Source organism: Peromyscus leucopus, chromosome 10, assembly GCF_004664715.2.
Source record: "Peromyscus leucopus breed LL Stock chromosome 10, UCI_PerLeu_2.1, whole genome shotgun sequence".
Taxonomy (NCBI): domain Eukaryota; kingdom Metazoa; phylum Chordata; class Mammalia; order Rodentia; family Cricetidae; genus Peromyscus; species Peromyscus leucopus.
The window spans coordinates 14,290,860-14,427,069 of record NC_051071.1 but is presented as its reverse complement, the minus strand read 5'-3'; the positions used below and the strand labels follow the sequence as shown (position 1 = coordinate 14,427,069).

General features: G+C 43.3%; 2 protein-coding genes across 3 annotated transcripts; one reads left to right on the top strand and one right to left on the bottom strand.

Moving 5' to 3' along the window:
- Positions 1-18,972: 18,972 nt before the first annotated feature.
- Positions 18,973-87,598, bottom strand: Aftph (aftiphilin). 2 transcript variants are annotated; one of them, XM_028876319.2, is made up of 10 exons: positions 87,345-87,598; positions 59,131-61,091; positions 44,565-44,716; positions 41,369-41,495; positions 40,353-40,409; positions 36,614-36,736; positions 32,093-32,153; positions 30,545-30,625; positions 26,178-26,301; positions 18,973-20,088 (listed from the first exon to the last, which is right to left on the bottom strand). In XM_028876319.2, exons 2-10 carry the CDS (start codon positions 61,057-61,059, stop codon positions 19,941-19,943), a joined length of 2,802 nt encoding a protein of 933 aa, XP_028732152.1. In that variant the 5' UTR covers positions 61,060-61,091; positions 87,345-87,598; the 3' UTR covers positions 18,973-19,940. The 2 variants fall into 2 exon arrangements, with proteins under 2 accessions (XP_028732152.1, XP_028732153.1); XM_028876320.2 differs by lacking the exon at positions 30,545-30,625.
- LOC119088678 (basic proline-rich protein-like) lies at positions 82,116-89,145 on the top strand. Its single transcript, XM_037209320.1, has 2 exons — positions 82,116-82,123; positions 86,638-89,145. The coding sequence occupies exons 1-2, from the start codon at positions 82,116-82,118 to the stop codon at positions 87,881-87,883; spliced, it is 1,254 nt and encodes a 417-aa protein (XP_037065215.1). The 3' UTR covers positions 87,884-89,145.
- Positions 89,146-136,210: the final 47,065 nt, after the last annotated feature.

The following is a 136,210-nucleotide window of genomic DNA, read 5'->3' as shown; positions in this document are numbered from 1 at the left end:
GATGGTAATGCTAATACTTGAGGTTGAGGAAGGGGACTAAGAAAGTAGCAGGCGGCACACCGTAGATCCCATAAATGTGCCACGCATGCTCCGTGGAGGCCCAGCCACACCGGGATGACAGGTGTGCATCATCCAGTCTGGGTTTAGATCTTCTTTGATTTTCCATTCATTCTTCACTATTCTGTGGCTCCGGAACTACTGGTGCGCTAACCTAACCCTCCTTGCAGCCTCCAGCCCTGAGAAGCAGCGTCTTCTGCCTGTGCCAGCCGTCTCTACCGGAGGCTTCCACCTTCCCTGCCCCATCTCCCCCCTGCTCGGGACAAACGCCACGCCTCTGAACCTGTCCCTGCAGCCCTGTACCTCCCCACTCAGGCTCGACTGTGTTTGTTAAGTACTTTGTGCCAGGGACCATTTGTCTCTATTGACTTATTAATTCCTCATGAGTCTCTTTATTTTTATTTTATTTGAATTTATTTTTGAGACAAGGTCTTATATATACCAGGCTGTTAGGCTGTTTTGAAACTTGCTATATAGCTGAAGATGACCTTGAATCCGTGTGTGTGTGTGTGTGTGTGTGTGTGTGTTGTGTGTGTAGGCTAGAGACTGACTTCAGGGTTTTTCTTGTTTCTTTCACCATAGCTTTTGAGACCGAGGCTCTCCAAGAGCTGACCAGTTCCCCAGTCTCCTCCTCCCCAGAGCTGGAATTACAGGCGTACTGGGGGTGTGCCTGCCTTTTCTTTTCTTTTTTAATGTGGGTGCTGAAGATCCGACCTGGACTGAGCAATCCTCCTGGTCCCTGACCTTGAACCCATCCTTCCCGGGTGTGGAGATTACTCTGGCCACCACTCTGCTCAGGTTTATGTGGTGCTGGGAACGGGATTCAGAGCTTTGAGCATGCTAGGGCAAGGGGTGGCCGCTGAGCTGTGTGCCCAGCCTGTGATGCGTGGCCACGTCACAGGTGGAGAAGGCCACAGCAGCTCTTGCATCAGACACCGGCCTCCTGTGCCGCCCTGGGTCTGGATGACAGTGCGGTCTCCTGGATCCCTGCATCGCTCCTCGGCCTTGCATTCCGCCTGCCCGCAGAGTGTCACGTTTATATTTCCTTATCGCCTTTCTGTGGGTGCGGAGTAGAGAGGGCCAGAAATGGGTCTTTGGGGTTGTTGGTTGGTTGGTTTTGTTTTTGAGTCGGCTTGGTCTCCAGATGTTGCTCCAGCTGGCCCGGAACCCTCTCTCTCAAATGGTCTTCTCACCTCAGCTTCTCACAGCACAGTGCCCCACTCGCATTTTTTGAAACGACATTTTTTCTTTAGACAAGTAGTACTTATTTTCACAGCGTGGGCACCATAGGCACTGTACATTATCATTTCCGATGCTGCATTTCACCTTTAGCAATCTCCCATCTCAGAAATTCAGAGATCGTAACTTCATTTCTCTTAATTTTTAAAAGATGTATTTATTGTTTTACCTGATTTATGTATGGCACTGTCTGGTGACTGCAGAGGTCAGAAGAAGGCATTGGATCTCCTGGAACTAGAGTTACACATGGGTGTGAGCTGCCATGTGGGGGCTGGGAACTGAACCTGGGTCCTCTGCAAGATCCAGAGCTCACCTAACTGCTGATCCGTCTCTCCAGCCCCCATGTCTTTCTATGATTGTAGGGCTCAAACCCAGAGCCTTGTGTGTGTTAGGAAGCACCCTGTCACTGAGTCACATCAAGGCCCAGATGGGGTGTTTTGGTGGCTGCAGAATTGTTCTCTTCTGTGGCTGCCACTTTTCTCCTGACCATCCTCATGTGACTGCTCATGAAGGCTTTTCTGATTTTTCCCCAGGACACACTCCTAAGTGGGGTTGTTTAGGTAGAGATGAGGTTTTAGCACAGTTAGCCCTGAACAGACACTTGTTCTGTTAAATCCTCTCCTACCCTCCCCACACTGGTCCTCCCTCCCACACTGGTCCTCCCTCCCTACTCTGGTCCTCCCTCCCACACCGGTCCTCCCTCCCTACTCTGGTCCTCCCTCCCACATTGATCCCCCCCACACACACTGATCCTCCCTCCCACACTGGTCCTCCCTCCCACACTGATCCTCCCTCCCACACTGGTCCTCCCTCCCACACTGGTCCTCCCTCCCACACTGGTCCTCCCTCCCCACACTGATCCACCACCCCACACTGGTCCTCCCTCCCACACTGGTCCTCCCTCCCACACCGGTCCTCCCTCCCACACTGTCCTCCCTCCCACACTGGTCCTCCCTCCCACACTGATCCTCCACCCACACTGATCCACCACCCCACACTGATCCTCCCCCCACACTGGTCCTCCTCCCACACTGATCCACCCCCCACACTGATCCACCACCCACACTGATCCTCCCTCCCACACTGATCCTCCCTCCCACACTGATCCTCCCTCCCACACTGTCCTCCCCCACCTACCCCCCACACTGATCCTCCCTCCCACACTGGTCCTCCCTCCCACACTGATCCACCACCACACACTGATCCTCCCTCCCACACTGATCCTCCCTCCCACACTGATCCTCCCTCCCCACACTGATCCTCCCTCCCACACTGATCCTCCCTCCCACACTGGCCCACCACCCCACACTGATCCACCACCACACACTGATCCTCCTCCCCACACTGATCCACCACCCCACACTGATCCTCCCTTCCCACACTGGCCCACCACCCCACACTGATCCACCACCCCACACTGATCCATCACCCACACTGATCCACCACCCCACACTGATCCACCACCCCACACTGATCCTCCACCCCACACTGATCCACCACCCCACACTGATCCACCACCCCACACTGATCCACCACCCCACACTGATCCACCACCCCACACTGATCCTCCACCCCACACTGATCCACCACCCCACACTGATCCACCACCCCACACTGATCCACCACCCCACACTGGCCCACCACCCCACACTGGCCCACCACCCCACACTGGCCCACCACCCCACACTGATCCACCACCCCACACTGACCACCACCCACACTGGCCCACCACCCACACTGGCCCACCACCCCGTACTGGCCCACCACCCCACACTGGCCCACCCACTCACTAGCCAGAAAGCCCTGTCTGCTAGGCCCTTCTCGTCTCCAATTTCACAGCAAGTGAGAGGGCTACCTGGGAGTTGACACTGAGAAGCCTCAACACTTGCCCAGAGCTCTTCTCCTCTGCTCTGGACTTGTCATCAGAATTATGTCCTTGGGGTAGGATCAGCACGGCTCCAAGGCTGTTGTCTGCAAATAGACTTCCAGCAAGGTATATCTGGCCCCAAGCTGAATATGGCCACTAGGTCTTTGTCACTAGGTCTTTGTCACTAGGCACCACCCCACCACTGCAAAGCAGCAAGTTTTCTTAACTGCTGAGCCCTAGCTCCCTAAAATAAATATATATGTATATAATTTCTGGGGTATTGTAATGAGTTGTTTTCTGTCCCACCAGCCAGCTCCCAAATAACAACATGGAGACTTCTTATGAATTATGAAATCTCAGCCTATAGCTTAGGCTTGTCTCAATAGCTTTTATAACTTAACCCATTTATATTAATTTGCATTCTGTCATGTGGCGTTACCTCTCTTCCATCTTGCACCTCCTGTTTCCTCTCGGCATCTCCTGTGCACCTCGATTATTTCCTCCTCCCCAACTGCCAAGAAATCTGGCTGTGCCAAGCCGAAGGCAGGGGGAAGGGGCCCTCACCTCATTTTGAGAGGCTGACCAGGTTCCTGCCTCTCCAGCCCGTACTCCTCAGAGCTCCGTTACCAGAGAACAGGATGGCCCTTGCCCACCGGAGATAAAGGTTCTGAATGGCTCCATCTCCTGCCAGACTCTCAGCCCAGCCACCTATGTGGGTTCTGTGCCAGTGAAGGCCTCGCAGATGGGGGCCTCCAGCTACCTACCCCTTTGTGTCCCCCAGTGAGCAGCAGGGTCAGTGGATGGGTTTCTGAGACTCCTCCCAACTCCACCGGGCCTCCCTTGCATCCACTCGACCATCTGATTTAAGACTGTCCATCCTCAATACCCCACGGCAGTGGCAGAGGGTGGCACGAGTCTGCACTAGGGAGGAGGGCCAAGGCCAAAGCCAGGCCGGGGCTGTGAAGTGCAGGGAGGAAGGCCGCTGTGGGGACGGGGGCAGAGGTACGGAAGACCCCTTACTAGCCACCCCCAGGTGCAGCTGGCAGAGCCCCAAAGGCTGATGACTCAGGAATGCCCCACTGTGCAGGGGGTTGGCAGAAATGTTTGCCCGAGAATGAAGGAAGGAACAAGGAGCAACGTACAGGTTTGGCTGGAAAAGCCGGCTGGGCAGGAGACTCACCCCAGAAGCTGAGGCTTTACTCCTGTATGCCACTGTCTTAGTTAGGGTTTCTATTGCTGTGAAGAGACGCCATGACCACAGCAATTCTTATAAAGGAAAACATTTTATTGGGCTGCCTTACAGTTTCAGAGGTTCAGTCCATTATCATCATGGTGGGACATGGCGGCATGCAGGCAGACATGGTGCTGGAGAAGGAGCTGAGAGTCCTACCTCTTGACCTGCAGGCAACAGGAAGTGGTCTGAGACACTGGGCGAGCTTGAACATATATGAGACCTTAAAGCCCCACTCCCCCAGTGACACACTTCCTCCAACAAGGCCATACCTACTCCAACAAGGCCACACCTCCTAATAGTGCCACTCCCTATGAGCTTATGGGGGCCTATTACATTCAAACTACCACATGTAGCTGAAGTTTTCCTGGTCCTGCCTGGCCCACAGTCAGGACAAATCTCTCTCACCCGCCATTCCTTCAGCCGCTTGGACCCAATCAAACACACAGAGACTTATATTACTTATAATATAAGCTGTGGCAGGCTCCTTGTTATCTAGTTCTTACATCTTAAATTAACCAATTTCTATAAATCTATACTTTGCCATGTGGCTCGTGCCTTTACCTATCATCATGTTTCTCATGGCGGTGGCTGGCAGTGTCTCCCTCTGCCTCAGCCTTCCACTCCCCAGAATTCTCCTCTCTCCTTATCCCGCCTACACTATACTTCCTGCCTACACTATACTTCCTGCCTGGCTACTGGCCAATCAGTGTTTTATTTATCAATCAATCAGAGCAACACATTCCCAGCATCCCCAGCAACCACAGTCACTATGTTACCTTTCACTGCTGGACCTCAGGAAGTCCAGTTCAGGCTAGTGACTGCCACCAGGCTTCAGGCTCCTGGGTATAAAGTCTGGGAACTTTTAGCTTTGGGAGCATACAAATATGTTTCTCAGATTGGGCCAATGACATTATTTTTGACTTGAATTCACTGTCCTATAGATTTTTTTTCCCAATGTGTTCAAGATGGCTGCGTTTTAATTTGTGAGCTTGATGACAGCCTCTGCCTTATCTAACCCATAGGCCAACAAATCCCCAGCCCTCTGCAAAGAAGCAATCTCCCATAAAGTGTCCAGATGGTTCAAAGACGAGTTCCAGAAAATCTGGCTGTAAGTGCCCCACCAAGAAGCTTACATATACTCGCATGCACTTACTCATTTCCTCAAAGAACCCAGGTGAAGGTTAAATACCCAACACCATGGGCAAGGATGCAATTGGGCCCTGACCACGCGGAACTCTTGCCCAGTTCTCAACTCTCACATAAAAGGCAAGGCTCACCCCTCCATCAGTCAACCTTGAAATCAGGCTTCTGTGATGGAAGGCACCTGGGCCAAACCCCACTTCTGACCAATCAGCAGTGCCTAGGGGTTGACTCATCCACGTTCCCTCACCCCAAAGTGTCTCTACCAGTAGGATTTTGAGAAGCCGAGGTAGGCGGGCCAGCAGCTGGATACTGAGAGGAGAGGTTACCTCAAAGCAGTAGGCAGATGAACAGCGCACACAGAGCATCTCAGAACGGTCTGCTAAGCTCTGCTTTTGGCGGTGGTTCCATGATACAGATAGCACTCCTCCTCAGGCATGATGGATTCTACACAGTTAATACACCAGACACATGGCTGCGTGTGGAGCTGGGGGAACGCGGCCCGCCTCTGAGTTGTTGGTCCGTTAGAATTCGACCTGCTCAGGAGTGTCCAAGGCCATGTGTGGCATGGTGGTGTTGATGCTGCAGCTTTTGTGGGGGGAAGGCAGGGCTCCATCTTTGTCGCTGACTTTGAGAAGCCCCCTCCCCCCATCCCTCCCCCATCCCTCCCCCCACCCCTCACCCCTCACCCAGCACCTGGAATTGTACAGAGAAGTATTAGTGGCCCTGGGGGACACCTTTAGAACTTTTTTTCAAGTTTATTTTTATTTCATGTACATCGGTGTTTTGCCTTGGGTGTCGGGTCCCCTGGAACTGGAGTTACAGACAGTTGTGAGCTGCCATGTGGGTGCTGAGAATTGAACCCAGGTCCTCTGGAAGAGCAGCCAGTGCTCTGAACCACTGAGCCATCTCTCCAGCCCCCACCTTTAGAACTTTTGATGACAGCCTCCTGAGGTCTGCTCAGGTGAGCTGTCTCATCATTGGCCATAGCCGTCTGTAGCTACCAGTGGGTCCAATCTTCCCGTGGCTTGCAGCCTGGCACTGTGGGCATCTTCTTTGCCCATGGGAGAGGCCATTGCTGCAAGACTGGAAACAGGTGCCTGCTCAGTGAAGGAAGGGGAGGGCCCTGCCAGGGGCTTGGGGTGGCATTACTGTTGCTCTGCCCACAGAAAGCTCTCCCCGGGGAACTGCCAGAGACTTTGGTGCACAGCAGGGCACGAGAGCGGGTGCTAGCCTTGAGGACTGGGTCTCATTCTGTGTGTCTGAGAAATAGCCCATCTCTTGTGGAAGGGGATCCCTATTCACACAGAAGCAGTCCCTTGGGTGCCCACTGCAGGGCCTTGCAGATTTCTACTGTTCCCTATTTGACCCTTTCTGGTCACCCTTCCCTGAGGGACCTCCACATTCCTCTGGCTCTTCTCTGGCATTCAGCCCCCAATGATAAGCAAAGCACAGCCAGCTGCCCAGCCTTGGTGTGCTGGCCTGTAGCGTGGGGCAGTTAATGCAATGCTGGAGCTCCAGGGGTCCACAGCTTGTGAATGGTTCCCGTCTTGGGTTTGGATAGGTCTGCTGTGGGCTTCTGAGCAAGCCGCCTGAACCATATTCTCATTCATGTTCTCTATGTCTCTCCTATTACATCTGTCTGTCTGTCTGTCTGTCTGTCTCTCTCTCTCTCTCTCTCTCTGTGTGTGTGTGTGTGTCTGTCTGTCTGCGTGCCCCATGCACATATGTTCAATGGGGCATGTGAATGTGGAGAACCAAAGTGGATGTCCAGTTTCTTTCCCAGTTGCTTCTCTATCTTATTTTTGGAGACCAGGTCTCTTGTTGAACCTGGAATTCACTCTCTTGATTAGTATCTTAGTTAGGGTTTCTATTGCTGAGATAAAACACCATGACCACAGCAACTTGGGGAGGGAAGGGTTTATTTCCTCTTATCGTTTGAAGTCCATCATCCAGGGAAGTCAGACAAGAATTCAAAGCAGGAACCTGGAGGCAGGAGCTGATGTAGAGGCCATGGGGGGTGCTGCTTACTGGCTTGCTATCTCATGCTTGCTCTGTCTACTTTCTTTTATCACCTAGGATCTCCTGCCTAGGGATAGCACCACCCACAATGAGCTGGGCTGAAGCGCGATCCTAATTAGTCTAAACAATAAAAACCTGGAGTCAGATATTAGGGGGTGAAAGCTGAAAAGATCAGAGATGCAGAGCAACCAGCCACTGGAGACATCTTACCTCTATGAATCCTGTTTCCATCTGCTTATATTCCTGTCTCCACCTGCCTTATATGCCTGTCTCCACCTGCTTAGTGCTGGGATCAAACACTTGAACCTCCCATGTGCTGGGATCAAAGGCTTGAACCTCCCAAGTGCTGGGATCAAAGGCTTGAACCTCCCAAGTGCTGGGATTAAAAGTGTGTGCCACCACTGCCTGGCCTCTATGGTTAACTAGTGGCTAGCTCTGCCCTCTGGTCTCCAGGCAAGCTTTATTTGTCAGAATGCTCCCATATCAATCATCAATCAGGAAAATGTACCACAGGCTTGCCCAGCAGCCGGTCTAGTGGGATAGTTTCCCAGTTTAGGTTTCTCTTCCAGATGACTCAGTACTGGCCAGTACGCTAGGCTGGCTGGCCAGTAAGTGCCAGGCACTGCTCTTCTCTACACCCCGACACAGGCTGCAGATGTGTGCCAGCGTGCTCAACTTTGTACGTAGGTGCTGGGGACTGAAACTCAGGTTCTCATGCCGCGCCCCCTCCCTCCCGGGTCTTGTCCCCCCCAGGGGGTGTGAAATCCCTGAGAGGTGGGGGAGGTGGCCCAGAGCAGGAATGTGTCACAAATTCCCCCCGGGAAGTGGATGAAAGCCACAGACCCTGTCTCCAAAAAGGGACTGGGACACAATGCATAGCAGGTGTTTCCTGCTCCCCAGCCAGCCATGACAAGAGGCCTCACTTTTGCTGGTGCATGCCGCCCAGCCCAGCGGAAGCTAGCTTTCCTTCTTCCGTTGCCGGTGACCGGCACCGCTGTCCTGCTTCGCCGGTCCTCTGGCTGTGTCTGCCCGAAGCTGAAGCCCTTGGCGAGGTGTTAAACACAGTACCCGTCAGCATTTGAGGCTAGAAAGGAAGCAGAAAGGGGTGCCCATTCAACTTCAAAAATCCAGACGAAAGGAATCCTCAAGATTGGGGCTGCAGCTCATGGGCACCGTATCTGCTGAGCTGGGGTGATGGTGTCTATGGCTGAGAGGCCTGGGCTCACCTGAATGGAAGATGAGGGAGAAGAGATCACGTGCTTGGGGGGATCGGACAGCATGCTGGGAGATTTATTGTTAGCATGTGGGTGTCCCAGCTTAACGTGAGGTATAGTTTTAATCATGTGTGTAACTCCAGCACGTGAGAGGCTGAAGCAGGAGGATTGTGGAAAGTTCAAGGTCAATCTGGGCTACAGAGTGAGACTGTCTCAACGAGAACAAAAACCCCTAGGCCAACCCTGAGTCTGTTAAGTATAGTTTCAGAATTTTGCCTGTGTCCCTGGGAAGGTGGTCAGTGCTAATGTCAAACTTCGTTCGCTTGAGGGCAGCTGTGCGGTTGGCATTGGATTAGGTCCTGTGGTAATTCCATCCCTTCCTCCCAGTTCTCCAGGTCCTTCCTATGTGGGCCATGCTGTAGGAGCTGGGAGAGGTCCCTGTCCTAATGAGGTCTACAGTGTGGGCAGGAGGGCAGAGAAGAAAATAAGAAAGACGTGTGGACCGAAGTGATAGCTAGAGGAAAACCACAGTGAACAGGGGTCCAGGGAGAGCAGGGGCTTGCCTTAGGTGGTGAGCAGGACAGGCTGCCCCGGAGAGGGAGAGCTAGGGCTGTGCCGAGGGCTGGGGAGGCCCAGGTGGTGATGGAAGGCCTTCCAGAAAGCTGCGGATTCTGCCCAGCAGGAGTGATGGCCACAGAGCCAGTTCCCACTGTGGGGTCTCCACTGCGGGGGATCTCTGGTGACAAGGTGGCTGAACAGTGTCAGGGGAACCAAGAGAGACAGAAAAACTCTGGATGTGGGAGAGTCCGCCAAACAACTGGCCTGGCATCCTAAAAAGCTCAGTATAATGCGTAGGAACGGAGGACAGGCCATAGTCAAGCGAACACACATCCAGAGGGACGCATGGCTCCCCAGCAGGTGAGCTAAAAGGGGCCTTTTTAATCAAACCTGGGAGACTGGGCTTCAGACGGCGGCCAGGAATTGTTGCCTCTCTCAGGTGTGAGGATGGTGTAGTGATTGGCCAGGAATAGATGGATCAGATCTGGTTTTGTAGGGGTGATTAATGATGTTCATTAATTCTGAAAAAGTTCAGCTAAGTAAATAAATGAAGTCTGTGACCATTAAGGTTTGGGATAGAGCTCACTGGAGGAGAAGGAGATGCTTCAGGAGACAGGGCAGCCTTCCAGGGCTGGCCAGGCCCCGGATGTTCAGCAAACCCTTAAGTATGCCCTCTGTGGGTGGGCAATGTGCCCTGGCGTGCGGCACACAGAAGGGTCTGATAACGTGTGAGGAAACACGTGGGTGGTGTATTGTTGGAATTCATTTCCAAGGATGGTCTCGGGCTGAGTGCTCCCTCCCACCCATGTTTAAGCTCACCAGGCACAGGCACACAGGAGACAGTTAAAAGTGCAGGGAGATTGTCAAGGGTCACTATTTCTGGAAGTGTCTAGGAAGGCCTCAGAAGTCCCTCTGGATTCCAGAAATGCTGCTCCCTCCAGGCCATCCTGATTACGAACAGCTGGCTTGCTGGTTCCTTGGGATTTGACGCTGTCAGGCCAAGCCTGACCTACTGTAGGTACTCAATACCTAAGGACACCTAACCTTCCTGGAGCTCTTAGCATTTCTGAATTCCATGCTACATGTGTAACATGAGCGCTGTGGTCCCATTGCTGCTGTTTTTCCAAATTCAAAGAGAAACCTACCCCCCCCACACACACACACTTCCGTTAGCAGCTGAGGCGTCAGGGAGGGGATAAGGTCCTTAAGGGCAGAGTCCTCACAGATGGGATTAGTGTCCTAATAAGAGGCCTGAGGGCCCTTTCTGCCTTCCTGCTTGTGAGGAGACAGCATGGAGACATTATCTGTAAGGTAGGATGGCCGTTGGCTAATATGGCATCTGCTGGAAAAGTCTCTTGGACTTCTCATCTCTGGAATTGTGAACAACCAATTTCTGTTAGGAAAGCACCTAGTCTAAGGCATGGAGGTCTCACTAACCCTCCTGAGAGGGCTATTTCAGCGTTTTTTCCCTTCATGCTCCCATTTTATAGACTGGCCTGTGGCCTCGGTAGGAGGAGTCAGTGCCAGGCTTCTGAGGTAGTGCTGTTGCTCCGCCCTGCCTGACTCTCTTCTGGAAGTGGTATTCAGACCATGCCCATGCCACCGAAGGGTCAAGATCCCTTTTCTTTTGGAGATAGGGTTTCTCTGTGTATCCCAGGCTGTCCTGAAACTCTCTGTTCAGGCTGGCCTCGAACTCACCGAGGTCCACCCACCTCTGCCTCCCGAGTGCTGGGATTAAAGGCGTGCACCACCACCTCCGGGACTCCTGATCGCTTGTTGTCCTGGGGCAGGTGTCTGCTTGTGAGCAAGGGCCTAGGGAAGCCTTGGGGCAGCAGGGTCTGTGAGCTGCCTCTGAGGCAGGGGTGGCCTCCAGCCAGGCCTGTTCTTTGTTCCCTCCCTGGCCACATGTTGGATTATTTAAAACAATAGCTCATTCCCTCTCTTTCACAATCCCCAAACTGGCAGATTGGCTAACATTGCCTTTTATGGAAGTGCTTGGGAGGACCCTTTCTCGGTGGAGATGTGCACGAACATCTGTGGAGATGTGCACCCACATCTGTGGAGATGTGCACCGTGGTGCAGATACCCTCTTTCAGCAGAGGGCAGGCAGAGAGGTTTGCTCCTTCAACAGTCATTCGGACAAAGGCACCTGCAGCAGGGCCCTCCAGCACGGGCAGCGGGCAGCGGGCAGCGGGCAGCGGGCAGCGGGCAGGCCACCTTTTCTCTCTTGGCTCCCTCGGTGCTGGGCTGCCCATCCTCTTCCTGTTTTCCCATTGGATGAGGCTGATATTAGATACATACCAGCTGTCCCTTGTGGGCTGTGCCCAGATTTTCGCCCCGAATGTATCCTTTCAGCAGGTGTCTGTGACACAGGACCCATGTAGGCCGTCTGCCTCACAGATGTTAGTCTGTAGCCACAAAACCAGAAAAACCTGGGGTAGGAAAGAAGTGTCGAGATTTCAGTGTGAGTGGAGTGCTCCAGGCTGCTGACTAAGGCATTTTCTTTCCAAAATCTACAACTGGCAAACACTGAATGAGGAGACGAGCAACAGCCCTGGCTTCCTGGCTCTGACCATCACCGCAGGGGCCCAGGGGCCCAGAGAGGTGGGCCCAGAGAGGAGGAGGGGCGTGGATGGGAGAGGAGCTGGAGGGTGGGGAGGTAGGGCCTTCTCTGTGGGCCGGAGTGGAAACAGGGGCAGCAGGAAAAGGGCCAGTGGATGGTGCAGTCCCCGAGGCAGCAAGGGAGCGAGCGACCCGGCAGGATCTTGCTGGATTTGGGATCCTAGGGTCGTTCTCAGAACCTTGAAGTCAGGGACAACCCACCCCTGCTTGTCTGTCTACTGGCAGCAAACCCAGGAGGAAGTCCTCTTTGAATACCAGGAGTGGGTAAAGGCACTGGAGCCGACGGCCAGCCAGGCGGCTTTCAGCGTACTGTGCTGTCAGCCTTTGGGGACACATCTTGTGTCAACCAGAGTTTAGCAACTGCTATCAAGTCTACAATGGCTTCCTTCATGAATCTCAAGCGTTGGGGATCCTGGAACTGGTCATCTGAGCACTGTGAGCCATACTCGGTCTGGCCAGGGACTAAGGTGTCCCTTCTGATCTCCTGTGAGTATGCTACCTAGGTCTGGAGTCTCTTTTGCAGAGCTGGTGTCTTAGTTAGGGTTTCGATTGCTGTGATGAAACACCATGACCAAAGGCAACCTGGGGAAGAAAGGGTTTTTTCACTTACAGTTCTCCATCACAGTCCATCTCTTGGGTGGGGATGGGGGAATCAGGGCGGGAGCTGATGCAGAGCCCGTGGAGGGTACTGCTTACCAGCTTGCTTCTCATGGCTTGTTCAGCCTGCCTTCTTATAGCACCAGGACCACCAGCCTAGGGGGTGGCACCACCCACAGTGAGCTGGTCTCTCACATCAATCGCCAATCAAGAAAATGCCCCACAGACCTGCCACAGTCCAGTCTAGTCTCCTAGGCACTTTTTCCCACTGATGTTCTCTCTTCCCAAATGACTTTGTGTCACGTGGTGTAAAACTAGCCAACACATCCAGGTTCTCTGTGTCCATCTTTGCCTGTGGGGACAGGATCTCGCTGTGTAACCCAGGTCAGCCCGGAATTTGGGATCCCCCTGTCTCAGCCGTCTCCCACCCAGTGCTGCCATCCTAGGCCTGTGCCACCATACCAACGCGAGTTGTGTGCTTTTGTGATGTGATGTGTGGGCTCTGAGACTCTGTCAGGAGTGGCTGCAATCTCCCCACCATCCAGTGCTTCCCAGTTCATACAAGCCAGGGATGAAGTCCAAACCGCACCAACCAGCGTTAGCAACATTGGAGCCCTATGGACTTGGGGTTGCTGGCTTGGCAGGGTTGTCTCAGAGCCTGGTGAACCAGGTCAGTGGCTGAACTGGGGACTCGGGGCGGTGATTTCAGACAGAGCTTGAGGTTAGGTTTACATTATTTGCAGGTGGACGAAACAGTTTCTAGAAAGAGCACTGCTGTTGCCTGCGTGGTTCATGCACTGTCTGTGTGCAGTGTCATGTGGAGTCCCGGGGACAGACTTGACAGACAGAGCCCTGTTCTCAGGGAGCAAAGACCAGGGAGAATGGCACAAGGCTGATCAGGAAGTGACGTGGCTGGCAGCCTCCTTCCTCCGAGACTGTTAGTGTGACCGTCATGCACTACGGTCATCTGGATCTGGGAGCAGGACTCTCGCGCCTTTCGACTCAGTGGTCTTGGGGGAAGTCATAGAACATTCCCAGTCTTGTGACCTCACCAGCAAGTCCACTAAGTACCTCTTGGTGTTATCACGAGAACAGGGTTTACCCATCACTGAGTAGTGTTCCAGTTGGTTTTTGGGTCCCTGTGACAGTACCGAACAGAAGCAACCAAAGGGAGGAAAGATTTATTTTGGTTCAGGGAGGGTTCATTACGGTAGAGATGTGGTGGTGTTTGTTGCTGTGGGAGCATGTGCTGATGGCAATTCAAATCATGGTGGACCAGGAAGTGGAGAGGGAGGGACCAGGATGTAACATTCAAAAGTCCGCCCTCAGTGACCTACTTCCCCAACTCAGCACACCTCCCAGAGTTTCCAGAACCTTCCAAGGTAGCACGACCAGCTAGGAACCACGTGTTTAAATGAGTGGGAGTGGGATGGGGGGGGTATGTTTCATGACACAGTCTTTAATGTAACTAGTGTCATGTGGCCAGAGGGTTTGCAAAGAACCCTGGGATGCTGGAGGGCCAGTTCTGCTCAGTGTGGGTGGCAGAAAGATTTCCAAGGAGAGGATGCTGGCAAAACGATGAGGACATGTTTTCCTGGGTCAGGGGTGGTTTGAGCCAGCTGCTGGGGCATTTGGTAGTCAGCAAAGAGACCACAGTGTAGAGAAGAGGCAGAGCCCGGGCCTGGGCAACGTGGTGAGGCAAGTCTTCGTTCAGAGGGCTTCAGGAAGGACTTGTTCTAGGAAAAGAACATTCTGGAAGAAAGACAAAGACGTGTCACCTGGAGGCGAAAGGGCAGTCAGGTAAGGTGAGTGGGTCTGGAGGGAGAAAGCAGCTAAGAGGTGTGATTGGCAGGACTCTAGACCCATAGGGTGAGGCAGGGGACCGGACAAGAGTGAACACTGGATGTGGACTCATCGAGAGAGGGCCTAGCGAGGGCAGTGAGTATGGGGCATGCGAGGATTCGTACCTGGGGCATGGGAGCTAAAGCTGGAGTCTTGGCCCTCCAGTGATGCTGGCCAGTGGCGGAAGAGACCTGTGGCTCACGGAGAGGCCAGGAAAGGCCCCACCCAGAACACTGGAACTGCCTCCCCTCCTCCCCGTCTTCCCCCTCCCCCCGCTTCCCCTCCCCCATCTTTTCTTTCTCTCATTTGATATTTTGAATCTCACCATGTAGTCCAGGTTGGCCTCGAACTTGGACTCTTCTCCCCTCTGCCTTTTGAAGGCTAGACCTGCAGGCATGCACACCAGGCCTGACCTTTGGGAAGCTTTTTGCTCCAGGGACCTAGGGAGGAAATAGACTCAAGTTCAACACTAGAGCCACCCATTCTGAGGCGGGTGCAGGAGGTCTCCTTAGTCCCCTGCCTTGGTTCTTCTGGTCTTGGGTGATCTGCGTCACTGACTCTCAGAGATGGAGATGAAGAGGATCGCGGCCCCATCGAGGGACGTGAGGAGCAGGGAGTGGCCAAGTTCACACGGTCATTCAAGTTTAAGGTAACTGAAATGGTGGCTAACTGAAACATGACACACATGGGAAGGGTGGCTTCGGCTTCCTGGGAGGGAGGGTGGCATCTTGGCTTACTTCTGTCAGGGAGACAGTTCTCTGTGTTCTTCTATGGTTATCTTTATTCTCATCTGTAGTGACAGGATACTGACCCGAATGATGATAGAAATTACTGGCTCAGTGTTTACTGTGCCACAGATGATGTGGACTATCTACCTTGAGCCTGAATGGGTGCCATTTTATCTTTTCAAATCCCTCTCTGTAGCCCAAACCGCCTTTCAACTCCTGATCCTCCTGCCTCAGCCTCCTGAGTGCTGGGATTACAGCTGTGGACCAACACACCTGGCTGACCATTTCATCCTGGACTTACCACCTCTTAGGGCACGTAGAGTAAATGCTTATGACGGCCTGTGAGATGTCACAGGTTCTGTGACCGGATTCAGCAGGACTTTGCCTGTCGTGATCTGTAGCCAAGATGAAGAAGCGTGGTGTGCTGTTGAGAAGCCAGAGTGCCCAAGCCCGCCTGGTACCCCCTGCAGGCATTTGCAGTGGTTCCCCCTGGTGAGTGTTCGTTCTGGTGATCTGGATCATGAAGATGAGGGAAGAGTCTGCACACAACAGGGCACAATGACAGTCTGGGGCAGTGGATATCTGAAACAGTGTCTAAAATGGACATAGTAAGGCTGGGAAAAGAGAAACGGGAAACCTGCTTTTAGGTTCTAAAACTTCAGTGATATAAGATGACAGAAAGTTTGATTTGATGGTGGTTAGGGGAGAAGCTACTCACCTACATGAGTTAAAGAGGCAGATCTGTCATCACCTGGGATAGCACTGTAGGATAGGCTAAGTGCTGAAACAGAATAAACATGAAGCCCACGCCAGCGGTGAGGAGATGCCTGGTCCAGCCTGGGGACCACACTGACATGCAGAGAAGAATGTGGACAGGGGAAGACCTGGTCAAAGGGGATCATGACAGTGACCTTCAGATATGCAGGGAAAGGGGGTTAGGTTTACCCAACGACACAGGGAGACAGCTCAAAACAAGAGGAAGCTTATGTGACATTTCCTAATCACAATGAGAGCGTGTGGGGTCCCTTGAGGGTCCTGAGCCCAGTGGCGACCCTGTACATGTTCAGACTACGTAGGCCATTCCTTCTGAGGGAACACACAGGAAGGTGTAACCAAAGCTGGGTTGGGTCCTCCTCTGGATATAGCTGCAATTGTTGAACATAAGTCAGACTCCTGAATCATGCTTCAATCACTTCTGCTGTGAGAATTGACTCATCTTTGGCCCTTTATATTTTGCAGTAACAGTGTTTTTATTGAACAGGGTTTTCTGTAACCACTCGGCCCTGATATTAGCCTAAGGTGTGTTACGGCAAGACAACCCCCGGCTGCGTGTGTCCTGGCTCTGATGCCTCTGGAGCTCCTGGGAGAGGTTTGGGGGAGCACTGGCCAGCTCACCTTTCAGCTGTCGAAGCCTAGACTCCCTAAGGGAGCTTCCACCTCAATTCTCTGTGCGTGCGTGCGTTTTGTGTGCGTGCGTGCGTGCGTGCGTGCGTGCGTGTGTGTGTGTGTGTGTGTGTGTGCGCGTGCGTGTATGGTCTACAAGCCTACATGCTTGGGGACAAATTCAGGACATTAAGCATGTGAAACGTGCTTTGATTTTGATTCTTTAGCCCCTTACGTTAGTCAGGGTTCTAGTGTAGCAGAATTTACAGAATGAATCCCTCTGTGTAGAGAAAGGGGATTTATTAGAGTGACTTACCAGGCTGGGCTCCAGCTAATCCAACAATGGCTGCCTATGATTGGAAGGTCCAAAATTCCAGTAGTTGTTCCATCTCAGCCGGCTGTCGGTGTATGCTGGAATCCCAAGAAGTAGGCACTGATGCCAGGGGAGGAACGGACTTGCTGGGGAGGCGAGCAGGCAGCAGAGGGCAGAAGCTGCCCTCTTCCACGTCCACAGGCTTCCAGCAGGTACGACCCAGACGGGAGCTTCCCACCTCCAAAGATCTGGATTAAAGGACTATCCTCCTACTGCAGAGATCTGGATTACAAGTGGCTCTCCCTACTTCAAATGATTTAATTTAGCAAAAATCCCTCACAGGTGTGCCCAGCCACTTTTGGGTTTTAGTTAATTCCAGATGTAGTCAAGTTTACGACTAAAATAGCCACCACACTCCTGTTGTGGGCAGTTCCCTCCTGGGTGGGGAGACCATGCAATATACACCGCCGCCGCCTCCTCCTCGTAAAGTCCCGATGACAAAGCAAGGCACCAGATCTGTCCCCTCTCCCCAACACCTCCTGAGTTTACTAGACACACTTACAGGGCACGGAGCACCGGTGATCCCCAGCCACCCCGGACTGTCTTCAACCCGCATGGATGTGGCTTCCTCATGGCTGTGTAGATGGAGCCCACATCCTCTAGTCTTCCTCGAACTACACACTGTAGCCCTGCTCCAGATGCAAAGGCCACGTGCATTAGGGCCCAGCTGCATACCCCTGGCTGGGTGCTCAGGGGAGGTGCCCTAACTCCCCATCCTCCATTCTGTGAGACGGCCAGCCAGCAATGCTAGGATGATAAGTAGGTGCAGCTGACCACGTGGACATGGGGGCTGGCTGGGAGGACAGTGCTGTAAACACCAGCCCTGATTCCTTATTTTATGCCTGAAATATCAGACTTGAAGCATCGGTCACTCTAGGCCATTCTTACCTGGTGTCAATGGTGTCATGACTTCGCTCCACTGGCCCGTTCCAGTGGCCACCGTAGGCTGCCATTGGCTGGCAGCTTCTTCTCTAGCAAATGTCATCCCTTTTTTCTGGCAAATGTCTTATGACAATATTCTAAAAGTATTTGTCTTAAACCTATGTGGTTATTTTGCCTGCGTGTATGTATGTGTAACTCGTGTGCTTGGTGCCAGAGGTCAGAACAGGGTGTCAGACCCCTGAAACCGGAGTTTCAGATGTCCGTGAGCCGCCACGTGCTCGCCGAGAAGCAAACCCTGGCCCTCTCTGCAAAAGCGACAGGTGCTCCTAACCGCTGTGCTCTCTAAGGCCCCCACCCCTAATTACTTTTTAGGAATTTTCTGCTCAACCTAATTTGATGGGAACATTTTCGGGGGGACTCCCTATACATTTTTTTTTTTTTCTCCAGACAAGGGTTTCTCTGTATAGCTCTGGCTATCCTGGAACTCTCTCTGTAGATCAGGCTGGCCTCAAACTCAGAGCTCTGCCTGCCTCCGGCTCCTGAGTGCTGGGATTAAAGGTGTGCACCACCACTGCACAGCCCTATAAGTTCTTATTTTACTATCTCAATATTCTGAAGACAGGCTATAATGAATCATGGGAATTTCTTTTATGAGTTCATATTGTACATATAAAAACAGTTCAGTTGTTAAAAAGCACTGATTCTATTTGTGTGTGTGTGTGTGTGTGTGTGTGTGTGTGTGTACACGTGTGTCACTGCAGACAACCTTCAAGTTGTCACCTTTCTACCTTGTTTGAGACAATCTCTTTTGCCACTGTGTAAACCAGGCTAGCTGGCCCTAGAGATTAATAGCTTAATTTATTTCACTTTCTGTGTATAAATGTTTGGCCTGCATGTATGTCTGTTAACATAATTGTGGCTGGTGCCCTCCGATGTCAGAAGGGTTGATCCCCTGGAACTGTAGTTATGGATGGCTGTGAGCCACCATGGGACTAGAACCCGGGTCTTCTGCAAATCCAAGTGCCCTTGACCAGTGGGCCATCTTTCCAGCCTCACGATTCAGTTCGGAGAAACCTGATTCTAATTCTTCCTGATTTTAACCAGATAGAAGTCCTACCTTCTTGTGGAACAAAACATTAATTCTGAATAAAACCACATATTCAAATGCATTACATGTTCCCTGAGACGCTAAAGTACAAAGACAAAAGACTAAATTTCTTTTAAATTATTTTATTATTGTGTAAGCTAAAAGGAAATTTACACACTGAAATCTCAAAAACCTTGGGCATGCACATTAACCTTGTTAGAGGCTCTTCTACATGTCTTCTTTTTCCATAGGAATTTCCCCAAACATTTAAAACCCAGTTTGTTTTGTTCTTACTGTATATACAGCCTAAACCATAGCAATCTATGATTATGTCATTTTACACTGTGCAAAATCCTCAAAGAATAATGGTATGATAGAACAGAAAGATTTCTAACCAATTTCATTTTAAGACATTCATATCATTTGGTCCTTCTCCAAATCACACTAATTAAAACAGGCACAATCTCGATCAAGCCTCTAATCAAATTCTGACAGTGATCCACACCCCACAACCAGAGAGCAGCGATGACCTCTGCAAAAGGTCACACAGCAATATGCCAGATTGAAAAAACTAAAAACAGAGCCCAGAAAAGTTAACAAAAGCCAGGCCTGACAAGAAGCATCACATACAAAACTAAAAACCAGACGGGGACGTGAGCGTCTGTGATGGTGAAATGACAGCACACACAGCGGGGGAAGTAAGGGCGGCCAGTGCAATGGGAAAGACTGAAGGGGATTTCACAGACAGTGGAGATTTTAGTTTTTAATTTTCTTTTTTTATTTCAAAAGTTTTTTTTAAGAAGGACACCACCAGTGTATTTCACAAAGACATAAATGTATACACCCCAGCAACACAAAAGAATAAATCTTCAAAAATGTTCATCCCCAATTATTTACATTTTTTTCTAATATAAATTTAGGACTTCAGTATGTAAATAAATATACATTACTATGTATACCTTTCTAGTGTGGCTTACCAACAAATCAGCTGAACTTGAATGTATTTATTGATTTTTACATTACAGCAGATATGCTTTTGATGGTCGGGAGGGGTGGAGGAAAGGAAAAGTATTTGGAACTGTCCAGTTCAACCAGCTATCCGTCTGCTTGTTCCTGGGAGCTTGTGGAAGGTGTCAGTGTGGCTGGGAACATCAACACCTTGGCATGCATGAAGGTTAGGTCAGGAAGGCTGGCGATCACCTTCACAGCCTCTTCACTTAGGTGTTCCTCTCTTTTTGGTTTCCTGTCAGCAATGAGAAAGGACCAGTGTGTTAATGGGGCTGTTCTGTGAAAAGTCATTCCCTCTCCAGGCTTGCGGTCAGCAGTCTCGGGGCAGCTGATGGCTTTTCCTCTGCTAGCTGCTGAAGGACAATGGACATGGCTTCTTTGTTGTCCATGACATAAGCATGAAGACACAGAGACCCATATGCACATGTGTACAGGCTCAAGGCCTTAGTTAAGCATCTACCCAGCCATAATCTTCAAACATTACTAAGCACAAGTAGAGTGCTAAAGCCTTGGTAACAGTCCGCCCACCTGGATTTCCCCGCCTGCTGCAAAACTACCAAAAATCACCTCAACACGAAAGGTGTGGTGCAAGGCCTGTAAGTCATTTCACCTCAGGCTTTCTCAACCTAATGGGGAATTCCAAGAGAGCCTCCTGCCAAGCTGGGATGCAGGCAGGAACCGGGGAGGCAGTCTGGAAACCCTACAGGCCTCTTGTCCTGTAGACAATGTCTCTTAACCACATCCCCTCACTGTAACAAGCAAGTAGCTTGAAGCATATCACAGATACACAAAAATTCCTGGTGAACTAGTGGGCAAGCTGAAGAAAATACCCAGCGAGCATCAAATATGCCCAAACAGTGCACAATGCCATCCAAACCACCCAGTTGTTAAATATGTTGAAGGGATCGTTTCAGTCACATAGATACTATTTGAATAGAGATCAGTTTCAGACCAAAGATCACTTGAAATTGACTACAGAAAGCCCAATTCTTTTTTTTATGGTGATCATATCAGCAGATGAATCAATATTCAACCCAGTCCTACTTAGAAGAACACAATGGCGATCCTACATTAAAAAAAAATTACATTTTGGATCCCACTTAATGTAATCCATCATTAGATGCTCGAGGAACTTCTGAGTCAAACAAGTGTCTGCTTCCTAGGCGCGGTCAGGCACCCTCACTAACACGACTGCAGAGTGCAGTGGTCAGCCTGCAGCCATGCAGTCTGCAGGGCGTGCGGTGTGCGGCAGTTTCAGTGTGTTGGGAGACTCTGACCTAGCCCAGGCAAAATGTTTATTACCCTGTATTTGCAAGCCTCTGGATGTAATTTCCAGTTGACAGAGATTGGAGGAATAAAGAACTCAGTGAACATTACTTGCAGAAAACACCAGTATGTGCAAGTAGTCCTGAAGATGCCCCATTTGTGAAGTGCAGGTAGGTCCGGGAGAGAAGGACAAGCAAAGTTCCTAACCAAGAGACAACTGGACGATTGGTCTAGGTGTGACCAATGGCTTTCAGAGGTAGTACGAAATGGAATTTAAAAGTTCCGACGATTTTTAAGTTTGTGCACGTATTTGCAGTTATTTATGTGAGCTATTCTTATTAAGATACACAAAGCACATGCTTGAGACTTTGAGAACAATTATATTGATCTCCATTTCTTTTTAGCTGAGATTTACCTTTGTCAATGGACTACACACAAATGACAGTCCAGTGGCCTGTGATCAATTAATTCACTTCTCCCCAAAAGCAGACATGGTAAGACCTTTCAAAAGGGTAAAGAAACTTTTCAAGAAACTGCAAGCATAACCGAATATCCCTATGCAGGGCAGGGCGTGGGGGGAATATAGACTTCTCCCACTTTCTACTACATTAAAATGAATTTAAAAATGCCTTAGAAAATTGGGTGCGGTGCTCATACCTTTAATCCCAGCAGTTGGGAACCAGAGGCAGGCGGATCTGAGTTCCAGGACAGCCAGGGCTACAGAGAAACCCTTTCTCAAAAACCAAACAAAACAACCAATGAAACAAAAAAACCCCACAAAACTGAAATGCATTAAAAACCCACATATAAGGGTTGAAACTACAAACTGTTAGGTATAAGAGCCTCCTAATTTTGAATTAGGCAACGATTATTTTAACCTAAAGTACAAATAACAAAAGAAAAAGTTTCATTTTGATGAACCCAGTTGTTTTTTGAGTGCCGACACATGGTATAGAAACTGAAAAGATAACAGAGTAGCAAATATTTGAAAATTATGTGTCTGAGAAAGGTCTGGTATTTTTTAAATATAATTTATTGGTTTTTATTTTCTGTGCATGTCTGTGTGAGGGTGTTGGAAGTCCTCGAACTGGAGTTGCAGACAGTTGTGAGCTGCTGCCTTGTGGGTGCTGGGAACCCAGGTCCTCTGGAAGAGCAGCCAGTGCTGTTAACCACTGAGCCGTCTCTCCAGCCCCAAGGTCTGATATTTATAGCCTATAAGGAAAGCTTACAAATGATCTGACTGAAAACAGGCAGAGAATCTCAAGCAGCATTCTTGAAAGCAGAGGCATGGATGCTAATAAGCACATCAGAAGATGTTCAATAGCTTTGCTACCAGGGAAATGCAAATTACAATGACGAGGTACAACTGCACACCCACTGACACAGCTCACCGAAGGTCAGACACGTTTTGGAGAGAATGTGGAGAACCTGGAAGCTCCCGTTCCTGGTGGGAATATAAAACACTACATCCCAGCACTCTGGAGGTGAATGCCAAGAGGATCAGTGTTCAGGGCCAGTGGGCAACATGAGACCTGCCTCAGCCAGTCACCACAGGCCACTAAGCCCTGTGTGGTGTGCACGTCCGTGATCTAGCCCCTGGAGGGTGAGGAGTACTGAGTCTGAGGCAAGCCTGAGATGCTTGTTTTCCTTTTCCAATCCCCGCCCCCTTTTCTGCCATGTTGTGCTAGGGCTCAAACCCAGGACCTGTGCATGATAGGCAAATGCTACTGCTAAGCTAAAACCTCAGTCTGAGGCCGGGCGGTGGTGGCGCACACCTTTAATCCCAGCACTCGGGAGGCAGCCTGGGCTACAGAGTGAGTTCCAGGATAGGTAGGACTGTTTCACAGAGAAACCTCGGAAAAGCAAACAAAGAAACCCAAAACCCCAAAACCTCAGCCTGAGACCCTGACTCAGGCCTCTACCCATATCACACAATGGAACAGGCAAATGTACACAGGGGATTTTAGGCTGAAGGTTAAAAACATTTTCTGGGTCATTACTGATGACAGTCACAAAGCTTCATGAACCTGCTAAAAACTAGTGAGTTCACACACGTGAGAAAGGCAGAATGGACGATGTTCACTAAATCAGTAAGATCCCAAACGGAACCTAAGCATGCCGCTAGCCGCTAGCTCCTTGGCTTGTACAGATGCCAGTCAGTGGCCGTGTAGCTACCCCCAGCTGGCCACACACTAATGTAATTAAAAAATAACTTTTCTTCATAACAGGACAGCTGAGCAAGAAGGCGGAACTATCTTCAAACTCGGATTTCTTTAAAACTAACATGGTGAGTGCCAGGGATGCAGATCAGGGTGTGCGCTCGCCTGGCGTGGACAAGGCCACGGGAACAACCCCCCCCCCCAGCCAGATGAGGTGGCACATGCCTGTAGTGTGCTATGCCGATTTGGTTTGCACAGTTTGACATCAGGTGGCAGCCCCTCCAGTGTGGGTTCCAGGCTGCCTAAGGAGGGACAAACTGGCTCCAGTCAGACCCAGAGCACATCAGAACACCCACCACACACAAACAAGAAAAGAAGTGACGTGCGAGACCAGAGCCCACCACGGGAAGAGAAGACCCCATCACGCTTCCTCAGTACTCAAAGGCTCTTGGGAAGCTGTGTGAGCCTCCAAGAGGGCTCAGTCAGTCAAGGACCCTGACAACCTGGGTTCAGTCCCTGGGGCCCACAAGGTGGAAGGAGAGAACTGACTCCCACAGTTGTCCCCCACTGTCACAGGTGCACCAGGCTCAAGCACCCATCACCCCAGCAATAGCCAAACGCATACCATTTTAGAAATAGAGGAAAGACATGCTCCATGTCAGATGTCCTCCTCTATCCCAACGACAGTTTCTTTGCTCTTAGAGACAGAATTCTGCTTTGTTGCCTAGCCTGGCCTCAAGTTTATAATCCTCCTGCCTCAGCTTTCTGGATGCTGAAATTATAAGCATCATCACTACACCCACCTCAGCTCCTGCTTTAACCCTTTCCTATCCTATAGCTCTTCAAAAAGCTTTTCCACTCAACTATCCATGTAATGTAAAGAGCCAAGACGCTTTTGCTAACCTTTACTTAAAAAGAACATGAAATAAATCCTGAAAAAAGACTGAAAAAGTCTTTTGAAATCTCACAAGCCACCTGTCTACCTTTTCTCTGCACAACTAAGACTTGCTGACGGAAGGCTGGGCCTGACGCTCTACCTTAAACATCTGCTGAGCATGTACAAGGCTTTTGGTTTGACCTTAGCAGTGGGAAAAAACAAAACAAAACACCGGCTTCTGCCCTTGCAAAACAAACAAACAAACAAACAAATAAATAAAAAAAAACCACACTCCACTGGTGATACTTTAGAACTTTAAATACTAAGATGTGGATATTTTTTTCTCATTGCTTTCAAAGAACAAAACATCCTTCAAAATGAACTTCAAAGTTGGCAGCTTGTTTTCAATTGATTTCATTTCCATGTTAAAGTGGGTCTGAGAAGAGCCCGGTGGTAGAGCCTGGAGTATGTAAGGCCCTGGGTCTGCTCTCCCGTACCTCAACAACAGGAAGGTCAGACAGTATTAGGGAGAGTCTCGCTGGCAGCTACAGCTTGCCTCCTAGACGGGAGCTTCCGTTGTAGTTGATTCTTTAGGTCAGAAGAGGGAGCGAAGTCTAGCAGGAATGGAGGCTGGGCTATTAACACAGGGACGGCCAGGAGCCTAAAGGAAGGCACACAGCTAAGAGCGTGGGGAGAGCTCCCCCTACTGGCACGGGGATGAACTTCGGTAGACTGCAACTGCAGAGGAAGGCAGGGAAGCATGCTCCTAGACAGCAGGGGAGTCCCAGGCAGGACAAGCACAAACCCCACAGCAGGTCATTACAGAAGGTTCACTTCACAGGCAAAGACAATGCAGGGCCATTCAGCAACGGCGTGAACCTGTGGGCAAAAGGACCTACATGCTCCAAATCTATTTCCTGGAAATTAAAGGCACCTACAGTCATAAAACTAGTAACAGTAGCTTTTCAAGATTGTTCCTGTCTGTTGAATGGTTGGACACCCATAGAGAATAAGGTTTAAAAGACACTGTGATCATTTAAGTCCGGAGTGGTGGTGCACACCTTTGACCCCAGCATTGGGGAGACAGATGGAGGTGGTTCTAAGTTCAAGGCCAGCCTAGTCTATGTAACAAGCTTCAGGACAGTCAAAACTACACAGAAAGACCCTGTCTCAAAAACAAACAAAAACCCAGAGATTGCAATCATTTAAGGAAAAATTAAAAAAAAAATCATAAGAAAAAGGAAGAAATAGATGTTTCTTATGAAAGAATTAACTTTAAAAAGATAAATCTAAATAGCATGTGTTATTTACTAGGAAATCCTAAACTTCTCCTAAAGTGGGCCACAGACACATAAACATCCCTCTTGAAGATGCACATGAACGATGATCTGGGAAACAGAAGAGTGCTAACCAATCAGCATCTGCCCTGGCACTGGTGAAGCCCTGTCAGGAACAACTCCCTTTTACTAGGAACTGGCTTAGCTGATGCCTGTGTTAAACTCTAAGTACAAGGTTCAAGTGACAGCGCGTGTCCCTGCTCGAACACCAGGAGACAGCTGTGCCTGAAGAGGCCCCCATAAGCCTGGTAAAGGGGTGCATGATGCCCCCCAGTTAGGGTGCACAGTAGCCAAAGTCTGAAAAAAAAAAAAAAAAGGACTTGACTGTTGTAAGTCAGTGTAAACACGGCAGCCTGTGTGACCCCAGCCGTGAGACTGGGGCCCTGAAAAGCAGCTTTTCTCCACCAACACAAGGGGCGGGGACGCTCCTCAGCGGCACCAGCATCTCAAACGTCAGAACTGTTTTCTATGGAGGAGTGTGGGAAGGGGAAGATTCCTGTTACAGCTGTCCATCTCCGATCAAGTTCACCATTAACCATCAATCTGACGATGTTTTCTAGGCTTCGCCATCTACTGGCTTTAACATAGGAAGTTAGTTTAGCACACACACACTGCCACCTGCATGCTTTGCTTGCGGCCCCTTAAAGCAGGACACAAAGTCAGGGCCAGTTCAGAGCAGGCTTACCTGGTCGACGTGCTTGTCTTCTCCGCTGTAGACATGAGCTTTGCAAATGCGTCAGTCACTTTGAGGCTTGAGGTGGAGGTCTCCAGCTTAGCAGTTGTTAATTCATACAACTCTGGATCCACACCTTACAGCACACACAGAACGACAGTGAGTGAGGGCGAGCTGCATGGCTCACAGTGAGCCACAATCCAAAACCTAACAGCAATACCCAGCCACATCCGAGTCTGCAGAAGCACTCACTGTCAGAGCATGTGAAAAGTCATTGCTGTGTGCCACCGAAGGGCACGCATGCCACAAGAGGGCGGACGCCAGGTGACTTTGTGCAGCTGGCTCTCACCTTTCACCCGGGCATGGTTTCTGGGGACTGAACTTGGGTCAGCAGGCTTGGGCAGCAAGCACCTCTACCTGCTGAGCCATCTGTGTTTACTCTTTTATTTTATGTGTGTTTGTCTGCATTTATGTTTGTACATCACATGCATGCCTAGTGACTGAGGCGGCCAGAGGGGTGTAGGAGCCCCTGGAACTGGAGTTACAGATAGCTGTGAGCCACCGTATAGATGTTGGGAACAGAACTCAGGTCCTTTGCAAGAGCAGTCAGTGCTTTTAACTATTGAGCCAATTAACCCCATGTCTATTTTTTTTAATTAAATGGTAGGCTTTGAAGTATCTATAAAGGAACACATAAAAATTCTATTTTGAAATAAATGTTGTATGCAGTTGATGCCTCCCAAGTGCTCCAAGAACCTATCATTCAGTTTTACATTCATTTCTGACACATCGTCAGTGTTTATAAAAAGAATGAGCATGCTACAATATTCTCAACTTTTATCTTCTTATTTTTTGAGATGGGGTCTTACTCTATAGTCTACACTGGCTTTGACTCATAATAAATATCTTGCCTCAGTTTCCTTAGTGTTGAGATTATAAGTATGAGTCACCATACCTGACCTCCAACATTCTCAATTTTTTTAAAAATTATTTTTTATTTTATGTGCATTGGTGTTTTGCCTGCATGTATGTCTTTGTAAAGGTGTTTGGATCCCCTGGAACTGGAGTTACAGACAGTTATGAGCTGCCATGTGAGTGCTGGGAAATGAACCCAGGTTCTGTGGAAGAACAGCCAGTGCTCTTAACTGCTGAGCCATCTCTCCAGCTCAACATTCTCAATTTTTAAATTGGCCAATGAACCTTATTTTGAACCTTGCTCTGATCTCATCTATTTTTTTTTTTTTAAACTCCAGTATTTTCTTCCATGTCAGAGATTTGGAGATTAATATAAAGTTTGTACTGTAGAAAATGATTTGGTTATCTTTACTATGACTAAAGATGTGAACAATTATTCAAAGCATCAAGTTATTAATAAAAATATACTACATGTGCTTCAAGTAAGAGGTAGAGGGTAGAATACTTCTAGAGAAAGTGAGTCAGGCTCTACTTTAGACAAAATGAAAATGCTTATTTCCAGGATCGATGAGGTATGTCTAGTCTCCTTTAGATGGCAAGCTGGAGTAACAGGGGAAGCTAAGCTGGGGCACAGTTAAGCATCCGTTCACACAAATGTCTGACAGCTTCTCCAATATTTTCTTTTTCTTTTTCTTTGAGATAGGGCATTACAATATTGCTCAGGCTGGCCTTGAACTCCTGATTCAGGTGATCCTCCTGCCTCAGCTGGGACTACAGATGTGCATGGCTGCACTTGGCTCAATTTTATTTTTTTAAGAAATAAGATTAGACAAAAAAAAATTACAATAAATGTCTGAACAAGCTTTCTCCTTTCTGAACCAAGTCTGTAGTGAGCACAGGTAGTAGTGTGGATTCCAGATGTTTATAGAAATAAACCAGCAACTGCTCCCACAGTTACCAAGCCCACTCAGGGAGAAAGGCTAGAGAAGGTGCATGTTGACTCTCAAGTTCTTAATAGTTCATCAACATACACTTCCAAGACAGACTTTAAACTTTCGATTCTCTACAACAAGCATACAGGCCAAAGATAGAATGTGTAAAACTGCAGATGTATATATATATATAAAGACCAAATGAGCCCAGAATATTCCCCTCTTCCATTGTTAAAGGCTAGCTTCTGAGTAAGCCCACTACTGAAGGGGAGCTCTCTAGGATACAGAATGCCTGCATCCTGACCAACAGCAACAGGAAGTGCCAGGCAGATCTCTGATGGGTTTGTGAACACTGGACACTCAGTGGGCAGAGTAAAGCAGCAGACTGAGCAGTAGTGCTGGCCATGGCAGAAAAACCACCTTTCTTCCCCCAAACATCCCTCCCTCCATAAACTGCCCCCCGACCAAACACTGCCTGAGCGCTGTAACAACTACAGTCAACATGTTCAGAGACAGGTAATTATCCACTAAAAACTAGAGAGAAGTTTTTAATGGAAGTTTTTTTTTTTTTTTCAACAGAACCTTAATGAGGCACAGCTTAATTACACAATTAAAGTAGCCATCCAAGTACTATGCCAGCCTCCTAAGAACACACACAAGATAATCAACAGCAAGCTAAGATAAATGACTTTCCCATAAACAAGTTCAGAAAGGACCAACAAGTGCTAAGATGAACACTAAGCAAGGCAGCCATCCCTGAAGCTTGAGGGCAAGTTTTCCTAAGACCCAATAACAATACAAAGCCAAAGCAAATTGATTATAATCAAATTTACACAGCAGCCGGAGCATACTGATGAAATGGAGGGTTTTAAAGGTTTCCCAGGGGCAGAGACTGCCCTGGACCAGGCAGTGTTCACATCCACTGCAGCGTTAAACCAACTTGCAGCTGTACCCTGAGCCCAATTATCAGGAAATCTCTGCACTGCTTTAAGCAACCAGGTTTCTTTAAGCAACCAGGTTACTGGTTTTCCTATCAGTGCTTTTTAAATGAATTTAAAATATAAGGAAATTTAAAATCTAAACCAAGTTTTAGGCACCCCAAAGAGAAAGTAACTTCATTTTAATTATAATGCAGACTGTGAGCAAATTCTTCTGAGAGGGAAGCTGGATAATTCTCAGCTTCTCCTTCACTTCCAGTAAGTATTATGAACTGTCAGACAATCTTAGCTCCTGCAGGCTGTCCCATAAATCAGACTTATTAGAACTTCAAGTAGTAAGATATCAAATTTAAGTAAGTAGCAAAACCAGATACAGACTTTTTCATGTACTTGCATGAATTTTGAAAACTAGGAGCTTAGATTTGAGAAATGTTGTCAATCTATCCTAGGCTGTGTGGGCTTTCCTGTGGCAGGAGCAGGTTTCCAGAGCTGGATCTAAGGGAAGGGCAGCCTGGGTCCAGGCAGATCTAAGGGAAGGGCAGCCTGGGTCCAGGCTTACCCTTAGCTGACTTGGTTGCTTTCCTGGGTCCAGGCTCACCCTTAGCTTTCTTTCATATACCAGCATGGCTGATAAGCCACTGAAGTGGGTGGCTGGGTTACCTAACAGACTCACCCCAAACAAAAGAGCCCCCAATTCTCAGGACCCCAGGCTACACAGCTGGCCACTAGTGGGCACAGAAGGGAATCCTCAATATGCATTCCAGAAGTCAGCATTGGAACAGGACCCCGTAGCTGTCTGGTGATCAATGATTACCAGATCACAACTTGGGATGGCAAGGATTCATTAAAATCATATTCAATAAAATGTAAACATTAAAATGCCATTATAATTTCCATCTTTTATTTGGTTAGAAAATGACAAAGTACATTAGTCCTTTGGTCAATGAACTGTAGGGCTGAACATTAACAGGTACTAGGTAAGCTTAATTTTTGCTGTTAGGTTCAAAGCAATTGCTTTCTACTATTAACTTTTGTTAATTTTTCTTCCCCCTCCATGGAAACTAACAGTATGCTTTCTATTTAAGAGCTACATAAAAACAGTAATTTTTTTTTGATGTGGGACTATATAACTACATGCTAAATTCCAACATTTTAGATTCAATTGTATACTTAGCAGCACTAATAAGAGCTAATTAAAATGCTAGAATTTATAAAAATTACATTATTATAGACGCTATAATGTGAAATCCTCTTTGTGCACTAAAACATTCTTCTCTCTCTAAACTAGTGCTACTTTAAAATGGCTTTACAGAATATGCTTTCAAATAAGCTATAAATACATCTTCCACTTAGAGGGGTGAAAAACAAAACATCCTTAGCTGTATACAGCCAGTGAGGCTGCATTACTGTAGAAACCACTGCCAGCTCTGAGAAAGTCCTCTTAAAACTGTATTTCATCTAAGTTGTCTCTTACAGTCAGACATCAGAAAGGAGAGTCTCGGACTAGGATCTAGCTGTCTCCTTGTTTATAGGAAAGTCAAGTGTGCTCATGCTCTTAGAAATAACCAGAACTGTGCTGAAACACTCTGCTGACCTGGGATCGTGCTGCTGCTAGAGCTACTGTCATCCACGGGCCCAAAGAAATCAAGGTTCAGGAGAGTGGAACCTCCACTAGCTTGGAATGCAGTGACCGTGTTGGTAGGCAGCCACACAGAAGGTAAGCCAAGGGAGGAGGGGTTATGTGTAAAAAGGGGTAAGACACACACTTGAACATGCAGGTTATAATTAGTAGTCATTACACATTTTTAAAATCAACATCAAAACAATGCGTACAGTATTAGGTTTTCATAACTAAAGTAACAATTTAACTCAATGTATATTTCCTCATGTACAATGTAAAGAATGTAACACTTGGTTAGGTTTTAGTTAGAAGCCAGTTCTTTCAGTCAAACTGAAAGGTATCAGAAAGACCAGGGAAGGCATACTAGTTAAAGGGAAACAATACTTAATCTTAACCCAACGTTAAATCACGACATGCCTGATCTTTCATGTTAGCTCCGATGAACAATTTCTGGTTTCTAATGAATGCTTTTTAAAACAGTGACAAGGTTGTGAGTTTCAGGACATGCATCAATACATTAACTTATTTAAAGTAACATAATAGGGGTTAACTGCCCTACCCTGATGTGCAAGCTGTACTGTTCCCCTTTAACTCTGCAAGAGTAATCACAAATAGTATACATTTGTAAAGAAGTGGTTAATAAAAAGCATGATGATTTGACTGAAGACACCAGACAATAGCAAAGGTGCATCCAGGCTTTCCTTCAGCAGGACATTCAATTGATGCTTTCCAGGTGTTCTAGGATCCTAGCTACAAGGAAAAGCTGGTAGAGTGTCTCCGGCAATGGGATGCTAGACGCCACTGAGATGACAGTAACAGATATTCCAGACAATGGCTCCAATGGCTTAAGAAGCAGTTATAAGTTAGGGGCCACTGAAAACCCACAGCACGGGCTCTAAAACTAGCACTGTGTGTTAAAGACCCTACAGTATCTGCCTAAGTTACTCCCCTTTCAGAGTTTTAAAGTCATAAGAAAAACTACTGATTTCTGGAACTGCTCTGTTAGTATTTGAGATAAGTTTAAAAATCATCATGAAAATCATTCATCTTCCATTTGCATATAAGTACTCTATAAAATGCTACTGAATCTGAAAACTACATTAAGTCAATAAATGTGGCTCTGCATACTGTTTTTGGTTAAGTGAATAATTGTGCTTTATGCTTTGAAGCAACCTCTAACCACAAGACTTTGTATCTGAGAAAATTTCACAAAGTAAAGCTGTAAAACATTCAAATAAATTGGTCCTAGCTAAAATATCATTTAAACTATCTAATTTTAACTTAAGATAAAGGAACTAAAACCTTGCTATTACTACCAATACTTGGGGTATTAATATTGTTGATAATAGTAATGGCTGGTATCTTGAGCAATTACTATTTAGAAAGAAAGCCTGAATTTCCAAAGATAAGAATAAGAAGTTACGTTCAAACAAGAAGGAAATCAGCAGAGAGAAGTCTGTCTGAACTGTGTGGCTTTCTTAACTCTAGCTCTGGCGCTAGAGGCTCTACGGAGAGACGTACCATCTAAAGGGTTAGTAAGGCCACTGCTACTCCAGTCAAACTGGACGGGTGGTAGAGACTCCTAGAGTGGAAGACAACAAAAATAAACAAACAAACGAAATAAAAATTAATCAGTACAGGTGGTAGCAACGTAAAGAATCCTTAAAAGCAAAATCCCCAAAATACAGCAAGACCATTAAGCAACAATGTACCTATAGACAAAATTTGGATAATATATAATTTCAGGTTATTTGCAAATAATAACACAAACTGAAATTGCAAAATTTATAAGCAGTATGCTTATTGACATTATAAAATATACATCCAACAAATGGAGTATCTTTAAATTTTCAAACAAATTTATGTACTGATTCTACTTCATTCTTTCTCAAGTTGTGTTTTAAACTGTTAGATTTTAAGAAAAGGATTTAAAACACAGACTTTTTTAGTGATGACATTTATTTTAAATACTAGTCATGTAACACCAGCAGATAAAATGCAACCTAACAGAGAAGGAACTACACTGAAAGTCAATTTGGATCATTGAAGACGGTAACTAATTATATTGATCTTTATTAACTTAGCTGGTCTCATGATGTATCAAATGAGGAGGTGCAGATCCCAAAGCCTCTAGTTCTTTACAAGTCTCCTGACTTTAAAAGAAAAGAAACTGTAGGCCAATAAGTGGGATGCACACTTTGTTTCTTTTGGAGACAAGGTCTTACTATGTAGTCCTGGCTGTCCTGGAACTCATTATGCAGACCAGACTGGAGACCCGCCTGCTTATGCCTCCTGAGTGCTGGGATTAAAGGTATGTAACACCATGCCTGGCTGGGATAGACATTTTTAAAGTGTTGATTTTCAGATATTTAAGTGTACATATGTGCGTGCGTGCGTGTGCGAGCGCGTATGCCTGTGTGTGTGTGAGGGGGGAGGAAGAAAGAGGGAGAGTGAGTGAGTGAGAGAGAGTACATTTGTGTGAGTGTGTGTGTGTGTGTGTGTGTGTGTGTGTGTCTGTGTGTGTGTGTCTGTGTGTGTGTGTGTCTGTATCTGTGGGGGGGGGAAAGAGGGAGAGTGAGTGAGTGAGAGAGAGTACATTTGTGTGAGTGTGTGTGTGTGTGTGTCTGTATCTGTGTGTGTGTGAGGGGGGGGGAGAAAGAGGGAGAGTGAGTGAGTGAGTGAGTGAGAGAGAGTGCATTTGTGTGAGTGTGTGTGGGAAGACCAGAGGAAGACACTGGACATCCTGCTATCCTGCTTTATCCCACTCTTCCTTACTCCTTTGAGACAGGGTCTCTCATTGAGCCTGGGGCTAGGCTGCCAGTCAGCAAGTCCCAGGGACCATCCTGTCTCTGTCCTGCACAGTGCTGGAGTCACAGACTCTGAGTGGACATACCCACGTTTTATTCAAGTGAGAGAGATTCAAACTTCGGCCTCATGCTTGCACAGGCAGTGTTCTTAATGCACCAAACCATCTCTCCAGCCCAACTAACATGTTTTTGAGATGAGGTCCTGATATATTTCTCAGGCTAGTCTCAAACCTGTGGTCCTTCTGCTTCCTTGTGCTAGATTGCAGGTATGTAGGTATGTACCCCCAGAACAGTTCAGGGGTTTATTTTAGTCAAGTTTTTTGGCTTAGAAATTACATGGAATCAGATTTTTTTTTTTCCTTTTTGAGACAGGGTCTCATTTCATTGCCCAGGCTGGCCTTAAACTGACTGTGAGGCCAGGCTGGTTTTTGAACTCGAATTCTGTTCAGTCCTCCAAGTGTGATCACTGCACGCACTACCATGCCTTGGGAGATTTATGCAATAAAATGAATTCTTACAACTGATTTGACTACTCTAGGTTTTTAAATTTTATAACGAAGTGAACAATGGTAAATATCAAATAGAAGATAGTTGACAGATGTTCTTTAAATAAGCAGTCACTTAGTTTTTCACTCAGAAAACTATTTTGTTTTCTCTTTTGCTGACTGTGTTAACACTTACGGAAATAACTTGTGTTCTATTAGATTTTTAAACATCAATATGTCGTTGCTTATTTCCGCTCATATTGTTGGTCTTGCTGGTCATGCTTCACTGTAAGGAAGGCACTATTACAACATTATTTATTTATTTATTTATTTATTTATTTATTTATTTATTTTATGGGGAAAGATGCTATTATATGTAGGATAGAAACGTGAACTGGTTCTTCGGGGAAGATACTATAATTGCTTTAGTAAAATAAGGACAGGCAAATTAACATAAGCATCTACTCTCCAAAAATCAAGTTCAGGCTGTTCAGCTTAGAGGCTGAGGAGGAAGGTATAAGACATTAAGAGATGCCAGGGATAAGACAGTGGGCCCGGAGTGTAACTGCTGAGGGTATCTTTGTCCTGTGTCTGTGCTGTGCACTAGCTCCCAAGGCCCTGACACTGATCTGCCACTGAGCTACATTCTCAGCTTCTAAGATAGCCTCTGCTGAGTGAAGGGTTCTGTATGTTGACTGTGGGGGTGATTACCTGCATCCATACACGTGACCAAGGCATACAGAACTATATAAAAAAGATCCTAGCTTAGTCCTGATTATACTTCATATTTACTATAATTATGTGAAAGGCAGCCAAAAGCATTTTCTTTCTTCTATCTTTAGAATACCATGGGTGCCTGTAATTTTTCAAAGAAGTTAACAATAACGCTGGGGAAAAGCTGGTCTGTAACTAGAACAGAAACAGAGGCTGGCATAGAGAGGCCTGGTCCTAGTCCTGCTGACCACTGTCGCCCAACCCTGGGCAAGTCAGTGAGGCTTCCCAAGTATGTTTCCTTGTTGAAAAGAAGGTGCAGGGTGTGAGATCATCACTTCCGGCCCTGAACTTAATCTGACTCACAACTAAAGGAGCTCTACCAAAAGTGGCTAAAGCTGCTACTGGTGACCAGGTGGTCACACTCGCCTCCATACAATGTGAGTTCAAGATACTCTCTCTGCCAAAAAAAAAAAAAAAAAAAAAAAAAAAAAAGCCACCCTGGTGTCCCCTCCAAGACTTCACTAATTTCCCTCTAACCTTGAAATCAAGATTAACCTGCCTAAGTCTCCCAAGTCCTGAAATGACAGGTTTGTCAGTACACTGGGTTCCAAAGTTTTAAAATCCCTTAACAAGTGAAGCAATGGTTGTAGTACTGAAAAATCCTACTCAGGTTGGGGTGGGGGGGACCCAAAACCATAAAACAAGTCTTTAAATTGAGACAGAGTAGGTAGACTGAAAGAAATCATGCAACTGTAGTATGCTTGCAAACTACTCTTCAGTGAGGCTAAGAATGCAGACACACAGGAAGTGTGGCTATGGTTTATGGGGGCAAGAAAGAAAAATGGGATCCTGAAGAGGTAGTTCTGATGTAATTTGCAAATTTCCAGCATTACAGGCTACTGTCATATCACCTGAAAAGCATAGCCACTTCCAGATACAACAGTATTACTGTAGGGACCAAAAAGTGACATAAAAATTATACATGCATCCCGATGACGAGAGGTGAGACGTATCACTTATATGAAGAAGATCTTCACCCTGCACTCCTTCAGGTGCCTGTTTTAAGCTGAACCACAGGTATGGCGGAGTCAAGCAACTCAGCATGAAATTCTCAATAAAATACATGGATTTCATTTGGTTACCTGGAATGCGCCTTTAGTTAAGTCTGAATTAAATTATGTAAGAATATAACATGCTGTAAGGTTATGAACAGAAGAAGCTTCTAAGACGTAGGGGCAAAATGACAAGCAACAGCTAACTCCATTGAAATGAGCAGCATTTGTGGGGATGGCTGTGTAGAGGAGGAAAAGGGCAAAGAGGGAAAACCGACACTAAGTGTCTCAATGCGAAAGCTGCCTTTTCAGAAAGTATAGGAGAGCAGCTAAGACCGTGGGGACGGATGGTGATCAAGATAGAGGTCAGTGTGCTGCTGCAGGTGACCTAGGGACTGGCACAGGCGGGGCAGCCCCACGAGTGCTGTGTGGGGCAAGGAGAGGGGGGTAGCGGACACGAAGCCAGGCAGCGTGCACACCAGGTCTGGCTATCTCCTAAGTCAGCAATATTCTGGCTTGGAAATGAAGTTTAAACTATGCCCAGGAATAAACCACAGTGAGGTACAGCAGTAACAACAGATGTTTCTTAAAACACACTTGAAAGGGTTGGATCTATATTTTACATATCATTTTCTTTTCTTTTTTTGTTTTGTTTTGTTTTCAAGACAGGGTTTCTCTTTGTAGCCCTGCCTATCTTAGAACTCACTCTGTAGCCTAGACTGGCCTTGAACTCACAGAGATCCGCCTGCCTCTGCTTCCTGAGTGCTGGGATTAAAAGGCGTGCGCCACCACTGCTTGGCTATCTTTTTATTTTTGAAAATTACAGATAATTTGCCCACTGTAGTCTAAGAATGTTAATTAACAATCAAAAACATGTCTATCATCACATTTTACAAATGTAAAGATAAAAGATATATTAAAGAAAATAAACCAGTATGTGTGATTATGTGTCCATATGCATGCTTACACACACAAATAGTTTACCTGGAAAGGATCAGATATACACGTGTTCATTTCTGGTGTCATAATGGTTGTCTGACCAATAGAAGCAATTTTTTCTGCAGCAGATAGTGGTTTCAATGGTTCCTTGGTGGGCTCTAACATACCCTGAAAAAGGTGTATTAGTCATTAATTGGAGAGGGATAACACAAAGTTTGTAATGGCAATCTAAAAGAAAAAAAGATTACTGTAGAATAAATTTTTTTGAAGTCAAATCTTCCATTTTAAGTAAGATTTTACTTTATGATGTTTAAGACACTAATGTTACCCTGTTAATATTAATCTTTTTACATAGAGGTATGTTGAAAACACAGTGTCTTTTAGTATGAGTTTAATGTCTTTAAATCTGAGTTGGTGTCTTGGTACTGAGACCCTGGGTCTGGCAAAGAAAACAGAGAAAGACTGCCATTTCAGAGAGGAAAAAACACTCTCTGTACTCCACTGGATCTGAAACAATTCAAACACACTTTTGTGGGTGGAGTGGGTTCGAGACAGTGTAATAGCCCTGGCTGTCCTGGAACTTACTATATAGACCAGGCTGGCCTCGAACTCATAGAAATCCTCCTGCCTCTGCCTCCTGAGTGCTGGGCTTAAAGGCATGCACTACCACAGCCCAGCCCAAACACACTTTTTAAGTAAAAAAGGTAAATACTTTGGATGGGTATAGAAACAACAAAAAGAAAATTATTTGGTATCAAGGCTGTACCAAACAGAAAATGGACAATCCAGGTTAACAGTATGAAAAAGCAAAGTTTTTTTTTTTTATATTATAAATCATAGCTGAGGGGTTTGAGAGATGGCTCAGAGGTTAAGAGCACTGGCTGTTCTTCCAGAGGTCCTGAGTTCAATTCCCAGCAACCACATGGTGGCTCACAACCATCTGTAATGAGATCTGGCTCCCTCTTCTGGCCTGAAGGGATATACACAAGAACAACACTGTATACATAATAAGTAAATTTAAAAATAAAAATAAAAATAAATCATAGCTGAGGACCAGAGTAAAGTGCTTACATCTCTGGAAACAAACCAAACAAAATCAAACAACTTGATAAACTCTTGAATATTTATTACATTTCTATACACACACACACATACACACATACACACACACACACACACACACACACACACACACGTCACTCTTAACTCTGTGTAGCATGAGTGTGGGAGATCAAAGCTCTAAGACAGGAATCTCAGAATCTGTGGATTTCTAAAGCTGCCTTTTAAGTAGAATCCTTACTCCCTCAGGGGAGTAAACTAGTAAGAGCAATTTATACACAACCCCTCCCCTTCCTACAGACCCAGTTCCTAAATCTAATATACATGACAGGCTTTCCTGTAGTAGATAGACAGATGAAAAGAAGTTCCTGGTCAACTTGGTATCACATATATATTATATATTATACAGGTTCTTCAATATGTTTTTATAAAAGAAAATATATTTGGTAATTACTAGTGTCAGCCACATTTCTTAATTGGAACTGATTTAAACCAGCCGTGCTCAAAATGTGGTTGCTAATTAACAGCACCTAAACCTTTTATCAGATGCAGAAATTCTCAAGCTATGCCTTAAATCCACTTAATAAAAAGCTTAAGAGAGTGCCAGAAATCTGTGTCTCCCCACCCCTTTCTTTTTTTTTTTTTTTTTTTGGAGTCAGGGTTTCTCTGTGTAGTCCTGGCTGTCCTGGAACTCTATAGACCAGGCTGGCCTCAAACTCACAGAGATCTCACCTGCCTTCCAAGTGCTGGGATTAAAGGCGTGTACTATCACACTCAGACCACAGAAATCTGTCCTAAATTTTCCAAACAATTTTGAAGTTGAAGAACCAGAAACTTAAATGATTATTTCAGTCAGGTGGTGGTGGTGGTGGTGGTGGTGGTGGTGTGGTGGTGTGGTGGTGGTGCACGCCCTTAATCCCAGCACTCGGGAGGCAGAGGCAGGTGGATGGATCTCTGTGAGTTCAAGGCCAGCCTGGGCTACAGACTGAGTTCCAGAAAAGGCTCCAAAGCTACACAGAGAAACCCTGTCTCAAAAAAACCCAAAAAAAAACAACAACAAAAAGATTATTTCAAGTCTACTCCTTCATATAAAATGCACCATAGGGGAAAAAATACAGTTAAAATTGAACTTTGGTATTAAAGATATCCCTGGATATTAGTTCACTGTTTACTCAGGCTTGCTTGCCTGGGCAGGAAAGCAGATGGACAGAGTCATACAACATGGACCCCGACCACCCACACCCAGAAACCACAGTGAAAGAGGTGGGAAGATCTATTTATGTTCACTAAATAAATGTTAGTATGGGGCTTAAAAAAGTCCGTTTTTACTATTACAGGCAATAAAGTTACAGAATGAAGTGTAAGCTTTAGCCACCAACTCCTCACAGGACTCTGAGGTAGCGAATGTGCTGATGCGCCATGGCTGGCAAGCTGACCAAACTGTCTACAAGTGAGATCTCATGTAGCCCAGGCTAGTCTTGAATGAGCCATGAGAAAAGGATGACTGTGAACTCCTTCCTGATTCTCCTGTATCCTCGACTCCTCAGTGCTGGGATTATAGGTCTGCACCACCACACTCAGCTTTCTTTCGTTTTTTACATTTTTCCCTTAAATTCAATTTATTCCTTATAGTAACATGACATTTTTAGCTTACTGGATAGGACATTTTCATTTAGCATAACTCACCCCAAAACCACAAACATCAAACTTTTGACTGAGAAGCTGGGAAGCTGGCTCTAAATGTTTGCTGTGCAAGCCTGAGGACTCACGAATGCCTGTGAGCCCGGCACGTGAGTGCTGACAGAGGATGCCAGGGCTTGCTGGCCTGCAGTCTAGTCCAGGCTCAGGGAGCAGTCTGTCGCAAAGGAATGAGGCAGAGTCACGGAGCAGGACTCTGTCCTCCCCAGTCTCTAGAGACATCTGCACCCACATGCGAAGTGACCCCACATGCATACCCACTCCCCACAAAGCTACAAAATCTGACTAAATCTTGCTAAAGAATAAAATGAAAAATGCCCATTTGCCAGAACTACCTGGTATATCTGGAAAAACAAAATTTACACATTAAAAATATTAAAATATTAATGGAAACTCTAAGGTTCTGGCTCATTTTCATGTACTATAATTTGGTATTTCATGCTCTTTTGGACATCCATAGCTTCAATATTTTTTATTTAAAATTAATAATTGAATTAAAACATCTCTAAGGTTCCAGGTACTTTATCTTCCCTTTTTCATTTTAAAAGTTTAGAAAAGACAGGCTGAGGAGATGGCTCAGCTTCGGTATCTGCCGTATGAGGGTGAGACCAGAGTCTGGATCCCAGCACCTGGGAGGCAGAGGCAGGTGGATCTCTGTGATTTGAGGCCAGCCTGGTCTACAGGAAGAGAGAGTTCCAAGACAGCCAGGGCTGTTAACACAGAAAACCCTGTCTAGAAAAAACAAAAAACAAACAGGCAAAAACCCCAGACCACTACCACCAAACCCACCTTCTGATAAGTGTATGATGCACACCTTTAATTTCAGCACTCAGGAGGCAAAGCCAGGCAGGCGAGTCTCTGTAAGCCAGAGCTAGACTGTTCTAACTGAGAATTCTATGCCAGCCAGGTCTATAGAGAAAGACTGTATCTCAAAACAAACAACTAATTTTTTGTCATGCTATATAAGATGATTTAAAAAAAATAAATGCAATGAAGATGAATATACGCAGAAATATTCTGTACTTACCAATCCTGCTGCATACATGGGCACAATAACAGGCTGCTTCTTATTGCCAGTGAACAGCTGGGTTTGTATCAGGGAGAAAGAACATGTGTTTAGAGAATGGTTTGTCTGTCATACAAAGAAACTGTTTCTAATATGCTTACAATGTTTTATTATACTGTGAATAATGAACAGAATAAAATATAAGCTCTCCTATGGGCTCTTACAAACATATATACTACATGTGTGTACATACATTCATGTGTGCATATATGTAACCCAGCCCAATTTTTCATTTTACAGTTAAGGAAAAACAAAAATTTTCTAAGAAATAATACTTAGAGCAGTGGTTCTCAACCTGTGGGTCACAACCCCTTTCACAGGGGTCCCCTATCAGCTATCCTGCAAACCAGATATTTACATTATGATTCATAACAGAAAAATTACAATTACAAAGTAGAAACAAAAATCATTTTATGTTTGGGGTCACCACAACATGAGGAACCATATTTAGGGTTGCAGCATTAGGAAGGTTGAGAACCACTGACTTGGACTGGAGAGAAGAGAAGGCTCAGCAGTTAGGAGCACTGGCTGCTCTTCCAGAGGTCCTAAGTTCAATTCCCAGCAACCACATGGTGGCTCACAACCATCTATAATGAGATATGATGTCCTTTTCTGGTGTGCAGGCATGCATGCAGACAGAATATTGTATACATAGAATATTGTATACATAATCAAGCAAGCAAGCAAGCAAGCAATCTTAAAAAAAAAAAAAAAAAAAAAAGAAGACCACTGTCTTTACAGGAACATTACAGTGTCTTAAAATTTCCGCATTCAGTGGCACCAAAACTACACAGAGAAACCCTGTCTGGAAAAACCAAAAAATAAATAAATAAATAAAAATTTCCACATTCAAAATAGGTGAACATTCAAGCCAACTATTTCTCTGTAGAGCTAGATAGTCACAGCTTAAACAGAATAATAAATTTAAAAAATGCACAGGTTGATTAAAGTGTTTTTCAAGGTTCTAACAAACTCACAATGTTTCGAGTGTCTATTCCCAAGGAGCACAAAAGCTTCTTGTTGCTATGGGAGCCACCCCACTGGTATCTCAAGCCATGTGCATCATGAATATCCTGCAGTTCCGTCCACACATCCAGCAGTTCACTGTAAAGGCCACAATGAAGCCAACAACACGTTACTCAAGCGCTTTCACCATGAACTTCCCCTTCAATACACTGATGATATACCATACATTGCAATCAATTGTGTATCAACTGTTACCTCAGTGCAACCAAGAGGCAGCACTAACAGGAATTAGAAAGGTTAGTTAATCTCATACGAAGGACTACAGTCCAGGAATCAGCTTGTTTCTTTACTTGTTTCTTAAAAAAAAAAAAAAAAAAAAGACCATTTATTTATTTTTACATGTGTGAGTATTTTGTCTGCATGTGTGTATGTGTCACACATTTGTGCCTCCTATGTTCAGAGGCTAGAAGAGGATATCAGATCCCCCAGAATTGGAGTCATGGAAGGCTGTAAGTCACTATGTTGCTGCCAGGGACTGAACCTAGGTCCTCTGCACTGTAAAGTGCTCTAACTGCTGAGCCATCTCTCCGGTCCTAGCTTGTTCCTTTTTATTGGAAAAGGAAAACATTTAAGGGCTGGGCTTCAGTTCAGTTGGTTGAGTGCTGCCTTGCTTGCCCAAATCCCTAGGTTCCATCCCCAGCACTGAGAAAACCTGGCCTACTGTGTAGGTCTACAATCCAGCACTCAGGAGAAAAAAACGTCAGTGGTTCAGTCATCTTTGGCTACATAGGAAGTTCCAGGCTAGCCTGTGCTACATATTTTGTTTCAAAAGATTAACATTTAAAACAAAAAAATTACCTGGCACCCACCATTTTAATAGAGTTACTCAATATTTGAGTTCTTCCTTTTTGTGGTTTGAGACAGGCTCAGGTAGACATAGCTTTTGGATCCTCTTGCCTCGGCCTCTAGAGTGCTGGGGTTCTGTGCTACTATGCCCAACTGTCCTTCAGTCTTGATTCACAAACAAAGGTACAATTATATTTTCTTCCTTTCTAAATATGGATCTGTAATATATGATTTTCTATTTCTTTTTCAGGTTGTATTTTCTGGCCTGCATATGTACAGTAGTACCTTTTACCATCTGTCCCTGTCCTTTTTTCTCATGGTTTTCAGTTACCTGTGGTCAACTATGGTATGAAAATATTCAAGGGGAAACTCTAGTAAGACAAAATACATTAATTTTTAATTAGTGCTATTATGAGTATTTCCCTCATATCATCTCATCACATACACTGTTCCATCTCATATCACAGTACAATAAGGTGTGCGGAGAGATCACATTCACATAACTCTTATTACAGTGTAATCTTCTATTAGTTACTATTTATAATCTCTTACTATGTTTAATTTATAAATGAGGCTTTGTGGACATATAGAAAAAAAAAGAGCATGTATAGACATTAGCACTATTCAACAAATTAGGCAACTTCCGGGATCCTGTCACACACTCCTTGTGGACAGGGAGGGATTGCTGTGACTTTGCCAATGGCTACATCACACTCAGGTCAATGCACCATCTTTTGTTTAGTTACAGCCTACAGCTCTCAGTAAGATGTCTTTTACTACTTGGATTCTATTATTAGGCTAGCAGTGACCATCTTTCAGTATTTTATGGGGTGTATTGTCGTATGGTATATTATTTCCTTTGACTGATTCTCTTGGAAAGAGATTTGTGCCCTTTTTGAAAGCCTGTACCAGAAATACTGAGGCTACAAAGAGGGACAAACTAGTTACAAGTGACTTAGTTAAATGGAAGAGAGGGAAAATTTGAGAAGGAAAAGATGCTTCCAAAGGCAGAAAATGATGAAGTACAAAAAGAAAGCCCAGAAATAGAAGTAACTTGGAATGAAAATCAGAGTATGAATTTAGACACCCTAACATCAAATACTTAACAGGAATTCCAGGAACGGAAAAGAGAGGCAGAGGAGAGCTGATGACTGTAAAGGTAAATCTATAAAGGAACGCTCACTATGAAGAACAAGCAGTCAGTGTGACTCCCGTCAAGATGCTTCACTGTGAAACCGCAGCTGAGCAACAACGTGTACATCTGCACGAATTAGTAGAACTTGGTCTCTTGTGCAGTCTCCCTAACAGGTCATATCAAGTAAGCTAGAAAGGGAGTTTTAAGATGACAGGTATAAAGAGGCCTAGGCTGAACCATTCTAAACAGGAGCAGAGAGTTGGTACAGGGTGAGGCAGGGGATGACAGCCTGATAAATTTGATCTCCAGGAAAACTGTATGAATAGGCTCTTAGGGGTAAGGAAAGATGTAGAAAATAGAGGAGAGACTATGTGAAGTGCTTGAGAGCAGAAGTATTTTGGGCTTCAGACTGTTTTAGGTTTAGGTTTTGTAGACTTTACTGTTGGGCATCTAAAATCTGAAATGCTCCAAAATTATAAACTTTTTGATGTCATATCAATGCTCAAAATCTGTGGATTAAAAAAGTAATCAAGCTCTCTTCATTTTTCAGTGCTGGAGACCAAACCTGAGGCCTTGTATAAGCAGGCTGGGCAAGTGATCCACACCCCCAGCCCACAGGGGTGGATTTCATAGCACTTCAAAGTTGGGCTTTCCACATTAGGGATGCTCACCTTGCATAAAGTTTAGGAAGACAGCATGAAGAGAAAACAAGGGCTTATTTAGCAATACATAGTATTTACACAGTTAAAAGGAAAATACGACATTTAAAAAATTAACCAAAAGCTGTGATGTCAGTATGCCGAGAAGATGAAAACAAAATAGCAGAAGAGCTACATTTTCAGTGAAGCCAAGTGTGCGGACACATTTTCACTGACGTTAGGGGTGCTGACACATCCCTGTAATCTCAGCCCTTGAGCTTGAGTGCAGCCTGGGCTATACTCAAGTATAGCCTGGGCTACAGAGATGGACACTGCCTAAAACAAAAACCAGCTCATTTATCACACTAGGTAGTCAGGAGGTAACAGAGCATTGGCTGATTAGAATGTTAATTTAAAGGCATCAAAAGAAACATCTCAAAAGTAGAGAAACAGGGATAATTTCTTCAAGTCTTTTAGCACATGATTAGGCTTCAAATATAGTATTTTAAAACAATGCTGTGAGAAATCTTTACAAATCAGACCAACTGAAATGAACAGAATCACGTTCTCTAAGAACTATCTACTTACCCACTTCCAGCTAAGGCCTCTCTTGTTTTTATCTGCGAGTTGTTTGTTTCCAGCAAGCGCTTCAGGGAAGTAACTTCCTCGTCAGCATCAGGGACAAATACAGAAGGAAAACAGGCTTCGAAAATTCTCTCCAACCGGTTGAGTAAAGCTGTCTGAATCAACCCCCAAAAAGTTCACTTTCATTTCTTCAGTTTTAATGATGTCATAATTTTAGTGTACGCGCGCGCGAGTGCAAGCACACACACACACAGACACACAGACACACAAACACACACACACACACACAATCTACTCCTGTAAGAGGGAAGGAAACCACCCACCACTCAAGTACAGAAAACAGTGAGAGGAACAACTTCCACAATGACTCTAAATGCCTGAGCATTCATGCTGCTGCTGCAGACATGACTAACAGGAAGTGCCAAGCATCCACTGTCCTTCCATATAGTATCTTCGTCTGCTACAGACCTCTACAAAGAAAAAGTTATTGCTTTATTGTATAGTAAGAAAGTAACTTCCAAGTCTGAATAATCTTCTAAAAGTCAAACCAAAAGAAAAAAGAAATCAGACAGCATTCATCTTCTATTACTCAGGTAACAGAGTAAGCATAGAGACATACAGACCAAGGAAGGTGGGTATTTGGGAAAAGTAGGCTACCACAGCTAATCAGAACTGCTTTCTTGACATAAACACTTAACCGTGAAAGCCTTTTTGAAATACCTCTGCTGAAACAGGTGCAGAACACAGTAAGAAAGAGTGTGTCAATAAAAAAAAATTGGGGGTGGGGCTGGAGAGAAGGCTCAGCCATTAAGAGCACTTCCGCTCTCCTAGAGGACCCAGTTCAGTTTGCACAGCCGCATCAGGCAGCTCACAACTCCAGCTCCAGGGGAGCCCGTGACTCTGGTCTCCTGGGGCACTGTACTCACAAGCACATGCCCATATGCAAACACACACACCCCTATGCATACTTAAAGATAATAGAAGTAAATCTTAAATTTTTACATGTATTCACTTTCTGCGCAGTGGTGGCGCAGGACTGCACGCCAGGGCGCAGGCCTGGAGGCGAGGTGGTTCTCTCCTTCCCACCACACGGACCTCGGAATTGAACTCAGGCCTTCCGGCTTGGCAGCAAACACTCTTACCCACTGAGCCATCCTGCCGGGCTGAGTGTCTCAGTTTTTAATGATCTAAAACTCAACAGCTCTTTATCATTTTTGACATCATGTATTATCTTCTAGAAATCCCATTTCTTTACTTACCTTAAGGTAAAGCCAGGACATTTACTAGAGTATCTTCTCACCATAAAATAAACGGATAAATTTACTTGGCATTTTGAGTTTTTTTTTTTTTTTAATTCAAAGTTGTTGGATTTAGAATAGTGATTTTTTTTGGGGGGGGGATACCACTGTATTTATTGTATATGTGCAACCTTATTTCCATCTTCTTAACTGTGTTTCATATACATGCAGGATATTTTAAAACTGAGTTCAACTTACTATTTAAACATCAGTAGGAATACAAACTGTTATAAGTTAAAGTCTGTTAGAAGATTAAATGTGCTACTGAAGTTGACAACAGAAAATGCCACATCAAAATTCCTCCTGGCAACTGACACAAACAAGTTAACACTTGATTTCTCCTTTGGAGTAGTCACTAACTAGGAAGAAGAAAAACAAAGGGCATAATTTCTAGAATCACATTTTCCAAGTGCCCAAATCTCCCTTTTGGAAGCAAAAGCCTTATCACTTATAATTAGTCTCAGGGCACTCCTTTGCTAACTCTGCCAAAGTTCTCTGATGCCCTCATTATATTCATGTGAGACGAGACAAGTCTCACTTTCAATTATGAACCCTAAAGCAAATGGTAGACTTCAGATCCCCAGGCTCCTGAAACTTGAGCCTGTCAAGGGGAACCAGTACTAACTGGCTTCAACAGGGGGGACAGACAGACATGACTTTGAAAGAGATCAGATAACTATCTAATTGGAAACCTGATGAGCACTTCCCTCCTGGGCAGGGAAGGTAAATAAAAACTCACCTAGGACCACATTTTATTTACCAGAAAATTAAATCTTTACTGTATCATCTTTGTTACCTTTTTAAAGGAACAGGGAAAAACTCAACTGTCACCAGAAGAAAACAGGAATCCTAAATTGAACTGGCTGGACAATATTGCACCTAGCTTAGGTTTTAGGCATACTAGTCAATGAACATCTGCTCAATGACTGCTGAGTATTTGAGGGAGGAAAATCCCATTAACCTAATCACTTCAATTTCTTTGTCTTTAGCCTTTCCCCACGAAGGATATAAAGTACATAAAATATTTAAAACTGTGTTTTACATATCTTCAGAATTAGACAGAAAATACATTGTTTCCAATCTTTTGTTAGATGAGGCAAAACAGGGTTTAGCAACATTTTCAACCGACAGCAATAGAGTAATTACTTTAGGCTTTGTAGGCCATCTCTAAATAAGCAAGTATGAGTGGGTTCCAGTAAAACTTCATGTGCGAAAGCAAGAAGTAAGGGACAGATCTGTCCCCTGGGCCATTTTTTGCCAACTCCAGAACTGGAGCAATAAAATATTAAATGATCAGAATCTGCTAACAGCACCAGCCACAGGGAAAGAGCTCAACACAACAAAAAGCAGAAAACAAAAAGGTTTTCATTAAATTTGTTATGACATCCCCCCTCCCCTTTTTTTGGTTTTTGAGATAGGTTTTCTCAATGTAGCCCAGGCTGTCCTCGAACTCAGAGATCCGCCTGCCTCTGCCTCCCGAGTGCTGGGATTAAAGGCGTGTGCCACCACCGCCTGACCCAACAACAATTTGTTTACCATATGAGTATAAAAGTTAGTACATCAAAGGCTGGAGTTGCTCCAGTAAAATATTAAATTTGGATTTACTTTAATGAATAAAAAAGAACTTTGTTTATACTGACTTATCCATATGAACTATTCTGAATACAACATGACATTTACTTCTTGTTTTGATTTAATGGAGGCATCACTCAATTTTTGAAAGTTGTAACTTATTACCTAAATTGTGACTTAAAAATACTTAAGTTGTATGTTGCCAGTGGCCATGTCAGGGGAGCGGCAGGTGGCAACTGACTTCAGGGATGGGCCCACAAGCCTGCAAGGCCCTGATGGGTGAACCTCAGATAGGCAAGGCCCCAAGAACCTCAGTACCAGAGTATCTCTTGCTACTGCTGTGTCTTTGTGTTTGCTGCTGCCATTTTTCTCTGGTATCTGGCATGGTGTGAATGGGTGTGGGGAGATCCCCACTGCCCTTAATGTTGGTTGTATGATTATCTCATGGAAATATCCCATTCTATTGGGTATTTTTTGTTTGTTTGTTTTGTTTTTTGAGACAGGGTTTCTCTGTGTAGCTTTGGAGCTTGTCCTGAAACTTACTCTGTAGCTCAGACTGTCCTCGAACTCACAGAAATCCACCTGCCTCTGCCTCCCAAGTGCTGGGACTAAAGGCATGCGCCACCACGGCCTGCTCTACTGGGCATTTTTACCTGTGGATTATTATGAAGATGATTTCCTCCTAAGTTCTACTGTTGAACTAAAGCAATGATTTTATACCATACGGTGTTACTTTAAATAGGATTTTGATGATTAAGGGGTTATGGCAGAGGCTAGCTTAGTGGGAAAATTAATATAGGTAAAAGCAAAATATGGTGCTGGCTCCACCTCTGATAAAGCAGGGGCTGAAGAGGATAGAAAATAACAAGGAAGTGTCACTCAACTCAGCTAGTTTCTCTTGAGTGTAGGCTGTGGCTCAGGTTAATGATAAAGAAAACCAACAGTCCCAGAAGCTAAGGTAGTTCAAGTTCTTTTAATCCTAACATCGAGAGATGTGTTCACGGGTTTCGGTGTGCAACAAAGCTGAAACAAAGCTTTAAATAATGATTTAAAGTTAGGTTAAGATGTTTGTGTTAATGGCTTTGAGGTCAAAAAAAAAATCTTGGAAAACAAAGGGCATACTTTTAATAGCTGAGCAAGGTCAGGGACAAGGACAATGGCAGCCCGGCTACTGCTGGCTGACTTACTAGGATTGCTGGGGATCAGGGTGATTATTAATTCCTTGTACCCATTTCTGCCCTCAGCTTCCGATGTAAAAACTGTTGAAAAGTGGGTATGCACCCCGAGGATTTAAAATAGAGCTGATTGTTTTTCATATATAAAAGTTTAGATCTGTGATTCTTATAAGATTACCTTTTGAGATAAAATAAAATGATTGGTCCTTTGTAATGGCAAAATGCAGTCTGCCAGCAAGAAAACTGGCTGAGAAAAATACCTTGCTTGCTTATACCCTGTTAATCTATAACAAGTTGCTTGGATATAAATGTATGTGGGTTCCTGGGACAACTTTTTTTCACCTGTAATACATAAAATGTTTAATCATGTAAGGGATATGAAAAACATGCTGTTTTTTACTTGTACTCATTGTAATCATTCACTTGAAAATTAGATTGTAACCACACTGTAATTTTGATACTGCTTGAGAGATTTTGTTGGGGGTATATAAGCTTTAAGGGGAAAAAATAAAGTTAGTTAGAAGGAAGAAATCAAGAGAGACAGAAGGGATACATCTGGATAGAGGTAAGAAAAGACATAAAGACCAGAGAGAGAAGATGATGGAGAGACCCTTAAGGTGTAAGCTGCCATTGTAGAGAACAAAGAGGCCGGTGCACACAGATAAACACTGGAGAAGCCAGGAAGTTAAACACACAGCTCACCTCTTCAAAGGAATGAGGTGCGCAGCGGCTCTTCCTGGAGTGCTGGAAATGATGTTTACACCCTGGCCATCCTCTGCTGTCTGAGGAGACAGGCTCTGCTGTATCCCAGACTTTATGTTTCACTTCTCCAAGACGTTTCCCCCTAAGTCTGGAGCACTGTTTTTAGAGCACAACCCACTCTTCTGAGTGAGGCCACGTGTGCCTTACAACAGCCTTAGTGACCTCCGTATTATCTGAGGGCCGGGCCAGTCCTGACACCACAGGACTATGCTTACCTCAGTCAAGCTCCCTAGACCCTAAATCTTGGGCACTATCTCTGAGTCAACAGCACCCGTTCGTGTGAAAGGCGCCAGAAGGACTTTATGAAGACTCTCAATGTAAGCATGTCTTCAATTGTTGTGCACTTGGGAGTGAGTTAATTGTCATCTGAATACGTTTTTCAAAACTGTGCTGTGCTTGAATACGGCTAGAGTAAAAACGATCTGGGCAGACTCTAGACTGCTCCAGCACTGGTTACAATAAAATGGGCCGAGCCAAGCTTCATTCTTGTCTCTTCTTGGATCACTTTTTCCCTGCCTGCTGTAAAGCCTGCAGGGGAATCACTACAGGCCATGTGGATGGGAATTGAATCCAGGTCCTCTGGAAGAGCAGCCATCTCTCCAGCCCAAACGTCCCCTGCCCCATGTAGCTCAGACTGGTCTCAAATATGGAATTCTGTCTTAGTGTCCCAGGTACTGGGATTACAGGCATGTACTACCATGATTGGCTGAACAGTGACATTTAATAACATGCTCTAACACATATGGACTTGTATTAGGCATAAAACTCCAAGCAGTTAGACAGGCTGAGCTGTAGGTTCTGTACATAGGTTAAGATGGCACTTGTAAAGCAAACAGAATCAGTACACACTACTGTGAAATAATCCTTCTGCACACTGTGTGAATATATGTCGCTATGATTGGTTTAATAAACAAGCTGACCTGCCAACAGCTGGACAGGATAAAGTTAGGTGGGAAAGTCAAACTGAGAAGGATGAAGAAGAGCAGAGTCAGAGGAGTCGCCAGCCAGAGGCAGAGAGAGCAAGAGATGAACCTGCCATGCTATAAAGGTACTGCCACATTGTAGCTGGAGTTGGCAGAAGGTAAATAAGGAATATGGGTTAATTTAAAATGTAAGAGCTAGTTAGTAACAAGCTGAGCTATTGGCCAAGCATTTGTAATTTATATAAGCCTCAGTGTATTTATTTGAGAGTGGCTGCAGGACAGGAAAAGTCCACCTAAAGAACCTAGTTCAGAAAACCGAAGAACTAAATTTAGCAGAAGACCAAAGGTATTCATTCTCTGAACACAGACACTGAAAAGGCCTGATATAATGTATTACAGTTTTTGTTTAATAAATCATAGTTACATCGTACTTGCCATGTGCCAGACATCATTCTATATGCTTTACAAATATTGGTTCATTTAAGGCACAGAAGCATTTTGGAAGTAATTATATATTATTTATTTATTGTGTGCTGGAGTTACGTATGTGTATGTACCACGTGCATGCAGCTGCCTGGGGTTACAGCTGTTTGTAAATCATGTGATGTGGGTGCTGAGAGCCAAACCTAGGTCCTCTGTAGAAGCAGCAAATGCTCCTAACTGCTGAGCCAGTTCTCCAGCTCCAGAAGTAACAGTATTATATCCTCTTTCTAGATGAGAAAAATGGAGCATAGCGAAGTTACATTAACTTCCTATAGTCACATAGGCACATAAATATTAAGTGGGAAGACTGAATTTCAACTTCAAATCACTGTATTTGTTGTCGTGAAAGCAGTTATTTTTCCCCCTTTTTTCTTTTTATGAGACAGGGTTTCTCTGTGTAGCCCTGACTGTCCTGGAACTCAACTCTATTGAGAGACTGGTCTCGAACTCAGAGATCTGCCTGTCTCTGCCTCCTGAGTACAGCAACCACTGTCTGACCATGAAAGCAGTTTTAATTTGAGCTTCTGAAAATTATAGGGGCTTTGAAGGGACAGACTATGTCTTTAATTCTTAAATTCTGAACACAGCTGGGAAGAGGATAACAAAATTAATTTATGTGAGATTTTAAATTGTACTTCATTTTGATTTAAGACTGTTGTGCTTACGAAAGTTTCTTACTGCAAGCTATCTAAATCTTTCACATGTAAAGGTTGACATGTTGATCTAATTACAATATATCCTGTCAACAACAGCTGAATGTATTCTATGTATTATGCTATGTTTGATGTTGGAAATGTATTATATGATAAATCTTTTAAAAGAAAAGAAATCCCACCAGCTTGCAAACTGGTCTAGCCATTCTAGAAATCAGTGTGGAGAATTCTCAAAAAGCTAAAAATAAATCTAGCATATAACCCAGCTGAACCACTCCTTGGCATATCTTCAAAGGACTCAATATCCTGCTCCACAGATACTTGCTCATATCATAGCTAAGAAATGGAAACAATCTAAATGCCCTTCAACCAATGAATGAAAAACGAAAATGTGGTACATATACACGATGGAATAATATTCAGCTATAAAGAAAGAAGAAGCCATGAACTTTACAGATAAATGGGGTCCTAGAAAATATCCTATTGAGTGAGGTAATCCAGACCCAGAAAGACAAATGTCACATGTTCTCTGTCATTGGAGGCTCCTAGCTCCAACTCTTTAGATGTGAGAACGTATCCTGGAGTCACTGCAGAAACCAGGAAAGTGAAATGTGACTATTGCCAGGATAGGAGAATTAGAGAACAACAGAGGGGGATATCAGGGTGGGGAAAAGAAGGGGCTGTAATTAGGGATGGGGAAGGAGGATACAGAGGAGGGTAAAATAACAGTAGTGATGTCTAAAAAAAATCATAAGGAGTCATGCCATCTACCTAAAAATAGCTCTATAATATTTGTGAGTCTGTGTATAAATATGCTTATATAGTTTAAATGATATTATCTCTTCCGGGCTAGCAATTCTACATCAGGAGCCAAAGACCATCAAATAAAAATGCCAACACTAGGCAGAGAAGCCCTGTTTTGAGTTGTTGGTCAGATTTGTCCAAGAGACTCCCTTACAGGCTATTTATTATAGGCTATTTATTGCAATTGTCCTTGTTTGTCCTCCAGAGGCAGAACATTAAGTCTTTATTGCTGAAAACACCATACATTTCAGATGTAGGGCCTAGAGGCCCTGAAGCTGGAACTGACCTGAAATGCCTCCTCCCTGTGAACTACCTTTCATGGTACCAGAAGGCACTACACAAACTTCCAAAGGAGATGTTCTTGCTTGTATGCATTTACGTATACCATGTTGTTGCTGAAGGGCTTCTCTCCAGGTTCCCCAAGTCCCGCAGTCCCACAATCCACTTATAAAATAATCACTCAGACGCTTATATCACTTATAAACTGTATGGCCGTGGCAGGCTTCTTGCTAACTGTTCTTTTATCTTAAATTAACCCATTTTTATAAATCTATACCTTGCCACGTGGCTGGTGGCTTACCAGAGTCTTTACATGCTGCTTCTCCTGGTGGAGGCTGCAGTGTCTCTCTCCCAGCCTTCCGCTTCCCAGAATTCTCCTCTCTCCTTGTCCCACCTACTTCCTGCCTGGTCACTGGCCATCAGTGTTTTATTTATATAGAGCAATATCCACAGCACCATGTCTATGCCTGAAACTGGTATTACAGACAGCTATGAGCCACCAAATGGTGCTGGAAACCAAACCGGGGTCCTCTCCAAGAGGACCAAATGTCTTCGACTACTTGGCCATCTCTCCAGACCTTCAGCAAATGCTCTTAACAGCTGAGCCATCTCTCCAGCTACTTACAGTCATTTTCTAAACAGTTTGTTTGTGAGGTTATTCAATCTCCTCAGCACCCAACCTCAAAAAACAGCTAACATTTATTGAGCACTTACTGTATACAAAATCAATGAGCTAAGTACCGTTGTAAGTACAATTTCAACCTCAAGCATTTTCAAGTACTACTATTCTCTAAATTTTCAAGTACTACTATTCTCTAACTCTTTGTGTGTGTGTGCGCGCGCGCATGTGTAGGCCATAGGCTGACCTTGGGTTTCTTTCTCAATTGTTCTCCACTTTGCTTGCTGAGACATGGTCTTATTGCTTCTAGAGCTCAAGGATTTGGCTAGGCTGGCTGGCTATAGAGATCCAGGGACCTAACTGTCTCTCCACCTCCCTCTCCCAGCCAGTGCTAGGATTACAAGCACTTCACTAACAGCATCTCTCCAGTCCCTTTACTGTGTAAGTCATGAGACAGAGAAGTTGCTTAAGGGAAGTTAGTCTAAACGCTTGGATCCAATTAGCAGCACCACTATAGAGACTTGCTTTTAGTCTCTAGACTGTGTTTAGAGCTAAGGTGGACAGACTGCACAACACTTATTAGCTGTTATTAGGGCCCACAAGATTTACAGGAGTCCATGAAAATTTTTAAGAGCTAATATTATTATGCAAGTATTATGTTTACATATCAGAATAAACTCATTGTTATTTCAAGTTATAGAAGAGAATTTTAAGCATTTTTCTTATGGTGAAGGGACTTGAAAAAAGTCACAATGTGGGCACTGGCTCTACCACTGTTTTATTCTCCATCTTCCCCAGTTTTCTCATCTCTCATATATAATTTGCTATCAGAGTCCTTCATTACCTTGAATGTCTCTATAATTATATTTTTAAACCAAACTGACTCCTGAAAAAGTGAAAATGATTAATCAATTGCAAGTTTAATTCATCAAAGAGGATAAAGCATCATGCATTGCTGTGAGGTATCTTTCTGTACAGAAATGGGTTAAGTTATAAGAGCTAGTTAGCAAGAAGCCTGCCATAGGTCATACAATTGGTAATTCATATAAGTCTCTGAATGATTATTTTATAAGCGGCCGAAGGACTGCGGGGCCAGGCAGGACCAGAGAAAAATTATGGCTACAATGTATGACTCATTGCCACTACTGTCCTATCTCTGTCTGCAGGTCGGGGACCAAAGCCCTGGGGTATATAGGTAGTCATTTCATCTTGTTTACTGATGCAAATAAGTCACACATATTACCTAGTATAGAAAGTCCCTTATGGTATGTCTTAGCCATGAACAGGTTATAAGTGTTCCAAACATCCTGAAGGATATGTTCACTCATAGTTAATTTGGTATATCAACTTGATGAGGCCATCAGATGTTCAGATATTTGTTCAAACATGAGGATATTTCTAGGTGAAATTTAATATAGAAGCTGATAAACTGACTAAATCAGGCTGCCTTCCCTAAGACGGGAGGGCTGCATCCAATTAAAGACCTGGATAGAAGAAAACAGAATCTGAGAACCAGGGAATTTCTGTCTAAAGATACTGGTTTCCTTCTCTTCTTACCTGAATTGTATTCCTGGAACACACATACTGTCTCTCCTGGTTTTCAGGCTTTCAAATTCACACCAAACTACAGTTTCCATGGTCTCCAGTTTAATATGTATTTTGAGCTTCTTAATTTCTAGCAAATATTATCTATTATATATTTATTCCTTCTCCCTCCTGCTTCCCCTCTTTCTCATACACACACCCCATTTGGTTCTATCTGCTCTCTCTCTCTCTCCTTAAATGAAACATCTCTATTTCATAAATGACACAAGAATATAAAAAGGGTATATGGGGCTGGGGGTGTGGCTCAGTGGTAGAATTATCCCTAGCAGACAAGGTCCTACTTTGAATCCCCAGTATTGCAAAACCAAACAAAACTCAGAGAGTTTAGTGTACTGCAGGTGCAGCTCAGCTTCTCAGAGGCACGAGTGGCACTGGCCCCCTGGGATTTTAGACTTGGTTCTTCTGCCACGGAAATGCACATCTTGTTAAAGTATCTTGTATTTAAGGCACCTGTTAAAATCTCCTCAGCTTATTTCCAATTATTTTTTTCTTTCATGCTTATGATGAAATCCTGATTTTTCTATTGCAATAGTTTTGCTATTGGTAACACTAAGTCTTATGTAGAAGAAACTTAAAATCCAAGTAATTTAATCTTCCACTTCAGAGGACACCTTATGCCTTACCATCATTAAATATTAAGTAAGATATCAAATACAGCTACGCTTGTATACTTATCAATCCCTAATTTCAAACTATAAAAAGAGTAGCCACTGTAATATTTACCATGCTCTGAAAAGATGATCAGTTCTCTCTGTACAGTTTCTGGACAAATCTAACACAACACTTCTACTTGGTATTAAAGGCCAGAATGCCAAACTTTCTGAGGGGGAAACAGTAAAAAAGAAATACAATTCAACCAAATACTTCGTAAACAAAGACCGACAAAGCTCAAATCTTAAATCTATTTGTTTGTTTTTTAAGATTTACTCATTTATGTAGTTATGTATATGGGTACTTTGTCTGCATGTACATCTGAACACCAGAAGAGGGCATCAGACAGTTGTGAGCTGCCTTGTGGATGCTGGGACTTGAACTCAGGATCTTTGGAAGAGCAGTGAGTGGTCTTAATTACTGAGCCATCTCTCCAGCTCTGTTTGTTTTTTGAGATGGGTTTCACTATGAAGTTTAAGCTGGCCTGGAACTCTATAGAGCTCAAGCTGGCCTTGACATCCGCCCCCTCCCCCAACCTCCTGTCTTAGCCTCCAGGGTATTGGAATTACTGGAATGAGCCATCACATACAGCCTTAATTCCTTTATTTTGATGCTTCTATTTCCAGCCACAAATCCAAATGTGTATGAAAAGTGGAACATGCATGATCTTGGGCAGATGATTACGGAAGAAAAGATGTGTTGTATTCAGCTTGAGAATGCTGACTTTCTAGAGAAACACTAGTAACTTTGCCTCCAACGGCCACAGCGCTGTCACCACCCCTTTTCCTTTTGCTGTCTCCTTAACTGTTTTAAACAGGTCAGAGTTTTAGTACACTCTAAAGTACTCTAAAGTACACTGCCAAGGGGCAGTGGCGTGGCAGTAATGAAAGACCTGCTACCCACACCATTAACTTTTCCTTATTCAAAATTTTAAAGCTTTATTTTATCTGTATGAATGTTTTGCCTGCATTTATTTATGTGCACCATGTGCATGCCTGGTACCGGTGGAATTCAGAGGAGGGCACTGAGTCCCTGGACTGGAGTTACAGACAGTTGTGAAGCTACCATGTAGGTTCTGGGAACTGAACCTGCATCCTCTACAAGAGCAACAAGTGCTCTTAACTGCTAAGCCATTTCTCCAGCCCCATCCTTAAGTTTCAAAAATGTATTTTTTATTTTACTTTTTTAAAAAAGATTTACTTATTTTTATGTTATGTTCATTGGTGTTTTGCCTGTCTGTGTGAGGGTGTCAGGTCCCCTGGAACTAGAGTGACAGACAGCTAAAAGCTGCCATGTGGGTGCTGGGAATTGAGCCTAGGTCCTCTGGAAAAAGCGACAGTGCTCTTCACGGCTGAGCCATCTCTCCAACCCAATTTTTATTTTTAATTTTGTGTATGTGTGGCTCAGTGTGGGTATGTGTACATAAGTGCAGGTGCCAGAGGAGTGGGGGCCTCTGGAGCTGGAGTTCCAGGCCGTGATGAGTCACTGGGCATGGATGCTGGGGGACTGAATCTGTGTCCTCCAGAAGAGCAGCTCTCTCAATTGCTGAGCCATGTTCCAACCCCACATCCTTCATTCTTAAAGGTCTCAAATTTCATCTAATAACCTTTTTCAGTAATAACAGCAGGATGGCTACTAACAAAAAATAACTTCATGGCCTCCCTTCCCAAAGAAAATGTTAGTATTTACTAATGCCCTAGATTCTCAAGTGACATTCTGAGTAATATTTAGTTTTACAAAAGCTCAGGGGCAAATCAATGCTTATGCTGTAAACTCTTCTGCTGAAAAGGCTTCTAGGCCATTTAATCACCGCTCCTGGCAGGTGAGGTGGCTCCTGCCTGCAGCCCAGCACTGAGGAGACTAGGAAGGAGGCCCGCTGCAGCTAAGGGACAGTTTAAGAGAAACATTAACGAACATAATCCTCTCTCAAAGGGCAAGATTAGGACTAATGTACATTTTCAGCAGAATCTCAAGTCCAGGGAGGAAAGTCCAGGCCAGCTTCCTTCAGAACAGCAGGCCAAGAAAGTCACTGTTTAATCTGGATGCACTCCTGACTCAGTCTGCTAGCGGTTTACCTAGTTCCCCACCTCGGCTTTCTTCCCAGACTGTTCTCAGTAGTTCGTTCTCCACTCTACATCTACCACTGAAATTCTGCATGTCCCATTCCCCAATCATAAAAGTGTGAAGCCTGGCTCAAAAGATCTCAGCAAGTTTTAATAAGTATTTTTGCTATCTCTATGCAGTTTACATTTTATTTAAACACAAAATTCTCTTTCTGCACATTTTTCACTCATTATCCCAAACCATAAAGCTTTCAAGAGGCTGTCAAGATGCACAATCACATGTCATAGTTCAATGAAACCCATATATGATTATGTTGTGTGTATATATATTCAACTATTAAATTATATATAAATAAACTCAACATGGATCGTGTAAGAAATTTCCATCTGAAATGGTCATACTTTTAAAAATTCATTATCTGATGATGTTCAAAGTTCTAAGGCTACAAACTAAAGATCATCCAATACCACTGTCACCTTATACTTTACTGCACTGAAACTAAATAGGGAAAGGGTTAGATCAAACCAACAGTCTTCATTTTGTATTAAAGTTAGTTAATTTGTTGTTAAAATTATAAGGCTCTTTCCTCAATGATAAATTATTAAATAGTAACACTGCACATTAGCTGAGCCGTGCAATAACTGAATTAGCAAACAAACTCAAAGCCAATGAAAAGTGAGAAGCTGTGAGTACAAACTGGTAATACCACATGTATCAAAGCAATGAAGTGGAATTACTCAATGACTTCAGAGATACTTCCAGTTAAAAATGGCTTTCTTAGCAAAAGACAACTGGAAAAACAGCAGCCCACACCAATATTAAAAACAAGCCTATGGAGAAGATGTTCCCATCAGTGGCGGCTCTAAAGAAGCGCCTTTTTTCCTCAAGAGGATGCCCCTTTCCTCACCACTTGGGCTGAGTAATAGTAAAAACGAGTACAGAGTACAACTCAGGACTGTGAAGCAATGAGATCAAGCCACATCTACAGGGGCTACTTTAGATCAAAATAAATATTAATGAACCTCTTCTGAAAGAGTATGAACCAGAAAGAACTGCACACAGGTGCTAAGTAGTACAAATATTCTCCCTGATACATCTACTCCCTAAGAATAGTTATAAACAAAACAAAAACACATATACACACAAGCAAGAAGCTATAAATAAATTACTATAACCACAGTAAGTTAATCCACAGTCACTTCTTCTAGGGCTAAACCTAAATTTATCTCATGCCAGATCTTTTTGTGGCTGTTAAATTACCAGGTTTCAAATCCCATTAGCTCTCTCCTGTAATCAAAACTGTACTTAAATAATTTTTAAGAGACATAGTTAACTGACGTTTTTTAACCTCTAAAGTAAAAAAAAAAAGTCCTAACCTTTTAAAAAAATTACTGTAATGATAAAAACTGAAGGAAAATGGCTAATATTTAAAACAAACATTATGAATGAATAATTTAAACTGATAAATTTCTGTTATCTAAGAAGCATGATAAATTGCATGATAGCAATTTTACAATTTTTCAAAGGTTGTGAAAACTCTAACTAATCTATAAATCAGGCCAGCAATATCATATTTCACACAGACACCCCTTTAGCAGGTACTCAGTTAATTTTTTTAAGCTGTATTAGAAGTCTCCCTGGCAACTAACATGTTATACAAATAGAGGAAATTAGTAAATACCTGAACTGAAGTGGCCGAATCCTGCAAATGGCCACCAGCAACTGTTCCTTTGGAAGTTGCAAAAGAGATACTGTGCATCTTAGGGGTTCCCAGAGTATCAACATTTTCATCTGTCCTATGTGACTGCCAGACTTCCTTTCGATGATGGGATTCTGTAGCCTGCTGGTCTCCAAAGGCAGCCCAAGAACAACCATCTTTTTGTTCATCCTCAAAAGCATTCCAATCTACAGCTTGGCTAGGACCAGCTGAACTGAAGTCTGCAAAATCATCCGAGTCTTGAAAAACACTACCACTGTCTTGAGTATTTGGCACAGAATCAAAATCTCCAAATTCACCGTCTTGACCATTTTTCAGTTTTGAGTCAGGTTCACTGTCTTTTCCAACAGCCTTTCCTGCCAATTGATCTTCCTCTGATAAACTACCAGAGGTCTCTTTTAGGTCGGATTCAGCAAATATCATTTCCTCTGGGCAAGAAACAGCATTTGTATCCTCAAATTCTCCAAAATCATCACCTGGTTCACTAAAATGTAGAAAATGCTCCGAGGACTCTTCAAAAGTGACATCACTCATTGAATCTTGAGTACTAGTAACAAAAGGCGGAGTGGTGCCACTGGCTGTGCCAAAGTCACCAAAATCATCCTCATTGGTGTCACGGCAGGTCATACAGTCGTTACCACTGTCCCCATTTTTGATGCTTGCAGTCGAATCATCTAAAACATTTTCTTCTGTGGGATCAAGGTTTGGGATTTTGGAATTAGTAAACTTTCTATTTTCTTCTTTGGAAGAATCAACTTCATTAACATCAGAAGTTTTAATAGAATCCATGCATAGGCCAGCACATTTAGAAGCAAATAAATCATTTTCCTCAGTTTTACACTGGTCCCTCCTAATGGCTTCGGAATTTTCAGTTGAGTCTCCCAGGCTCCAAGCCTCAGACTGAATTCTTGAATTTAAAAATTCATCCTGCTGCAGTGTTTGACGGTCTTGGTTTTCAGCACTGAAACCTCTGTCAGTTATTACATGGACTTCTGAAACACGGACCTGATGTACTCCATCAGTAACTCCTTTATCCTCAGAGCTGCTACCCGAAGACACATCCTTCACAGAACTCAGTTCCCTGACTCTGTTGATTCTGCTGTTTTCCTGAAGGGTCAGTGCATCACCATCACTTAAAGCTGCACATTCTATTTCTTCTAGTTGTATCCTTTCTGTTTGGGAAAATGCAGCAAAATCTGCAAATTCCTTAGCAGGAATAGCTGCCGAGTCTACACCACACTCAGTGCCACAAGAGCGAAGAGGCTTCAGTCCCTTTGACTCAGCCGTGTTGTCTAGGTCATCTGTTCCCTGAGGGTTTACAGTTTCTAAACCTGCAAACCCGTTTGTTAGAATTTCCAGACAAGGAGGCTTTGCACCGTTGCAGCTCTCTAACTGCTTGGTTTGATGGACAATGTTCGTATCAGTTCTAAAATCTCCTGGAGAGAAACTTCTGGGTTGTCCAATGTTTGGTCCTGGCACCACTACTTTATGTAAATCTCCCAGGCTTTCCATGCTGTCGATGGAAGTATCTAAAGTTTTAGATGGAATCATTTCTTTGCTGGTGGTAGAAAGTACAACATCAGATTGACTTTTCACAGGAGTAGAAAGTTCAGCAGTGATATCCTTATCATTACCATTTTTAACGGACTTAAAGCTTGTAAGGCTATCTACATTTTCTGAATAATCATGAATTGGCATAAAATGGTTTGAAGGTACAAAGTCTTCCTTAGGACGAGTATAATCTGGTGCATCAAAATCAACAAACCCTACACCAGAAGGGCTGACTTCTGAAAATCCACCAAATTCCCCAAAGTCATCCTCATCATCATCCTCTGCTCCATTGTCCAGTGGTGGGGGAGATGAAGAGTACATTCGAATGATGTCTGGCTCCATTGTTGAGCAGCTTCCCAATAATTAATTTATGCCTTAAAGAAAGAAAAAGCATTTGTTGTTGTTGTTGAGAAGACAGATTACCTATAACAAGGGTTTTCAAGCTACTTTAAAACAGTACAAAGTTGTTTGGGCATGGTAACAGGAAGTACACGCAGGAAGATCAAGGCCATCCTCAGATACATAGCTAGTTAACCTGGGCATTAATCTCAAAATACCAAACAAAAAACCAAAACTATCACCACCAAAACAATGAAAATTACTGTTCTGTTCTATGTATATGTATGTGCGTGTGTGCATATACGTGTGTGTAATTCCAGATACACGTGTGTCTTTGGGTGCAAATCACGAATTGTTGCTCAGACTCACTCCATCCACCGTTTTGTTTTTGAGACCTAGTCTCTCACTGGTCTGGAACTTGCCACATAGGCTAGGGTAGCTGGCCAGCCTCAGGAACACCTGTTTCCACCTCCAACCAACTTTTTTTTTTTTTTTTTTTTTTTTTTTTAAACCCTTGGGTTCTGGTAATAAAATTTAGGTTCTTGTGTTTTGGCAGGCACCATTTTTCTCTTGGGTGAAATTGCATAGTTACGATCTATTGTTTTTTATTTTATTTTTTAGCATTTAGTACTGGGGACATTTGGCAGAACAATGAAATTTTGGGGTTTCAGAGAATCTTTTTCCTTTCTTCCTTTTTGTTCCAAGACAGGGTAGCTCTGTTTGGCTGTCCTGGAAAACTTCTGTAGACCAGGCTGGCCTCAAACTCAGAGATCCTCCTGGTCTGCCTCCCAAGTGCTGGGATTACAGATGTGTGTCACCACCACAGGCTGTGATTTCAGAGAATCTTAAACATATAAAAATACACCTACACAATTTTCTCTCAGGTACTCTCCTATTTTTTAAAAACTCTTGTTTGAATTTACTGGAGACTGCGTGCTTGCTGCTCTCTCTATATATATATAGATATACATGTATACATATACACACATATTTATTATATTATGCACATAATTATTTTATCTCTAATAATTGCTATGTTCTTCATTTTGATTTTCAATGTTTATTTCTGGCCCAAGTTGACTTTTGGAAAAGTTTTCCTTCTGAATTAGTTCAAGGCTCAGAAGATGTTATGAAAATTGTAGGGTTCTCACACACATACTCTACCCAGGTTCCCCCAGTGGTGATGACGCAGCCAACAACTACAGTGCGGATGTTTCTTGACTTATCATAGGCTACACCGTCATAACCTTATCATAGGTTGAAAAGATCACGAGCAAGACACATATTTAACATGTGCAGATTGCTCTGAGAACCTAAGTTTTCATCTCTCTAAGACACAGCTATCCAGTAATGTGAACACTGGGTCATATGGTATGTCCAACTCCATCTTTTTTTTTTTTTTTTTCCTTCGAGACAGGGTTTCTCTGTGTAGTTTTGCGCCTTTCCTGGAACTCACTTTGGAGACCAGGCTGGCCTCGAACTCACAGAGTGCTGGGATTAAAGGCGTGTGCCACCATGGCCCAGCTCAACTTCATTTTTTAAAAAACCTGAAAAAATACTTTCTCAAATTCACTTTTATAACAACAAATCAATATGCAATCTTCTCATTTGCAATTTTCTTCATTTTGCTATCATACAAGTTTAAGAGTTAATACACTTTCACTTTTATCATCCTCTACTTCTGTACTTAAAAAGAACATTAAAATAAATTTAAAATTTATTTTGCTGTATAATTTAAAGATCCAAGTAAAACTTTTGGATATGCTTTCCCATACTCATTAATTTATAGTATTTTATATACTTAATTCTTTTTTAAACTAAACCTGCCAGGGTTATTCTGATCTTTGTGCGAAGGCCAACAAATGAGACCTAATATTAAAAGCAAAGGTTAGGGTCTGAAGAGATGGCTTAGCAGTTAAAAGCACTTGCTGCTCTTGCAGAGGACCCAGGTTCAATTCCCAGCACCCACGTGGTGGTTTCCAACCAGCCGTAACTGCAGTTCCAGGGGATCTGACGCATTCTTCTGACATCCTTGGGCACCAAGCACAAACACGTGCATGTAAGCAAAACATTTGGACAAAACACTCATACATAATATAAAATGAATACATTTTAAAAAGCAAAGGTCTGGGCAGGGAGAGGATGATAAAACTATTTGTGCACAGCTCTGTGAATGAGAAAGGACAACTATATTTGGAGAAAGAAAGAACTCTAGGAATCCAGAAAGCACTGAAAATGTCAGGCCTGGTGGCTCACACCTGCAATCCAAGCATGTAGAAGGTTGTAGAGGGAGTCTAAGTTTGGGGCCAGAACAGACTACATAGGAAGTTCCAGACCCACTGGGGCCACACAGTCAGAGCCTGCCTAAAAAAGATGAAACGGGGTGGGGGAAGGAGAAAGAAAGAATATGAGTACGGATGAAAAGTAAATAGGAAAACTAAAAGCACACGGAGAAACACCAGTGCAGATCCGCAGGTCCCTCAGGGAAGGGAGGGCTCCAGCGCAGCAGGACAACCTCTTAGCACAGCTGGTTTCCTCCGCTGTACAGTACCGAGGACTGAGCCCTCCGCTGTACAGTACTGAGGACTGAGCCCTCCGCTGTACAGTACTGAGGACTGAGCCCTCAGGAGAAGCTGTTCACTAAGGAGACCCCACATAAAGTGAGAGAGAGAAGAGAGAGTCCTCCCAACAGATGCTCACATACCAACACAGAAAAACCTAAAAATTATGAATAGGGCAGTATTTCTACAAAAATTCATAACTCACCAGTAACTAAATTTAAATCTACGAAATACTGTATGAAATAAATGTAATTATGGGCAAATAATTAAAAAGATTAATTTAAAAAATGATCAGTGAACTCAAAGAGAATAAAACAGTTCAATATATTAAGGAATAATTAAAAAATAATACAATAAGCTGGGCAATGATGGTCCATGCCTTTAATTCTAGCACTTGGGAGGCAGAAATAGGTGGATCTCTGTGAGTTCGAGACCAGCCTAGTCTACAGAGTGAATTCTGGGGCAGCCAGGGTTACACAGGAAAACCCTGTCTCAAAAAACCATAATAATAATAAATAAATTAATAAAATAAGAGCCACCTCTTCAGCTCTCAACCTTTGCTTTTAATATTAGGTTTCATTTGTTAGTCTTCACACAAAGGATCAGAATAACCCTGACAAGGTCAGTTTAAGAGGCAGGTGGATCTCTGAGTTCGAGGCCAGCCTGGGCTACAGAGTGAGTTCCAGGACAGGCTCCAAAGCTACACAGAGAAACCCTGTCTCGAAAAACCAAAAAAAAAAAAAAAGAATGAAGTAAAACTGGGTGGTGCATACCTTTAATCCCAGCACTTGGGAGGCAGAGCCAGGTGAATCTCTATGAGTTTCAGGCCAGCCTGGGCTACAAAGCAAGTTCCAGGACAGCCAGGACCGTTATAGAGATACCCCGTCTTGAAAGTACATAAAATACTCACTATTTATAATTATTATGAATTATTGTCATAGAGGATCTGAAAGAACATGTCAATAAGAGATTCTGAAAAAGAGGCAGAGTTCTTAGAAATGAAAAGCTCAACATATCCAACAAGTAACTCAGGTGAAAGCCTCACCAGGAAACTGGAGCAAACACATCAGGACTTAAGGACAATGTTGACTAATTATCAATTCAGACATAGTAGGAAACAATCTATAGAAATACAAGACCTAAGAAAGGTAAGCGAGCAAAATTATAAGTTGGTATAGACAAAGGAACAGAAATGAAAGTAAAAAGCATAGAAAACTTGTTCAGGGACACACTAGCAGAAAATTTCCCAAACCTTATAGACATTTAGAATCTCAAGCAGACACGCTCAGAAGAAAACCTCTCCATATCATGTTATAGTTAAACTGCCAAAAGTACATTACAAAGAAAGATTATTAAAAGCTGCAAAAAAGAAGTACTGTCACGTATAAAAAAGGTTCATCAGAATAACAGCAAAATGATCAGCAGAGATCTAGAGGTTAGAAGGTGTGGAATGCTGTGTTTCCAGTCCTGGAAGAAAATACCTGGCACTAAGAGTACTGGATCCACAAGGCAGGTTACCCTTCAGAATCAAAGGTGAGATAAAGCCCTCCCAAGATGAGCTTAAACCAAATTCATGACCTCTAAACCATACACAAAGAGGAGGAGGATCAACACAATCATGAAAGAAATAAGCCTCACCAGGATAGTAAAATAAGCCAATGAGAATTAGAAAAAAAATCAAACACGATTGATTCAATAAACTATCAAACTTTTATTATGAATTTAGAGAAAAAGAAATGGGTGTAGATTATTTAAAGTAACCAGAAGAAAACAACAAAATGACAGGAGCTAGTAGTATATATCTTTCAGCAATAACCATGAATATAAATGGCCTTAATTCTCCAATTAAAAGACAGACTGAAAGTGACTTAGAGGTCAAGGACTGACTGGTCAGCCATTAAGTTACATGATGGAAGTGTACAAGTCAGAAAAAGGGGCCACTGTGGCATATTTATCTTCAATGATTTTCATTATGAAATCACCATAAGGAGAAAATAACTACATCAGCAGAGGATTCTGGTTTGTTTGTTTGTTTGTTTGTTTGTTTTTTTTTTTTTTTTTTTTTTTTTTTTTTTTGTTTGTTTTGTTTGTTTGATTGTTTGTTTGTTTTTTTGAGACAGGGTTTTTCTGTGTAGCCCTGGCTGTCCTGGAACTTGCTCTATAGACCAGGCTGGCCTCCAACTAAGAGATCCATCTGCCTTTGCCTCCTGAGTGCAAGGTTCAAAGGTGTGCGCCACCATCGCCCAGCCTTCTGTTAGTTTTAAAAGAAAGAAATAAAAGATACACATAACTGCCATTTTCTTGTCTAGTGTCCCATGTACACATGCCTGTGCATGCTCACAAGTCCAGAGCAGGACATGGGTGTCTTCTTCCTCCTTTGCTCTCTACCTCATTGCCTTAAGACACTGTCTTTCACTGAACTGGATGCTGACCTTTTCTTAGCTAGACTGGCTGACTGGCCAGCTACCTCATGGGATCTGCCTGTCTCTGCACCCCAATACTGGGGTTATAGGCACATATAGTCATGCCTGGTTTTTCATGTGGGTGCTAGGAATTCAAACTTGGGCCTCAAATTTGTAGAGAAGGTCTTATACATTGAATCATTTCCCCAACTCTCAAAATGAAAATAAATAAAATGAACAAATAATAAATAAACATTGGAGGTCAGAGCTCTGGCTAGTTCAACTGCCGGCACCCATGCCGAGGAGCTCACAACCACTTGTTAGCTCCGGGGATCTGTCATCCTTTTAGCCTCCTCGGGCGCTTGCACACATAAACTATTAAACACACAGACACATAAAAAACAAAAGATATCTTTAAAAAAATTAAGGGGCTGGAGAGATGGCTCAAAAGTTAAGAGCACTGGCTGGCCTTGCAGAGGACCTGGGTTCTGTTCCCAGGAGCCTCATAGTGGTTTACAACCATCCATAGCTTCAGTTCTGACACCTTCTCTTGGGACTTCCTCAGGCACCAGGTACATATGTGCTACACATACATACACTCACACATTTAAAAAAAGGGTATATTTAAATAAATGTATTACTTCTACGAACTATACACCCATTATCATATATATCTCTAAAAAACAAACAAACAAACAAACAAAAAAAAAAAACCCTGGTCCTTCATCTTCCAAAACACCTCTGTACTCACCAAACAGTAATTCCTCATTCTTATTTTACATAGCATAAAGTCTCCAGAGTCCATCTTTTGTAGCTTATCTCAGGGTTCATTTGTTTCTGCAGCTAAATAATCCCCCACTGTACGTATATGCCGTAGTTTGTCAGTCAATTCTTGGCTTGGCCACACCTTTTTTGGTTATTGTGAATAAGGCTTCCATGAACATGAATGTACAATATACTTTCTTTTTAAAAGATTTTATTTGAAATAACAACAGACTTAAAAAAGTTGCAAAAACAGTATGAAGTCCTATGTACCCTATAAGTTAGCTCCCCATAACGGGGACATCTGTACAGCTCTAATATAGGAGCAAAATCAGAAACTGGTTAGCATATTTTTAACATTCCAACAGATCTTATTCAGCTTTCACTTTTTATTTTGAGACAGGGTCTCACTAAGTTGTCAAGGTTGGACTTGGATTATTTGCTCTGTATCAGAAAAGTCTTGAGCTTAGAGCATCTTCCTTCAGCTTCAAGAGCAGTGGTGTTTCAGGCCGCACTACCAGGTCCAGCTCCAGAGTGGTAGGTAAACAGCATTACGCAGCAGGCAAACCCATTAGAGTTGACTTCTTTCTTACTCCATCTAACACCTTTGAGGTTCATCCTGGTTATCACATCTGTCCACAGGTCAGCAGTGTTTCACTGTATAGATGTACTATTGTGCAACCCCCTACTTGCTGAAGAATATTTGGGTAGTTTCTAGTATTTTCTATTTTAAACAGAATTACAGTAAAGATGCTAAGAACATCCATATATTACAGGTACTTTTAGAAATGCAAGATGCCAAGAGTAATGCCAAGAGTATGATGCTGAAACCTATGGTAAGGACATATTTCGGTTTTTAAAAGCTGCCAAAGATAATTTCAGGTGAGTGTACCATTTTACTTTCCTATGCTGAACCTTTAAAAAAAAAAAGACTGCCTTGCTATGTAGCTCAGGCTGGCCTCAATTCATGGCACTCCTCCTCCTTCCTAAATCTTCCTCTATGTAATGGGAATACAGGCATCAGGTGCTATGCCCAGAAATACCTGATATTTAAAAAACAAAACAATGTATGATCTTTCCAGCAGAAACTGCCTATAGCTAAACTACTGGGTTTTTTTTTTTTGTTTGTTTGTTTTTTTCTTTTTACAGAATCTTTCACTGTCTGAAAATGGAACAATTAATTGGTTCAGGCCTATCTCAAAATCAGTTGTCAATACAAACACAAAAATCTGAACCAGGACACTTGCAACCAAGGCAGCAATACAGGAAATAGTAATTTTTCTTCCTGTCACATCTTGGCAAGGTATTCTATTTTCTAGGTGTTATAAACTGGACTGGCTTTCCAGACTACAAAAATGTCTATACTTCTCAACCCAGAGACACCTGTTGAAAGAACAAGCATTGCTCTATTTCCTCTCCAGCAGGTCTGGTCTCTGGCTCATTTGTCCTTCAGAAACTTTCAGAAAGTTCATGCCACTGCTTCTAAGTATCAGCCAACCAGTCAACGTGGAGAGAAGGTTTATACATTCCCAGATAATTATGTGTGTCCAGGTCAACTCTACTTAAAAAAGGATTTATGTTAATTAAAGTAGCAATTGTACAATGAATTTAAAAATTATATTTGATTTACATAACCCATTGCTGTTAAACATTGAAAATATGGGGTTTTTAATATCTGCTTCTGCTTAACAGTGATGGAAAGGTAAATGAGCTACTTCAATGCTGTACCTTGTTGTGGAATACTATTTTAAGATGTGTTACATTTGTTTATGCTGTGGAACATTTGTTTAATGATGTAAAGATGTGTTGTGCCTTCTTTTATGTTACATTTGTTTAACTCTGTGAACCTGTGTTATGTGACTGCCTAAAACACCTGATTGGGCTAATAAAGAGCTGATGGCCAATAGCAAGGCAGGAGAAAGGATGGGTGGGGCTGGCAGGCAGAGAATATATAGATGGAGAATAACATTAGAGAAAAGAAGGAGCAAGAGAACAAAGGGAAGAGGACATCAGGGGCCAGCCACCCAGCTACACAACAAGCCACAGAGTAAGAAGCAAAGAAAGGTATACAGAATAGAGATAGATAAAAGCCCAGAGGCAAAAGCGAAAAGGGATAATTTAAGAAAAGGTGGCTAGAAACAAGGCAAGCTAAGGCCGGGTATTTGTAAGTAATAAGACTCCATGTGATTTATTTGGAAGCTGGGTGGTGAGCCTCCCAAAGAGTCAAAAGAGTAAAGATTAATAAAACAACCAACAACATTACCTGGCATACACACTGTTTCCTCATCCTTCCTAACAGATGATTTACTCAGCACCATAAAAGTTTCCAACCAGCCATCTAATTTCTGCATATTACCTGAGCAAGTAAGTGGGGATAGGAGAGGCATTTCACTTATTATTTTTATGCCTGCTTTTTCCAAGACATTTTAGAAGGAAGTGAACACATGGGGGTATTGTCTTGGCAGTCAGAGAACAGTGAAACTACGATAAACACAAATAGTTGACACAGAGTTTCATTACAGGTAGTAAACAGAGTATGCCAACAGTAGTCAACGCAAGGGAAAGAGAATCTTAGAAGGAGAGCTTCTATACTTAGAAAAGTTTTTCATGGGAAATTACGTCCTTATAAGGTTAGAGGTCAATGGAGGTAAGGAACAGTAATTGAAAATGCAAGGCAAAACTAGGAATTTGACTATGCTCCAGTGAATATGTGGACAACCACTAAATGAACTTTTTTCTTGGAGGAGGGTCACAGAGGAGGGGGTGGACATGGGATGACTGGGAGGTAAGCACAATGGGGAGCATTATGTGAGAGTCCTGAATAATCAATAAAAAATTTTAAAAAAGACTTAAGTAAAACCTTTTATCTGAATTTATATGTCAATATCTCTGTGTAGACATCCCTACCTACCAGACAAAAATTGTCATGTAAAAAAAAAAAGGCAAGGTAGAGCATAGCTTCTGGGAGTTTTGGTAAGAAAGGTGTGATATAAAGGAGTCAGAGGAATGATCCAGAAGCCCAAGCTTCGGTCGGCCAGACTGGGGACCTTGCAGACTGGCAGCCGGAGCAGCAGAGCATACTGTGTGAAGACATCTTGGTATTAATCCTTCATCAAGAGAAGCTGCACTTGCTTAAGGACTTCTGACTTCAAGTCTGAAAGGGGCAAGGAAAAGAGGGGCCTGCAGGCTGAGACCTTTCAAGTTAAGAGGCAAAGTGAGCTTAGGAAGGCAAAAGACAGAAAAAAAGAAAGGGAACTACAATCAGCTTAAACCACTTGGCTATTTAAAAATAGTTTCTCAAGGAGAATGATTAAACTACCAGATAGCAAGACTTGATTTCAAGCCAAATGGTCATATGAGAACACAAAACTGCCATTACAATGTGGTAAGCAGAAGACAGACTGACTTTTCAAACAATGGTAGAGCAACTGCATGTATAACTCTAAAGGTCTCAGCAGGGTTGAGGTCAGCCTGGGTTACACCAGACTCAAAAAAAGGTAAGCAAAAGAAAAATGAAAACCCATTGAATTTGATCAAACACAAGGAACTGGAGGAAAACCAGCGTTAACAGCTTTCTCTTGGAAGCACAGCACCAGCGAGGAGGAAACAGGAGTGGAGTGCTTGTCGCACAGGCATGAGAAGCTGTGTTTGGAGCCAGGTTAAAATGACTCCAATCCTAGCCCAGAGGAGGTAGAGACAGGTGCTGGCCAGCCAGTCTAGCCAACTCAGGGAGCTCCAGGGTCAGTGAGAGAATCTGCCTTAAAACAAAACAAAACCCCATATATACATATCTCACTGAGGCCGGGCGGTGGTGGTGCACACCTTTAATCTCTGCACTTGGGAGGCAGAGCCAGGCAGATCTCTGTGAGTTCAAGACCAGCCTGGTCTACAGAGCGAGATCCAGGACAGGTACCAAGGCTACACAGAGAAACCCTGTCTTTAAAAAACCAAAGGTGGGGGGGAGAAGAGAAAAGAAAACAGATCTCACTGAGGAAGATACTCAGTGCTGTCCTCTAGCCTCACACGCATTTCCCTTGCAGCACTCCTTCTAATCATATTCTGGAGTCTTACTTTGGTGTCAGACATAAACAGATATGGCCTCTTGCCATAGGGAGCATACCAGTTCCCCTCCCTACTTTTCAATATTTTTCTATAATTTAAGAACCAGAAAAATATAACATGAAGTTAATAATGATTTCAACATTTCAGCTGTATATGTTTGGATGAGCTGGGGAAAAAGATGATTATGGCCTTGAGTATTAGTTTAGGCAACTTGGCAAAGGAAAATGATCTAAACGGTATGCAGCAGATTCCATTTTGGTGGGCCAGGAAGATAGCTCTGTGGGTAAAGGGATTGCTGTGCAAGCCTGGGGACCTGATAATTTGTACTACATTAAAATTTATCATTTCTCTTTATCAAAAGAATACTATTACTAGAGTGAAAAGGCAGCCATCATCTACCTGGAAAAAGATATTTGCAATACACAAAACTGCCAAATAACTCATATCCAGAAGACAAAGATTTCCTACATGAGAATGTGACACAACCCAGGTGAAAAATATCCAACATATTTGAATAGGTATTTCACAAAAGATAACCAAACGGCCAATAAGCACATAGACAGTCATCAGGAAGGCTGTGTATGGTGGCATGGGCCTTTAATCCCAGCACTCTAGAAGCAGAGGCAAGTGGATCTCTGTGAATTCAAGCCCCGCCTGGTCTACATGGTGAGTTACAAGCCAGTTAGGGCTACATAGTGAGACTCTGTCTCAAAAGAACAAATAAACAAAAAAGTCCTCAAGAAAACGAGCATTAAAATCATAGTAAGAGGGCCTGTGAGATAGCTCAGCAGGTAAAGGCATTTACCGTTCCAGCCTGGCAACCTGAGTTTGATTCTAAGAACCCACATAAAGGTGGAAGGAGAGAACTGACTCCACACATGCTGTGGAATAATCCTCTTGTACACCGTAAAGACTTATCACTCAAATTGGCTTAATAAAACACTGATTGGCCAGAACCCAGAGAGGAAGTATAGGTGATGTGACAAAACAAAGGATGATGGGAAGGAGAAGGGCAGAGTCAGGGGGTCTTGAGCCAGACACATAGGGAACAGGAGGTGAACGTGCCATGCTAATAAAGGTACTGCCACACGGCAAAGCATAAATAGAAATATGGGTTAATTTAAGTGTAAGAGTTAGCTAGTCACAAGCCTGAGCTATTGGCCGAGCATTTATAATTTATATTCAGCCTCCGAGTCAGCTATTTGGGACCAGGCAGTTGGGACAGGAAACACACACATACATTTAACAACAAGCACAGAGAAAGCCTGACAGCATTTGTCTGCATTTCTAGCACTTGGCAGGCCAAGAAAATTATGTGCTGAGGGCTAGCCTGGGTTACACAGTGAATTTGACACCAGCCTAAGCAACATAGCTATATTCTGCCTCAAAAACAAAACAAAACAAAAACCCAAACCAAAAAAAGGAAAAAAACCCAATAAACAAACAAACAAACAAATAAATAAAAAAAAATAAAGAAAAAGAAACACAGCCGGGCAGTGGTGGCGCACACCTGCAATCCCAGCACTCGGGAGGCAGAGGCAGGTGGATCTCTGTGAGTTTGAGGCCAGCCTGGTCTACAGAGCTAGTCCAGGACAGGCTCCAAAACTGTAGAGAAACCCTGTCACGGAAAAAAAAAAAAAAAAGAAAAGAAAAAGAAACACAAAACCATACCTTTACATATAAATTAGAATGGCTCAAATTAAAATTCTTATGGTCATAAGCATTTTGGCTGGAATCATATTTTAAGTTATTTGAAAATATGTACTAAAACTATGCCAGATCCTTAGTACCTTGTGGATTCTATATACTGGGTAAATTATTAACTACCATCACATTTATACCAAGTCTGTGTCTCAAATAACTGTCACATAAACAAACAGGCAAGTCAATGTTTGTTTAGTTGGTAAAACATTCATGTGACTCCAGATTTTGGAAGGTCTTTGAGAGAACAAGTCCCTTAAAATTGTTTTTAACCACACTGAGGATACATGAAGGTGACTTTACTACTAATTTTTATAACCAGTCCCTCAAAAACGTGCAGTTTGACTTACATATATAAACCATATCATTTCTTAAGCTTGGTTAGGCCTGATGACAAATCCACTCTGAAGACCAAGGTTAAAAAACAAAGATCACAATGTTTACCAGTAATAGTTTGTTAAAACAGATGTTTTGCAGGGGACTAGGCAAATGCAAGCCAGAATTCTCACGTGTCTTGAAGTAAACTGCATATACAGTGCCTATTTAGTTAGAGGAAAGACCACAAGAATAAAGGCTGAGAAGAAGGGACCTGGTTGGAATAGAAAGGATTCTTTATATGTAAGATACAAACTCTGCACGTCCTGCTCCTTTCTTACACATACTCATTCATTATCTACCCTCAATATCCTTGGGCTAACATTTAATGGCAGTCATATCGCTAAGTAAAGAGTGCCTCTCAAATCCCCAGAATTAAGCACCAAGCATTCCCTCCGCACAAGTTGAAAGCGGGTGAGCTCCTGGCTCACCAGAAGGAACCCCATCCATTACAGAGCACCAGCTCACTCGTACCAATAAAGGCATCACCTTTCAAGTCCAGATGTCCATTACTTTTTGTTGCTATGACTAAAACACCATGACCAAAGTGACTTACAGAAGGAAAGGTTTATTTGGCCTTATGGTTCCAGAGGAATGAGTTCAGCATGGCACGAGGCAGAGCAGCTAGCAGCAAGTGTACTTTCCTGGCAGAGCAGAAAGCGGAGAGCTCACATCTCCAAAGGCAAGCACAAAGCATGGAGGAAACACAGAACGGGACAAGACCGTTCACACTCCAAGTTCACCTCCAGGAATATACTTCTTCAAGTATCTTAGTTAGGATTACTATTGCGGTGAAGAGACACCATGACCAAGGCAACTCTTGTAAGGAAAACATTTCATTGAGGGTGGCTCACTTATAGTTTCAGAGGTTCAGTCCATTACGATCATGAAGGGGAGTATGGCAGTGTGCAGGTGGTGCTGGAGGAATAGCTGAGAGCCCTACATCTTGCAGGCAACAAGAAGTCGACTGAAAGTCACACTGAGGGAAGCTTGAACCAAAGACGCCTCAAAGCCCGCCCCCACAGTGACACACTTCCTCCAACAAGGCCACACCTCCTAACAGTGCCATTCCTTTTGGGGCCATTTTCTTTCAGACCACCAAATCCAGCAAGACTCCACCTCCCAAAGGCTTCCCCAAACAATGCCACCAACTGCAGACAAAGTGTTCAGATATCTAAGCCTATGGCGTAGTATCTCTTATTCAAATCACCACAAGAGGCAAGAAGACCTAGACTATGCAAGCCAGTTTTATACAGGGCCTTTTATTCCAAACTTTCTTTTACTGAGACTATGGTGGGCACTAAAATGTCCAAAGAAGAATGGTGATAGGAAAAAGAGAAATAAAAACACTTTTTCTCAAGTTATGTGATAGCATAAGGTATACCTGCAAGGTATATTTAGTGGATCATCCATACATAAAGTCACACCCTTCTTTCATCTGGTGTGTCTGAGGTTTACAGTCAGTCACTTGTTAAACAAAAATCTGCATTTTCTTCACAAAAAATAATTAAAATGTGATATAAGTAATTAAAAATATCATTTGCATTACAAATGTTGCCTTGTGTTATAGTAGCTCAATATCCTTGAAATCATTACTACACTATCCTTACAGGAATTTAAGGGGTCAAATGTGCTGTTACTGAATTTACCTACACCGTCTACATTCTGTTTTGTTTAAGAGCCAGAGAAGAGCACTTCCTCTGAACCTTGAAGATTTGAATTGTGTTTTACTTTTCTGTTTTCATTCTACCTATCACAATGTCACGGCACTCGAAAAGGCTCTGACATCGGTGGTTAGAAGCACTGGCTGCTCTTCTGGAGGACTCAGCTTTGATTCCCAGCACTTATACAGCAGCTCACAACTGTCTCTAACTCCAGTTCCATGGTATCCACTAGTCTTTTTTGGCCTCCATGGGCACTAGGCACATAGTACACATACATGCAGGCAAAATACCCATATACATAAACTTATTAATAAATAAATAAAAGGTTCTAATGTTAAAAGTCTACAAAGTGGTTGTTTTTCTTTCTCTTTTAGGATGGTTTGTCTTTGGAGGTTAGCTTTACATATCCTAGCAAAATAAGAGAGGGCACTGAAAACTACACACTTTCACTGAAAAATTGAGGGAGGTTTTTTACAGAACAACACAGGCTACAAATTTTAATGCTATTCAAGCAAACTTTCACAATCCCCAAACCAAGCTATTACATGGTGGTGAACGCCTTTATTCTAGCACTTGGGAGGCAGAGATGGAGACCAGCCTGGTATACAGAGCAAGTTCCATGGGAGTCCAGAGATACATAGTGAGACCCTGTCTTGAAACACACAACAACAACAAAGACCTCTGTGCCATTTCTGTCCGAATGTCAGAGTGTGCATGTGCATCTTGTTGTTGGACTCTTCTGTCTCGGCCTCTGTGAGTACTGGAGTTACAGAGTCACGCTCCCAAGTCTGGCATTTATGTGGGTTCTAGGGATTCAAATACAGTCCTCATGTTTGTACAGAGAGCGTTTACCCTTGACCCATCTCTCCAAGCTCCCAAACTACGTCTTTTTAAAGATCTCATAATTAACCTACCAACTTAAAACCAAGAATTGAAGATATCAGGCATCTTGATATGTCAACTGCAAAATAATATGCAGTACTGTTGAAAAGATGTATTAACTGTCATCACTACCATGTGTTTTCATTCCTTTGTGTGTGTGCGTGCGTGCGTGTGTATGTGTGTGTGTGTCTGGGTCTTGCTCCAGCTGGCTTCGAACTTGGGACCATATTCCTGCATTAGATTACCTAACCCTGAGATTACAGACATGTACTCACCATGCCCACCTTCAGTACTGAGTTTGTACTTAAGGGTCTACTGTGTTCCAACATTATGTGGGAAACATTTATAAACTATCTCCTTTAGTCTTTCTTTTTCTTTTGAAGATGGGGGTCTTATATATGTCCCAGGCCAACTTCAAACTGACAGATTCCCACCAAAGCCTCTAGAGCAGCTAAGATTAGAGGCACAGCATCATTTAGTCTATTTACTATTGTGAGGGAGAAATTATCTTAATTTTACATATGAAGAAACAAAAGCTTAAAATTAATCTTACCAGTAACTGAATTAACTAATCAAATATATGATGAGGTTTAAAACATTTCAGAAATGACTGAAAAGAATTCCCCTTAAAAGGTATCTGAGTTGTTCAGAGAAAGTTCTCTGAAAAGCCCACATTAATTTAGAAAGAGAAAAATGATAAACTCAAAGGATAACCAACAAAAATGCCAAGAAACAAATCGGTTTCAAAAGTAATGTCCATAGTATTCACTGTATGAGACTAGGGAAAGCAAGCACAGGACATCTTTATTCTATCAGCCTGGAAAGGCTGGGCTGCTCAAAGTGACAGTGAAGTTTGTCATCCTGTTTTCAGTATCAATAAAGGCAACACATAAAAGTAGAAATACTATTACACAATGTCAATTATAACATGAGCAGTTATATATATTTGCTGAAGTGCTGGTTACCTTGTTAAGTAGCAGTTAAGCATTATCATTTTTATAGGATCTGATTTTTAAAAAACTCCTAAAACATTTTACTTAGTCTAGGGATGTGTGTGGCAGAGTACAAGGTCCTAGGCTCAATCTCCAACACTTGGGGAAAAATTCCTTTAACTGAACTAAATACATGTACACCCACAATAATGTATCTTCTTCATATCTGTATGTGTTCAAATAATAATTAAGGTAAACAGAAATAGTACGGATGGTTTTACATTTAAATTGTCACATTAACTGACCATATTTGATAATTTACTATTTTCTGCAAACTAATTCACCTTGAAACTAATTCTCTACCCTCACATCCCAGAACCTTTACAAGACAATACATTTTAAAGGGCACAGAGCTAGCTCAATTCTACGCCTCCTCAGTAAAATCTTGCTTATATCCACAACCCTGTGTATAAACAATCCTGAAGCCTTCTGCTGTCCTTCCTAGTTGTGTTCAGGGACTCTGAATTTATTTCTTCATTTTTACTGATGCTTTCCCTTCAGCTTGCAAATATTCACGATTCTTCCATTCTGAAAAGAAATCAGAACAAAACAAAGCCCTGCCCCTGTGCCTTTCTGAATCCCTCGGCACAGAGCCTCTTGACAGGGGCCTGTCTCCATCTACCTCTACTTCCAGACGTTCCATTCAAGCCCTCAAGACAGAACTGCTGGCTTCAGCCCTACCCGACCACTGAGTCTGCTCTCGCAAGTTACTTTCCTTGAGCTCAAGAGGACAAAACTGTGGTCACATTCCTCTGTCGTCATTTCTGCATCCTCAGGGCCTGGCTCAAAATAGGGACTGGATACACGTTGTTCTTACTGGGTCATTATTCTACTGTCCGCTCTTGAATACACCACACCCCTCAGGAAGTAGATCTCAGCTCCTCCTGCCTGGCCTGTCAACGGTCCACCAAGTCAGTCGAAAACACACATGGTTAACTGGGTAAGTGTATTCTTATGCATGCTGGCCTGAGATGAGATGGGCGTGAGAGGGAGCCCTCCGTGCTACAATCTGACTGAAGAAACAAGTGTCTTGTCAGAGGTGGTTCTTTATGTGCTCGCTTTAGGAAACACCACTAAAGGACAAAAAGGACTTGGGTTTTTATTCAACAAAACTGCTAACAGGACTATCTGCTTTGATTGGAAGTAATTACTCAGCACGCCCAGAGGTGTCTGCCAGTCACCAAAGCATGATGCTGCACTGAGTAAGCCAACTAAGGTTCTTGCTTTTTCTGCTTATAGCAATTTTCTTTAGTACGTCATGAAGAATCTTCTACAGACAACTCGGCAACCAGTTGACAGGAATGGCTGACATACTTTGAAAGAAATTTCTTGCTGCATGTTTTAAATTCACATTTTAGTCAAGACTGATACATTCAACTTCACAAGACTAGAGTATTGTAAGACAAACAAACAAACAAACAAACCCTTAACACCTCTCCCCACGGCAGATCACAAACTCCTTTGTGACTTTCAAGAATAAAAACACCACTATAATATGTGACTAAAAGAAAACTGTCAGGTCCTTGGCTGCTGCCCTTCTCTTACAATCTGCTCTCCACACAACAGTAAATGCCCACAAGAGTTACCACATAGAAAAAGCAGCAGCCGTAAGAGTTATAAAACTACAACTGAACAAAGTTGGAATTCACTTAGCTAACAGTTAAGAAAGTAGACAATATCCTAGATAATCTAAAACTCACAAATATGGCCTTTAAATATGACCTAAGTAACAGCAGATTTACCTTACAAATTCTTTCCCAGGTAATTAGCTTGACTTTAAAGTGTTCTCTTGCCCTTCATTGATGCAACAGCATTCATAGTAACAGAAGGAAACCAGGCGACAAACTAGGCACCAACTATAAATGTAAATAATAAACTACACACACACACACACACACACACACACACACACACACACACACACACACACGATCCAAAGATAAAAACACCACTTCAATGACATTCTTGGGGGAAGAGGATCAAAACCAAAGCTTTGCCAATAGTGCTTACCAAGGGTACCTGCGTGTAGAACATCCAGGCAGACTCCCGTACCAAGAACGTCATGGAAACTATGGAAAGAATTCTACAGCAAACATTTCTAACTGGTTAATTTTTTTTTTAATGTTTTTGTTTAAAGTTTTGCCTTTGTCTGAGATAGAGAAAGAAAAGGGAGAAAGACCAAAGGCTCGGGGGAAAAGCTATTTGTAACCTACCAAATATGGTTAGAAAAGAATAGGAAATTAGTCTGCCACATAAACAAGATTTTTCACACCATTTTCTAATGATGACCCAAAGAGTACAACTTACATTGATGCCTAAGAAAGTTTTTTTTATTTACACACACACAGTTTGATGCCAAGGATGATCTTGAACTCTGGTCCTTCCCCCTCTATTTCCCAGGCTTGTGCTGCCTCACCCAGCTTAGGCAAACACTTTAAAAAATGTGCACTTGGAGACTTTGGCTACTGTCCTGTGTACTGTGAGAACCAGCCCATGCTTCCCATCGGAATTTGGGACATCCCAGGTGAGGCCATGGCGAAACTCTGCTGCCCCAAGTGCACAGACCTGTATACACACACAGATGGCGCCTACTTCGGCACTGATTACCCTCACATGCTCTTCATGGTGCATCCGGAGTACCGACGCAAACGACCTGCAAACCAGTTTGTACCCAGGCTCTACGGTTTCAAGAGTCATCCAATGGCTTACCAGCTGCAGCTCCAAGCTGCCAGCAACTTCAGGAGCCCAGTCGAGAGGACTCGCTGATCCCCACCCACCTTCCTCTCTGTCTTCGACAGCACCGCTCCTTTCCTGCCACCCCTTCTGAAGTCTATGGTTTTTAGTTTACCTTAAAGGAACTGTTACTGTGGTGGAATATGAAACAAAGTGGAAGAAAAGGAAAAAAATATGCATTCACTGACCATCAACTAGGAGAAGGTACTCAGCCACCACTGGTAGAACTGGCTTTATTATAACCTCTTGGAAGCAATAGGCTTTTTTGGGGGAGTGGAGGGCAGACTAGTAACTGTTTCTAAGACTTGATTTAAAGAAAAATAACAAAAGATAGTAGTTCTGTACAAACTTGTTCACCCAGATGCTCTTCTGTAACATAAGAAACAGAAAATCCCATGTCCCAGTGAGGTTTCAATTGTGATAAACACCATGACCAAAAACAACTTAACAACTTGGGGGAGGAAAGGTTTAGTTCACCTTCAAGATCACAATCCATCACTGAGGGAGGTCAAGGCAGGAGCTTCGGGCAGGAACTGATGCAGAGGACAGGAAAGAATGCTGCTTACTGACCTGCTCATCAAGGTCTGCTCAGTCTGTTTTCTTATTCAACCCAGAACCACCTGCCCAGTGGTGCTGCACAGTGAGCTGGGTCCTCCCACATCACTCACTAATCAAGATGTCCATCAGACTGCCTACCACAGGCCATCTGATGGAGGTGTTTTCTCAACTGAAGTTCTTCCCAAATAACTGTAGCATGTGTCAAATTAACAACTTCAACACAACAACAACAATGGAAGGCGGGAAGGAAGGAAGGAAGGAAGAAAGGAAGGAAGGAAGGAAGGAAGGAAGGAAGGAAGGAAGGAAGGAAGGAGCGAGCCAACCCAAGTAACAACAACAACAACAAAACCCAGGACATCCAATTGTATAGAAATAGCAAAATATTTTGAAACTCACTTGATGGCATTCTTCATAGTCACTAAAAAAATCATGTTTTAAAGATTACTAGTCACATGGAAAATGTTCACAACTTGCTAGTAAATAAAGAGGCCTAGGCATAGTTTATTTGGGAGAGTGCTTGCTCAGCATATGTGAGCCCCGGGTTTGATCTCCAGCACACATATGCTTATGGTGGCACATACCTGTAATACTAGCACTCAAGATGGTGGCAGAAGGGTTAAAAGTTCAAAGCCATCCTTGCTACAAAGCAATGTTAGAGGTTAGCCCAGGTTACATGAAACTCTGACTCAAAACAAAACAAAAACAACAACCAGCGTTAACAGCTTTCTCTTGGAAGCACAGCACCAGTGAGGAGGAAACAGGAGTGGGGTGCTTGTCGCACAGGCATGAGAAGCTGTGCTTGGAGCCAGGTTAAAATGACTCCAATCCCAGCCCAGAGGAGGTAGAGACAGGTGCTGGCCAGCCAGTCTAGCCAACTCAGGGAGCTCCAGGGTCAGTGAGAGAATCTGCCTTAAAACAAAACAAAACCCCATATATACATATCTCACTGAGGCCGGGCGGTGGTGGTGCACACCTTTAATCTCTGCACTTGGGAGGCAGAGCCAGGCAGATCTCTGTGAGTTCAAGGCCAGCCTGGTCTACAGAGCGAGATCCAGGACAGGTACCAAAACTATACAGAGAAACCCTGTCTTTAAAAAACCAAAGGTGGGGGGGAGAAGAGAAAAGAAAACAGATCTCACTGAGGAAGATACTCAGTGCTGTCCTCTGGCCTCACACGCATTTCCCTTGCAGCACTCCTTCTAATCATATTCTGGAGTCTCACTTTGGTGTCAGACATAAACAGATGGCTTCTTGCCATATGAAGCATACCAGTTCCCCTCCCTACTTTTCAATATTTTTCTATAATTTAAGAAGCAGAAAAATATAACATGAAGTTAATAATGATTTCAACATTTCAGCTGTATATGTTTGGATGAGCTGGGGAAGAAGTTGATTATGGCCTTGAGTATTAGTTTAGGCAACTTGGCAAAGGAAAATGATCTAAACGGTATGCAGCAGATTCCATTTTGGTGGGCCAGGAAGATAGCTCTGTGGGTAAAGGGGTTGCTGTGCAAGCCTGGGGACCTGAGTTTGATCCCTGGAACCCATGTAAGCGTGGAAGGTGGGAACTCAGCTCTCCACAGTTACCCTCTGACCTATAAGCAATGACAATGGCATTCACACCTACTCTCCTCTACAAGAAGAAATACATTCAAAAGTATCTTTCCTTTTGGTGAAAAGCATACATATAAATACATATAAATGTTATGGAGAATATATACTAGTTACTAACAGTGGGAGATCAGGAGCTAAGTATGGTGACACATGCCTGTAAATCCCTTTACTAGGGCGGGTGAGGAAAGAGGAATGCCACAAGTTTGCGGCCACACTGGGTCACACAGTAAGTACCAAGCTAGCCAGCAGTTCATAATAAGACCCCATTTCAAAAACCCAAACCAAATCAAAACTGTAAGAGGTCAGGTTTTTTGTTTTTTGAAATGAGGCCCCTTTTTACTCTTGTATGCTTTAATCATAAAAACATAACCAACTATTCACTGAGTATCTACTATATACAAAACTGCTAGAATAGAGCAAAGGGAGTAGCAACCTTAATGAAATTTAAGGCTCATAAGGGGGGTTAATAGGAGAAGGGCTAACAGTTTACAACAGCGTGTGTGTGTGTGTGTGTGTGTGTGTGTGTGTGTGTGTGTGTGTGTTAAAGGAGATAAAGTGTGGCTAACAGGAGTCTAAGAAAAAGCTCACACTTGATTGGGGAGAGGAAGAATGAAAATGATTAGATGCTCTAGGGGCGTAAAAAGAACTTACTTTCTTTGAGACAGGGTCTTCCTATGTAGCCATGGCTGACCTGGATTCTGTATGTACACCAGGCTGGCCTCCTGAGTGTTGAGATTAAAGGTGTACACTACCATGCCCAGGTAAGAAAGTTTCTGAACAGTTTTACAGAGAAAATGGCTGGCACTAAGGATAATACATGGAGACACTATCTGGGCACTGTAAGTCATGTAATAGAATTTGATTAGAAAGCAGGATGAATGAAGTGTCAGAATGGGCTAGGACACTGGTTGTATGGACTTCGGTTTTTAGAAGGCTGCCACAATAACTTCTCTGAACTTAGCAATGGGGAGATCATAGGTCTCAACTCAAACACTGCCCTGCCACTTCTCATTACCTCTACACTATCGGTTCTGAACACCACAGCTGAGCTGCACCACTGTACCCAGTTCCTCAATGAATGCTTCTGCTTCTACTTCTGCATTCCTGCGGTCTATTTCCTGTAAAGAAGGTACATGCATCCTTTTGTTTGAAGGTAGATGTGTGCGTGTGTGTGTGTGTGTGTGTGTGTGCGCGCGCGCACACATCTATCACTGAATTGCATTCTCAGCCATAACATATTCTTTTAGAACATAAATGGGTGGTGAATTAGCTCAGGGATTTAGAGCACTTGTTGCTCTTGCAACAAGGACCTTGCAAGAGGACCTGGGTTCAATCCGCCCCCACCCCCATATGATGGCGTACCACCTTTCGCAACTGCACTTGCAGGAATCCACCACCCTCTTCTGGCATCCTCAGGCACCAGGCACACAACTTACACATACAAAATATAAACAAAACAAAGCAAAACATATGTGATCTGACATCTTCCCTTGGCAACCTTGCAATTGCTTCCCACTGCACACAGTAAGAAGTTAGTCTCTAGGATGTTTACAAAGGGTTTCCAACGCTGCTGAAGTGTCCTCTTTCTGTGATCTGACCTCCTGTTTAACTCTCCTGCCTGCTATTCTAGAAACACTGTGCTCACCTGCGGCTGTTCTTTCAGTATTCTGGGTATGTGTTTACATCTACCATTCTTGGCCCCTGGTTCTCTTGACTTCCTGCAGGTCTTAAGCCTTCAACCCCACCAACATTATATAGCAAGAGCCATCAATACTCTATAATTGCCACCTAGTCCAAGACTTAAAGTAAAAAGCAATGCTCCTTTACCCCCCAAACCAACTCTTTTTTTTACGTCTTCTACCTTATTGTTATATTTGCCTGTCCCAAACACAAACATGTATACATACACACACACACACACACACACACACACACACACGAAGTCAAAGCTCTGTGAGGGCAGGGTTTTATTGCTGTTTGTCATTTCAGTATCCCCAACACCTACAAAAGGGTCTGACACTAAGGCGGTTCTTGATGACTATTTTAAGAATATCTGAAGAGCCTCAGCAGACATTCAATTGAAGTTATTTACAATATGCTATGTTTACACAAAGAGAATCAAAAAGGGGAAATTTATCCTAATTTACTATTTTATTTTCCTCTGGGAACTAATCACTATTAGAGTGCTTGTAAATTAAGCTCTGAACATACAGATACTAAGTGTCTTAGCAATTTATCTTTGAAAGGCTTGCCTTTACCTTAGCTATTTGGAAGAGTGGTCAACTAGAGTACGATAGAATATTGTATCTGTTCTCCTCCTCTTTACACTTCTCAGGAACTCTTCCCACACAACAGTTTCTGGCCTCTCTTTCCCAGGGAATTGGTCTAACCTACTGACCAGTGAGCCCCTAATTTTAGGGTCCACCTAGAAATATGAACCATGAATGTCAGATAGGGCTGTTGAGATGTTTGGCAGCAATTTCAGATGAGGCCCAGGCAAAAGAAGTTAAGGCACAGAAACCTGGAAAATGCTTCAAGCATTTTAAAGTTAATAGCTCCTGTACTTTAAAATGAAGTCAATATAAAATAACATTGTTTCCCTATTCCCTTCTGAAACCCTGCTAAAAGAAAAAAGTGACACTTTGTTTTGAAGTGAAATGTTTAAACTTTTTATTTTACTGTAAAGCATTTCAAGCAATAAAACAAGGCTTGGGGAAAAGAAACGATCACACAGCCATTATGAGGTTAGGAGTACTGGCTGTTCTTCCAGAGGTCCTGAGTTCAATTCCCAGCAACCACATGGTGGCTCCCAACTGTTAACACAGCTGTCACAACTCACTTAACTTACTCTAATCAAGTAGGTGTCAAAAGTAAGGATGCATTTGAAAAGTCACAGATGTCTTCGGACCCTTTAGCACTCTCCAGTTCTCCAGAGATTAACTTTACACTTACTTGGTGCTTACTATTCCACTTTCTTGTGCAGTGCTGGGACTAAACCCAGGATCTTACACAAGCCAGGCAAGTGTTCTACCACTGAGCAGAACACCCCCAGCCCACACATTTTTTATACTTGTGATACATGCTTCATGAATCCCAGGGAAAAAAGTGGTATAGTTCTACATTTTTAAAAACTACATAAATGTTCTATTGTATCTTGCTTTGTCACCTGCCAGCTGATTTGCCTTAAGAAAATCACTCTTTATGCCTCAGTTTCCTCTGATAAATGGGGATAGCATGTTATATTGCTACCTTATAGGTATAGAGTTGTTGGGAGGATTAAATAACAATGTATTATCAGAAAGAATTTAGAATTTTAGCCGGGCGTGGTAGCACACGCCTTTAATCCCAGCACTCGGGAGGCAGAGCCAGGCGGATCTCTGTGAGTTCAAGGCCAGCCTGGGCTACCAAGTGAGCTCCAGGAAAGGCGCAAAGCTACACAGAGAAACCCTGTCTCGAAAAACCAAAAAAAAAAAAAAAAAAAAAAGAATTTAGAATTTTAAAAGTACATATATTTACTTATGTGTGCATCTATGCATGCATGCGTCTTCCATGGCATGTATGTGGAAGTCAAGAGGATAATCTGCAGGAGTCAGTTCTCTCTTTTCACGATCTGGGTCTTGGGGATCAAACTCAGGTTGCACCCAGGCTTGGCAGCAAGTGCCTTTAACCCAGTGAACCACCTCACTGACTCACACAAGCATTTCTTAAAGTATCTTGCTGGGCTAGGGACAGGGCTCACCGGCACAGTGCCTGCCTTCCATGCATGGGGCCCTGGTTCATGCCTCAGCACCACGAAACAAACCGAAAAGGGCAAGGATCCAGCTGACAGAAAACAGCACATATCAGTGTTAGACATTATTATGCAAAGCTTCGCAAAGACTTGTGATTGTGTCTGCACACACACATACATATACTAATTAGAAAATAATTACCAAAATGTCATATGTAAAATCCACAGCTGCTGAATATTTTCGAAGTTACATTAAAACTACAACAACAACAACAACAACAACAAAAAATGAAGTTTAGGCTGTAAAGTCTGGCCCACATAACGAGGAACTGAAAGTGCTTAGAGAGTAAAGTCCTTTATTTTTAATTTACAAATTTTTGGAAGCTGGGCATGCTGGCATACACTTGTAATCCAAGCACTTGAGATGCAGAGACAGGAGGATTAGGAGTTTGAAGCTAGCCTGGGTTACATGAAGCCCTGTCTCAAAATCCAAAAATAAATAGTTGGCAACATTAAATTGGAATATAAACATTTAGGTAATTCTTGAGGGTTTTAGGTACCTAAATACGTAAGAGACTGCTATTATGAGACCTGAGGGAAAGGCTGGACAGACTACTCCTCACTGAGATGCTATTTAGTGAATTCTTTGCCTGTTAGGTTTCAGAAAAAATAAAACACCAGCACTCAAATTTCACTACTTTTTGCATCTAGCTTTTTACTAATTACAACAGAACAGATTAAAAATTTAAAATAATGTTCTATAATGGAATCACCTAGATTATGAGATTTTCATAGGCAATTGGATTCTGCAAAATTTCTCAATGCCATTATGGATATTATCTTTGCTTGACACGAGATTATATTCATTATATCCTCTAGGTCAAAAGATCAGGTAACACTCAAATTCAAGTGCCCTACGTATTATCTAAGTCCTACTACACTAAACATCTTTCCAGAGCTTGTTAATGGCTTAAAATATGTCTCTAAACACCAACAGATAAATCTGATACATACACAGAAGAGAGACTAGACCTAAGAATCTAGTAGGTGCCATTTGCTGAACTAGAAATTTTGATGCTGGATCTAACTCTTTATTCATGTGAGACTTCTCCATGTATTAGGCTACCATAGATACTTTGTTTTAACAAATACACCCCTGGAAAGTGCTAAAAATGATTACTACAAATGCCAATATTTAGAAACTTATGAAACGTAGGTAAACTAGGCTGATTCTATCAACGCATTAGAATTGAAGCATAGTTCCCCCTAGAGTGTAGCATCTATTTCTCTAATAGTTTAGCTGAAAGCAACAGTTAAATATAAAATCAGATTTAAACCGTTCCCGAGCCCCCATCCCCACCACTGCCTTCCCCCAAACAAAACCCACCTCAGAGTATGAGGATGTGCCTCGTGGAAGAGACTTATGCCGTGAAGTTTATGGGTAAAAGTTTTCTTTAAAGCTAGAACTCTGAAACAGAACCACCGCTCCTTTGACGCTCCCCCCCCCCGTTAATATTTACATGTATGAGTCAGTTCTTTCCTCAGCCGCAAGAGATTCAGAGGGAAATCACGCTGTAACTTGAATAAACCAAGAAGGTGGGGGGCAGTGGGAGGCCCAACTAGTCTCAGTTTCCAACGGGAAAAAGAACCCACCGCTGCTCACCCTCTGTCCCCTGCAGCCCGCAGCACCTGCCAAGCCGGGCACTTCAAGAATAATGGCTCAACTTTCGAACGCGACGAGGGAGAAGACGCAGATGATTTCCTGGGGAGTGCCGAAAAGGTCCTCTCCGCCAGGGACACAGCTCTGGGCCGCCTCTGCCCGCCGGAGCATCCAGAGACCCCTCGGAGGCGGCACACTCCCGCAGCCGCCGGCCTCGGGCCTCCGCCAGGCAGACAGTGTTTACACCTGTCACGAGGGAGGAGGGAGAAGGAGGAAGCCGGAGCGGAGCCCCAAACTTCTCCACGGCGGCCGGGAGGGAGCCCGGGCGCGCCGCTCGGGCAGGTGGACGCCGAGGGGCAGGGCGGGCCACGGCGGGCCGGGAGGGCAGGGCTGGCTCTCGGCGGCCGGGATGCCGAGCGCCGTGCCACGGCTTCAGGCGCTGCCAGCGGCGTTCCGCAGCCGCGGAGCGGAGCGCAGCCCGCGCCGGAGCTCGCAGGCCCGCAGCCGGGCCGACGCTGGCAGGTGCTCCAGGCCGGGGCGACTGGCCGGGCCGGGCTCCGCGGCAGCCGGGGAGCGCGGCGGCAGCACTCACCTGGCTCGTCCCGGACGGTCGCGATGGGCATGGCTCGGCGGCCCGGGGAGGAACTGGCTCCCCGGGGAAGGACCGGTTACTCGGACGCTGAGCTGGCAAGGGCGGAAGGCGAGCTGCTCCCGGCCCCGTCAGCGCAGCGGCGCCATGGACGCCCACCCGGAGTTTCAGCGTTGCCGCGGGACCCCCATCCCACTACCCTCCGCCCTCTTCCGCCGCCGCCGCCGCCTCCGCCTCCTCCTCCTCCTCCGCGGAGACCCCCGCCCACTCCACACACTCTCCCATCATGCAGCGGGGAGCCGCTGCTGTCGTACGTCACTTCCGGGCGCAGGTGGCTAGGTCGGGGCCGGGCGCTGGAGGGGGCCGGGGCGGGGGAGGACACTCCGGGGGAATCAGTGTCACCGAACGCTGGCTCCTGCGCAGGCGCCGTCGCGCCGAACGGCGTTCGCCATTTTGGGTGCGGGCAGACTGTCTTTTCTGGACTCACTCGAGTCCCTCCAGCGTGGGCTCCGGACGTCCTCCCTCCTCGCCCGACCCCCTGAGGCAGCGCTCCCGGCGACCGAGCCCGGCTCCTCTCAGCCCATTGGCTTCACCGTGGCGCCCGGGAGCGGGCCAAGTCTCGCCTTGGAATAAAACTTGCAGACGTATGGAAACCCTGAACCAGATCGCCGCTAAAAAAAAAAAACCGGCTGGACAACATTCATCAGCTCGTCCTTTGCGCCCGGAAAAAAAGAGTTTTTCATTCCCTTCCTCCTTTTATGTAAGCCAACAAAAGAGGAAGCTGTTATTTAACAAATGAGAAGCGACTGTCCTACTTAGGATAAGTCAGCCGGCAAACTAGCAAATCGTCTTCTACAAAATCAGTCCAGAATTCTCTTGGTGTTTGGAGAAGATGATCGTTTTTCATACATCTTTCAAACCAACTTGTGCGTTTGAGCGATTCTCTATAATAGAGGTCATAAGAGAGTTTGTTTCCGTCAGTCCTGAGCAGTTGGTCTTTGTTTTATAACCTTTCCCCGTCCTTTATCATGAATCTATTAGAACACGTGCCTCTGTAAAACTCAGACTACAAGGCTGCAGGTTTATTATTTCTGTCTGAGACGGTGAACCCTGGGCTCTACCCTACAAATCATGAGCCCTGCCTGGTTCTCTTTCTGCCCACGTTGAATTATTTAAAATAGTTCCCAAACCGCAGAGCTCAGCAGTAACCCAAAGAAACAGGGACAGAAAACATTGTCATCACAGAGAACTGTCCAGCCCTTTGAGTGGAGGAATTATACATGTCGGGAAAGATAAGGACAATAGCAATTCATCATGGTTTATCCTGCCTCTACAATGTTCTAGACAAATTAACTTGAAGAACTAAAATAGACCTGCATTTGTCTCTTTACAATTCAGTCATTGCAAAGTAACGGAGCCTGAACCACTTTAAATTGGAAAGTGCTTTGTGATTATGCTGGATTTTTTTGTTATTGCCCAGTCACTGAAGTGAGAAAAACCTATATTGCTTGTCAGATTTATTCCTTTTGTATCTCGCCCCCTGCTGGTGTAGTCTGAAGGCAAGTCTGAAAAAAAAATTAATTGTATGTCACTGTAAATGTTTATTGACAGAGAATGAAAGTCACAAAAAACTGCACGGTAAAACTGGAAATTAACTGATTTCGGACAAACATGTTTGTTTCACTTGATAGCTCTACCAAACAAATACTGAGTAAGATCCGAAGAAAACGTTTGACGAATTTAAAATCAAAAATGTTTAAAACAGTGGATCTAAACATTAAAAGGAAATCATGCTTTTGGAAAATTTTCTTCCTGGTTTCACAGATTATATGATAACCAAATGACTATTTTTGCTAGGTAAGTGAAGAGGCCAATTCTTTTTTTAAGCCCTGGAAGTTGAGTAGCTATTTGTCCAAATGACTCGGGAGCACAATAAACCTATTAGTAATTGGATACTCTTACATGTAATTCCCAAGACAGCATTCTAATGCTTAGACATTATATTACAAAAGGAAACTCTGCTGAATGTTTTTTTTCAGTGTGTGTGTGTGTGTGTGTGTGTGTGTGTGTGTGTGTGTGTGTGTGTGTTGGGGGGAAGAGGCTGAGATAGGGTTTCTTTGTGTAGCTTTGGCTGTCCTGGAACTAGTTCTGTAGACCAGACCTCGAACTCACAGAGATCCACCTGCCTCTGCCTCACGTTCTGGGATTAAAGGCACGCACCACCACCGCCTGGCTACTGCTGAATGTTTTTAAGATGGCAAGTCTGTGAGATATATTCTTCTAAATATTCATTGAATTTGGAGACATTGACAACATTTTTGCTTATCTTTTAAACACACGATGACTATATTGTCTTACATTTGGCATCAAGAAAAGGAAAGCCTGGCCATTTATTGTATTTCTAGTTTTATTTTTCTCCCATTCAGACTTTAAACAAATCGTAATCATATATAAATAGTTATTTTTACCTATATACCCTTTTTAGCCAAGTGTTATGTTGTGGTACTATTGTTTAACATTTCAGTCACTCGAATTTCTTTAACCCCCTAAAAGTTCATTTAGGGCCAAGACTCTGTGAATCATACCTTAAGTAGAGAAACCTGCATCACACAAAACAAAACATAGAACTAACCCCCAACCCCCCCCCAGCAAAGCTGCAGAAATGATACCACATACTGATTTACAATTTTCTGGCTTTTTACTTTTTATTTTGAACCAGGGTCTCATGTAGCTCAGGCTGGTCTCCAACCTGCTAATCAAAAAGGACCTTGAACTCCTGTCTCGACCACCCAAGTGCTGTGATTATTGGTATGTGTCACCATGTCCAACTCTATTTAAATTTAATGAAGGAAACCAAACACCCCACAATAAAAACTTTAAGACCAAAGAAAGAAACAGAAGATGCTAGAAGATAGAAAGCTTACTGTTTATAAATTGGCAGAATTAATTAAGGAGATTGGCCCCATTGTTATATCTCAAGGGCCTACGACATTTCTTTAGTGTCTGTATTTCTTTAGTGCAGACCTGTTATCCAGGGGAGATGAACATTATAATGTATGTAAAATACCCCAACAAGTGCCAAGAATCTGTCCCATAGTGGAAAACCTTATTGTTATATCTTCCCCGAGATTAGTGGTTTTCAACTAGGAGCCATTTTAACACAACCTTCCACTCTCACTCCTTAACTGGTGATATTGAGTAATGTCTGAAGAAATTTTTGATCATCATAATTGAAGTGGAAGTGCAACTAGAGGCTTGTAGGTAGGAGCTAGGGATCTGTCTAAACATCCTACAATGCAGAAAGCATGTCAGTCTCTATGACAAGGAATCATCCAGAATGTCGGTCGTGCCAACTTTGGGAAATCTTGTCATAGAGCTGCCGATACTGCCTCCACTAATTCTGAACACTAACACTGCTAATCCCGGGACCCTTAAGCCAGTTATTAAATCTGAATATGTGCTATTATTAAATATAGCCTTGTGAATGCATTGTTAATATTTAGGTATAATAATATGCAGTTGTACAATGATATACCCACATTTTAAGTGTTTGAAATGTTGTATCTATAATTCAGTTTTAAATGTCTCAGGAAAAGAGACTTCATGTATACACAGATAAAATGAATACAGCAAAATGCTAGCTGTTATTGAGTTGACTCTAGCTAGCTAGTAGATACACCAGTGCCTATCACACTCTTTCTATTACTCTGCTACTTAGACTGCCTTTGTAAAGAAGAAAAATTTTAAAATACCTGAGTGTACAGATGAGGTATGGATTTATTTATTTACAAATTATTACATTCTCTAGACAATCATTGTTAAATAATGCATTTCTGACTCTGGAGCAGATCTTTTAAAAGATGGTCTTGAAAAGAGAAAACAAATAATGACTGTAGCTCTGGAGTCAATTGTAACTAGTTTAGACTGTCTAATGGGCACAAATACAGTGGGATTTCAGTTCTGCTCATTAAGGAGCAGTGCTAATATACTGTCTCGAGAATGACAACAGGACCTCTTACCACGAGAATAAACCACTTAAGTGGCGGTTCCAGCTGGACTTTGTATACTATAAAATACTGCAGAAGAAATCAGGAAAGCGAACTCATTTACAACACACACACATCTGGGAATAAATATAACGACGGAAATGAACTAACTTTACATTGAAAACTGAAGAAAGAAATAGCAGAAGACATTGGATGATAGAGTCACCACCTCACTGGCTAGGTTTTCCATTCTTTTTTCCCCCAAGCCCTCTGAGTGAGTTTGGGATTTTTGTTGTTGTTGTTGTTGCAGCCTCTCTGCAGCAAACTCCACAGGCACTTGGGTTCCAAACTTCATGAGAGTTAGCCCCTCACCACTACCAGCCAGCTCTGCCTTCAGGCAGCTTCTGCCACACATGCTTCTTCCCTGTGATCCCCTGTGTGCATTTTCAGACAACCAGCTCCCTCTCCCAGTGGGTTGTGGGCTTTCCTTGGACCACCTCCTCAGCCGCTGTCACACTAGGTAGCTGCCTTGATACCCACTCAGTTTCTGCTGTTCTGCACAGCAGCAGTCAGCCTCACACTTCACCATCATCTTCACTGTGATCATCAGCAGATTTGGTGAGACAAATGGGAATTCTTAAAGGGGGCAATTAGTTAAAAAAAAGTTTTTTTCCATATTAAAAAATGGGAAACTATATTACGATAGAGGGAGTTAGGTTATGATTACACAGTGAATGGTTTAAAATAGAACAATTAAATGAGGGGATAATTAACTTAGATGGGATTTATGTAATGTCAATTACAAACATTATCAGTTTGATTATTCTTGTTTTATCCCTTAAAAAGTTGGTTAATTTAAGTGCCATGATACAGACCTTAGAAAAGGTTACTAGAGAAAATAATGCCATTTTGACTGATAAGTTACAAGCCCCAAGAAATATTCAGACAAAGTCAGAGGAATTTAAAGGAGAACCAACCTCAGCATTGCATTATAAAATTAGAGAGGAACAGCCCAAGATTTTCAAACGACTAACCTTAATTTATCCAGTCACCTTACAGGAACTGCTAAATGACAGATATTCCAAAGGCTGTGTAAGAGCTAACTGGATTTCTGTAGAAATGTTAAGATTTGAGGAGATTTAAGGAAGCAATAGTCTCATATAGTCTGCATTCACCTTTTGTGAAGTTGATATTAAATTCATGGTCAACTAGTAACAGAATTGTCCTACAAGACTGGAGAGATGTGGTTACAATAGTACTGGAACTTGGTCCTCAATTGCAATGGAGGACCTGATGGGAAGATGAGCTACGACCATTGAACACAAAGTAGGTATTGAAATCTCTCAAGACCAACTTTTTGGAGAAGGCAATGATGCTGATGTACAAAGACAGTCATTATAGGATGACCACACCCTGGCTCTATGCTGTACAGCAGCTTTGAATGCTTGGGACAAAATTGAAGAAGTAGGAAAGAGAACTGAGTCATTTATTAAAGTTATGCTATGCCCAAAAGAAACCTTTACTGATTTTTTACAAAGATTGACTTCAGCTGTAAATAGAACGATATAAAATTCAGAAGCTAGACAAATAATAATTGAATCTTTGGCTTTTGAAAATGCTAATTTATAGTTGGGCAGTGGTGGTACATGCCTTTAATCCCAGCACTTGGGAGGAAGAGGCAGGTGAGTCTCTGTGAGTTTGAGGCCAGTCTAGTCTACAGAGCAAGTTCCAGGACAGGCTCCAAAGCTACACAAAGAAACTCTGTCTCAAAAATAAATAAATAAATCAAGAAAGAAAGAAAGGAAGGAAGAAGAAAGAAAGAAAAAGTGCTAATTCACAATGCAAAAGGGTAATTAGGCCTTTAAAGGCAAGATCAGCAGCACCCATAGAGGAATGGACCTGAGATACAGTCAATATTGATTGACGCTTGATGATGCTTGGATAGGAGAGGTGATTTCCAGAGGCTTGAAGAAAAGTCAAAATGTCAGGTGGTTTAATTGTGGCAAACAAAGTCACCTAAAAAGGGATTGTAGACAGAGCATTCTTAGAAACAATGTTTTTTCTAGGAATAATCCAAATAGAATGCCCCTCCCTTCTGGAGTATGCAGAAGGTGTGGCAAAAGCTGACCTTGGACAAATGAATGCAGATCAACAAGGGACAGTCAAAGTAACCCTTTGCCATCAGCAAACATCTTAGGGGGTCTCTCACAGGCCCCCATGTCAAACTTGGTTCAGGCATTCCTGGTCACCATGGGGAAACTCTGTAGAGCAATTAAAGAACCTAGTGCCTATTGTTAAAAAACAAAAACAAAAACATACTCCTCTGGATAATAGAACAGCTTTACAAGATAAAACAAAAATTTCAGGAGAAACCATAAAGCAAATATTTTGGCAGATCTACCAAAGCTAAAGGTACAAATAAATGACATTGTAATTGAAGTTTTTGTAGATGCAGGGGCAGATATAACAATAATTGCCCCAGAATCTTGGCATCTAAATTGGCCTCTTCAGGAGGTAAATGTTCAGCCTTTGAGGACTAGAACTTTATCTCAGGTAAAACAAAGCGTGATATGGGTCAAATGTATAGGGCTAGAAGGACAGAGAGGAAAATTAAAGCCATATGTGGCTAATATAGCAATGAATTTATGGGGATATGATTTGTTATAGCAATGAATACCATTGATTACCATTCCCCCAATCTCAGAAACAAATCATAAACTAACATATGTTTCTGGGGAAAATATTAAAAGGTATTATAAAGAACAGTCACTTACCATTCAGGTTGTACAAAAACAGGGCACAACAGCTGCTGGTCTTTCAAAGGTACCAGCAGCCCTACCTTTAAGATGGTTAACTGACAAACCTGTCTGAGTAAAACAATGGCCTTTGACATTAGAAAAATTACAGGCCTTAGAACAGCTGGTAAAGGAGCAGCTAAATGCTTAGCATATCAAAGAATCAACCAGTCCTTAGAATTCTCTTATATTTGTTATTAAAAAGCAATCTGGAAAATGGAGAATGGTAACAGATCTAAGAGCTATTAATAAGGTGATTCAGCCAATGGTCTCTTTACAACCTGGAATTCCCTTGACTTCTCTATTACCTAAAGGATGGCCTATTATAGTGATTGATTTAAAAGACTGTTTCTTCACCATACCTTTACAAGAAAAGGATGGAGAAAAATTTGCCTTCATGATGCTTACTTATAATAATTCTCAGCCTGTTAAGAGATATCAATGGAAGGTTCTCCCACAAGGGATGTTAAACAGCCTCATCCTGTGCTAATATTTTGTATGACAGCCTTTGGAAATGATTTGTGTACAGTTTCCTCAATTTATGATTTACCATTATGTGGATGACATCTTAGTAGCTGATTCAAATGTAGATACTTTAGAGAAAATGTTTGAAGAAATAAAGAAAATTTTACCTTCTTGGAGGTTATAAATGGCTCCTGAAAAAATACAAAGAGGAATCTCTATTAGTTACTTAGGATATAAAATAGGTTTACAAAAAAAATTCAGCCCCAAAAGGTACAAATCAGGAGAGATCAATTGTGGACTCTCAATGACATTCAAAAATTGCTGGGAGACATTACCTATGTACAGTCCACTACTGGAGTAACAACTCAAGAGCTGAGTAATTTGTTTCAAACATTAAAAAGTCACAAGGACTTAAATACTCCAAGGAATTATCAGCTGAAGCTGAGAGAGAATTGACTTTGGTGAAAAGAAATTACAGGATGCACATGTGGATTGTTTGTTTGGATCTGGAGCTTGATTATATCTGGTTATTTTACCTTCTATGCATTCTCCTACAGGGATTTTAATGCAGAGGGAAGATATTATCTTAGAATGGATTTTTTACTGCACAAACAGAGTATAAAATTAAAGACATATGTGGAAAAGGTTTCTGAGTTGATTCTAAAAGGAAAATTAAGACTTCATCAATTGACAGGAATGGACCCAGCAGAAATTATAGTACTTTTTACTAATGCTGAAATTTTCTTTTTATGGGCAGAAAATGAACATTGGCACAAAGCTTACAGTAATTTTTTTGAGAAAGAATAACAACAAATATCCCAAAAGCAAGAGAATTCAGTTTATAAAGATAACTAACTTGATCCTTCCTCACACTGTACAGGGAACACAAATTTCTGGAGCCCCTACATTCTATACTGATGCAAACAAATTAGGAAAGGCAGGTTATAAATCAAGAAATTTAAGTAAAGTGGCTCAAAGCCCTTATGATTCTGTCCAAAAGTCAGAATTATATACTATTCTTATGGTATAAATGTATTTTACAGACCCTCTTAATGTAGTTACTGACTCTCAATATGCAGAAAGTTTTTTTTAACACATTGAAACTGCTGAACCTATTTCAGATGATTCAGAATTAACTGTTATTTATATCATTACAGGAACTAGTCAGGAATAGTAATCATATATATATATATATATATGACACATATCAGATTCCATACAAGTCTGCCAGGCCCTCTAGTACAAGGTAATGATGAAATTGATCAGTTATTAGTAGGAAATGTTCTGGAGGCCTCAGAATTTCATGAAAAAAAAAAACACCATGTTAATATCAAGGGTCTGGAAAATGATTTTTCCATCACTTGGCAACAAGTCAAGGAAATTGTAAGAAAAATGTCCCACTTTTTTCTTGTATAATCAAACTCCACTACCTGAAGGAAGTAACCCAAAAGTGTCCTCAAAGTAATGAAATTTGGCAAATGGTCATGTTTCATTTTGCAGAGTTTGGTACTAAATATGTACACCACATCATAAATACATATTCAGGATTTTAATAGGCAACTGCTTTGAGTTCTGAAAAGGCTAATACTGTATTTACACACCTATTGGAAGTTATGGCCATCATGGGGATATCTATACAAATTAAGACTGACAAGGCTCCAGCATATGTCTCTAGTAAAATGAAACAATTTTTTTTGCATATTACAACATAAAGCATATTATAGGTATACCACATAATCCTACAGGGCAAGTAGTTATAGGAAGATCTAAATGAGCTCTAAAGGATATGCTTAATAAACAGAAAGGGGTAATAAAGACCCCCAGAGATAAATTACACAATGCTTTGTTAACTTTAAATTTTCTTAATGCTAATGAGAAAGAAACAACAGCTGCAGAGAGACATTGGATAATAGAAAAAAAAAACCTACTGAATTACATCACCCTGTATACTTTAAAGATGTATTGGCCTCAGAATGGAAACCAGGATGGAGTGTTACATTGGGAAAGAGGTTTTGCGTTTGTTTCCACAGGAGAAGAAAGCTATGGATGCCATCAAAATTGATAAAGATTAGATTTAAATGAGAGCAACCTCGTCATTAGAAGAGGTGATAGTTCATCAAACAGCATAACCATTCAACATAAACTAATTTATAAGACTAACAAATGCTTTTCATTTGATCAGATGTAACTTGCCAAAAGTGAAACTTTCCAAAGTTAGGGTTGTGGCAGGGTTTTGTTTTTGTCTATCCAGAAGAATGAAGGCAACCAGCTAAGGAATCTGAAGACCACTGGACAAATGAGCCGGAAGGTTTCTCCAGGCTCACCCAGCCCCAAGGTCCCACAGCTGCTTATAAAATAATCATTCAGAGGCTTAATATTAATTACTGATTGCATGGCCTATGGCAGGCCTCTTGCTAGCTAGCTCTTATAACGACCCATTTCTATGAATCTATAAGTTGCCACGTGGCTGTGGCTTACTGATATTTTCACATTTTGCTTCTCTGGTGGTACTGACGTCTCTCTCCTCTGGCTCTCTTCTTCCTGTCTCTCATCAGTTTCCTGCCTAGCTATGACCTGACTTGCCTAGGCCAAATGGCTTTATTTATCAACCAGTCAGAGCAACACATATTCATAGCATACAGAAAGACATCCCACAGCACTTCCCTTTTTCTTTAATCAAAGAGGAAGGTTTTAACTTTAACATAGTAAAATTACATATAATAGAACAGTTATCAAGCAAGAATTACAGCTACAATATCTAGTCTATTTGTATTTGGCAAAATTAAAGAAAATATTCTATCTATCCTATATTTGTGAGTCTAAAGTTTCATATCTAATTTATCTTTTATCATGACTAAGAAAAACTACAATTATAACCAGTCTTCAACTACATCAAAGACTCCAGAAGGATATACTACCTAAGTAAATAGGAAATGCATTGTAAGCAACTTCTAAAATCCTAGAAATGACAGAGACAGCTGCCTGCCTGGACAGTCATCTGAAGTTCCTCTGTAACATTGGAGCATCCATCTTCAGCCTATAAGGCTTAGAGTCTCTCACTTGCTTCTCCCTGTGTCCTGCAGAATGTCTGGCAGTCTCCTCTATAAAACAGGAACCTGAAGAACCATTTTGCCCCATTTTGGCAAATTCAGTGGTCATTTTTCTATGGGTCCTGCATGTCCAGTTTATACAACACATTATCAGCAGTCCAGGCAAGAGCAGCCTCTTGCCCAAATGACTATTTTTGCCAAGAAGATAAACTCCATATGGAGTGTCTTTGATGCCCATCCTCTTTTCTGAAGTAAATTGGTGCTGTCAGGAGCAGATGTGTCTCATTGTCCAGAAAGTCTAAGTTTTATTTATTTATTTATTTATTTATTTATTTATTTGTTTGTTTTTTAAAGATTTATGTATTTATTATGTATACAGTGTTCTGCCTGCATTTGTTCATGTGGGTCAGAAGAGGGTACCAGATCTCACTATAGATGGTTGTGAGTCACCATGTGTTTGCTGGGAATTGAACTCAGGTCCTCTGGAAGAGTAGCCAATGTCTTTAACCTCTGAGCCATCTCTCCAGCCCAAGTCTAAGTTTTTAATACATTTTTAAATGCCATATTCTGTAAGTCTTTGAAGTGTTTGAAGATTACCTACCTAATTGAAATATATCTATGCATACTTAGAAAACTTAACTAACATGACTATAGGTTTGATTATTATAGATGACTATTAATCTGTATTTCTTAATTATACACTACAATTTTAAATGAGCTGCACAAACATAATACCTTAAACAAGAGTAGAAATATACATAAAGTATAACAAAATTAACTTTAAATTTGTATCAATAAACTAAAATCCATAGCATTGTAAAACATTTTAAACAAGTTGTTGCTCTTTAAAAGTAGATTCAATAATCTACCCTTTCATCCTATCATATCTATAATATCATCCCTTTTCTTCTTTAGAAAGAGATTGCATTTATAATCCACCTGCTTTAAATAAAAATAAACATTTATAAACAATATTTTGGGAATTTGGGCATAGCTTCTCATACTACTTCCTGCTGTTTTGGGGTGCTGCAATCTTATGGAGATCCTGAGAAAATTAAGAATTATAGTCAAGTCCTGACTGGAGTAATTTGTGAAGTTGTATTCTCTGAACCAGTTGCCTTGAAGCTGTTCTAGATGTTGGATCATCTGGAGACCTCCCAGGGGGTCTTGGCTGATTAAACCATATTAGCCTAGAAGCAATCCATAGGTTCTCCTCTTCTGTGGAAACAAAAGCAGAACCTCTTTTCCAAAGCAATGTAACCTTAGACACAAATTTTGAAGTCCAGATACCTTTAAAATATATATATTGGTTTAACTCAGCAGCCTTTACAATCAAATGTCTTTCTGTAGTTAAAAATCCCAAAGACAATATAATCCAGATTCTCTGTATAATTTCTATTTTTACATGGCTTATTTTTATGTTATTCTTATTGTCTCTTTAAATACTTTATTTTTTAAAACTATTTATTTCTTTATATAACTGTCTATCCTTCTTTTCCTCTCTCTTCCAAGCCTGCATACATTTTTATACATACTGTAAACAGTTTAGAGTTTTATTCCATCTGAATCTGTCTCATTGTGAATCTATAATCCTTCTGTGACCAGGAGAGATTTTAAACTGCTAAGCTGCATGGCTAGGACCAGCAGCCTTGGCTGCTAACTCTGCTCACCTCAGCTTTTCAACATGGTGGGGGTACCCAGGATAGTCATGCTTACCCCACTAACTCTGGGGTCCATGCTGCCATCAGGGAGAGTGCAGCTGGCTCATAAATCCTTTTTGTCTGTCTGTATGACTAAAAGCTAAATCCACCATGCAGTGTGCTGCACAGCTTGGAGACACCTCTGTGTGCCACAGCAGGAATCCTCCATGCTGTAGGTCAAGCCCATGTGCTATGAACCAGCCATACTGTAGTTCAAGTCCACATGCCATGGGGTCTCTGTACTTTGGCATCTCTATATCTCAGCCTGCATGAAACATGAAGTAGAAGCTGTTCTTAGCTCAATTTTAGAATTTCTTTTTAAGTTCTCTCAAGTTTTAGGTGTAAAGTCAAGCCTATACATTGGGCAGCCAAATGTAGCTGAAAGGTTTCTTTGGTCTTGGCCAGCCCCAAGGCTCCACAGCCACTTATTAAATAATCATTCTGAGGCTTAATATTAATTACCAATTGCATGGCCTATGGCAGGCTTCTTGCTAGCTAGCTCTATAACTTGACCCATTTCTATTAATCTATAATTTGCTATGTGGCCATGGCTTATTGGTAATTTCACATCTTGCTTCTCTTGGTGGTGCTGGCATCTCTCTTCCCTCTGTCTTTCTTCCTGTCTCTCTCTTCTTCAATTTCCTGCCTAGCTATAACCTGACTTGCCATAGGCCAATGGCTTTATTTATCAACCAATCAGAGCAACACATATTCACAGTGTATTAAAAGACATCCCACAGTAGACATCTGAAGAAAAAGGATGAATCATCCAGAGAAAATGTCCCAAGAAAGGGAGTAAATTGGCCTATTGGTATATTATATTTCCAGCAGGATAAAATTTCATAAATCTTCCCAAATGTTTGTTTCTTCTCCTCTCTACAGACACAAATGTTCTTTATGTAGCCCTAGTTCAATTAAAAATTAAAGCTGGCTTTGGAGTTGGAGCATGGCCCTCTCCTTCTCTAAACCCAAGCATGTTTGTTAAAAGGAAAATCTAAAATCTCTGTCTCATGTCAGAAGAGACACCTGACATGGGACAGAAGAAAAACCAAAATTAAGGGAATATTCTATTGCCACTTATCTTATAATCCTTTGATTTTATTTTGACTCTTCAAAACTTTTCTTGAGCTATAAATATTATACCCAAATTTATAAGATTAATATATACATATACATTTTAAACTTTTTGTTCTGATATTAATGGTCATATAGAGTACTAACTCTAGAAAAAGGCTTCATCTAGCTTTCTGTACATGATTTTGGGTTTGAGTCTCTATCAGATAACTAGGAATTAAGTTTTTGCATTCTGGATGTATATAACAAATTATGGTCCTTTAACCTCTTTGAGATCTGCTGCATATGACATTTAAAATGTTTAAGTTTTCTGGAGTGAACCATGACCATACTTAACAGCGACCTTTGAAGTCTCCAAAAAGAGAATAGAGCCCCACAATGACAATTCCACCTGGACTATGGTAATGCCACTAAGCTTTGGACTACAAACTGCTGAAGACAATTTCAAGGTGGCTGGTGAGATGCTCTAGCCTCACATAATACTCTAGCTAGGACTTGAGACAAGCCCTGTATCTTCCCATTACACAGAGACTGGACAAATGATATAACTAGCTCTCCCAGGACTTGACAATTATCTCAATTTTTTTCAGGGTCTCCTAAAGATGCTGTTATCCCCAGACAACAGGAAGTAATTTTAAGAACACAATACCCATATTCCCAAGAGGTGGGGTGGATGGTTTTTGGTCATTTAGTGGGTTATGGATATTTGTCATCATTTAGGTACATTGATTACAAGTTGTGATTGATAATTGTCAAGAGATTAGATTCAGGAATCTTGTTTTTTAAAAAAAATTATTTATTTAACTTTATTTTATATGCATTGGTATGAAGGTGTCAGATCCCCTGGAACTGGAGTTAGAGGCAGTTGTGAGCTGCCATGTGGGTGCTGTGAATTGAACCTGGGTCCTCTGGAAGAACAGCCAGTGCTCTTAACCACTGAGCCATCTCTCTAGCCCCAGGAATCTCATTTTAAAAGGGGGTGGGGGGATATATAAATAGGATAAAAGGGTAGATATTGAATCAACTTTTAAAAAAGTAACTACTAGTTTTAAATATTTTACATTGGCTTGGATTTTTGTATATTGATAGAAATTTGAGGTTGTTTTTGTTATACTATGTATATGTTATAGAAATGATAGGATAAAAAGGTAGATTTTTGCATTTACTTTTAAATAAAAAAGCAACTACTAGTTTAAATATTTTACATTGATATGGATTTTTGTATATTGATACAAGTTAAAGATTATTTTGGTTAGAACATTCTATACATATGTTTCTATGCTTGTTCAAGCTATTGTACCTATACAGCTCATCTAACAATGTAAATTTCTAGTCCTTGAAAGTTATAATTACAAAGTATTTAGGATAATAAAGAAATGCATGTCAGTAGTTAGTCACCTATTTCAATCAAACTTGTAGTCAGGTTAGGTGTGTTTTCAAGGTCAAACAGAATATATTTTAGATAGGCAAGTAAGTGGTCTTCAAACACTTCAGAAATTTATGGAATATGACTTTTAAGATGTTTTAATAACATAAGATTTTTTTTTTTAAATAATAACAGTGAGACATGTCTGCTCCTGGCAGCACCAGTCTACTTCAGAGAAGATAGATGATGGGCATCAAAGAAACTCCATATGGAATTTACTTTCTTTGTAGCAAAAGTGAGCTACTGAGCAAGAAACCGCCCTTGCCTCAACTGCTGACAGCATGCTGTACAAATTGTACAAGCAGGACAGAAAAAAAAGTGACTGCAGAACTTTGCCAAGACAAGGTGGGAAAGTCCTTCATTATATTCTTCTCAGGTCTCTGATGAAGTTGAAGATTAGATAGTTATAGTTTTCCTTGTTACCAGACTCAGAAAAGAAACTCACTAAAGAGGTGTAAAGTGTATATGGTTGAGAGACATAAAAAGATAGTTTGGGTTGGTAATGCAAGTTATGATAGAAGGTAAATTAGGTACAACACTTTGGACTCACCAAGATAGGATAGATTTTGGAGTATTTTCTCTGAATTTGTCAAACACTAATGGACTAGACATTGTTAATGTAATTGTTACCTGTATATATTTGTATATAGTTATTGTACTTATTGTGTATAGTCTGTTAGTTAAAACCTTCACTTTTTTTTAGACAAAAAGGGGGGAATGTTGTATGATATTTGTTTGTGTTGTGGCAAATAGAGCTTGCTTGGAGATCAGAGAGTGGAACTAGACGCTAGTTAACTGTAGCACAGATCCTAATTGGTTTTAATAATAAAAACCCACAGCCAGATATCAGGGTAAATGCTGAAAGGTCAGTAAAGGAGCCAGCCACCAGAGAGATTTCTTACCTCTACTGAATCCTCAGCCTGAAAGGGCCAAGCTCCTGTCTCCACCCCACCTTATCACTTCCTTTCTCTGCCCAACCATATCACTTTCTGTTTCCTCCTCCCAAGTGCTGGGATTAAAGGTGTGTGCCACTGCTGTCTGGCCTCTGCTGCCTCGCTCCACCTCCTGTGTGTGTGTGTGTGTGTGTGTGTGTGTGTGTGTGTGTGTGTGTGTGTGTGTGTGTTATTCTGGAAAGCTATCAAGTGATCTAACATCATTTCTATACTGTTTAACCAGCTAATGTTGACCTCTTTTGCTTATAACTAAGAACTCTGACAGATACTCTTGAACTTGCTCCTATTTTTTCCTTAAGAAGAAACAATCAAACTGGGTGGTAGTGGTGCACGCCTTTAATCCCAGCATTTGGGAGTCAGAGGCAGGTGGATCTCTGAGTTCAAGGCCAGCCTGGTTTACAGAATGAGTTCCAGAACAGTCAGGGCTACATAGAGAAACCCTGTCTCAAAAAACCAAAAAAAAAACAAACAAACCAAACCATAAACAACAACGGAGGAGGAGGAGGAGGAGGACGAGGACGAGGAATCATAGCCCAGTCCCTCTTCCTGAAGCCTTCTCTGACTCCCCACTTCTCTACCCGTTCCCCATTTTCTAAGTCCTCTCAGTAACCTGTGCATATCTACAATATTGGTCTTATACTCATTATAGTTTTTGATCTCCCAGTCTGCTCCACACCGACAACTTGGAGGTTTCCTTAAAAGGAAAGAACAGTTCTTCCTCATCTCTGTTTACTGGCATCACACATTTGCTGGAGAAGTAACTGAAAGGATCAATTGGATGGTATAGAATTCTGTGCTCTATAATAGTTATGTAAATATGCATCATTTCAGAGTTTTAAAAAATCATTGACATTCTTGTCATATTATCACACCCATGAGGGTTTACTAAATAAAATGGACAAAATTTTAGAGCAGTAGTTTCATAAATTATCAACCATAAATTCTTTGGAAATTACCCCTATCCATAATATTAATGGATTCTTTCTCAACCTGATAATGGTTCCCCTTTTATGCACTACCAGAAAAACCTTTTCATTGTTATTCCAACAATTACTTTCATTTCTTTTGATGTGAAAATGTTGAAAGTGTGGCTTTGAAAATGCATTTAGATAACATTCCCTAGAGTACTTTAACTGTTTGAGAAGAATCATGTAAGGAACCTTATCTCAGTAGCGAGATGATAGACAGCTTTGTGGGGCTTTTAGTCTTCTGAGCTCATGAAGCCAAGGCAAGCACATACGAGAGAACTGTAAAATCCATGCCCCAAGAAGACAGGGTTGGTGATCCCAGCCCCTGAAAGCTTTTCTGGGTGTCCCAGGATACTTTTCAGCTCCCTCAGTTTCAGGCATAGATGATGTTCAAGTGATTATTGAGAGAATGATCAAACAGGTCAAAAAAGCACTAGTTAGGTTCTGTCTGTGGAACTACGGCTGTCCGAAACACTCAAGGACTGATCTCAACACAGGCACGTGTGTTAGGTTAAGAATCATGTAGTTGGCCGGGTGGTGGTGGTGGTGGTGGTGGTGGTGCACACTTTTTTTTTTTTTTTTTTTTTTTTTTTTTTTTTTTTTTCGAGACAGGGTTTCTCTGTGTAGCTTTGGTGCTTTCTGGATCTTGTCAGTAGGGGCTGGCTGGAACTACAGAGATCGCTGGTCTGCTTCGAGTGCTGGATTAAGGCGTGCGCCGGGCGGTGGTGGCGCACGCCTTTAATCCCAGCACTCGAGAGGCAGAGCCAGGCGGATCTCTGTGAGTTCAAGGCCAGCCTGGCCTACTGAGCGAGATCCAGGAAAGGCACCAAAACTACACAGAGAAACCCTGTCTTGAAAAACAAAAACAACAACAACAACAACAAAAAAAAAACCAACCAACCAACCAACCAACCAAACAAACAAAAAGAATCATGTAGTTAAGGTTCTCAGGGGAAAATAAAGGCAGAACTAGGGGCTTTGAGATATTGACATTAGCACGATCAAAGTCAAGCATACACGGTGGGACAAAAGGACAGTCACCTTACACCAGTGCTGCACAAACTCAAGCCCTCAGCCTAGAGCAGTGTTACTACACTCATCCCTGGACTTCCATCCTAGATCAGCAATCTAGAGCCACAGTCAGGATTCCAAATCCTTCGGTCAAGTAGGGCAGCCAGTGATGTATTTCCCGAGATGCCCTTTGTTAAAGCGTGGGAGCCCACAAACCACTATAGATCACACCTGGACCTACAGGCCACCTTTCCCTCTGGGCGGGGTTGTTTGTTTTGCTGGTCCAGCCACCCCCCAAACTCAACCTCGGGGCTACTTCCAGAGTAATTGCCTGTACTAGATTATGTCATTCATTACTGAAAACTCCTCAGTTGTTTCTCCCAGTATGTCTATACAATAAAAACAGAAGCCTTTTGCCTGGAAACAAGATTTTCCATAGTTTTCTGTTGGCTTCCCATTGTGTTACCATATGCACTCAATTACGCATGTATTAGTCAGGGTTCTCTAGAGTCACAGAACTTATGGAATGAGTCTCTCTCTCTCTGTCTATATCAATCTATCTATCTATCTATCTATCTATCTATCTATCTATCTATCTATCTATCTATATGTCTATATGTCTAAATAAATTCTATAGCTATAGATGGGATTTTATTGGAATGATTTACAGGCTGCAGTCCAACAATGGCTCGTATGAATGGAAAGTCCAAGAATCTAGTAGCTGCTCAGTCCGTGCGGCTGGGTTTCTCAGCTGGTCTGCTGGGGTCTGGAAGAAGGAATGGATGTGCTGATGGAGGTGGGGGAGAACAGGCGAATAACACCCCCTTCCTTCTTCCATTGTCCCTATATAGGCTTCCAACAAAAGGTGTGGCTCAGATTAATTCAATCCAGCTTCAAAGTCTGGATTAAAGGCATGATGTCTTCCTGCCTCAAGATCCAGATCACAAGTGTGCCCTCCAATTCTGGATCATAGTTCATTCCAGATACAGTCAAGTTGACAAGCAGGAATAGCCACCACAATGCATATCTCTCTAAATATTTCCAGACATGCCTACATTTTCCTACTTGAGTCCCTCTACCTAGAACCCTTGCCCTTTTATACCTGGTTAATGACTTCAAGTCCTGTAGGACTTGCTCACACATCACCTCCTTTGAAAAAATGTTCTGACTCAGTGGTGCAGGAATGTCTTTTTTTTCTATGCCCAGAACATGCTACTAACCTTACCATGTAGTTAAGGTCCTCAAGAGCAGATACCAGTAGAACTAGGGAGTAGGAAACACTGATAAAACTAGACACACACACACACACACACACACACACACACACACACACACACACACACACACGCCAGGCGGTGGTGGTGCACGCCTTTAATCCCAGCACTCAGGAGGCAGAGCCGGGAGGATCTCTGTGAGTTCAAGGCCAGCCTAGTCTACAGAGCGAGATCCAGGGCAGGCACCAAAACTACACAGAGAAACCCTGTCTCGAAAAACAAAACAAACAAAACCAAAACACTACACACACATGTTGGTAAGGACCCATCTCTAAAAACAAACAAACAAAAATAAATTAGGTTGTTAGAGAATATGCATGCATAAATTATTTGTCCAGGTATATTTAAACATGGAATAAAGTGTGAGTTAATTTTATTAGTTTTATTTATTTAAATTTTGTTTTTTAAGATTGGGTCTTAGGTTGGTTGGTGGTGACACATGCCTTTAATACAGCATGAGGGAGGCAGAGGCAGGCAGATCTTTGATTTTGAGGCCAGCCTGGTCTACAAAGCTAGCTAGTTCCAGGATTGCTAGGGCTACACTGAGAAACCTTATCTCAAAAAAACAAAAATAAATTAAAGATCGGATTTTATGTATTCCAGGCTGGCCTCAAATTACACGTGCTGAAGATGATCACCTGGAGCTTTCTGATCCTCCTGTCTCTGGCTCTAGAGTTCTGGGATTAGAGGCGGGTGTACCATGTCTTGTTTGTGTGGTGATAGAGATCAAATCCAGGGTCTTGTGTGTGCTGGGCAGGCACTGGACTAACTGAATGACATCCCTAGTCAAGGCTATTTTTCAATATAAAAATATGCATGGAAAATCTTAAATAGCCAACTTCAGAGATAGCATAGGAACAACAAGAGGTTGGGAGGTTAGGAAGGGAGGTAAGGAAAGGGGCTATAGTTTGTTAATCTACAGTTGATTTAACTGATCCCCATTTCTCCATTAACGTTGAGTGTGGGTGAAGAAGGAGTCTTAATCATCTCAGCTGTGTCTTCCTGGTGGGTGTTTGCCAAAGATGGATAGCCTGCCTCCTCTGAAGATGCTTTGAGTCAGGTTTTATTATTTATTTACTGTTCTTCCTTCCCTGTGGTTTGCAAAATGGTTGTGGGTGGGTTGGGTAGTGAGCACTGTCCTTCTTTTCTATACTTTGAGGGTCTTAACAATAGCAAAGGTTGGGGGGGAGTCTAGAGAGATGGCTCAGTGGTTAAGGGCACTAGCTGCCCTTCCAGAGGACCCTGGTTTGATTCAGTACCCATGTCAGGCTGCTCATAATCATCTGTAACTCCAGTCCTAGGTGATCTCAACACCCTCTTCTGGGTTCTGTGGGCATCAGGCACACACATGGTGTACAGACATATACAAGTAAACACACACACACACACAGAGAATAAATAAAATATAATTAAAAATTAAGCCAGGTGGTGGTGGCCCATGCCTTTAATCGCAGCACTTGGGAGGCAAAGGCAGGTAGATCTCTGAGTTTGAGGCCAGCCTGGTCTACAGGGAAAGAGAGTTCCAAGACAGCCAGGGCTACATAGAGAAACCCTGTCTCAAAAACAAAACAAATAAAAAACAAACAAACAGACAAACAAACAAAAAATCAAAAATCCAAAGAAAACAATTTTTTTTTTTTTTTTTTTTTTTTTTTTTTTGGTTTTTTGAGACAGGGTTTCTCTGTGTAGCTTTGTGCCTTTCCTGGAACTCACTTTGTAGACCAGGCTGGCCTCGAACTCACAGAGATCCACCTGCCTCTGCCTCCCAAGTGCTGGGATTGAAGGCGTGTGCCACCACTGCTTGGCTTTTTTTTTCCCCCTAGAGACAGGGTTTCTCTGTGTAGTTTTGGTACCTATCCTGGATCTCGCACTGTAGACCAGGCTGGCCTTGAACCCACTGAGATCTGCCTAGCTCTGCCTCCAAGTGTCTGGATTAAAGGCGTGCACCACCACCGCCCGGCCAAAACAAATTTTTTTTAAAAGAACAGCAAAGACCTGTTATTAAATTCCAAATCCATCTCACCATCTATTTGTAGGGTATTATACTTTAAAAGTACTTGATATAAAAGCTAAAATGAAAAAAGTTAAGAAATAGCTTTGTTCAGATAATACATTGTAATAAAAAGCAAGTGTCCAACTCCACAATTCCACACACACAGACACCCATGGGCAATTACCACTGCCAATATCTTGAAAAGATATATAAACGTGTGTGTGTGGACGCAGACGTTTTGGCCATACAAACACATTTTAACAATATTGTACATTATTTGGTGACCTGCCTATTTCCTATTGCCTGTCTATTCAGCACGTTTTCCCATTACGTGTATGGAAAGATATTCTGGCCTTTACAGCATCTGTGTTGTGTTTTGTTAACTAACCATTCCAAACTGGGGTGCATTTGTGTGTCAACTCCCCTTGGTGCGACTTTAAACACCCGTGTGTGCCCTCACTTCTCACAACTACCATGGCAAGGTCAAAGGGTGTACATGTGTTGGATGATGTTTAACCCAGCTACTTAAAATTAGATGATTCAAACTTATGAATGCCAAACTATGGCTCAAAGCTGGAAAAGGTGCCGGTATTCTCAGGCCTTCATAGGATTAACCACGCCATAGGCCACACCGCTCAGGAGAGGGGTGGCTGCAGCACATACCTATTAAGCAAAGAGAGCATCGGACACGGCGTTATTCCCTTGTCTGCAGGAGAGGAACTTGGGTTCTGAACCACGTGAGCCAACCCAACTGTGCTCCCTCAGACCACCTTCCACACCCCGCTGCCTTCCCAGGACAATCTGGTCTCTGAGGAAAGCTTCCCTATGGACAGAAAGTGATGAGGAGGAAACGTGAGCCTATGGACCGCCTCATACTTAATCTTGCTATAAAGCCGAGGATTGGCATTCTAGTAAATATTTGGTGAGTGTGGTCAGCGTGAGTCAGGTGGCTGAAGCCTGTCCCGGTGTCCATGAAAAGGAGATTGAGAACACTGAGCCTGCTTCCCAGACTGAAGAGTGTGAAGTCGGCACAAAAGCATCCCACAGTTACTAATCCAATGTTGATGCTTTTTTTTTTTTTTTTTTTTTTTCCGAGACAGGGTTTCTCTGTGTAGCTTTGCGCCTTTCCTGGGACTCACTTGGTAGCCCAGGCTGGCCTCGAACTCACAGAGATCCGCCTGCCTCTGCCTTCCGAGTGCTGGGATTAAAGGCGTGCGCCACCACCGCCCGGCATTTTATTTTATTTTTTAAAGTGAATTTGGTTTTTATTTTAAAATTATACTTATTTAGCGTTCGATTTTAAAAGACAGGGTCTCACTAGGCAGCCTTGGCTGGCATGGAACTTGCTATGTAGACCAGGCTGGCCTCAAAATCATAGAGATCTGCCTGCTTCTGCCTCCAGAGTGCCGGAGTGAAGGCGTGCGCCACCACTCTGGTTAGAATGGTGATATTTTAGAAGGCGAAGGTGCTTGCTATCACTGTCAGTTGCTTTGCGTTCAGTACAGTGGCTGCACCTCATTCAGCTGCTGTCCCAGTCGGCAATGGTAACTCGCAGCTACCAGCAGCAGTTGGCCGCAGGCCGGCAACCAGGCAGGAATTCTGTTCCCTCAGGCACAGGCTCTGCTATCACAGCTACTAAAAGAAACTTTTATCTAAACCTCTATCCTTCTACAGAACTCAGGACCCAAAGGTTGTGGTGAAATCCTGCTCGCTCACAAAGGCTGAATAGCAACAAGCTAACTTTCTCTGTTGCTCCCGAAAAGGGGGCCGTCCTGCTCAGCCTGTCCTTGTGCTCAGCCCCACCAAAGAACTCTCACTGTGCTTAGTGCCTCCCTATCACTTCCTGTCAGATAGTTGCTGACTTATTCTCCTGACCCCAACCAAGTTAACTTTATTTAATCAAACAAATGTAACTCATCTTTGCGTCGTTAACAACAGCAGCAGAAACAAATGTAACAATAAAATAATATCCACAACGGGTCTTATCATGCGTTGTACTGGAGGTCTCAGCTAGCATGGATAGGTAAGAAAAATGTTTACGTGATGGCTGGAGAGAGAAAACACAGGGACTGGGGGTGTGGCTCAGTGGCAGGCTGCTTGTCTAGCATGTCCAAGCCCCTGAGTTCGATCTCTAGTACAGCAACCACAACCACAATCACCATCTCAACAATGCTAAGAGTAGCCAAATAAAAAAAAACCACCAACTCTATAGACAAGTTACTAGGGCTCATCAATTTTTCTCGATGAAAGATTAATATATAGGCTTTATATTACATAAGCAACATTGAGAAAGTATAATACGTATATATATTTTTTTTTTTTTTTGGTTTTTTGAGACAGGGTTTCTCTGCGTAGTTTTGCGCCTTTCCTGGAACTCACTTGGTAGCCCAGGCTGGCCTCGAACTCACAGCGATCCGCCTGGCTCTGCCTCCCGAGTGCTGGGATTAAAGGCGTGCGCCACCACCGCCCGGCTAAATACGTATATTGTTAATAGTAGCAATTTTTTAAAAATTGGGACTGAATTTTATTGGTTAAAGTGCCAGCCACAGAAGCCCGTGGACCTGAATTCAGCTCCCTGGTACTCATGTAAGAAGCTGGATAAGGCAGTGTGTGCCTGCAGCCCCAGAGCTGGGAGGACAGGCAGACAGGAGGGGCCTGGGGCCTGCTGGCCAGCCAGGTCCTGCAAGCTCCAGGTTCAGTGAGAGATCCTGACTCAAAAACAAACAAGCAAAGGCCAGGGATGGGGAGACAAAGGCGAAGGCATTTGCAGGCAATCCTCATAACCCGAGTTCAAGCCCTGGTACCCACATGGTGGAGAGAGAGAGAGAGAACCAACTCCCACAAGTTGTCCTATCGTTTCCATGTGTGTGTCATGGTATGTGCAGGCACACAAACATGTACACACACATAAATAAATCTAAATAAAAATAAGGTAGAGTACAACAGAGGAAGACACTCGCTGTTAACGTTTGGTCTTCATGTGTACTATTGTGCGCGCTTACACACACAAATGCACACATGCATGCATGCACGTCCTCACACGATTCATTAGATGTGGGTTTTTGGTTTTATTTTGGTATGAGCACTTTGCCTGCATATATGTCTTCACAACACATGCATGATGTCTGGTGCCAGTGGAGGCCAGAAGAGGGTATTGGATCTCCTGGAACTGGAGTTGCAGATGGTTGTGAGCTGCCATGTGGGGGCTGGAGACTGAACCTGGGTCCTCTGCAAAATCAGCCAGTGTTCTAAACTGCTGAGCCATTTCTCCAGCCCAGGATCTACCTATCTATCTGTAGCATGAATCTTAAAGAGTCTTAGTAATAAAAACAAACCCGAAGCCAGGTATTGGGGTGAATGCTGAAAGATCAGAGAAGCAGAACAAGCCACAGCCACCTCACCTTACCAATTCCTCAGCTGATCCTGTTTCCTCAGACTGGATACCTCTCAGCCGAACTGTGCTGCTCAAAAGCCTAAAAGCTTAACCAGGCTATAGTTCCTGGTCCTCACGCCTTAAATACCTTTCTGCCTCCTGCCACTACTTCCTGGGATTAAAGGCATGAGTCACCATGCTTGGCTGTTTCCAGTGTGGCCTTGAACTCACAGAGATCCAGGCAGATCTCTACCTCTGGAATGCTAGGATTAAAGGCATGTGCTACCACTGCCTAACCTCTATGTTTAATATTGTGGCCGTTCTGTTCTCTGACCCCAGATAAGTTTATTAGAGTGCACAGTATTTTGGGGAACACAATATCACCACAATCTATCTATCTATCTATCTATCTATCTATCTATCTATCTATCTATCTATCTATCTATCTATCTATCTATCTATCTATCTTACAAGTGTGAGCCACCATGACCAGTAATTAGGAATAAATGAACAAGAAATAGACCAGGGACTATAGAGTAAAAATCATAAATCTTTCCTGCACTCCATTTAGACAAACATAAATATCTTCACTATGTCCACAGAAAGGAAAATTTGGTATGGTAAATGTTTCAATTTCCCATGAAGAACTCTACAAACTGAATGAGTTTTCAGTAGCAACCTAAGCATGTCAAAGAGTGTCTCTCTTGCTTCCCTACATCTCCCCTTTGAAGGCTCTCTTCAAGAGGTGCTATGCCTTCCTCATGCCCATCACCCATAAGAGAGTTTCCTCTGTGTGCCACATCGTCTCTAATAATTTGTCCCTTCAGCTGAGGTGAGGTGATGCCTTCCATTCGTTGCTAATCTCTAAGATGTCTTTGACTCCCGCCTGACCTCTCGGTGCTCCTGATCTTGTGGAAACTGGTCCACTGTGTTGAAGTTCCCTGCACATCTCTGGTTGAACCCTGGTGGATACATGCTTGTTTTTAGATCCCCCACATTTTCTCTTCTGTGGAAAACTGAAGCCCAGCGATGCTATGAGTGTTGCAGGGACCTCAGAAAAGTGGGGCAGCCGTTGCTGCAGAAGCTCTGAATGAAGTTTTTCACAAATAGTGGAGACTGACTTTACCGACTGCCACCAACCCAGGCAAGCAGACCCGTGGGGACCCTACTGTTAAATGGGATTTCTTGTTTGGGCAGACCCTGGTTCTTCTTTGGGAAGACAGAGCAGTGGGGAACCAAAATAGAGACTGAAGTTTTTAAGATACGATGTCTCTTGTTATTGTCTAAAGTGTGTTTTAAAACAACCATGTGGCTGTAAATGAAAACACATCTACCATTGTCCTGCTTGCTTCCTATTGCCGTGGTTGAACATTCTGTCCAAGAGCGCCTTGGGGAGGAGCGGATTTATCTTACAGGTTACAGTCCACCGATGATGGAAGGCAGGAACTGAAGAGAGGCCATGGAGGAGTGCTGCTTGCTGGCTTGTTCCTCAGGGCCTGCTCAGTTTGCCTTCTTATACATCCCAGGTCCAGCTGCCCAGGGGTGGCACTGGCCACAGTGGGCTGGGTCCCCCCACATCAGTCACTAATCGAGAAGAACGCCCCCCACAGATGTGCCCACAGGCCAGTCGGATAGAGGCGTTTTCTTAAATGCGGTCCCCTCCCCCCCAATGACCCTAGCATGTGTCAAGCTGACAAGAAACTAGCCAGCACAGTTACAAACAATTTAGAAAATACAGAAAAGACTTATAATTAAATTTGAAATAATAGTAGGAAAAAATCGTAAGTGGGCCAGGAGAGATGGCTCAATGGTTAAGAGGACCGGTTGCTCTTCTAAAGGACCCGGGGTTCAATTTCCAGCACATGGTAGTTCACAACCATCTGTAACTCCAGTTCCAGGGGTCCAATGTGCCCCTGACCTTTTGTAAAACGGTGCACGAGAGGCCTTGGTGAGTTTGAGCCAAGGTACCCGGTGGGTACGGGAGACACGCCATGCAGACATGGCGGGCAGCAGTGTGGCATGGTGGAAAGTTACTCACACCATGCAGATGTGGCATCCACGTGGAAAGTTTTATTTTAAAGGGGAGGGGAGAGGAAATAGAGAGAAGAGGGGAGAGAAGGGGAGAGAGAGAGGGGAAAGAGAGGGAAAGAGGAGAGAGGAAGATGGAAAGAGGAAAGCAGAGGTGTGTGCACTGCCTCACAGTGAGAGGAGGAGGAAGGAAGGAGGAAGAAGGGGGAGGGTTTTTTCTTAAAGGGGACTTCATGTAAAATGACCTGGTCAGGATGCTGGGCAGGTCCCCAAGGGGCAGTTCTGAATGCGGACATGACCTCTGTGGGCACCAGGCACACATGTGGTGCACAGACATACGTGCAGGTAAAGCACTCGAACACATTAAAAAGTAAATGTATTTCCCCTTGAAAGGGGAATTGGTTTATCTAAAATGGACTCTATGAAGTAAATTACTTGTGTCTCGGGCATTTTCTTCGACCAGCATTTTGTCGAATGTGTCCTGATCTTTACTGCTAAGTAAGCTGAAGTTAAGAACCCAGTGAATTCAACAAGAAGCGCTTGTTAGCTCGCTGTTGGGGTGCTGGGAAAAGTCTCCCACTGTCATACATTTGTATGCTGACACTTATTAGGGCACCGAGTTCTCTGCTTCGTCAGTTGTAAATGGATAAGTGTCGTTGTCAAATGCTTTTTCTATGGAGCCTTGCCCAGTGAAATGTAATCCACAGCATCAGTGTGGACACAGGGCTCGTGACAGTCTTAGACCGTCATGGAGGGCAGTCGAATGGTTGTGGTTGGTGGTGGTATATGGTGATATTTTATTTGTACTGAAATGTGATTTTATTTGTATGTTAATAAATAAAGTTGCCTGGGGGTCAGAGCTATTAGAGCCATAGCAGAAACTGGGCGGTGGTGGTGCACGCCTTTAATCCCAGCACTTGGGAGGCAGAGCTAGGCAAATCTCTGTGAGTTCAAGGATACAGCCAGCATGGAGACACACGCCTTTAATCTCAATACCAACCATAGAAGACCTGGAGGTCTGTATAGATGGGCAGTGACGAGGAGGTCATGTGGTTGGGTTTACAACCAATGAGAAGGCAGAATAGAAAGTCAATAGAAAGGACAAACACACAGGATGTAGGTCTCTTGCTGAGAAGGACAGCAGAGGCAGTGAAGGGTAAGGTTTTTAGCTCTTAGCATTTGCTCTGATCTCTTGGGCTTTCATCTTTGCATTTGCGCTGTGTTTCTTATTTAACAAGACGGTTACATCTACAGTGGTAGTTCCTAAGCTACTGCTCATTCATTGTCTGAAAATACATACACATTAAATTTAAACTATTTTCTCATTTCTTTAAGACCATTCGGTGTGATCTCTGGAGTTCAAGGCAGCAAACACTAGTTCCATGATCTTCCTTTTGCAGTGGTTTAAAAAACAAAATAAATTTAGAAGTTTTTCTGACTGTTTATGGACCAAAAATTCAACAAGCAGCTTTGTTTCCACAATATATTAAAACCAAAAGCAAAGCAAAGACACCAAATCATTCTGAGCTGAGAAACCGCCTGTTGAAAGAGGTGCGCAGCCCACAGTGACTTTCACTGATAACATGTCCCCAAAGTAGCAGCTCCTCTTCCCGTGGCATCCGGTCTCTTTGGGTCAACTTTCCCCTTCTCAGCTTCTCTGGCCTAGGATTGGCTCTAGCCCTCCTGCTCCCCCTCCTCCCCCTCCTCCCTCTCCTCCTCCTCCTCTTCCTCCCTGTCCTCTCCTTCTATGGCCAGACCTGCTCAGCGTGCACACTCACCCCCCCAGCAAGGACAGGGGCTTGGACCTTAGCCGAACCACCCCACCTGGTGCCCTTCAAGCAAACCCACGGGAAGCAGACCTCAGGTGGCCATAGAGGTTCTGTTTTGTTTTCTTCATTTTTGAAAAATGGTATCATCTTATTTCAGATAGAGCTTTGGACGAATTACCTTTTAAGAACTGTTACGGGCATTTCTTCTTATCCATTCACACAGTGCTTTCCTCCCTACATCCTTTTCCCTCCCTTTCTCCTCCTCTTCTGTAACGTTAAGAAACGACAGTTCCCGTGCTAAGAGACAGCGAGGAGTCTGTGGGATGCTTTGCTGGGACAGGATGGGGCTGGCCTGGTGTCAGCTGTGATAAGCTGGAGGTCAGAGATCACCCCCAGAGTGCAGCTGCGCGCTGGGGATGGGCTGGGAGTTGCAGGGGGAGAGCGTGAAGAGAGCGGCTGAGGAGAGGAGAGGATGCTGCTGTAACAGCTGGCTCTTCTGTGTCTTCCTTTGGGAAGCTGTCCCGAGACCAGCGAGGGAGGCTCCTCAGTTCCAGCTGAAGGAGTCTACAGCAACAGGGACACTGTTTATGGGTGTGCTTGGTTCAGACTTCAGGCCTTAGCTCAAAAGTTGGCTCTGCAGTTACTCACGTGTCCTTAGGAGACAAACAGCACAATTAAGGAAAAGCCAGACTTGGGAAGGACACAACGTATAACCTGTCTGGCTGTGTTTCTGCCTAACTGCCTTCGTTCCCAGGGGTACCCCACTCTGTTCATGGACTCCATAGTCTTTGTACTCTTTACCCGTTGGCAGGTACATGCCAGAGCATCCAGCCGGTCCTGTCCCCTCAGTTTCCATTCATGGACTCAACGCACACTCTAAATGTCCAGCAGGGCTCCACAGATGAGTATGGTCTGACTCTAGGCCTGACTTTCTCTTAACTGTATAACCCTATGATTACTTTTTCCTTACATAAATTGCTCTTTGAAGCATCACTAATTGGAGATTTAAAAAACAAAACAAGGTACATTTAATAAAGGGCAATGTAGCACTAATAATCCGGAGTGAGATGTAATGTGATAGACATGTATTAAACAGCACCAACCTCTGATCACAAAAATAATGCAAATTCTAAATTGCTGAGCGTCTGTTTGAGCATCTAAATTTCACGATTTCCATCTCTGTGAAGAGATGACGGGGGGGGGGGCTTTCATTCTGTCCTTTCTACTGTTGCTCAAAGCACGGCTCTACTTTTCTGCTCTGGGTTCCCCTTCGAGCAGCTCACCACAGGATTTCCCCATGCTTGGGATTTCTGGGGTGGCATCACCCAGTCCTTCATTCTTCCCCTGGCCAGGCGAACGCTCCTCACTGCTTTCCAGCTTAGCTGCTGCTGTTTGCCAAAGACTCGAATCCACAGAAACTGTTTAGAAGCTGGAAAGAGGTGCCCCCACAACTGTACCTTGTTTCTGGCATCAACACCCTAAGTTTGTTCTCCCTACCCATCATGCCCTGCCCCCATGGTGACCATGTCCTTTCTTGTCAAGGCTCCCAGGCATCAGTTCTCCAGGAAATGACTGTGACAGTCTCTCCACAGAAGCACGGGAAGAAGGAACTGGCGTTTCATTGCTAATTGACCACAGTGTGGCAGAGAAGGCCGTGGACATATGGGTAAATGCTTTCGAGTTAACACAAACACATCTAACAAAGACCCATGGCTGCTCTCACTGGAATGGGTAGAAAGCCAACTTTGTTTGGAAAAATCAATAATGGGGTCACCAGAAAGTCAGTGTGTCAAAGAGTGATAGGGTGTGGTGATGGATGGGGAAACTGAGATCAAGACAGCTCAGGCTTGGGGTGTGTGTGTGCGTGTGCGTGTGCGTGTGCGTGTGCGTGTGCGTGTGCGTGTGCGTGTGCGTGTGCGTGTGTGTGTGTGTGTGTGCCTTTGTAAAGGGACGGGGTTCTGAAGCTAAGAAGAATAATAGTATTTCAACAGTGTGATGGGAATGGAAAGTCCTTTCTCTAAGTCCTGAAAAGTGCATGCTAATGGTTATCTCGGCTATCAGTTATTCTGCTGAAGATTTCCACCAGACTTAGACACTTAGCCAGATGTTCTAACTAGCAGACACCAGGGAGATTTCTGAGGCCATCAGTCTGGACTAAGACATTACCCAGACACGCTTGCTTTTCAGATCCTTAAGTTGTTCTGGTGTCAGGAAGCCCTATTATTTCTCGGAACCATCTATGGCCACTCCCAGCCCTGCCCACTCCCCCACTCTCTCCTTCACAGAAGACTCCACACTTCATTTCCCGACACGACCCCGCCTCAGCACTCCTCCTCATGGTTAGTTATGTCTGGAGTAGCATTGGTTCTTTCCCTTTTCCTCCCGAGTTCTCAGGAGGTCATCTTCTGGCATCTTCGAGTTCTCATTCCCTAGTACACCTAGGTGGACTTTCTGGTGGAAATCTTCAGCAGAATAACTGATAGCTGAGATAACCATTAGCATGCACTTTCAGTACTTAGAGAGAGGACTTTCCATTCCCATCACACTGTTGAAGCACACCTTCACGGCCCAGCCACGGAAGCCTGAGACACGCATGACTGTCTCTATCTGATTGCTAATCCGTCTTTCTCGTTTCTCTTACAAATCCTTCTGGAAGGTACAGGGATGGCTGGTCGCTCCACTTTTCTTATTGGTGCTGTGCTTTTTAACCCCTTGAAAACCGGAACCATCACAATGCTTACTGAAAATGGCTTTTTTTCACGGGGGTGGGGATGTAAGATGTACATTTATTGACAGTGAAAAAGCATTTACCCAAAGTGAACATTACAAAATACAGAGCACCTCCACATTGTGGGCAGTTGATTTGTGTAGCATTATCTCTACCTGCATAGGGTTCTATCTATCTTATTGAGATTCTCTCTCTCTCTCTCTTTCTCTCTCTCTCTCTCTCTCTCTCTCTCTCTCTCTCTCTCTCACACACACACACACACACACACACACACACAAAAGTTTTAGCATGCACATCAAGACAAACAAGAATATTTTGTTTAATGACTTTTGAGTAATAGTCACTAGGGAAAACATATTGCATACATTATCTGTCCTCAATCCCTAGATATTTTAAAATGAAATTATTTACTAAAATATGAGGACAACAGAAAAGATAGCAGCTGTGCTGGCTGGTCTTATGTCAACTTGACACACAAACTTGAGCTATCGGAAAGGAGGGGCCTCAGTTGAGAAAATGCCCCCATAAGGTCCGGCTGTAAGGCATTTTCCTAATTAGTAATTGATGGGGGATGGACCAGCCCTTTGTAGGTGGGGCCATCCTGGGCTGCTAGTCCTGGGTTCTATAAGAAAGCAGGCTGAGCAAGCCAGGGGAAGCAGGCCAGTAAGTAATAAGAAAGTGTAACTCAAATAAACCCCTTCCTCCCCAACTTGCTTTTGGTCATGGTACTTCATCACAGCAACAGAAACCCTAACTAAGACATCAGCTATAATGAAAAGTCAAATGAACCACTTTGATAAGGTCCATAGGTGTAGACATAGCTAACATGTTAAATACGACTCTCCCACTGTATGCATGGGAGTAGGGGAGGGAGGGAAGGAGGGAGGGAGGGAGGGAGAGAGAGAGGGGGGGGGAGAGAGAGAGCACTGCAATACACAAGGAAGGCTTTGCTTGAGGATTAAAATGAAGTTTCTCGCTTTGAGTCTGGAAAACACACAACTAGTCTATACATATGATGTAAGTTATTGTTCTAATGTCCAGCTGGGTAAGCATCCCTGATTTGGGATTGGTAGTTTTCCAAATAATCTTTCATAAAGTTAGAGCTATATGGCCTTAATTTAAATAAGTAACAAAATAGTAAAAGTCCTCAGAGGTCATCATTTGATATTCCCTGAACATTTATATTATGGTATCAAGGGAGTGGGAATTTTAAAGGAATATCAAACAAGTCCTTATCAGGGTATTTTAGACAACCAAAATTTCAATACTTGGAACAACTAATCCTTCATGCCAATGCTTTTTTCTGGTAAAATTCTGTAAGCCTGACTTACCGTTAACTGGCTCTGTGATGCCCGGTGGGGCCTGTGGTATGGATGCGTGGCATCCGAGGCAAAGCAGTTTTAAAACCAAGTAAAACCAGCTCTGAAGAGTTATTAGTGAACTGCTTAAACATTAGGTCTAAGTTCCTAGATCTTTACACACACACACACACACACACACACACACTCACGCCACAGTGTACGTGTAGAGGTCAGAGAACTTGTGGGATCACTTTTCTCTTCCCATCTTTATGTGAGTCCCTGGAATAGAACTCAGGCTGTCAGCCTTGGCAGCCGGCTTCTTTATCTACTGAACTATCTTGCCCGACCTTGGCGGATTTATCTAACACATGACACTCCTGGCTGTGGCCCATGCTTATAAACCAGGAACTTCAAGATTACAGAGGAAGAGGGAGACCAATGGATTCTGGAAGAGAAGAGAAATTTTGACAAGTAGCCATCCAAGAAGTAAAGCTGAGTGCAACACAACAGGACCTGGTCACGGTTCCTTTTGGGGATCGATGGATGGAGTGTTCAGAATTGGCTCTCAGCCTGTGTTGTCGGAATCAGATCAGTGAGCCTTGTCTATTCTGATGCCTTTGGCTGTAATACTGCCTGAGAAGATGGATGGCCACGCGAGTTTTGTCTCAGGGTAAGGCCTTAGACAAGTATCTCAGAGCCCATAGAGAAAATTTCCCTTACTTTATAGGCCTGGGCATATTGTTAGTGCTTAAAAATGTAGCTCCAGTTAGGTCTCCCATTAAAATATGTCATGTATTCTGAGCCATTTACCTGTTACCAATTGTCTTAGTTAGGGTTACTGTTGCTGCTACAAAACACCATAACCAAAAGGCAAATCGAGGAGGAAAAGGTTTATTTGGCTTACACTTCCATGTCACTGTTCATCATCGAAGGAAGTCAGGACAGAAATTCAAACAGGGCAGGAACCTGGAGGCAGGAGCTGATGCAGAGGCCATGGAGGAGTGCTGCTTACTGGCTTGCTCCTCACAGCTTGCTCAGTCTGCTTTCTTATAGAACCCAGGACCACCAGCTCAGGAATGGCACCACCCACAATGAGCTGGGCCCTCCTCCATCAATAAATAATGAAGAATATGTCTTACAGGTTTGTCTACAACCTAATCTTATGCAGGCATTTTCTCAGTTGAGGCTCCCTCCTCTCAGATGACTACAGCTTGTGTCAAGTTGATATAAAAATATCCAAGACACGGACATTAAGAACCCAAGTGATTTTACATTCAAAACTACATCCAGGAGTGGAAGGACAATGTTGGATGATTCTCTCTCCAGATGTCTACCGTGATCTGCGTAGCATCTCAGGATTCTTACCTGGTTTGCATGTCCATCAAAGTCAGGCATTGAAAGGTCCTACAGGCAGATTCCTCTTCTCTCAGCCCCGCCTCTCTGTGATTCCCCATGCATGGCCGTGCTTCCTGAAAACAGGATGGAACTGCATCTTTCTCAATGTGACTACAGGGTACTGGGGCTTAGAAGGTGTGGTTTAGCTGGTTAATTTTGAAAGGTGTGCAAGCCTGCGTCTTACTGCCTTACCTCAGTTTACCAATTTGGAAGGTGCGAGTGGTGATGGTGAGCACACTCATTCCTGCTAGAAATTACACTCTCAGTTTCCCTAGGAATAATAGTGTTCACCCCACAAGTCTCCCGGTATTGATGTGTCCTTTCATGCTTCAACTTTCCTCCTTGATCTTCCTGTTAAGGGCAAGTTTCCTAGTCCCACACCAGAAGGCCTATTTAATCGAGAGGCTCAAGATACATTAATATTAATGACTCCCAATAAATACATGCGAAGGAATGATGGCTTTGGGAAATTGTCATTTGGCTGTGGTCATGGTCTTAATTGCTTCAGGCGAGACTCATCAATGAAAGCTAAAATTAGCTGACATTTGGGAGGCAGAGGCAAGAAGATTGCCAGGAGAATTCAAGGCCAGTCTGGTCTACCTGGTGAGTTCCAGGCCTACACAGTGAGACTCTGTCTAAAAAAAGATCAGGGCTGGAGAGATGGTTCAGTGGTTAAGAGCACTGGCTGTTCTTCCAGAGGACCTGGGTTCAATTCCCAGCACCCACATGGCAGCCTACACCTTCTCACAGACATACATGCAGGCAAAACACCAATGCACATAAAATAAAAATAAATAAATCATTTAAAAAATCAAATAGGGCCTGGGGATATAGCTCAGTTGGTAAAGACTTGCCTAGAAAAAACATAACCCAGGCATGGTGGTACATATCTGTAATCCTAGCTCTTGGCATAAGAATGCAGAAGATCGAACATCCAGGTCATTCTCAAGCTACATAGTGAGTTGGAAACCAGCCTGGGCTCGTTAGTGAGACCCTAGGTCAGAAAGAAAACAACATAAACATAAACAGATAACACCTGCACACACACCTGCACACACACTTGAAATGGACTGCAGGTGCGGCTCAGTGGTAGAGATCTTATCTGCAGGGGCGAGACCCTAGATGGGATTTCTATTGCAAAAATTAATTAATTAAAAATGATGGACAAAGGTAAAATGAGAAGATGGATAGTCATAAAATTTCAAAGTATCTCCCAAGAGGATGCTGATTAGAAAGATCAAAATAGCCAGGCAGTGGTGGTGCATATCTTTAATCTCAGCACTCCAGAGGCAGAGACAGGTGGATCTCTTGTGAGTTTGAGACCAGCCTCTTCATCTACAGAGCGAGTTCTAGGACAGCCAGGACTACACAGAGAAACCCTGTCAAAGAAAGAAAGAAAGAAAGGAAGGAGGGAGGGAGGGAGGGAGGAGGGAGGGAGGCAGAGAGAGAGAGAGAGAGAGAGAGAGAGAGAGAGAGAGAGAGAGAGAGAGAGAGAGAGAAAGAAAGGAAAGAAGAAAGAAAGAAGGACCAAAATAGTAATTTGATCGTGGAACCGTCTGGCAGACACTACCTTTAACAAGTGGTCAAAGGAGACCTCGGCAGTAACGGGACAAAGAGCACATGGCTTCCTGACACTAAGCATGTAGGAGGGAACAGCATCACTCCTGGAGTGTGTCTGACAGAAAGGCATAGCTTGAACCTAACCATGAAGAACAACAGACACAAAGCAACTCTTAGAAAAAAGATCCAGGACTTCGGTGAGGTGGCTCTGTGGGTTTGATGACCTGAGTTCCATTTCTGGGACTCACATGGTGGGAGGAGAGAACCAGTTCCTACCAGTCAGCCTCTCACCTCCATACTTGAGTCATAGCATACACATGCCCCTTTACACACACACACACACACGAATAAATAAATGTAATTTTAAAATGCCAAGACCATAAAAGGCAAAAAGGAGAAGTTTCTCCAAATTAAAGGGATTTAAAGAGACATTACAACTGAATGTGTCATGTTATAGATTATATCAGATTCTAGACAATAATAAGGGATGTTGGTGAACAATTCTGGCCAAACTTGAATAAGCTCTGCAGATAAGATAACATCATGGTTTCAGTGTTAGTGTCTTGAGTTATACTATGGTTATATAAAGGAATGTCCTTATTTTTGGAAAACATACACTGTGGTATGTAGAGGCAAAGGCCAGCATGTCTGTCATTTATGTTTAAATATTTCCGAAAAACTATACATAGAAAGAGACAGATTTTTTTTTTAAGTAAATGTGGTAAAATATTAACATTTGAGGAATTTAAGACACTGGGTTTAATCTCAGTACTCAAGAGGCAGGAGGATCTCTGGGTATGAGGCTGGCCTGATCTAGAGTGAGTGCTTGGACAGTCAGTGGTGACCAGCCTGACTCCATCTTGAGATTAGAAGTCATTTCTGTTTTCTGCAACACTTAAACTGGACCAGGTCTTGACCCATTCTCTGGAATTTGACATGTTCCACACCCTACACCCTGACCTCCACCTTGATAAGATGAAAAGTCCTGCCAATAATTTTGAAATGTTCAGCCAAATTCCTACATAACCCAAAATTCCCCAACCCTTGGGAAGGCCCTCATCTTGCAGTTTTTTAAACTGCGTGAACCCCACTGTTCCCTGTATTCACTGCTGTTGTTTCAAACACTGCTGTAGGGAGACAGTCCTGTTTGACAGAAAATAAAGCTTGCTAAATTCAACTAAAAGATTTGGGTAAAGGTCTTTACTCTCATTCAGTGGGATTAACATCGGGGCTACATAGAGAAACCCTGTTTCCAAAAAAAACACACACACACACACACACACACACACACACACACAACAAAAACAAAACAAAAAACAAAAAGAAAAGACCACCTGGGAATCTTTGCACTGTTTTTGCACAGTCTGAATAATGTCAAGTTTAAAAGCATCGCATAATGACTGGGCTATTTGTTGAAGACAATGGATGTGTATCAAGAGCTTACTAAGTAACCTTCAAAACCCTTTGTACGCATAATACCTTCTAATCCTCATATTAACTCTGTGTGATGGGTAGGCTTATCTTCAAATTAAAGACGAAGACACGGGTTTAGACAGGCTGAGAAACTTGGTCAAAGAGTACTCATTAGTAGTGGTAGAGACACAGTGAAATGGAGGCTGTCTGAGCCCCTGGCTATAATTACTGAGTATGGCTGGGCAGCTCAGCTCTCTGGGAGGTTTCTCAATGCTATCCCAGCATATAGACATACCCAGGTGGCTCTTCCGAGTTCTACCACAGAAAGGCAGGTAAGAGACTAAAGTAATTCATCTCTATCCCATTCTTTGTCCTTCTGAATGCAGAGGAAGACTATACGTACACTATACTAGATCTCTTGCAGGTAGGCAAGGCCTTGTGACTAGTTCTGGCCAAAGAAAGGCCAAGAGAAGTGATGTGAGCCATCATGTCCAAGGTCAAGCATGTAGGGGTCAAAGTGCTTCCCCCAAGCTCTGGCTTCCCCTTCTAGTACATAAGTTGAAATTGTAGAGCCACAGGCTGGAAATAACCTGCTCCCTGGGATCCCTGCCTGGAAAGAGGCCTGAAAACCCACCCACCCCGGGATTTTATATGAGTAGAAGTAAATCTGCTAAATTAAACCACCGAGGTGTGTGGGGAACATGTCCTAGCCTCTTCTACATAGGCAGAGGGCTTGAAGGTCGGCAGGAGCTTGATCAGCAACTAAGTAAGGAAGTAACTGGGAGTGAATCTAAGATGAGAGGATGTGGAGAGGACTGTTGGAGATGTAGGTCCCATTATGGGGGAAGAACGGTGATCTAGTCAGACCTAGCTCATTGATTTCTAAAATAATTTGGGGATAATATGGCCAAATCCTAACTAAATGTTGTTTTCAAGAAAATCTGAAAACCTGACGTAATATGGGGCCTCTCCATTACTAACACAGTCACAGGACAAGGCTGGGAAGCAGCCATCTTTGCCAGTGCCCGGGCCTCCCAGCTGCGCCCTGGTCTCTTGCGCCTTCTGCTTCAGGCTCCTGCGGCCCAGCACCTTCTCTTCAGATCTTTGCCAAATCCCGCATCTCTGCCGCAAACCCTCCCCTACCCACCCCTTTAAACTGCGCCTCTTCCTTCCTGTGGTGCACTCTCTCCCAATTCTGGATGTTTCTCTTCCTCCATAATTCATCATCTTCAAAAATAATAGACTTTAGTTGTAATCCCACCACTTTGGGGTCTGGGTTAGGAGGACCTTGAGTTTAAAGCCATCCTGGCCTACATAGGATTAAACCAGACTTTAAAGACTCACTGATTGGCCTGGCCACTACAATACAAGTAAATGAGGCGAGGCTACCCCGCTTTGTCCAGAGTTGTATGCTAAGCGACTCCTGGGGCACTACTCGACACAGTGAGTATCCAACAAGCACCCCTTAAGTGGATGATGTTAAAGGAATCTTGCTATGAGGGTCAGACAGAGCACTTCTCAGACATTTGATTCAATGCATGCACCATTGATTTACGATTCTGTTTCAGATCCACACTGAACAGTCACGGGGAGAAAGAGACAGTTAAAGTTGCCAGCCATATCCTGTCTCAACAATGTCAATGTTTGATTTATTTTGTTCTGTGAAATGAAGCACAACGGGCCTGAAGAGAAGCATCGTGGGTTCCAGGGGGCTGCTGTCTGCCTATGCATGCACAGAACACACCGACAGCAGACTGTCTGTCTGTCTATGCCTGCACAGAACACACCGACAGCAGACTGTCTGTCTGTCTGTGCGTGCACAGAATACACCGACAGCAGACTGTCTGTCTGTCTATGCCTGCACAGAACACACCGACAGCAGACTGTCTGTCTGTCTATGCCTGCACAGAACACACCGACAGCAGACTGTCTGTCTCTCTATGCCTGCACAGAACACACCAACAGCAGACTGTCTGTCTGTCTATGCCTGCACAGAACACACCGACAGCAGACTGTCTGTCTGTCTGTGCGTGCACAGAATACACCGACAGCAGACTGTCTGTCTGTCTATGCCTGCACAGAACACACCGACAGCAGACTGTCTGTCTGTCTATGCCTGCACAGAACACACCGACAGCAGACTGTCTGTCTCTCTATGCCTGCACAGAACACACCAACAGCAGACTGTCTGTCTGTCTATGCCTGCACAGAACACACTGACAGCAGACTGTCTGTCTATTGTCTGCACAGAACACACCAACAGCAGACTGTCTGTCTGTCTATGCCTGCACAGAACACACCGACAGCAGACTGTCTGTCTGTCTATGCCTGCACAGAACACACCGACAGCAGACTGTCTGTCTGCCTATGCCTGCACAGAACACACCGACAGCAGACTGTCTGTCTGTCTATGCCTGCACAGAACACACCGACAGCAGACTGTCTGTCTGTCTATGCCTGCACAGAACACACCGACAGCAGACTGTCTGTCTGTCTATGCCTGCACAAAACACACTGACAGCAGATTGCCCATGCGTGCACAGAACATTTGTGCCTGGTGCCCATAGAGACCAGAAGAGAACATAGGATCCTCTGGAACTTGAGTTATATATGGTTGTGAGCCACTGTGTGGCAGCTGGGAACTGGACCTGGGTGTGTATATGAACTGTGTGTGTGCAGGTGCCTATGAAGGCCAGAAGAGGGTGTTGCATCCCCTGGAGCTGGAATTGCAGATGAGCCACCTGATACAATGCAGGGAACCAAACCTGGGCCCTCTTCAAGAGAGGCCAGTGCTCTTAAGCATTGAGCCATTTCTCCAGCCCCGGCATTTGGGAATTCTAACAGATTTAGGGCTTCTAATCTATGGATCACAGACATTAGAAAAGGAAAATGAAATGAACATAGTTCTTGACAGCCATCTTTACAGCCGGCACTCTCTGCCTCGTGTGCCAACCCTGACGGGTGGTACCCATGAAGCTGCTGGGCTGCACTTGGGCATAAAAATAACAACGGATGACATTTATGGAATGTTATCAGAGTGCTAGAGACTTAGCAATACTCTACATTGATAGTTTTGCATGAGACAATTTTACTCTTTGGTGTAGAACATTTTTTTTTGAGGAAACTAATGTTCTTTTTTATTTTCAGATCTGCTCAGGCAGTAACTTCTCACGGGACCCATTTTGACCACCTCTGTACCCCATTCCCCACAGCTCCCGCTTTCTCTGCTCCACTTTGGATCCTTCAACACCCTTGGTCTTCAGCACACTAAGCCATTCGGTTTACACTAATAGCATTTGCAGCTCAGCACTTTTCATAGCAATAGGAATACTGTGGTTTTGTCTTCCTGTCCTGACTAAGATAAAAGCTTTAAAAAGACAGCATCTCTTTTAGTCTGCTTGTGGCTGTCTCTCAAGCCCGAGACACTACCTGACACACACAGGAAAATGAATATTTATGAGATGAATAAACGATCCTAATTTACAGAGAAACAGTCAAAAGAGGTAACTTCCACGTCACACAGCCAGAAGTGCCTGAGCTCTGGTTCTGCTCACCCCTAGACGGTCTTTGTGTCCCCACACTCAGATCTGATTTCCTTAGGCACATTCCCTTGCTACTCCCCAGAGGACTTGATATATCCCTAGGGTTCTGAAAGAGCCAAGGTGTGGATCCCAATGAGTTATGAACCCAGAAACCTCTCTTCCTTCAGTTCCCACCCCATCTTTCTCCTATACATAGCCCACTTCCAGATGGTTAATTTCCAGTAGATAGTCATTCATTTAAGGACTGGATGGAGTTTATCTTCTAGAAACACTAGCTTTTCACTTCTGATGAAAGGGCTGGATACTTCTTGGAAGGATATCCAGAAATAAAAGAGCTTGCTCTGTGTGTGCGCTGTGTGTGTGTGCTGTGTGTATGCTCTGTGTGTATGTGCTGTGTGTGTGTGCTGTGTGTATGCTCTGTGTGTATGTGCTGTGTGTGTGCTGTGTGTATGCTCTGTGTGTATACACTGTGTGCACGCGCTGTGTGTATGCTCTGTGTGTGTGCTGTGTGTATGCTCTGTGTGTATGCGCTGTGTGTGTGCACTGTGTGCGCGCGCTGTGTGTATGCCCTGTGTGTGTGCTGTGTGTATGTTCTGTGTGTATGCTCTGTGTGTATGCGCTGTGTTTGTGCCGTGTGTATGCGCTGTATGTATGCTCTGTGTGTGTGCTGTGTGTATGCTCTGTGTGTGTGCTGTGTGTATGCTCTGTGTGTATGCGCTGTGTGTGTGCTGTGTGTATGCGCTGTGTGTATGCTCTGTGTGTATGCGCTGTGTGTGTGCCGTGTGTATGCGCTGTGTGTATGCACTGTGTGGATGTGGTGGTCACTCTGGCTGTGCCCCAGTTTCCTCTTCCCACACTAACTACATGATTCTCTCCTTTTAATTCCAGTCTTGAAATCCAGCCGTGTTCCCTACATGTTGAAGCTCCTGTGTGTGAAATGGGCCTATATGGGCCCACCTCTCAGAGAGCAAATGTGAAAAGGGCGGCTCTTCTATAGGTTGCTCTCCAGTGTTGGTGACCATGTCAGAGGAGCAGCAGGTGTCAGCCCACCAGTAAGAAAATCACTGATGGGTGACTCTTTGATAGGCAAGGCCCTGAGATCACAGACCCCAGAATGTCTTTTGCTTCTGCTGTGCCTTTACATGTTTGCCCCATCTTCCTTTGGTACCTTTGGTACAACATGGTGTGAATGGGTGTGGGAAGATCCCCATTGCCTGTAATATAGTGTGTTTATCTCATGGAAACAACCTGTTCTACTGGGCATTCTTACCTGTGGATTATTATGAAGATTATTTCTTCCTAAGCTGTACTGTCTAATTGATAATAATAATGTTAGTTTAGACTAACATTAAATACAAGTCAATACTACACAGTCAGGGCCTATGAGTTTCACCTAAGGAGCTGCATCAACTGCAGTTCAGGTTAATGATTAAGGAAAACAATTGAGTCCACAGGAGCCAGGCTGGCTCTAATTCTCTGAATAGATAATGCAGTCACAGGTTTCAGTGTGCACCATTAGCTGAAACAAAGCCTTAAAATAACTTCAGGTTAGATCAGATGTTTTGATAATAGCTTTGAGATGAAAAAGCCCAGAAAACAATCTGAGGTTCACAAGGACACATAGCTGAGTTACAGATTCACTAGGTTAGGGTAAAAAATACAAAGCATCCCAATTGTTGCTAGCTGATGTACTTTCCTTGCTAGGTTTGGTTGGTGATCAAAGGTGATGATTAATTCCTTGTGCCCATTTTTGCCCTCAATCTCCTGATAAAAGAAACTATTGATGAGTGGGTATGCACCCCAAAGATTTAAAATAGAGCTGACTGATTCTTTTTCATATATAAAAGTTTAGGTTTGTGATTCCTTTAAGACTCCTTATAAGATTACTTTTTGAGATAAATAATAAAGTAATTGACCCTTTCTGTGTAACTGCAAAACTACAGGCTGCCAGTAAAAGACCTGACTGAGAAGAATGCTTTACTTGCCCACACAGTTATTCTACAACAAGTTGCTTGAGTATGAATGTGTGTGGGTTCTTGGGATAATTTGTTTTTCACCTGTAATGCGTAAAATGTTTAATCATGTAAGGGATATGGAAAACATGATTTTTTTTTACTGGTTGTTTTGTATTCATTGTAATTATTCACTTGAAAAACAGAATATAACCACATTGTAATTTTTATATTGCCTGAAAAATTTTGCTGGGGTATATAAGCTGAAAAAAAAAAAGAATAAAGATAGAGTTAAAATGGGCTAGAAGGAAAACATCAAGAATGAGAAGGAAATCACCAGGAAAATAAAGAATAGAGAATGCAAAAGAAGAATAAAGAAAAGGTCTGAAGGAAACCATCAAGAGAATGTGTGAGTGTTTTTTCCCTAATCCCCTCAGATGGAAAAGTCTACTAGAGCGCGCGCGCGGACTCCATGGCCCAGGTAGCCAAACCCCAGCTCCTCCTCCAGGCCTTCCTGAGGTTCCCCTCTATGCTTGGCGAGAAGGCCGCTTCCCTCGGTGCTCTCCCCCTCCCCGGCTAAGGAAGGGAAGGAGGAGCGATGTAAGTCTGTGGCTCAGTCAGCACCCCTCGTGCGGCTCTGCGCACAGTGCTCCTACTGTGTATCCTCACTTTTTAAAAATTTCTTCAGAGAAAGCTGTGTCTTCCAAGTACAATCTCCCTCTCGGTGTCCAGTTCTCTGACGATGTTCACAAAGGTACTAATATCAATAAAGACTCTATTCTTTTCACCTGCTAGGAAGTCAGCATTTAAAGATGGGGGGGCGGCGGGGGGAGGGGCAGTTAGTGTATTCCCTTCATTGCAGCTCACTCAGTAGACCCCGTACTTACTTGAAAACATGTGCTCTATGATCTGGCTAAGAGGACAGACTTACATCCTCAAGGGCTCCCTGTCTTTAGTGACTTCCTAGTTCTCTGTAATTGACAGCGTTTTTAGATGATGGAGATTTTTTTTTTTTTTAAAAAAACCAAAACCCTGTTAAGACCTTTCTACAGCTGGCCTTCCACGTTCCATCTCCGAGTGGGTGGCATCAGGCAACTGTGAGCGAAGAAAAGAAAGTTGGAGGTAACATGGATCCCAGAAAGAACACTCGGCAAAAGGCCTATGGAACCAGAGTGACAGGTCTACAGCTCTGTGGTGATGTAGCTGTAGGCCTGAGAGCGGCAGACTCCCAGGGCCCAAAGTCACTGTCAGCGGCTTTGAGGACCACGGGGAGGTCTCTTTTACTGGCTTCCACTTTCCTCTGAAACAGATTAGAAATACTGGGGAGAAAACTGCCTTGGGCAAACCTTGTCTTCTCCTTTGTGAGGGTAAGGAGAACAGAATCGGCACATCCAGAAGCATGCTTTCAATCTGACGGAGGCAGCAGAGGCCATCTTGTGAGGCCCAATTATGAAACTGAACTAGGGCTGCCGGAGAGGCCACACTGCACTGAGTGGGCCTCAAACTTAAGGGAGCCTCAAACTCTTCCTGTGAGGCTTGCTAAACCACAGACGCCAGGGCCCACCCCAGGGTTTCCTTTCAGCTCTGAGAATTTGCTCTTGTTAGGTTCCAAGGGGAAGCCGTTGTTCCCAATCTGGAGGTTACATGTCTGCAGGTCAGGCTGTCCTCGGCCCAGCAGGAGGAGATGGTCTGAGTGGCCTACCTGGCTAGAGCAGAGCCAACCAGGGGCAGGATGCTTAGCCTTTCCTCTCACCTGCAGGGGTCAGCCGAGCTCTGCCTTAGTCTATGGCCAGCGTAACTACAGAGTTAGCTCCTAAAAGAAGGCAGCTCCGTGTATGCTGGTCTTCCAATGCCGCAGTGAGTGATGCTCATTCACGGGCATGCCCAGTGTTGATTCTTGGCTCAGAACTAGGGTAGTAGGGTCCAATCAATGTTCCACAAATGAACACATTAGAATATTTTCACAAGATCTACTGGAAGAGAAAGGCAGAAAGTGATGGGGTGAGCTTTGAACATGATCACCTTAAAAGGGACAGTCATTACTGGTTCTGAAAGGAAGAGCATTTTCAGGATCTGGTGAGCCCAGCTTTGCCCCCTGTGAAATTCCGCACGCTATCACTGGGACCGAGCCTCTGGACAAGAAGAGGCTGCAGGGGCAAAATCAAACCAGCAGGGGGCGCCTGGACCCTTGCACCACAGGTGTTTTAGGAAGGCATCTCAATTCTCCCCTTATTAGTAAAATCAGTCTTGTGTCGTAAATGCTTGTCTTCCTAGCAAAGAAGCCTCATTTTCATCAGACCAGCCGTGTCTGTCTGTAAGAGGCCATCAGGAGCAGGCTTGTTGACCGTTGACGGTCCCTCTGAGAAGGAAGGGCGTGTGGATTGTCATCTGAGATTTTGGTTGCTCCCTTCCTCTCCTTCCAGCCACTGGTGTGCAACTGTGCCCTAAAGTGATGAACTGAGGTAGGGGTGAGTGGCAGGAAGCTCCAGCTGTGTGGCTATAGGGAAACCATCATCCACGAGGAAGGAAGATTTCCAGAATAGCGCCTCCCATGCTCTGTGGGTAAGTCCAGCAAGCACATTGGTTCTCCAGTGTGGGATCTGGTGGAACTGTACTTGAGTTTGTTGATGGGAGCTTACAGAGAGCGGTAGACATTGTTTATGCCTCTCTGGGGAAGGAATTCTCAAAACATCTTTTTATACGGCAAGATGCTGCGAACCTTTTTAAAGAAAGGTGTGAATAAATGAACAATATACACAAAAAAATCCCAAGCTAAGCTGCTCTGGTGTGCATACGTGTAAAGTAGTTATGAGGCAGAGGCAGAGGCAGAGGCAGACGGATCACTGTTAAATTTGAGGCTAAAGTGGTGTACACAGTGAGTCCCAGGCTAGCCACGGCTACATAGTGAGACTCTGTCTCAAAAAACAAACTAGCCCTCCCCCAAACAAAATGCAAAATTTTCTCAAGCTGAGCCAAACAAAGCCTTGGGTTTGTGAAGCAATCAGAGAGATCCCCAAGTGCAGGCTCCAGCAGGGTCCGTGGCTCCAGCGGAGGACAACCCCTCTGTTCTGCAGGCTTCCAAGCGAAGAGACTTGCCTGGTGGGGAAGGGGCCGACACTCGGGGAGGCTAAGGAGTTTTCTAGGCGGGAATCAGATCAGACCGATGTAAAGCAGGAGCCTTTGCCTGCCCAGTCTTTTGAGCCACAGCCTGGGGACAGCTTACCCTAGCAGTAGATCAGCTACCCTTACATATTTAGTTTACTGCTGCTGGCAGATCAGCAGTCCTTCTTGAAATCTTTGGAAGATATAACGGCGCCACACAGGCCCCATTCTCAACGGGAGACACTGGCTCAGCCTCTCTCGTCCTGCTGGGTTTCCAGGAGTGGCACTGAGCTGGTCCTGCCTCACTCCTACACTCTCTCAAAATTGCTGTGGGGACATGAGGCGCGGTCTGGATGTCAAGACTGAATGGAGGACATACGACTTTATATGATGCAGCTGGAGACCAGCCCACAAGAGACCATGGGGGCAACAACGGATCCTCATTGGTGTCACATCCTGTCACCCGTCCTGACAGCTGGGCACGTGTTTGGAATCTGAGGGTCACTCATACATACTGCTCTTCCTCGTGCTTTTTATCACACCTCTCCCAAGCTGTTTTCCCCACAGAATCAGTGCACTTTAACAGCGCCATCACTATCCACAGTCTTTAGAATACGGCACTTTGTAGTTCTTCTCTACCCAGGAGTACCTACCACTGTCTTCTCTAAGGCCGCCCTCAGCATCGGTTCTAAAGATCACACCTTAGCATGGGATTCCCTAGCTTAAAAGTCACCAGCAGCCACACATGGCGGCACAAACCTGTAATCCCAACACTTGAGAGGCTGGGACAGGAAAATCTCAAGTTCAAGACCAGCCTGGGTTACATAGTGGATTCCAGGCCAACCTAGGCAAACTACACACACACACACACACACACACACACACACACACACACACACACACTGCACACCACAAGCTTGCACATGTGAATAAATAATAATAATAATAATAATAATAATAATAATAATAATAATAATAATTGTAGCTGGAGGGCTTCTCTCCAGGTTCCCCAAGCCCCGCAGTCCCACAATCCACTTATAAAATAATCACTCAGACGCTTATATCACTTATAAACTGTATGGCCGTGGCAGGCTTCTTGCTAACTGCTCTTTTATCTTAAATTAACCCATTTCTATAAATCTATAGCTTGCCACGTGGCTGGTGGCTTACCGGCGTCTCTACATGCTCTTCTCCTGGTGGTGGCTGCAGTGTGTCTCCCTCAGCCTTCCGCTTCCCAGAATTCTCCTCTCTCCTTGTCCCACCTACCTCCTGCCTGGTCATTGGCCATCAGTGTTTTATTTATATAGAACAATATCCACAGCACTTCCTCTTTTTTCTTTTTTTTAAAAAGGAAGGTTTTAACTTTAACATGGTAAAATTACATATAACAAAACAATTACCGAGCAAGAATTATAGTTACAATATTAAAGAAGATGTCCTATCTATCTTATATTTGTGAGTTTAAGGTTTTATATCTAACTTATCTTTTATCATAACTGAGGAAATTACAACTATCTAGTTTTCAACCACATCAAAGACCTGAGAAGGAACATAATGGTACCTGAGAAATGGTAGACGGATGCAAGCAACTTCGGGAATCTTGCAAGAGTAGACCAAGACAGCTGGCAGCCTGGACAGTCACCTAATGTTTCTCAGCATTGTTGGTGCATTCAAATTGGCTACAGGCCTAGAGTATCTGACAGACCATTTTCAGAAGCAGGATTTCTGAAAGACCATCTTACCCTGTCTTGGCAGAGTACAGTGGTCGCTTTCCTTGTGTCCCGCTTGTCCAGAAAGGAGAGCATTGCATTTGTACTGTCAGCCATCAAGGCAAGGGCAGTTCTTTGCCCAGTAGGCCATTTTGTGCCAAAAGACAAACTTCCAAATGGAAATGTCTTAGAAGCCCAACATTCTCTCGGGATCAATTGGTGCAGCCAGGAGCAATTGTGTCTCACATCAACAGAATTTTAAGTTATTTAAATGCCATATTCTCTAGGTCTATGAAGTGTTTGAAGATTACCTATCTATCTGAAATATATCTATGTATACCTAGAAGACTTAACTAACATGGCTACAAATATGATTATCATAGATGACTGATTATTAATCTATTTTTAATCATCCATTACAATTTTAAATGAGTTAAACATAATACCTCAAACGAGAATAGAAATATATATATACAGTATAACAAAATTAACTTTAAGTTTGTATTAATAAACTAAAATTTTTACCAATGTAAAACATTTTAAACAAGTTGTTCTTTAAAAGTAGGTTCATTAATCTACCCTTTTATCTTATCATCTCCATATCCTCCTATATATCTATATTATATCCCCTTTTCTTTTTTAGAAAGAGATCACATTTATAATCAACCGGTTTTAAATAAAAATATTGGTTTTTCTCTGTCCCACACCAGAGGGCTCTTCTGATTTGGGACACAAGAATCTCTTAACCATTTTTTTTTTTTTTTAAAGCAATATGTCTGGGTTTAGAGGGGGAGTGAGCCAATTCCACCTCTAAAGCCAGCTTGGTATATTTGGGAATTTGGGCGTAGCATCTCTTACTGCTTCCTGCTGGAGGGGGCGCTGTATCTTATGGGGACGCAAAGAAAATTTTAGACCTATGGGGTAGTCCGTGAGGCTGTATTGTGTGAACCAGTTGCCTTGAAACCGATCTGGATGTTGGATCATCTGGGCCATGGTGTCATCGGAGTCCTTTCAGGGGGTCTTGGCTGGTGAAACCTGATGTATCTTAATCTGGAACAAATCCACAGCCTCTGGCTTTCTGTGGAGACAAAAGCAGAACTTCTTTTCCAAAGTAACATATCCTTATATCCAAATTTTGAAGTCAAGGTACTTTTAAAATATACATTTTGGCATAACTCAACAGCTTTTGTAATGAAATGTTTTTCTTCAGTTACGAATATCAAAGACAACATAATCCAGATTCTCTGTGTGGTAGCCATCGTTACGTGGCTTATTTTTTATATTACCTTGAGCCTTGAGCCTATTGCTTTAAACTGTACCATTGTAAGCCTGAAAGGGCGCTGTGGCTGCTGGCTCCGCCCACTTCAGCTTCCCAACATGGCAGTGGTACGTTTTCCGCCAGCTCTGGGAGTCATCAAGTCTCAGAAATAGTGGGTCTAAGCTTTTATCAAAGCAGCGTGTAGCCCAGAAACCTCTTTTTTTTTTTTTTTTTTTTAAATACTAGTAAAGGCTAAATCTACCACACAGCTTAATTTGCCGCTGGCAGACCCCTCATTCCCGCCATACTGCCAGTCAAACGCACCCGCCAGGAACCCGCCAGTGTTCAAACCTGCGTTTTGCGGCGTCTAGCTGCCCGTATGAGACAAGAAGCAGGAACCTGGTTTTGGCTCTGTTTAGAATTGGTTATTAAATATTCTCAGGTTTAAGGTGGAAACTCGAGCCGTTGGGCGCCATTTGTAGCTGGAGGGCTTCTCTCCAGGTTCCCCAAGCCCCGCAGTCCCACAATCCACTTATAAAATAATCACTCAGACGCTTATATCACTTATAAACTGTATGGCCGTGGCAGGCTTCTTGCTAACTGCTCTTTTATCTTAAATTAACCCATTTCTATAAATCTATAGCTTGCCACGTGGCTGGTGGCTTACCGGCGTCTCTACATGCTCTTCTCCTGGTGGTGGCTGCAGTGTGTCTCCCTCAGCCTTCCGCTTCCCAGAATTCTCCTCTCTCCTTGTCCCACCTACCTCCTGCCTGGTCATTGGCCATCAGTGTTTTATTTATATAGAACAATATCCACAGCAAATAATAATAATAATAAATAAATAAGTACCCAAGGAAGAGGGATTAGAAGAGGGACATTTTGCTTTTTAAATTCTAGTCCTTTGGGGGACTATTCATTGTGATCTAAAGTCCTACCATGCTGTGGAGCTGAATCCTAAACAACACAGGGTAATAAAAACTGCATTTAAAGCCTTTATTATTATTTACTTTAAAGACTTCATACTGCACCAGCTGAGTGTGCATC

Excerpts from the sequence above, each read along its gene's own strand:
- Aftph (XM_028876319.2), bottom strand. The coding sequence starts at position 61,059 with ATGGAGCCAGACATCATTCGAATGTACTCTTCATCTCCCCCACCACTG. Across the intron at positions 36,737-40,352 it reads CCATGTATGCAGCAGGATTG|GGTATGTTAGAGCCCACCAA; the intron begins GTAAGTACAGAA and ends CACCTTTTTCAG. Across the intron at positions 30,626-32,092 it reads CCTTACTAACCCTTTAGATG|CTAGTGGAGGTTCCACTCTC; the intron begins GTACGTCTCTCC and ends CTGCATTCCAAG.